The sequence below is a fragment of the Cupressus sempervirens genome, chromosome 5 (assembly GCF_028749045.1).
Source record: "Cupressus sempervirens isolate cs-2001-9-10 chromosome 5, ASM2874904v1, whole genome shotgun sequence".
Lineage (NCBI taxonomy): Eukaryota > Viridiplantae > Streptophyta > Pinopsida > Cupressales > Cupressaceae > Cupressus > Cupressus sempervirens.
The window spans coordinates 395642576-395786754 of NC_143122.1; the positions used below are offsets into that span (position 1 = coordinate 395642576).

The 144179-nt window shown below is 35.1% G+C and overlaps 1 protein-coding gene across 1 annotated transcript; it reads left to right on the top strand.

The window, feature by feature from the left end:
• The first annotated feature begins 25571 nt into the window (after positions 1 to 25571).
• On the top strand, positions 25572 to 102339 carry LOC149556471 (Ribosomal protein L1p/L10e family). The gene is made up of 11 exons (XM_089830789.1): positions 25572 to 26810; positions 68115 to 68192; positions 96575 to 96616; positions 96719 to 96824; positions 97033 to 97097; positions 97189 to 97233; positions 97337 to 97444; positions 101056 to 101143; positions 101441 to 101487; positions 101621 to 101738; positions 101868 to 102339. The coding sequence occupies exons 1-10, from the start codon at positions 26130 to 26132 to the stop codon at positions 101693 to 101695; spliced, it is 1335 nt and encodes a 444-aa protein (XP_089686915.1). The 5' UTR covers positions 25572 to 26129; the 3' UTR covers positions 101696 to 101738; positions 101868 to 102339.
• The last annotated feature ends 41840 nt before the right edge of the window (positions 102340 to 144179 follow it).

Consider the following 144179-nt stretch of genomic DNA (forward strand, 5'->3'; position numbering starts at 1 on the left):
TCCACCTTCAAAGCCAGCTGATAGCATTTAGCTACCGTGTTAGGACTTAGCAACTGCAACTCTTCTTGTATGTTCATCCTCAAACCATTTAGGTATCTTGCTACCTTGATACTCTCAGGTTCTGCAAATTTTGACCTTAGACTTAACTTCTGAAACTCTTCTGTATAAGTACAGACATCCATATCCCTTTGTCTGAGATTCTGCCTCTTCTGATGCAACTGTACCTCATAGTCTTCAAGGAGATACGTCTCTCTTATCATTGACACCATCTTCTTCCACGAACAGATCTTCCTCTTATCTTCCTTTACCCTTTCTTCTTGCACGAAATTCCACCATGTAAGGGCTGCTCCCTTCATTCTGGATTTGGCCAATTTAACTTGCTGCGATTCTGAAACTTTCTCACATTCAAAATGATTCTCTAAGGCTTCAATCCATTCCAACACTAATTCAGCATCCATCTTTCTTGTAAACATAGGTAAATCAACGGGTTTTCCTCTCAAAGCCTTTAAAGCTTTAAAAAATGGCCTCTCGTTCTCAGCTATTCTATCTTCTTCACTATCGGGTACATCTTCCTCTTCTTCCATTTCTTCTTTCATTTCTTTCTTCTCAACTACACTCTACATATATTCCAACTTACTGGCTAGTTCTGCCACTATCCCCTTCAACTCTCTATTCTCGTTCTGGAGAAGTTCTTCTTGCTCCTCGACCTTCTTCGCTAACTCTGCATTGGTCACCATCTTGCTTGACCCTACTGAAGAATCTTGATCAGGGGCATTCAACATATAACTTCACAACCTGCAACTCTCAAGCTCTGATACCAAAAATGATGCAGAGCCACACCTTGGAAAGCTCAGGAGGAATACTCACTCAACTAAGTTACTTCAAGGGGCACGACATCAATCAGACGGGATCGAACTCAAACCAAACTCAAGATTGGATTAATCAGAATATATAAATCTCCATAGTTTATCTTCACCTGCACACCAAGATCTTTAACCTGAAATTTCCTCAAAGAAAATATATTTGCACTTTTACAAGAGAGACCAAGATCGAATTGCTGCCAAACTCCATAGTCGATTATCTATATCCTTTCTAAGGCAAAAATTGAAACTTTCTCTATTACCCAAATTCGAATGCCTCTCTTACATAGCTAATCGGCTTATTTAAAACTGACTCTCCTTTTCTAATAAAAGGATGAGAAATGTTTTTTCATCTTCTATCCAAGAAAAGGATAAGAATTCGAAAACTGCCTACTACCTATTATTGGAATCTGACAATCATGCAGTAGGCCACATGTTTTTTCCGTCTTCTATCCAAGAAAAGGATAAGAATCTGAAACTGCCTACTACCTATTATTGGAATCTGACAATCATTAAAACTATTCTAATTTAAAGAATCTACACCCGGTCCTAGGTGGCTATATCTGGAGAGCTCATCGAACTGCTACTCTAGGTATGCCACCACATGTAGGACATTTATTGAAAACATTAAATTTAAATATTGAAAACATAAAACATTTCTTATTTTATTTCCCGCTCTGCTACTGCAGCATACTCCCCTGTAGAAAGAATCTCAAGTCCACTTGAGATGAGATCGTGTACTGATGAACCATGTTTGCTAATTTGTTGCTCATCCATCCAAATAGCCTCTGTTATTGGTTTGTTCTTCCATTTGACTAGATACTAAGTGTATTGTCGTCTGCGAGTTTTCTTTATTTTTGTATCTAGGATTTTCTCCAACTGAGGTGGTGCTGGTTTAGGTAGTTGTTGCAGATCTTCTGTTACTGAATCTTCATGTACGGCTTGTGTTTTAGAACCTCTGTATTGTGTGAGATCAAAAACATTGAATATGGGTGGAATACCGATGTCTGTAGGTAACTGAATTTTGTAAGCATTATGTCCATATTTTTTCAGAATTTGACAAGGGCCAACTTTCTTAGGTAGTAACTTTGTATTCTTCCTTTGAGGTAACCTCTCTTTCTTCAGATACGCCCATACTAAATCACCAACTTCGAATTGTACTTCTCTTCTTTTTTGATCAGCAACTTCTTTGTACTTTTGATTTGAATTCTGTAGCTGCAACTTGACTTGATGTTGGACCTCTTTAATAGCTTCAGCAAATTCTTCAGCATGTGAACTACTTGGAAAAGTATTTGGAAGTTCCCTCAGCTCGAGAATTCCTCTTGGATGTGTAACATACACAATCTGAAATGGAGATTTTGGATCCTAAAAAGAAACAAGGTTTTGGATCCTAATCTTATGCACCCAAGATGGCCTCGAAAGACGATAAGAGGAGAGAAGACTTGGATGACCTTGGGCTAAAAAAAACACGCTTGTTCTTTTACCAACTGACTCTTATGTGTGCTAATCTAGACTTTGCAAGCACTCATGTTTAAGAGACAATGTTCAATTCCAACTTGAAGCGCCAACAAAAGTAAATTGATCGAAGAATGCAAACAAGAAGAAGAGTTAGGGTCAACAAAAGAAAACTCGCGCGCCCGGAGGCCCTCCACGTCAAGTATCGATTAATTTCCTTTAAAGCATTCAAGAGTTGGTGTGATTTTGTTTTAAGCCCAAAGCAAAGATGTGTGAGACTCGATTTGTCAAGCGCATGCCCGGAGGCCCTCCACGTCAATAGTTGTTCAATTTTAGTGCCCAAACTTGAAGTGTGATCGATTTAATCTAGAGTTTTGGTCATTTAAATTTTTTGATAAAGTTAAAACAAACGTTCAAAGACCAAGCAAGTGAGTTAGATTGTGAAACATTTAACACCTTTTTCAAGTAGACCCATCCCCATAAATGGCGCTAATATTGCAACCAATGGTTGAATTGATGGGTGATTAGAAAAGAGGTGAGTCCAAGGAACTACTCAAATTGATTTTTGCAAATTTTTATTTAACTTAACAAAGTTTCTTAAATGTCCAAAAATCAAACTTTACATAAATTGCATGTCGAAAAGAGATTTGTTTTGTTCAATTTTAGAAGCTCCAAATGAAGTGTTTGATATTGCAATGGTTAATTGATCCTTGGAATTCAAGATTGGATTTGTTTTTTTAATCATGCATTCAAGAAAAATTTGATTTTAATCCATGGCATTCAAGAGTGTGTTTAGCAACATGCATTCAAAGACAAGTGATTAAACATTCAAGTTTTTTCCTTTGAGCATTCAAGATTGAGATTTTGTGTGTTGTTTTAAGAACTTTGAAGTGCTTTGTTTTAACCTTAGATCATTCAAGATTGTTTTGGACTCAAAAGTGAAAATGAATCTTTGGACTTTGGTTTTCATTCAAGATTTTGTGTTCTAGTTTGCATATTTTAAGCCCAAAGATGATATTCCTAGATTGTTTTGATGCATGAAAAACCTAAGAAACATTCAAGATTTTGCAACAAGACATTTATTTGGAACAAATAACAAAGCTTTTAGGACAATTTTTGGCAACCATTTAGGATTCTTAGTTTTCATGAGATTTTTAAAAAAACTTTAAAATATTTGCAAATGAGGTTCATTTTATCCTTGATTGATGCTTTGAGTTTGATTTAGATTTTAGTGTGCACTTAGTGTTGATTTTGAACCTTTTGAAATGGAAACTTGAAGTTCTTTTTAAATTTCCAAAAATGAAGTGTTCCTAACTTTGCATGAATGCATCTAAAACCTTGATGTTGCAAGGATGCAAATGATTGAATTGATTTAGTTTCACTTGTTAAAAGGCTTTTTTTTTTTTTTTGCAAATTTTTAGTTTTTAATGGATTTAAGTATGATTTAGGGGTTCATTTTAAGCACTAAAAAGAAGTGTGTATGATTTTGCTTCCTTCAAAAAAAATGGCCAAGATCTCCCACAAGAAGAAGAAGAAGTAGATGGAATAAGAAGAATATAGACAAGAAGAGGAAGAAGAATTCCAAGTGCTTTGTCCACCTATAAGCTTGAAAAATCTGTAAACACTATGAGATAGACTATGAGTTCCTTTGTCTTCTTCATGCTCATGTGGACCTACAAAACCAATTTATACAATCCTACCAATCACAAAAATAAGCAAAATTAGCTAAAATTAGCAAATGACATACAAAACTTGACTAAAAAAGCTAATGAAGATGACCCATGCGGGGTCCCACCAGATGTGCCAAAATGTATATGAGCAATGTTAGTATGCTAATAGAAACCAAATTTAAATAAAGCTTCTACAAACTAAACAAAATTCATAAACTTCAAGATAGACTAATATGAGCTCTCAATTGGGAATATGAGCCATTAATGGACTCTCTCAATAAGAAGCTCTCTTGTTGAGTGGCTTTGTCTAAATAGATAGGATGTATGCTCAAGCTTATGCTTCAAAAAATGGCTTCAAATGGAGTTGGAATTTGGGTATGAGTGTATGGTTTTGATGTAAAATGGCTTCTTAAAATGGCATTATGACTTTACTTCATGGATTGTGTTATTTTGCAAAGGGGAAGGATCCAATTTATAGGCAAGAGGCTTGAGGGATTGAGGACTAAGATGCAAGGATGGGAAAAAGCTCATGGAGGGCTCAGATTGCATGAGAGGAGAGCACATGGATTGTGCTTCCTTACAGCCAATCAGGGAGTGAGAGGATGGAGGAAAGGGGAAGGATGAGTCAACAAAGGAGGCTCAAGGGATAAAATCTTCATAAAGACCCTCATAATGGCTTGTAAGAGCAATAAAAGGTCTTTGAAAGAGTCATTTATGGCCTAGTGGGCTTCATAAAGTTTTATGGTTGGGATATTTTGAAGGAGGTGAGAGGAATTTCGAATTGGGCTTGATTAGGAAGGTTTTAAGCTTGCTTAGGATTGTGCAAATGATTAGAGGATGGATTAGGATGGTTTAAGATTAGCCTAGGGATAGGCAAGTGGATGGCATTTAATGAGGGTGGGTGAAGGAGGAGATATTTGTTAACTTTGGCTTGGGTTAGTAAGTCTTAACCCATGTTTAGAGAATGTGACAAGGTTAGGAGGGGATTAGGATTAGGTTTAAAGACATCTTCTAGAAGAGTCTAGACTTTGGATGAGGATAAAGACTTTCTAGAATAGTCTAGAACTTCCTAGGATGAGGATGAAGACTTTCTAGAAGAGTCTAGAACCTCTTAGGATGAGGATAAATTAGATTTTTAGGAAATAAATAAAGTTTGATTTATTTCAAGGGTTTGGGTTGAAGAGATATTTATTAAAACTTTTTTAATAAACATGAGGATTAATATTTAATCTTAATTAAATATTTTGAGTTGGGATTAGGGGTAGGAAATGATGGGATTAGCCTTTAAACAAAATTAAAGAAGGATTAGAAGATTTTTGAAGAGGTTAGTGGTCTTAAGGAAATTGGCCAAGTTTTGGGCAAAAAATGAATTTTTTATTTATTTTGGGTTTTTTGGTCAATTTATTAATTAAATAATTAATAAATAAGGAAATAATGTTTAAATAAGGTTTAAACATTTTTGGGAGGGATTCCTTAATTAAATATTTTTAATTAAGATAAAGGGATTTAATGGCATAAAAATTAATTAATTAATTAATGATGATGTCATCAGGAATTTTTCAGAAAATAAAAATACTTTATTTTCTAAAGGTTTTTAGGTGTCTACAATCACAAGACATTGATTTCCATCAACTGTTTATAATTGAAATAAAACTCTATTCATTATTCAATACATATTCTACCAAGTTTTCCAAGAATACAAAATGAGATATTAATGTATTTTAACTTCTTCTAAATATTCACCTAAAAGTAAGTAACATATATTCTTGAAATAAAATATCTAAAAATACAAAATGAGATATTTATGTACTGCAATCAGTTAACTACTTCTAAATTTCTAGCTAGAATTAAATAACAGATGTTCTTGAAATGAAATATATATCTAATTACTATATATGCGAAATTGGGGGCCTTTAATGCTTACATACACATCAACATGGTCATTACCTGTGAGATCGTCCTGAAATAAATATTATGTTGTTTATTTGAGAAGTCTAACAGAGCAACATGTTGCCTTCTAACTAGAAGGATTATGCCTTTGCTCTTAGAATGAGAAACAGGCAACCAAACCTCTAGAATGAAGGATTTATGCAACTAAATGAAAGTGCAATTAATCTAGATGAGAGGTGCAATTATTAATCTAAGAAATGAAGAAGCATAGTATGCTAAATGGATGCATATTTAAAATCTAAATGATATTAGAATGAAAGAAATAAAGTTATGCAAATGTGAGCAAAGTGAGTGAGAATTTCAACATAAGTTCGACGCAAATTCCAAAATTCATCCTCTATAATGAGGAATGGAGAGCTTCTTTTAGGGCCCGTTTGGTTGCTGGACTACAATCAGAATAGGAATAGAAAATTAGAATTCAATTTTAATTCTCTGTTTAGTGCACCAAATTAGAATTAGGAATAGGAATACGTATTCCCCTTTTGCCCCAAAATGAGCATTTGTCCATTCTCCAAAATACTTGTAATTGGAATTGCTATTCCCATTCCCATTTTGAATTTTTCTTATGTGAAAATGTTTTCAAATCCGCTTCATTATAACTTCTTGTTGGAGCTCCCCAAAATGAAAAATCATGGCCATTTTCAAACTAATGATACTGAAAAAATATATATATTCCTCGAATTCTACTCACGGAAGACTAGCACACAGTGGCCAATGAATCACTCAGCATCGTGATTCGATTGCTCGATGTGGGGATTTGGATTCACCCACTTTACTATTTTTTGCTTCAGATTCTTTTCGTGAATGCCATGAATTTGTTAAAAATAAGTGTGTGAGAAGATGAAACCCTCTATAAATTATGTTTTTTCTTTTTCATTCATAAAATTTGATGGGGTTCAAACCTTCAATCTTCAATTCAAGTTTGTGCAACCAAATAAGAGATAAATGAGATTGGATTGTAATTTCCTATTCTCATTCCCATTTCCATTCCCATTCAAAATTTCACTTCTAATTCCCAATTCCTATGCCTACAACCAAACGGGCCCTTATAGAATCCAAGAGGTGATCAACAGTCAAGATTGAAGAGGAGAGAAAGTCATAAAGGAAACTTCCTCATGAAAAGGGAGTTAACTGGTTGCCTTTGAGTGAAAAAAGGAGTTAACTGGTTCCTTTTTGAGTGATAAAATGAGTTAACTAGTTCCTTTTTGAGAGATAAAAGGAGTTAACTAATTCCTTTTTGAGTGATAAAAGGAGTTAACTGATTCCTTTTTGAGTGATAAAAGGAGCTAACTGATTCCTTTTCGAGTGATAAAAGAAGTTAACCAATCACCTTTTTGAGAATATTTAATTTAATAAAATAGAATATGATGTCATAAATGAATAAATTTAACTAAATGAATAATTAAATTAAAAAATTAAAAAGAAGAGATATCTTATTAAATTAGATGAATTTAATTCCTTTGTATATTAGCTAAAGAGATAATTTTAATTTAATTAAAATAGAACACTTATAATTAAATTAAATTAAATCAATAGGTTTATGTAGCTAATTTGAATCGATATTTAGGAATTAAATAAATAATATGATTAATACAGATTAGGATTTTCTACATTTAACACCTAGGTCAAGTAGCGATTATCAGAATTAGAATTGCCTCGTAAAATAGGACTTAGGAATAATTGAATAAACCAAAGTTGGTTAATATGGTAATGTGCCAATTTTGGGGTATTACATTTGCCCCTCTTTGAATGAATGTGCGAACAACATGTTTGATTCAAAGAAATCAGAAGTATAGATCAAGAAATGAGATTAGTTCTGAAATTGATGATATAGAGACCAATTGATTAGCTCTTAAAGGTTATCTCCAGAGTGAAACTTAACCTTAAGGGATCCGGATAGAACACCTAGATACCAAATTTGATTGCATAAAGATTGTCAATTTTTATAGAACGGTTCCCAAAACAAGACTCAATTCTTAGGAGTTGGGATTTAGACTGTCCTGATACTTGTCCATTAAAAGATGACAAGATTAAAGATGATTCATAGAATTATCCCCAAAATGAGGCTTAATCCTCAACAAAAGTTAGGATTATCTCCAAATTAAAGCTTAATCCTTAGCAAGAATTTGGAATTATCTCTAGAACAAAGCTTAATCCCCCAGAGTCCAAATATAACACCTGAATATTGGTCCATAAAAGATAGTAAGATCCAATTATGAGTCATAGAATCATCTTCTGAATGAGGCTTGATCCTCAAGAGTTAGAGTTTAGACTATCCCGATACCTGTCTATTGAACTTTGACCAAAAATGTTATAAGATGTGATTAGCTGATCAAAAGATGAGATAGATAACATAGACGCTAGATAGAAAGGAGCGAGATGCCTCGAGTGACAAGATGCCCCGAGTGATGAGGACATAAGATTCAGATTGAGTTGAAATTCAGATTCAATGATGTAATCATCTTGCCCCCTCAGGGGCGAAATTGAAAGATGACACACTAGAAATATGATATAGAGCGGTATAGAGAGAGATACAGAAGTAATATTCTATTCAAAAGAATATAGAAGAGATCATAACGATTAGAAGAAAATTTGGAGTCAATTCAAAGTGACTTTAGGGTCTAGAAGACCAAGTTTGAACAAAGGTTGACCAAAGTTGACTTTTTCTAGAAATTTTGAAAATTTTGAAGGAAATGTGATTCGAAAATATTCCAAGATTCACAAAGTATCAAAAAAAAGACTACACAAGTGTTTGATCACGTTAGTCTAAAAAATTTAAAATGTATTTTTGAGCTGCTTAAGTGTGTCAAATTTTGAATTTGATCTCGAAAAATGAGTTCAGAGCAGCCAAAGTAGCTAAGAGGGTGATTAATTGATCATTTGTGCAGTTGTGAAGAACATGATGCTTTGAAGAAGCCAAAAATTCCTCATGACAAAGGATGAAAGTACATCTGCAATCAAACCATGTGCTTATGCAATGCAACCCTATGCTAGATGCAACCCTAGGTTTGGTTACTAAGCTTAGACAATTACCATCATTAAGCGTATAGCGAAACCCTATATGTCATATAATCCCCACTGACATTGCAATCATAGGAATATGAATAGGACATATGTTCTAGTTTTTTCAGGATTAAATGTAAGCATTCGAGGCACAAGAAGCTAGAATGACCAAAACATTTATCCCTTTTAATGTAGCAAGTTAATATAAGCAAAAAAGAATAAAAGCTAGGATGACCAGAATGTTACTTGTGTGTAGACACATTAGACACATAAGAGATCTATCTTATGCTAAGTATTCAGTAAGTATTATATCTACAACGACCCTTGCATTCGTAACTTGAGATAGAAGTGTGCTAGATATACTTGCAGTGACCTATACGTTCACTTAGCAGGACAAGTATCAGTATTTACTATAGCATGAAGAGTTTACTCCAACAAGCAAGGAGAAGAAACAACATTATTGATGTATCCATATAAAAAGAGTTGAGGTACACATGACCATCCAATATGAGATGGAGGCTTCTTATAGTGGACACTCCTCTTATATGGATACTTCAAATTATTGGAACTAAACCACAAACAAAAAACCAAGAAAAGATCATGCCCTTAGTCCTTGCTTCTCTAGTCAAAAAGGACATCATCGAGTTGCTCAAAGAGACATGATAAAGCAAAAGAAAAAAAAACAAAGAAAAGCTTAGCATATCCCAAACAAATTCATCATTTTTGGGTTCAATGTTTTTGTGTTATAGGATTGATGCCAAGTGTCAATGTCCAAAACATGTTTGAAAAAACCTCTTCTGTAGAGTGACAGGCATAGTTAGAACAACTGGTGACTAAAGTCAAAGAGGAATCTTCAGTAACAAGAACCTTGGTAGAACTAAGTGATAGTAGACAGACACAGTCGGGGCAACTAGTGACTAATGGAAGAGAGACCTTCCATAAAAGAATCTCAAAAAGTGACACGAGCAACAATAAGCAGACGTAGTTGAAACAACTAGTGACTATTGCAAAAGAGATTCTATGAGGAGAATCTCGAAAAGAAGTGACCCTAGTGACAATAGGCAAACATAGTTAGAACAATTGGTGACTGATGCAAAAGAGATTCTATGAGGAGAATCTCAACAAAGAGTGACACTAGTGACAGTAGGCAGACATAGCTAAAACAACTAGTAATGGTCGCAAAAGAGATTCCATGAGAGGAATCTCAATAGCGACACAAGCGAAAATAGGCAGACATAGTTAGAACAACTAGTGACTGTCACAAGAGATTCCTATGACACTATAGGGTGTTGCCTCCGAGTTATGAAAAGATTCAATCCATGGATACATGAGCAAAAGTAACAAATTAAAGTAGGAAAGCAACTTTACATGAGCCAGAAGATGCGCTGTAAGATATAGCATTGGGAACACGAGGTGCTTGTTTACCAAGTTTTCACCTTCTTGGCAGAAATTCTATTTTTGCTACCATAATGTTTGTTTCCAAATTTCCATCAATGACACTTTTTTTTGTTTTTCCATTTTTTTTGTATTTTTCTCTTCTTCTTTTTTGTATTTTTGAATTTTTCAAATGTTTTTGGTATTACCAAGGTGCCCATTGCTAGGTTTTCACCAAGATAATGATTTTTTTAGGACTTTTTGCAATTTTAAAGATTTTTTTAGGACATTTAAATATATACAGAGAGCTTTTGTGATCAAATCAGTTGTAGAACTGCTTCAAGTGGAGAGTGTTGATGGGCTCTTTGAGCACCTCTCCCTTGGCTATAGAAATTTGGTAAGCACAAGATCCAAACACCGTAGTGACTATGTACAAACCAAGCCAGTTAGGTTCGAACTTCCCCTTTTTTACTCTTTGTTGTTGATTCTTAGGGTTTTCTCTCAAAATGAGATCACCTAGTTGGAAGTCACATGGCTTAACTTTCTTATTGTAGCTTTTAGACATACATTGTTGATAAGCTCGGAGATGATCGTACACTACTTGCCAATGTTCATCTAATAGTTCTAGCCCTTGAAGCCAAGATATTTTATAGTCTTCATCAATGATGAGGCCTTTCATGGAGATTCTCAAAGTAGGGATCTCAACCTCAATGGGAAGCACAACATCCACTCCATATACTAAAGCAAATGGCATTGTACCGGTTGGAGTTCTGATACTTGTTCTATAAGCCCATAAAGTTGGATTAGTCTAAATATGTCAGTCCCTTCCAGATTTACTGACTGTGCGATGCAAAATCTTAAGGATCGCCTTGTTGGATGCTTTTGCTTGACTATTACCCTAGAGGTAATAAATAGAAGACCAATGTTGCGTGATTCTAAACCTTTTACATAATTCCTTAAGATCCTTGTTTTTAAACTGTCCTCCATTGTCAATAATAACGGAGGAAGGTACACCATAATTGCATATGATGTAAATCATAATGAACAAAGCTACACTTTTTACATTTGCTATGGAAAGAGGGACTGCCTCTACCCACTTAGTGAAGTAATCTATAGCGGTAATGATAAACTTATGTCTATTTGAAGAAGATGGGTGAATCTGACCCACAAGATCAAAGGCCCATTGTTGAAATGGCCATAGTGTAACAAATGGAATTAGATCTCTATCTAGAGCATTAAATAGATTCCCATGGATCTGATATTGCTTACAGGACTTAACATATTTGATCACCTCTTGCTCTATATTCAGCCAATAGTAACCAGCTCTAATAAGTTTACGAACTAGTGTCAAGCCATTTGAGTGAGATCTGCAAATTCTCTCGTGTACATCTACTAATGTGCATTTGGACTCTTCAGGTTCTAGACACCTAAGGAGTGTTCTGTTGAGACCTCTCCTAAACAAGTCGTCAATAATAATGATATACTATGAAGTATTACAGATAAGGTGATGTTTTTTATTCTAGGTTAGATTGTCTAGAATGGTTTGGTCATGTAAGTAAGAGTATATGTGTTGGTAGTGAGATGAGTCATGTCCTACAATAGAACAGATCATCTTAGATTTGGGAGAGTCATAGGTAGGGTAGAGTAATTTTTCCACTAGGAACTCATGTTAGAGATCATTTTCTGGCATCTGTAACAAGGAAGCCAGAGTAGCCATGGCATCAGTTGCATTGTTGGCTGCCCAAGGAATCTGTTGAAAATTGATGTGAGCAAAGTATTTCTTCAAGTCATCCACCATGCATTTATAAGGAATCAATTACTCATCCTTTGTTTGATATACATCACTGACCTGGTTGATTATAAGTTATGAATCACCAAAGATGTTTAATTGATCCACTCTCCATTCAACTACAAACTTCATGCCATTAATGAGAGCTTCATATTCTACGATGTTGTTTGTACAAGGAAACAAAATCTTGTATACTTTAGGCAGTGAATATCTTTGTGGTGTTCTGAAGAGCAACCCAACATCAGATCCTTGTTGTGTGAAGGCTATGTCGAAGAACATTATTCACATTTGGTGTGTGAGCATTAGAATTGACTCATCTGAAAAATCAATGTTCAGTAGGAGAAGACTCTGCATCGATGCATCTGCTAGTTGATCAACAATCGCTTGTCCCTTGATAGCCTTTCATTCAATATACTGAATGTCAAACTCGTCGAGTACCATGACCTACTTAGCCAATCTTCCTATTAGAGTTACCTTGCTGAGAAAGTACTTCAGTGGATCAATTTTAGCCACTAGTCATGTAGTGTGAGCAAGCATGTAGTGTCTCAACTTTTGGGAAGCAAAGACAATTGCCAAGAAAGCTTTCTTAATGATACTGTAATTCATCTCATAAGAGAACAATGTGTGACTCAAATAGTAAATAGCTCTTTCCTTGTTATTGTTGTCCCCTTGAGCTAATAAGATACCCAGAGATGTTTCAGTTGTTGAGATATACAAAATCAAAGGCTTCCCATAGATAGGAGGCATCAAGATTAGTGGATTAGCAAGATATTGTTTTATCAGTGTCAAGCTTTGTTCGCAATCCTAACTCTAGTTATATTTCACACCCTTATGTAGAGTCCTTGTAAAAGGTTGTGATCTATCCACCAGCTATGAGATGAACCTATGAATAGATTGGGATCTTCCTTGTAAAGCTCACATTTGACTGATATTATGGGGTGGAAGCATATCCATGATTGCTTGGACTTTCTTTGGATCCACCTCAATTCATTTTGCAGACACAATGTAGCCAAGTAGTTTCCCATATGTCACACTGAATGCACACTTCTTGGGGTTAAGTCTCAGACTGAATTTTTCCATGCGATCTAGGATAGGTCCCAAATCTTGAAGATGAGTATTGTGTTTTGCGCTCTTAACTAAGGTATCATCGACATAATCCTCCATTGTTTTATGCATCATGTCATGAAAAATTGTAGTAACTCCCCTTTGATATGTTGCACCAACATTTTTCAAGCCAAATGGCATTACGTTCCAACAGAAGGTTCCCTATGCACATGTAAAAGCAGTCTTTTCCTGATCCTCTGGTGCAATTTTGATCTGATTATAACCAGAAAAATTTATCTATGAGTGAGTACATCTCATATCCTACTATCATGTCCACTAACATATCAATGTTGGGAAGTGGAAAATCATCCTTAAGACATGCTAAGTTGAGATCACGGAAGTTAGTACAAACTTTGATAGATTTTTCGTGCTTGGAGACTGAAACAATGTTGGATATCCATTCAACGTAATCAATAGCACAGATGAAACCAACTGTCAGAAGCTTCTTCAATTCAACTTTGACAAGCAATGCAACATGACAATGCATTTTTCAAAGTTTTTGTTTAACTGGTTTAATGTCTGATGCGATGGACAAATGATGCATAATGAGATCAGGATCTAGTCTTGGCATGTCCGAATATGTCCACACAAAGTTTATCTTCTTCTCTTGGAAGAAGGCAATGAATTCCTCTTTTTCTTCTGGTGATAGTGACTATGCTAGATGTATCATGTGAGGATGCTCTTATGTGCCCAAGTTGATCGATTGTGTTGGCTCTATCAACACTGATGATCTCTCCTAAAAATGACTAGGAAGTGCATCAAATATCTCATCTAGAGGCACGTTAGAGAGGTTTTCACCTTTGGATACATCTTTTATTTTTACTTTTTTAAGTTTTGCCACTGCCACAATGTGGTTTTTGTTAGAATTGTTTTAGAATAACTGAGAGGGGGGGGGGGGGGGGGGGGGGGTGTGAATTAGTTATTCAAAGTCCAGATGTCCCTTATACACTTTTCACTAAGTGTGATAAACCCATTCAATCATTCATTCATATAAACTTTAACTTTTCTAACTAGCAAGTTATTGTAAATCAACATGCAAGTACACCACATAGGAAATCAACACATGACATAGTGATTTACGTGGAAACCCAATTTGAGAAAAACCACCAGTAACATGCTACTCAATTCTCACCCTTCTAAAGTGATGCCCTGTGAAAGGCTTGCCCTGTTAGAGGCTTACAACACACACTATTAAATGTGATCCATTAGAGGATTTAACCACCCTGTTAGAAGTGGGCTTGGTAAAAGGACTTTAGATCATTCACTTGGAATGCCACCCTGTTAAAGGATTTACAAATGGCTATTAAGGCAACCTAAGTTCATAGGATTTTCAGATCTAATACAATTGCTAGAGAGTATTAGAAAATTTTGACTTGACTACAACATACAACTTATCTTGCAGATTTTAGATCACTTCTCTACTCATATCCATGTCTGGCCTTCTATCTCTGTAACTCTTAACCGCTTGTCTTTTCTTTCAAGCTTTGTCTCCTTGAGTCTCCATACTCAATATAATAGTACAATCATCTCTTCATGACCACTTGTAGAATCAAAGCTTCTGTGCTCTTCCTTCTCCTAGATGTCTCCTCCTTGACACCCTTTCAATCACTTCGTAGATTTTGGCACTTCTGTAGTAATAGGATCAGCAGCTCTTTGCTTCTTGGTCTATGACTTCTTAAATAGAAGTCTTGGAGTTCCTTTTCCTGCTTGATTCTTCCATTTTTCAATTTCAATTCACATGGATTAGGCAGGATACATTGTATCTATCCCATATTCTATTTCCTCTAGAAACTTCTTGAATAATCCTTTAGAATTTGCCCAAAAACGGTTTACATAAGATTTTGTGCCAACAACTCATCAATCTTATCTTCCAACTTGTTCACAAAATTCAATGCAACCACTATGTCAGCTTAGATTTGGTGAATCTTTATCATTTGAAATAATGCAGCAGCTCGACACTATTGAAATACTAGTGCTCGACACATACTATGTTATTTGGTATTAACTATGTTTTTCCTGATGCCCGACACCTAAAGATCACTCATCACTAATTGAAAATTTTTCTTATGCTCAGCACCTAATCTTTTACTCAACACTTGAAGATCCCTCGACACTAACTAAATTTTTTGTTACTTGACTTCTATTAAGAATTTGCTCGGCTTCAACTGACTTGCTCAACACCTTCTGATGATCAAAGTTAAAGCTTTGCAGTCAACCTTGTTACAATTTCTTCTTCCAATGTATCTAAGTGTGACCAACCTCTATATCTTTGAGTTTGTCATCAATACATTACTTGACCATTGTCTTAACCGATTTTTGCACTTCATTACAATATCATAACTCACCCCTTCCTTTAGGTGCTCTCGTTACATCTTGTTGATCAAATCCTCTTCATCAATAAACTAAGTGATAGTGCATGAATCTTATAAGAAAATATCATCTCTACAAATAGCAGGTTTGACATCAATGGAAAAACAATGATTGAAAACAATCTTTTACAACAATCTCCCTCTTTGATCTTCAACAACAATGAGCTTTTCCATCAGTTTTCACCATCAGGCCTTCTATTATTTTTCATTTTGATTATATGACTGAGATATTTGATGTTAGCTTCAGTCATGTTGATGCTTTGTTTACTGGTGGAAGACGTTACTAGTTTGACAACGTTTAAGTAGCAGGCAAGAGAATAGTCATTCTAGAATGTGGGGACTTCACTAGATGTATTAGAATTCTAGTCTATAAGCTCAGGATATGTGAGTGAAAGAGTAGTGGTTGGTTCAACTACGTTCACAATATAATTATTAAATGCTTGGACCAATAATTTGAGACTTAGAGCAGCTTCATCCACAAGTTTATTTGAATGCCTTTGAGCACTAACGTCATCAACCGAAGACTTGAGGACACTAGATGGATCAGACCTGTCTGACCTAACCCTAGACGCTTCACCTACTTCGAGTTAGTTTTCATAGACATGAACTTGGTCAATGTCTTTATCTATAGAGGCTTCTAAAAGGGAGTCAAATTCATATTCCTTAGAATCGGTGCTACATGGTGACATGCTATAGAATTCCCCAATAGTGATAGGGACATACTCTCCTTCATTATCTGGATTTTTACACAAGTACTCAACATGTAACGCTTGACTAGACTTTCTTTGTTCTGAATAGGCATAGTGTGGATCATTATTGTCCTGAGAAGAATCACTAGTACCATCCATAATGCTAACATGTGGCACAAAGTCATCTGGCTCAACAAAGAATTTAGCATGATCACGAGGAATATGATAAGGATAAGGATCATCATCATCAGTATTATCTTCTCGAGTATCAAAATCATCTTGTGACTCATTTCCAGATGAACTCTCAGGCTCTGCTACGGATTTGCTAACCCCTAAATGGAAGGGAACCTTCTTAAAGCCTAGACTAGATGTATCTCTTTTTCTTTGAGCTATTACTTTGACAGGATCAACTAGACCGTTGTTATTGCATCCAATAGGACCAGTCCCCTTATAGCCAAAGCACTTCATGAATCTAAGACCAGGGCCATATTTCTCAGGAGTGATCTCACGAGTTTGTTCTATGAGGTCAATTGGTGTCTCCTCTTTGTAAAGCCATGCAACAATGGCTCTATTTTCGCTTTCACCCTCTAAGGGGACTGTAGCCTTGACAAAAGTACCATTTATACTTGGTTTGAGGTGTCAACATAAATGTCTTCTTTGCCTCATATGGTCTCCCATAATGATGGGGAGACTCAAGAAGAGATGTTAATGACAACACTGGTTCGATAAGGTATTCACTCATGCTAGTTTCTTTAAGCTTGAATGACTACTCAATTTGCTTTAGCTTGTTATCATGATAATTAGTATATCCTCTATTAGTGGTTACAAAATTCTCAGTAGCTTTCAGCATATTGTAGGTATAGCTAGTACTTGCAGGGATAGTGACTTTGGAGCCATGAAACAAGAATTTTACGCATTGATGGTATGTGGATGGCACAGTGTGCATCTCATGTATCCATGGCCTTCCTAGAAGAATATTGTAAGCCAAGGGAATGTCGAGGACCTAACAAGTGACATCCCTTTCTATAGGAGCGACGCGGAGGGGCAACACTACAAGACTTAGAGACTTTCACTCGACTTCGTCATATGCTTTGATAGTGATCTTGCAACAAGGATTAATAGAGTCCTCAGAATAATCTAATTGTCTAAGTAGAGTAGCAGAGACAATGTTTAGCCTAGCTCCATTATTGATGAGTACCCAATGAACACGTGTTTGATGTATCGTGACCTTAATGTGTAGAGGTTGATTGTGTGGGTGCCTCAATGAATTATCATCCTCCTTAGAGAAAGATATATAGTAAGGCGAGGTCAAATGACCTACCATAGATTGAAATCGCTCAAGATCAAGATCTTCAGGAATATTTGCCTTAGTGAGGGCTTTGTTAAGAATCTACCTATGGGTAGGTGAGATTTTAAGCAGCTCAAAGATTGTGATTTGAGCATTAGTTCATTTTAATTGATTGAGAACATTGTAGCTAGTGGCTGTTGAATTTGTTGTGAGTTTTGCACCTCTACCAGATGGACCAATAAGGGTTTTATCTTTGTGTTGTTCAAGATCAGGAGTAGAAGGCATAGGGCCTTTGAGTACCAACTTGGCACAAGAATGAGTAACAGCATTGGCACAGTATTGCGAAGATGTATTGTTGGTTGTGTGGGAAGTAAGGCCCCTCAAGACAAACGATGTCTTGGGTTTATTGTTATCTTGCTTGCCCTTGATGGCAATAACGTCACAATACTCAAAATCCATAGGTTCAACCATGTTGACTAGATTGTTGTCATTAGAGTGTGTATAGTTGACCTTGTTAGATTTTGGTTTTGAGCTCTCTCCTTTTTCATAAGACAAGAAGGGGTCCTTGAAAGCCTTGTGATTCGAGTTCTTGTTATGTGTGTCTACCACAATGTCACCATCATTGATCATGTCCTGGACTTTGTGACACAAGTTTACGCACTTGCTAGTTTTGTGTCCCTTATTTTGGTGGTACCCATAGAATGCGATTTCGTTCCACCATGGTAGGTGTGGTTGCGGGTCATAAGGGTGAGAGTTGTCCAATGGTGAAATGAACTTGTTTTGTAGCAAGGCCTTGTAAACAACATCCAAAGGTTTACCCAGAGGTGTATATTCTCGTTTAGGGTGTGTAGCCCATGAGTTTCTCGATCTATTTCTGGATGTCTTGTTGTCAAGAGGAGGTTTCTCAATATTCTTGGCTGCGTTGAGACTATTTGTGAGATTAAAGGCTGCCTTAGCAGGTTTAGGAGTGACGTTGTCAACAACCCCATCATGTACAATTTCTTGGTTCTTGTTGACATACTTGGGTTTGTCCTTGTTAGAGGTGGATCCTTGTTTTGTGTCTCTTTGAAGGGTAAGTTCGCCTTTCTTGACTATGAATTCCTCTATGCAGATAGCTTGTGTGACCATGTCCTCGAAGGTGTTTGGACCTTGAAGTTGGATTCTATACCCAAAATTGGGCAGGAGATTATCAATGAAGATGTCAAGCTTTTCCATTTCAGGAATCTTGCATGAATATTTAGTATAAAGTTGTCTCCATCTTTGAAGGAATGTGAGGAAAGGCTCCCCAACTCTCTATTTAAGGTTGCACAAGTCTCGAATATCAACTAGGTGTTGTATGTTGTGAGAGTAATGTTAGAAAAAGAAGTTAGTGATTTCATCGAATGTTTCGATAGCAACAGGCAAGTGTGAAAACCACTCCATAGCCTAACCACCTAGACTCCTTGGAAATAGACACATGAGATATGTTTGATTATGCATAAATTCCATAGACAAGGCTCCAAATTCTCGCAAATGAATCTGGGGATCAATGGTTCCAAAGTATTTATCATACTTAGGAAATTCAACCCCCCTTGGAAAAGGAGGCATGTTTATACTCTTGTCAAAGGGGAATGGACAAAGAGCATCTAAAGTGTACATTTTTGTAGGTCTGTCTTTGTCACTCATCATTTGAGCTAACTGGTCTTGCATGATTTTCTATTTTTTTTGCAATTTGGAAGTTTCAGTTTCCTTTTCAGGTGTAATGATAGTTTCAATGTTGAAATGATGAGGCAGCTTGGCTCCCTCTTGGGCAAGTTTGAGAGAGTATTTCTCTTTCTCTTCATTAAGCAAGATTTCCATGACCTTTTGGAAGTTTTTTTCTTTATAACACTTTGCTATGTGTTCATAAAGTATTTCCACCTCTTCCTCATCTTCATCAGTGTAAGGGTCTTTCTCTTTGTCATTCCTAGGTTGGTCTTAGTTTCTGCTATGTTCATCGTGTTCAGGTTTGTAATCAGCCACTATAGGAAGGTGTTTAGTTTTTGTATGTTTTGATTGGAAAGGTCCCTTTAAAAAGAATTCAGATGTATTGTTTGGATATGTGGGACCTTTGTTAGTTTTAGGATACTCTTGATACAAGGGATTCTTGGTTTGTCGCAAGTTTATAGAGAATGTTCTAAGGACTCAAGGCAATTTGACAGGTGAGGGAGATCGTGAAGATTCCTCACTAGATGAACTAGAGATAAACCATGTATGGACTGAAGAGTGACCTCTGCCATGATTAGTACCCCTAGCTCTACCTCATCCAGGTCTTTGGAGATAAAACACGTTGCCACTTCTTGTTGCCACAGTCATAGACAAGGACAAAAAGTGAAAGCTTAAACAAGGACCACACTATAACATAGTCTCAAAAACAAAGCAAGATAAGGGTACCATATACTAAGGTACGAGTCATCTAAGTAATGGCTAGAATAGCTAAAGATTATGACTATCATGACATAGAGTATGACAAGCACCAAAGATCAAAGACAAAGTGAACAAGAGACAAGACTAGTTTATGTGTAGGTCACAAGTCATTAGCTAAGCAAGAAGTTGTTGTTTGACATTGTTTGTAGATAGAAAAGAGGTAAAATGTTGTAGATAATAGACCAGATTTAGAACGCTAGTAGCTCTGATAGACAAGATACTAAATTTTCAAGTGATTTTTGCAAGTTTCAGACTATTTTGGATAGATTGTTGATTGTTTTGATAGATTTTAGATAGATAGTAAGACTGTTCTCAAGTTTAGGACAACATTTTGGTTGTTTTGAACAAGACAATTGGTTTTTAGATAAACACGAGAAGTAAGCAGTAGTTTCAAAGAACCCAACCAAGGACAAAGCAACTCAGAGGGCTGGGGGAGTCTTGAGGTTTAGTTTGTTTGACAGGTTTGGACAATATTTAAAGACTCAATAACAAATACGCTTTTATCCCTAAAACAAAAAATTGGTAGAGAAGGCAAAACCTTTGTCCCACAACTTATGTGCATGTGTGCACCTCACACAACCGTGTCACCCCCTAAAGGGTGCTCATGTTTTTGGTGTATTCAAAGGGCTCAATAACATATATGTTGAATGAACAACCTTGTGGCAGGGGTCAAGTGCATATACCACCTTCCAATGCCCAGTTGCATGCCCATGGTGAGTTCTACAAGAGAGATTCTTTCCCCTCCTTGCACAAAGATTATGCCTCCTTTCAGAGGTGAACCAAGTAGCAACTAACTAAGAGGTTTTTACTTGGCTTCTATTCATACTAATCCCTGGTGGCTTCACAAGTGAAGTTGAGGCTAAAAGCCCACACCAGCATCTGTAAGTGCACACACTTGACTAGCAAGACTGGGGCCAACACTGACTAGTGTAGTTTACAGAGCCTCTTCTTGATATGTGATATCAAAATGAAGAAGAGGAAATTAATATGGCTTTGGAGTCTTTCGCTCAACATAGTTTTTTGGAGAGAGGTGGAATCTCTGGTGAAAGGAGTGTGCTCACTTGGGTTGTCCTTGGAGGTTGGATCACTCTGGTAGGCCCTCTAAAGGATTGACTCGAACTGGTGGTTCAGATTTAAGGGTCAAAGTTTCTGATTTTCCTCAAGGGGAAAGAGCATACTCCTCTACCTCATTTCCTCACCCAAACATGCAAGACATGTTAATCACCGAGGTAGCTTAATCAATCCCACCTTGGCCTATTCCAAGACTTTGATCCCCTAAAAGGAAATCATCATATCTTCATTAAAGGCTTCATTTGGGAGAACTGCTAACTTGCTTGCCTCCCTCAGATGCCATCTTTCAGAGGCTTCTAGGTTTTTGATTTACCCTTGGTCATGACCTCCAAGTGGTAAAGAGCATACTCCCCTATTCCCCTATTTTGTACCCTACGAAGTTCACAAGCCCTATTTATACTATGTGTGAAAAGCAATAAAAGAAGACACAACGTTTATGTGGGTTTGAAACAAGTCTTCGTCATTCGTATCTTTGACAAGTGTCTTGCATTCACACAGTCAGTATATGTTTGAAGTATTTGGATAAAAGGTGTCTTTGTCAAGCATCCTGCAAACCATTGTTAAGCTATTGAAAACCATAAATCCAAGTGAAAATGCTTCAGAAAACACCATTAATCAAACAAAATCTTAACTATGGGAAAATAAAATTTAACTTTTTTTGTTCTTTTTATACCTAGAAAATAGCTTAGAAAAAGTCAAAACCTAAGAAAACCTCAAAAGTCAAAATTCGTTTTATACTTTAAAAAAAATTTAAAAATTATTTTTAAAAAAATGTCCTGCAAACCACTGTTAAGCTGCAAAAAAACAAAAATTTGAAATAAAATGCTTCAAAGAAAACTGTTAGTCAAACAAATATCTTAATAAACTAGAATATGAAAACTGTATCTTGCATTGCTGTTGCAAAATTCCACGTGAAATCATGCACAGATCCACGTGAAGAAATGATGTGCACTGCGTGAGAATCTGCATGATTATGCACTTTTTTGCATGAGAATTATAGGGGAAGACACGAAATCCTCAGGTCTTCGCATGAAAATTATATTTCTTGTGCGAAAATTTGGAAACTTGTACAGACAAAACAATAAAAAATGCAAAAAATATAGAAAATGAGACCAAAAAATTTGATTTTTCAAGCCCCACGGTGGGCGCCAGAAATGTATATGCAAAATTGGGGGAATCTAATCCTCACATACACTTCAACATGATCATTACTTGTGAGATCATCCCGAAATAAACATTGTATTGTTTATTCAAAAAGTCTAACAGAGCGACTTGTTTGCTACTAACTAGAAGGATTATGCCTTTGCTCTCAGGACGAGAAATGGGCAACCAGAACTCTAGAACAAAGTTATGCAACTAAATGAAAGTGCAATTAATCTAGATGAGGGATGCAATTATTAATCTAAGAAATGAAGAAGCATAGTATGCTAAATGGATGCATATTTAAAATCTAAATGATATTACAATGAAAGAAATAAAGTTATGCAAATGTGAGCAAAGTGAGTAAGAATTTCAACATAAGTTTGACATAAATTCCAAAATTCATCCTCTATAATGAGGAATGGAGAGCTTCTTTTATAGAATCCAAGAGGTGATTGACGGTCGAGATTAATTAGAATGGATGGTCAAGATTGAAGAGGAGAGCCAGTCATAAAGGAAACTTTCTCATGAAAAGGGAGTTAACTCGTTGCCTTTGAGTGATAAAAGGAGTTAACTGCTTCCTTTTTGAGTGATAAAAGGAGTTAATTGATTCCTTTTTGAGTGATAAAAGGAGCTAATTGATTCCTTTTCGAGTGATAAAAGGAGCTAACTGATTCCTCTTCAAGTGATAAAAGGAGTTAATCGATCACCTTTTTGAGAATATTTAATTTAATAAAATAGAATATGACCTCATAAATGAATAGCTTTAACTAAATGAATAATTAAATTTAATAATTAAAAAGAGGAGATATCTTATTACATTAAATGTATTTAATTCCTTTGTATATTAGCTAAAGAGGTAATTTTAATTTAATTAAAGTAGAACACTTATAATTAAATCAAATTAAATCAATAGGTTTATGTAGCTAATTTGAGTCGATATTTAGGAATTAAATAAATAATATGATTAACACAGATTAGGATTTTCTGCATTTGACACCTAGGTCAAGTGGCGATTATCAGAATTAGAATTGCCTAGTAAAATAGGACTTAGGAATAATTGAATAAAGCAGAGTTGGTTAATATGGCAATGTGCCAATTTTGGGGTATTACAATTAAAAATTGAGATAATTGCGAACATTTAACTTCTTCTAATTAAGTAACAACTATTTGTGAAGTAAATGACTTTCATCTTGAAATGAAATAATTGAACATTCAGAGGTTTAAAGAACATACAGTATAATTTGAGAAACTTTTTTTACTTGTTGTCCAAGCCTTGACATTGGTGAGAGGAGAAGCATTGACATAGGCTTAACTTGCTAACCGCAGACCATTACTTATCCCCACATATTCTAATTCAATAGAATGACCCTCCCTACCCTGAGGTCGGGCTTGAGATGTTCATAAGTCCAGCCATTAGAATAATCAGGTGGGTTGAAGTCCCAACAATTATTCAACAAAATAAATAAAGCGTCTGGACAATCAACAAAGATCACTTGCTCGGCATTTTTGCCTAATTCCGCCCTAGCCAAGGATTTCAAAATTGGATCTACAAACCCTATCTCCACTACTCAGCTTGACAACATTCTTCATGAGTGGAACATGCATGAGCTAATGCATTATTTATCATGTTATTTATTTATTCTGATGCCATTGTTGTTTTACAGGTTCTCTACACCTCTTCACCTTATTCAGGCCTCCAAGCCAATGATTCCCAAGTGCTATCATATTATAATTGTAGCAAAACATTTCACCTTCTCCACCATATCATGGCATCATCGCCTGGTGAATTCATTGGTGTTTTGTTTTTGAGATATTCTATTCACCATTATGAAATATGAATGGAAGTATTTGGATTTAAATATATTTATCAAACTACACAGCAAAGTATCCATTATATGAAGCTGATTACTAATGTATATATATCAATTTACACCTATCATTTCTTGCATTTGAATGGAACTATCAGATATCATGACATGGAATTGATATTACATTCTCCTTACTACTATTGTTACATTATGAAAAAGAAAACTAAGAGCTGATAGAACTTAGAACATATAAAGAAACTTGGTTTGCTGTGCGTTGAACTTGGCAAATAAAGAAAATAAACAAGTTGCGACAGGTGCCTTACGTGACTCCTCTAATGTCTTTGAAAGGCTTGTGCTTGGATGAATCCTTGATTTCTAAACTGTGATCCACAACAAGTGTAATATGAAAAGTTTAGGCAAATATAATTTCAAATTATGATCTCTGCTACTTTGGGGTTTCAGCGGCAATGGGTTTGAAAGGCTGAATGGAATAATCGAATGCATGATACGATTATGGGATTTAAAGAAATAAGCAAAAGCCTGACTCTACGACTTCCATCTGTTACAAGAAACCATTCGAAACCATTCAAATCGACTTAAAGAATAAAAAGAAAGGAGGAGGAAAAGAAAGGAAGAAAGAAAGAAAGAAGATGAAAAGTTTTAAAAGTTATTGTTATAATATTTTCTCATCTACCCTTATGTGTACATAATAATAAGGTGACATCATTGGATTATTATTTATAATGTATTGGTGTCATCTTATTATTATTTACATATGTTCGTATTTGAGAATGTAAAATAATAGTTAAATAATAATATTTGATAAATCTTTTAAAGATAAGAATTTATGTTTATTTTACTTTATTTATTAAAATGTTCTTCTTATAGCTCATGCGGTTCCATCATGAAATATGTTGCCAAGTCCTAGTAACCTTGCCAAGATAGTTTTAGGTCAAACCTGTCAATTCTGATGACTGAGCTATTTGACCATCCCTTTCCAATGACCCCGTTTAGCAATGCTTCCCCTCTCTCTTCAGTCTTCTTCCTCTAATCATTCAAAACAATGTTCTCACAAAGACATCAATTTAATATTTAAAAATTGCTAATCCCAAAATCATCAAGTGACTGTTAGGGATTTCATCAATGTTAGAGTAATTAACTCTACATGTTCATTGTATATACAACAACTACAATTAACTAACTTACTTTCACATGATCATGAATAAATTGACACAACGACTATATTTAACTAACTTACTTTCCTATGATAAATAAATCGATGCAACGACTATAATTAACTAACTCAATTTCACACAATCATTAAGGAATAATCAACGACTATAATTAACTAACTCATTTTCACATGATATGAAGAAATAAACAATGACTATAATTAACTAACTCAATTTCACATGATATTATTTCGTTAAAACAACGACTATGTTCAACTTAAAATTTAGGGCAAAATTTGGGATGTAACATCCACGAGGCCATAAGCCTAAGGGACCCACGTAAAACATCTAGTTAGCCTGATGTGATTACTCCAACCTATTGATTTTGTTGTGAATTTGCATAAGTAAAATGGCCCCCTTGAAGAGTCTTGGTCCTTCGAAAAGATCTTTTATGTTGTTCAGTTTTAACATTTCTTTGTGTAGGTTGCGAATGTCTTCGTATGTTGTACAATCCTTCAGATAGTGCCACTCTGTTTCCACCACCCCTTTGTTGCAAAATCTACAAATTCTGTCCTCCCACTCTTCCTTAGAAACCTTCCATTTACTAGTTTCACATCTCAAATAGTGGAAATCAGATATCAATTGAGCGATTAGAAGTGTTGCCTTTCCTTGACATCGGCTCCTAAATATTCTTTTCTCACAAAATTATTATTGAACCCATTTCAATGGCCGTTAAAAAATAAAAAATTAAACAAAGCAGTCATATGGAACCTCACCCCAAGCAGCTGCCTGAACCTTTGATGGAACGATTAATTTTGTTTCGATGCCGCGGACAGTTTGAGCTAGATTGTAAAACCCAAGGCTCAAACCTGCGAAGTCGCCTTGTCCATTCTTAAATCCTCAACTTCCGAAAGTCCCAGCAGAGCACATTCATCTCCGATGGCAAGCCTAGAGGTTCTATTTCGCCAAGCAGGCAGGGCCTGCACTAAACTGCATTTGGGGACTCGAACACCGTACGTCTTTCAACACTTTCCATACTGTTCCTCATCATCTTCATCTTCCCGTGAAGAAGATACATCACTACGCAGTGATCCTCCCGCCATTGAAGTGGTATCGTATGCTCCAAAACCGAAGAATCCAAATACAGAAAATACCAATGCAGAAAGCCCAAATGCCAATCAGTCCAGAACAACAACAGCAGCAAACAGAGATTTCACACCTCCTGGGCAGAGTGGAGATTCGATTGCCCTACCCTGGAGTCGTGAAGATGGCAGGTACTTAAAGGATTCTCCTTCTGTTCCTGTCGTTTCTTATGGGCTTAAAGTGGCTCCATTGCCCGAAGACAAGGTCGCCCTGCAGGAACAAGAACACGTTGAAGGAATAAAGGAGGTGGAAAACAGTTTTGAAGGGGTAAAGGAGAAGGGGGAAGTGATCAAGGAAGCCCTTAGGGATTTTGGAGGAGGGGTAAAGTGGCAATTGGAAAGGGAGGGAAACAGATTGCGGCAACACATGTTTGCCAGGAGGCAGGAGGCTAATATTCCCTTTCCTAAGCTTTTGCCTCCGGAGAAGAAGCAGCCTAAAGTTCTGTATGAGTTGAATGAAGCCATAAAACATGTCAAGGTATTCATTTTTGTTAATAGAACACTTTAGGCTTCCACGTCCATTCGGTTTTGAAGATAATGCTGCGTAGAATGAAAATATAATCAATTCTTTGTTTCTCCGTTGAACTTTTTTTTAAGTTGGTTTTGTATTCTGATTTATCGGTTTTATAATGTAATCTTTTTATGTTAAATTAGCAAACAATCTCGCCCTGTGAATAAATGCATTTTTCCACTGGGTAATTGCTTGTATGCCATGCGTTTAGTAAATTGGTACTATTTTGGTACATTCCTAATTTAAATTCCTATTTTCATTGGCATATTGGACTTGCGATGCCTTTTTTTCTATCTCTAAATCAGAGGCGTCACACTAGTGATCCATTGGGCTGCATCCCCTGTCTTAAATGATCTCGTTCCCTGTAGAAGACATTTTGGGGACGAGGGATAGGTAGGAAACGACCCCAGCCCGTCACCTCTTTTTTCAAAATTTAAGAAACATCCCAGGAACGTCAAAATTTTTGTATGGTATTGTTATCACTCAAGCTTGCACGCTATTGAGCTTGCAACTCATCTGCCTTGTGACAAATGGGAAGAACTCCAGATTGTGGGTGACCTGTAATTGAGTTGGACCTCCAAAGAAAGCTGGTTCCTTAGAATGCCTCACCTAAAACCTACTCTAAACTACAAACATTCAGGGGAAAGGGGAAGAAAAGCCTGAAAATGACATAAAATGCTTATGAAAATCAAACTAAAACGATAATGGCGATGTACCAAGTTTATGCTGCAAACATCTACTAAGGTTTGAAAACAAGTCTCTTAACTAACTCAGAAAAGCTTTTGCACAACTTGAGTTTTGTATGTATTACTACATCAACACTTTACACAATGGTATTAATTTGAGCAAATATTTGAACGAAAACTAGTGGTTTCACAACTGAAGTTGTTTTCATTCTCTAGACAACAGGTAACCTTAAAGAATGAATACATTTTCCTATTATAAGGTGCTGCAAACAAGACATTCACTTGAGGATTTGATGAAATCATAGAAGTACATATCTAACATGAAATTGCACATGAAGAAACAGAAACTTCTGAAGGCAATAATCTGAAATTTATTAACAGAAAGATGCTGTTACAGTTATAGAAGTTTGACATTATTGAAACTTTGCTTGAAAAACAATAATAAAATTGTTGTCCTAGTCGTTCAATGACTGATTTTGAGCTACAATTGTGTAATTTCTGTTCAAAGGAGCTCAAAAAGCTACAATATTTAGTGAAACTGAGAGCAAGAACCAACTGAAAAGAAACAAAAGATCTGTGCTTTATAGAATCACAACAGCTGCTTATAACTGGAGAATGGCAAATGCATAGAGGAAAAGGTTAATTTGTTGTTTTAACCATCTTCTTCGTCATCCAAGCTTCTGAGTGCTATTTTTCAGCCTCCAAATCTGTTGTAAAAGGTGATCTTCATAAAGAAAGATCCCCTTCTTTGACTTATCTACACATAAGGTCTTTAAAAATAAATCATATCGTCATAAACTAGATATATCAGACCATTCGACTAATGAATAGCAACACCAAGAAGCATAAGAAACAAGAGCCATAACCATATGAGGCTGAACACAAGAATTTGAGTGGAAAACCCTTAAAAAGTTAAAAGGTGAAAAACCACTATGAAGGAATTTTTATTAGGCCTCACTGATCAAAACTTCACCAATGACATTTATGCCTCACTAAGAAAATCTTCACTGACAAAGATCTCACGGATCACAATCGTCACGGACTACATTTAGGGCACTAACCCTAGGAGCACCAAACCCTACACACTAATTCTACATACTATACTCAAAGCTGAATGAGTAAAATATAGAGGGTTACTCTATTTTACATTAAAACAATAAACTGATTGCCTTAATGTTTTTAACAGTGTACATAATCTTCTTATGTGTATACAGTGATTGCAAATAACCAAATTCTGTAATTCAATGGACTACATTTAGGGCACAAATCCTAGGAGCACCAAACCCTACACACTATACTCAAAGCTGAATGAGTAAAATATAGAGAGTTACTCTAGTAAACTTTAAAACAATAAACTTATTGCCTTAATGTTTGTGACAGTGGACATAATCTTCTTATATGTATTCAATGATTGCAAATAATCAAACTCTGTAATTCAACATTCTTACACAATAAGGCAACAAAGTCTCTCGACACAAAATTTATTGTAACCTTCACAAACTTCTTTTTCCCGTAATAGCAGTTTCTTTGCATCATATCTGTAGAAATAAACATTTTAATACATTAATATACCTGTTAATTCTGTGATGTCCCCGCTCTAGTCAGTTCTCGGGAACAGTGTGTTAGCTCTTTATTGGACCCTTGTGGGCTATCTAGATTGGTTAGAGGGTCAGTGGTAACTTTCTGGAGAGTTGGATTGTTCTCATGTTCAGAATCCAGTGTTGGTTCACAGCAGGCATTAGCAGTACAGGAATCGGCAGCTTCTGACGGCACGGGATTCTATGAAGATTTGTGGAAGTTATGCCAATTTGAGTGATTTAAGTTATTTATTAACTTAATATTTTATTACAACGTCAGATTGACTTTATACTTTTTAAATCACTTAAATATTCTTTAAAAGTAATTTAATATTTAATCACTTAGATTAATAAAGTGCGCCCACTTTATTTAAGTTAGAAACTATTGAAAGTGACTTAAATTATAATTTAAAAGATTTAAAATCAGAAGTGGTGTATCTTTCTTGGAAATCGTGCCCTTTTTGGCATATATAGGCATTTTGGGCAATGGGGAAATCATCTTTGAATATTTCAACTCTGCCTTTGGCTTCTTCTTGTGCTTCTCCTGTGATAGGGTTTGAGCATTTTTTATCCATTGGAGAACGATATCTCTTCAGTGTTGAGCACTCTTGAGATTGTGAAAGATCAATCAAATCCGTGCAGTTGAGAGCTTCATTGAGAGGTTCTACATGATTCACATCGAGTATTATATAAAGATTTACTGTTGATTGTAATAAGAAAGGGGTTTCTTCCTTGTGACGTCTTCTTCTTTAGATCATGGCATCCAACAGGATTATTATCCATTCCTCTTCTTGGCCGTACAACTTGCAGTGGGAATTGTGCTTTCTGGAGAGGTGTATGAAGGGTTTGGCTGAAACGCCTTCCTTTTTGGTTGTTGTTTGACTTCTATCCTTGGCGTCTAGTAATTTCAGAGATTTGTATCCAATTTCAAGGTAGGAGAACCTAGATCTGGAGGCTAGGCATCCTTTATTGTCAGTTTTCAGCACTCTTGTCAGGCGAACTGGCTTACTTTTTAAATAAAAAAACTGGAAACATTCTGGTATGTTTATCATTCATGATCTCATTGTTGCAATAAAATAACGTCTTCTGCATTTCCATTCTGTAGGAAATTGCTCTGTATTTCAGTTTATAAGCGTTTATATGCTGCACCCCTTCTCTTTTGTCTATGAACTATTCTCTAAAAATTAAAATAACACAATAAGACTTAAGAATTTACTGGAGTTTGAGTTGAGAGCCAGCAGGGCTCATCACAGTGGTATCAGAGCATTTTAATCCCGCCAGCTTGTGGGAAAAACATTTCTATGTGTCCACACTAGAATAGGTTTGATAGGCACTACACACGTAGGGGTCCCAGAAATCAGCGAAATACTTTTGCCCCTTTTCAGGCACCTCCATTGTACGAAGAGGAAGAGGATTTTGATTTTGAAAATATGGCTGAAAGGAATGATGAGGCTCATCTTAATGACGAAGACAAGGATGCTAGAGAAGTACTAAGGGGAATGGTGGCCGGTCAAGAACAGGTGGCAAACATCCTTCAACAACTTAGCACCAATGAGCAAAACTTGACAGTTTAGAGGAGGCCAAAAATTGATCAAGATCGGGAAGGTAGCATACATGGGGAGCGTCACAGGTATATTGCTCCAGCACGCACCTTTGAGAGAGCCACATGCCCTACTTTTGTTAGAAATGACGTGGAGGAGGAAGAGGAGATGGAAGAAGGTGGTGAAGGAAACTTTGCTGACAACATCCTAGCTATGCATGATGAATGGGATGCAATGCTTCCACGAGTTAAGGATCATCTTAACTTTGATCGTTTTATGAGTAAAAAAAGAGAACACACCAGGAATAGGAACGACAGGAGGCCTAGATACCAACATAATGATCTACAATAGGCTACCATTAAGCTTACCTTAGCGAACTATGATGGTAGTGGCAATGTTACAACACGTGCTTGGGTGAGTAAATTGGATACATTCCTGACACTATGCCCTATGCCAGAGGAAGATGCTATTAGATTTGTAGCTCTACACCTTGATGGTGTGGCACATGACTAGTGGATTCATGTCATGGCCACTCTTCACCATGATCAGATTACCTCATACTAGGAGTTTACTGATAGATTGGTAGAGAGGTTTGATAAATGTGATCCTCAACTGTTCTTCAGGGATCTAGCACAGTTAAAACAAATGGGTAGCTTGGAATCGTACATTGGAGAGTTCCAAAGACTATCCGTAATGGTGACAGGTATTTTAGAGAGAAGGCTGATCATATTGTTTATTGAGGGTCTTTTTGTGCCTATGAAAGGTTGGATAAAGGCATTTGATCCACCTACCTTACAAGAGACCATGAGAAAAGCTCGTAGTATGGAGCTCACTACACCTCGTAAGCAATTTGGCACCAAACCTTCTTCCTCCTACACTGAGAACAAATCTGATCCAAAGAAGGCTGATAATGCTGATCAAAGGAAAAAAATTGCAGCTCCATTAGATCAGGACACAATGAACGATCTACGTAGAAGGAACCGCTGTTTTTACTGTAAAGGTCCATATGACTTCAATCATGACTGCCCCCTCAAGCCTAAAGGGCAAAATAGACACATGGAATGGTTTTATGAGGGAGAAACATTGACTGATTTTTCTGATTAGCCAGCTGCTATTTATGACACAAATGAAGAAAAGTCAGAAAATGAGGCAGAAATTGAAGTAGAAAGTGAGCTACAGGAGGCTCATATGTGTAGCATGCAGAGAGAGGGTTTTTGCAGGCTCCGTGGGATTCTTGCAGGTCAAAGAGTCATATCTCTTTTGGACACAGGTGCAACCCACAACTTTATTGATTCACAGTTAGTGGAGAAAAGGGGAATTCAAACTCAGCAGTATGAAGGGATTCGAGTGAAGGTTGCCGATGGTCACACTCTGACTTGTGAGAGGATGATTCTTGAGTTACCATTGAAATTCAACAATTTTGAGTTTATGGCAGATTTTTATATTGTGAACATGGGAGGAACGGATATAGTTCTCGGAATGAAGTGGCTTCATGCTATATGAGAGTTCACACTTAATTTGCGTGATATGGAGATGAAATTCAAAATTAATGGCACAAATCATGTTCTTAAAGCCATCAAGGCCAGCAATCTAAAAGAAATTTCACTCCAGAGAATGGAACGTTTGATTTGACATTGTTAGTGAAATAGGATTTCAACTTGTAATAGCACTTGTGGAATTTTATATGTGTTTTCCAGGTTACTATATGAATGAATATATATGTGAAATGAAGAGGCATGTCTCTTTAACATATTAACTTACATTAGTTATAGTTATAACACAAGTAATATACCCTCAATATATTATAATTGTTATATAACAATATATATATATATATATATATATATATATATATATATATATATATATATATATATGATATAAGTTAATTATTCCATATATAATATTTGTCATATATTATATATCTCATATATCTAATATAATTTATGCGACAAAATTATAACATTAACACTCCCTCTTAATGAAGAAGGATAAAACACATAGATATTACACCATAGGTAATATTTCAAAAATAATACATATAGAAATCTTTGATTAGAAGATTTTTAGAATATGATATCATGTAAGTATTGGCCTATCAAAATATCAACATATGATATTCACCAATTACTATTTGATATCATATTTGGTAACATGAGCATTGGCCTATTAGAATATCAATCAAATGATATTCACCAAATACTCTGAGTAATGGCCTATCAGAACATCAATTAAATGATATCCACCAAGTACTTAATGTGGTAATGGCCTATCAGAATATCAAGGCAAGATATACACCAAGTACCGAAAATATATTTATACAAGCAACTTGTAGATAATCAAATTATTGATATCAACCACCTAGTTGTTGATTTATAAGATAAAGCCTTTACATGAAACAATTTCGCAAAAATGAATCATGCTACAAGTTATTGTAAGAATGTCACTTTACAACAACTTCTAATACAAGTGATAATCATTTAGAAGTCATCACTTCTTCATGATGTACATAGGGGACAGGCTCATACATGTATGACATCAAAAGTTCGCATGAAGTCTCCACGAATATTGTCATGTGGTATTGTCACAACATTCACCATAAAACATATTAGAGAATAAGGTTTCTCCCTCTTAGTTTGATATCAACTTTTCTGACCTCTTAGCACAAGGTTCTCTTTGAGTGTTGGACTTCCTCTGAATCTATTATCATCAAAAGTTTGATTGGAGAATTTTTTATTTTCTGCTCTCTCTCTTTCTCCAAGGTCGCCTCTAATGAACTGTCAGACTCCCTTTCATAATTTCAATCATTAAGGATATTTGCTTCATGAAACTCACATTATCCAACCTAATCATCAGATGATTCGTGAATCCTAAATCACAGCTTCTTTGAAGCTACTATCATAAGATTGAGTCTGCACAATATTTGGTAGCATGCCTAATGTACCAATCTTCTTTTCCTGCAAGAACATCCTCAGAGACAAAAGAAAAAATCAAGGCAAATAACTCTTTATAGTAATTATAGAAATACAAAATAAGAGAGAGACTACAATGAGTAGATACATGCAATACCCGAGGATAATAAATACTTATTTGCAAATCTAAGTTGCTCCAATGAAGGTCCATATGCATCAAATCAGGAAATGCCTCCATGTAAGAATTAAACAATTTGACTACGTCTTTTCTGGTCCCATATAAGGACGGTTCAAATGGGAATAGAACATTGGTTATCATTAATAGAACATTGGTAATCATTTCCCCTGACAATGTTGGATTCCCACTCTTATATTATTGAACATATAAGTACGCCAACAATGTTGCATATATATGGACACACAACCTATCTCCTTGTAACTCAAGCCACATTGGAATGGCTTTCGCAATGTGTCCCATGCCCATGTATCAAATAATGCTTGTTTACCATCATTTCTTTCTCAATTTCTGAGAAAGAAAATCATTATCAATATGCACACCATCTAGACATCAATGTCATTCCACCAAATACATCAACTCCTGCTTATTTAGATCATGAACATATATATATATATATATATGATCAAAATCGCCAAAGTTTGACTGAATCATATCTACTCCCTCTCATTCAAGGTTGTCTCTAATGAAATGTCACTTCCTCTTTTTCCTTGATATAATTAAGTCATGTGGTGGGGTACAATATCACTTCACCTCGGATGCAAAGCTTATATTTGAAATTCCTTATTGTTATCTTTAACTCCACGTATGTGAACATTTTCGATGAATTTCTCGAGGAATCCTCAGATGGTAGAAATTTATTGATGATGCCTTCTCTAGAAGGTCTCAACATGTCATTGTTTATTAGTCTTTATTTACCTTCTAAACCTTGTGGTACGCAGTGGACAAGTTCTCCAGGAACTTAATTTTCAAAATACTCTTCGAATGTTTCTTTCCTACACGAGTATTTCTTTAGCACTGGTCTAACCGGGATTATTTCCTCCTCTTGTAATGTCCACTTCATTTGTTTGTCTTTCGCAATGAGCCAATATTTCTGTGTTTGTAAATTCATCACAAATCTTTTCAAATTTGCATGCCTCTTGAATATGTCATAGAATAAATGTCCTTTCCTTAAAACTTTATTATGCACTATCCTGTATAGTTTTGGAAAGGGTTCTTGCACCCGAGCCCCTACTAGAATCAGATTTGTTGGTCTCACATATCACGCAGCATATGAATGTATTGTGCCAACACAATATATTCATAGTAGTGATAATGGAAATACATTTTAAAGACGTATAACTTTATAATGCTTCATGATAATGAAAACATGCTGACAGTTATTCAAATATAACCTTTATTCCAATGTAGCAGAAATTTAAAGGTCCAAGATATGTTGGTGATTCCTTTGTACTTTATTTCAGATTAAATGCTAATAGCCACAGTAATTTATGATGATCCATTAGTACCATAAGAGTGGGGATAACCATAATATGTGTGCAGAATTCTCAAACTCCCATTAACATCTTTTGACTCACGGGTAGGGGGATTTTGGAATCAATCCATTCTTCAGGGATGGTCGCCAACTTTTTTTAGTTTGAAAAGTTAAGAACAAAGCTCACACTTATCAGTGTTGTAACATGTTTGGTACCTAGTTACAACTAGATGAGAAGACGTTCAATTCTTCAATGTCGTCCAGATCAATTGCTATTATATTCTTTGCAGATTTCAAGGTCACAAAACTATTACCAAGTTCTCATGCACATCAACCACATAACTCCAAGGTTGCTGATTTCTATATTTTGTAGATATAGACACGTGGCCAATATTGGATTGAAATCTCGTCCTTGAAGGTTCTGCCATGTTTTACAGAACAAAAAAAATCCCCTCTAATCAAGATAAAATCACCAAGCCAATGCGTCCAAGAAATACACGTGTTTCCCAATCAAATTTTTCTTTTAAGCTTGTCAACTTGTAAGAACTATGCAGGTTTAAATGAAAACTGATGACATTTTCTCACACATCCGGGTGCCAAAGAACTTTGTCCGTACCTTGCAACCATTAGATATCAAGAGACAATGTTTCTTAATGAAGTAATTTGCAGGCCTGGTGTACTTTTTGTGCCCATTTCTACCATATCATTTCAAGTTATAATCATGGCCAAGTGTAGACACCTGAAAGTTGTTTTTTAAATCCTCCTAAACAAATCCATTGCATATAAACCTGATGCCTTCTTACACCATCTTTTATGAATCTGATATGCCATTCATACTGAGTTATACATTTGCATATCTCAGAGATTCTCCGTCCTTCAATATCTCTGCCACTATGTCTCTTTTAAACAGTGCTTACGTTCCTCCTTTCCTTGTTGACTATAGGACAACCCCGCAACTGCTACTAGCTTGGAAAAGATGAAGAAGGCTCATCAGATATATTCTCTTGATCACATCTATTTTCCAGACACTAGAAATGAGTGCTCAGATTATATCTCCTTTGAGTCGCTAGAATATTACGAGGTTTTATATCGATGTCATTTGCCTCGCAGTCGCTAACCAAGAAAATAATACCCAGAAGTCGAACTATTCCTTTTAACTCTGAACTCCAGGATACAGTAGATAGATGAAATCACAATCTCCAAGCAATTTGGTAAAATAAAAATACCAACAGTCACCAAGGACTACATACGTGATTAAAATGGCGTGCAGAATTCTGTAATCTATCCATATATTGCATTTCAATCATCCATCAGCATTTTTTTATCAATTAGATCTTCCTCCAGAATTTCGCTCTGATACCATGTTAGTGAAATAGGATTTGAACTTGTAATAGTACTTGTGGAATTTTATATGTGTTTTCCAAGTTACTATATGAATGAATATATGTGAAATAAACAGGCATGTCTCTTGAACATATTAACTTACATTAGTTATAGTTATAACACAAGTAATATACCCTCAATATATTATAATTGTTATATAACAATATATATATATTAATTATTCCATATATAATATTTGTCATATATTATATATCTCATATATATAATATAATTTATTTGACTGAATTATAACATTAACAAACATGATATGGTAGAATGGGCTGCTGAGTGCAAGTTAATGCCTTCACAGTTAGAGTAGCAAGCTTCTCTTTACCATCCGGATATACAGGAACTTCGAATCAAACATGAAAAGGCTTTTAGTGCTATTCCACCAAGTAGACCTCATGATAGAGGTATTGAGCACATCATTGAGCTAGATGAGGGCACAAAACCTATTATGATCACTCCTTATCGGCACCCCAAACGTTTAAAAGAATAGATTGAGAAAACCATTAAGGAACTTTTAGCTATGGGGCACATTAGGCCGAGTAAGTCACCCTTTGCTTCATCAGTTGTTTTGGTGAAGAAAAAGGATGGTACACTTAGGATGTGTATTGACTACAGGATGCTTAATAGGAAGACTATTAAGAACAGGTATCCTATTCCGCAGATAGATGAGTTGATAGATGAACTTCATAGAGCTTGCTATTTCTCGAAGATTGATTTGAAGACTGGTTACCATCAGATTAGGGTCAGAGAAGAGGATATTGAGAAAACCGCATTCAGGTGTCACTGTGGACACTATGATTTCTTGGTTATGCCATTCGGCTTAACCAATGCTCTAGCTACATTTGAGTCTACTATGAATAGGGTTTTCCATCCTCACTTGAGGAAATTTGTTTTGGTGTTCTTCGATGACATCCTGGTTTACAACAAATCATGGGAGGAACACATTGTTCATTTATATGAGGTATTGAGTATACTTGACAGGGAGTCCTTGTACGCCAAAGAGTTCAAGTGTACTTTGGGCATGGTTGAGCTTTTGTATCCAGGTCACATTATTAGTAGAAATGGAGTCAACATGGACTCAGAAAAATTCGAGCTATCATCGATTGGCCTACACTTGAGATGTTGACATAGCTTAGGGGGTTTGTAGGATTGTGTGCCTTCTACCGTCGGTTCGTTAGTGGATTCTTGCGACATGCTGTGCCACTAGTTGATTTGACTAAGAAGGGAGCCTTTGTGTGGACACCTCTTGCACAGGCATGCTTTGAGAAGTTTAAACTTCTTATGACTACTTGTCCAGTATTGGCTTTGCTAGATTTCGCTAGGCCATTTGAATTACATTGTGATGCCAGAGGTGAGGGTATTGGTGCAGTTATCATGCAAGATCGACACCCTATAGCTTTTGAGAGCAAGAAACTCATAGGTCCTGAACAGAGCTTTAGTATCTATGATAAGGAAATGTTGGCCATCATGCATGCCATGGCCAAATTCAGGCAATACTTGATTGGTTGTAAATTCAGTGTTAAAACCGATCACAATAGTCTGAAACATTTTCTTGGACAATGAGATTTGAACGAAAGACAATAGAAATGGGTCAACAAACTTCAGTCCTATGATTTTGACATTGCCTATGTCAAGGGCACTTAGAATGTGGTTGCCAATGCTTTATCTCGCCGTCCTCACTTGAGCTCCATTTCATTGATTACAGAAGACTGGAGATACATGATGGTAGCAGAATATGCTAAGAATCTTTGGGCTTCTAGCATAATGGATGGGACAGTACAGGATGGTAGATACTCACTTGTGGATGATCTTATCATTTACAAAGGGAGGATATTTCTTGTCCTAGGTTCTGAGATTGAGGGGCACAATATTGAGATCATTCCATGATTCACCGATGGTAGGGCATCTCGATTACTTTAAGACCTACAGGCAGGTATGGGACAAATTCTCTTAGAAGGGTCTCAAATCATTTGTTCTTCAGTATGTCAGGGAATGCCTTATTTGTCAACATAACAAGCAAGAACACACCTACCTTATAGGTTTACTTCAGCCGCTTCCTATTCTTGAGAGGAAGTGGGAATGCTTGTCTATGGACTTCATCACGGGCTTGCTAAAAGCTCAAGGGAAAGACAACATTTATGTAGTAGTAGATCGGTTGATGAAGTATGCACGTTTCTTCTCAATCACTACTACACACACAGCTACTCAGCTAGTGGACTTGTTTTTCCATGAGGTATTTAGATTGCATGGATTGCCTTCGAGTATAGTTAGTGACAGGGATAGAAGGTTTTTGAGTAACTTCTGGCAAGTGTTATTCAAACTTTGTGAGACAGAACTCACTCCGAGCACCAGCTACCACCCATAGACAGATGGGACAGATAGAGATAGTCAATAAATGGGTGGAGGGATACTTGAGGAGTTATAGTTCAGGACAGCAGAAGGAATGGGTGAAGTGATTATACCTTTGTGAGTATTGCTATAATACCACTCATCACATGAGTATTCAGATGACACCATACCGAGCATTATATGGATATGATGCTCCGAGCTTTCCAAATTTATTGTTGAGTGACAGTAGGGTACCCAGTGCTAGTGATTTGTTGCAGGAGAATCAGGATATTATGAGAGCACTTAGGGAGAATATTCAGAAAGCTCAAAATCAGCAAAAACAATATGCTGATCAGAGGTGAGTGGAGAGATCTTTTGAGATCGATGATTTGGTGTATTTGATGCTCCACTCTTCGTAAGAAGGGCATCGAGAAAATTAAGCCATTATACTATGGACCAACAGGGTTGTCAGGCGTGTCAGTGAAGTGGCTTATGAGTTAGATCTTCTAGTGGACAGTAAGGTTCACAATGTGTTCCATGTGTCGCGCCTCAAAAAGTCATTGGGACCACAGGTGACTCCTTTTATTGATTTACCACCCCTGGATGATGAGGGGAAATTGATTTTGATACCTGAGGCCATTCTAGATTCTAGAGAACGTCATCTTCAGAGGTGGGTTATCAAGGAATATTTGGTGAAGTGGAAAGATCTACCGGCAGAGGATTCTACTTGGGAGAGTGACAGTATTCTTTAGCATTTGGCTTTGAGTTTGCTTGTGGACAAGCAAATTCAGGGAGGGCAGACTGTGATGTCCCCGCTCTAGTCAGTTCTCGAGAACAGTGTGTTAGCCCTTTATTGGACCCTTGTGGGCTAGCTTGATTGGTTAGAGGGTCAGTGGTACTTTCTGGAGAGTTGGATTGTTCTCATGTTCAGAATCTAGTGTTGGTTCATAGCAAGCGTTAGTAGTACAGGAATTGACAGCTTTTGACGACACAGGATTCTATGAAGATTTGTCCAAGTTATGCCTATTTGAGTGATTTAAGTTATTTATTAACTAAATATTTTATTACAAAGTCAGATTAACTTTATACTTTTTAAATCACTTAAATATTCTTTAAAAGTGATTTAATATTTAATCACTTAAATTAATAAAGTGCGCCCACTTTATTTAAGTCAAAAACTATTGAAAGTGACTTAAATTATAATTTAAAAGATTTAAAATCAGAAGTGGCGTATCTTTCTTGGAAATCATGCCCTTTTGGCATGTATAGGCATTTTGGGCAATGGGAAAATTATCTTTGAATATTTCGACTTTGCCTTTGGCTTCTTCCTGTGCTTCTCCTGTGATAGGGTTTGAGCATTTTTTATCTATTGGAGAACGATATCTCTTCAGTGTTGAGCACTCTTGAGATTGTGAAAGATAAATCGAATCAATGCAGTTGAGAGCTTCATTTAGAGGTTCTAAATGATTCACACCGAGTATTATATAAAGATTTACTGTTGATTGTAATAAGAAAGGGGTTTCTTCCTTGTGATGTCTTCTTCTTCAGATCAGTGGCATCCAGCAGGATTATTATCCATTCCTCTTCGTGGCCGTACAGCTTGCAGTGGGAATTGTGCATTTTGGAGAGGCATATGAAGGGTTCGGCTGAAACGCCTTCCTTTTTGGTTGTTGTTTGACTTCCATCCTTGGTGTCTAGTAATTTCAGAGATTTATATCTAGTTTTGAGGCAGGAGAACCTAGATCTGGAGGCCAAGCGTCCTTTATTGTCAGTTTTCAGCACTCTTGGCAAGTGAGCTGGCTTACTTTTGAAATAAAAAACTGGAAACATTCTGGTATGTTTATCATTCATGATCTCATTTTTGCAATAAAATAACGTCTTCTGCATTTCCATTCTGTAGGAAATTGCTCTGTATTTCAGTTTATAAGCGTTTATATGCTGCACCCCTTCTCTTCTGTCTATGAACTTTTCTCTAAAAATTAAAATAACACAATAAGACTTGAGAATTTACTGGAGTTTGAATTGAGAGCCAGCAGGGCTCATCACAATTCTGTCCATAGACTTAAGTTTTTTCGATGCACTCTCTCTTGCAGACTACTCTCAGACCTTCATCTTTTAACGTACTCATCAAATTAGTTGGAACAAACTGTTATATCCATAAAACCGAACAAGCAACTGACTTATCAACTTCTGACAAAAATAGTTAACCGTTGGAGTCTGAAAATGATCAACAGTATCCATTCAAATTCTACCAAAAACAATCAATACAGCTACTGTTGAAACTTACGTGACCACACGAGTCTTCAATTGCTAATCTTTGGAATTTGAAAGTTTTAAATATTCAACAGCTGTACATTCATCTTCTATTGATAACTGCTGGTTTCAACTTCAGTGGAAAACATGTTGTGTTTTCAAGACATTGGGATAACCATCTGGAGATCTAATAATCTGATAGACTCAAGAAAATATCTTAGCGACTCATGTCTTGCCGACAAATTTGCAAAACAAGGTAGTCAAGTTATCGGAGAGACTAATCATATAGTCCCACTGGTTATCTACTGTTCTATCAATGGATAAGGGGGCATACGGATACCAAAACAATCAAAGAGACTTATAAAACTGTCTCTGCAATGTTGATATGTGTCTCTGGTGAAATGCATAAGGTATTGCCCCAGTTTGCTGTTTGGTTTGGGAGAGCAGTGTTTTGCATTGAAACATACTTTTTCATTTAGTCACCATATTCCCATGAATAACATTGAAACACACTAATACTGCCCAAGACTTATCATCCTGAAAAGGTATTCTGAGCATCTCACTAACAACAGTCTGAGATAGCACCTTTTGACATAAATTACAAACATGCCAAAGCCTACAAACTCTCCCTTTGGCATTGATGTCGAAAATCTCTCCTTTCTCCCCTTTTCAACAACACATCACAAAGGGACAAGCTTCTCTGTCTGTAGCACTATCACTGTCAGACTACTTGCTGCAATTGAATCACTGTCCAAAGTCTACTTTGATAGCAATGACAGGGGACGGACAGTCTATCTACTTGCCTCCCATAAATATTAGCCTCTGTTAAACTATTAACACATGCAATACTGCTGAGCATCACTCGCGTTGTCAACAACCTTTATACTGTGCTGCACTTTTACAAAGATCTGTCCTGCTACTCACAAAGAATGCACACATTAAAACTTGTTCAATTGGTCTACAACTATTTAATCTCTGTCAAAGCAAAACTAAAAGAATGAAAGACGAACTTCCTGCAGAACCAAACACTCTTAAACACTGTTGTTTTAAGGACTTGAAGACAAATATGCAACATCATTATTGCTACCCTGCTCCTAGCAACCAAAGTGAACCTTCAGAGTTATAAACAAGTCATAATGCTGCACACAATCATTCTGTCACACAACTGTCAGCATATGCAACAATTTCAACAGAAGATGCTAGCAATAAGACACCTGAAATCAAACTACAACTGCAACTTGGCAGCTGTCCATTTCTAGCTTATTGTCCTCAACTGTTTGCAAACAAAAAAGATCCGCATAAACTGCACATTGACACAAAGCAAACAACTGTCTGCACATATACAAAAACTGAACTGTCCTCAACACAGAGTGTACTTAAGTGACACCAACATTAACCAAATCAATGTATTGTCAGATTTCCTTGTATGCACATCACAACTTATCCTCTGTGCTATATATAGTGTCATCATTGGTTCTTATTATTACAAAGTAATTGGTAAAATACTTGCTTGATATTAACAGAGACCAAGAGGTCAATATATACAAAAGAATAAAACAATGTTTCTTTAGGAAATGATTGTAAAGAATAGAAACATTCTATTCTAGCTAAAAGAAAGTTAAAGAAAGCTAACAGATAACTACAGTCTAACCAATATTTGAAACATTCTAATATTTACAATAGATTGCAAATAGATAACCATTAATCAATAATAGAAGCTTATCTATAATCATAATACCTTCCCTTAATGGTTAATCTATCCACAACACCAAGCTGTCCTCTGAATTTAACAAACTTATTAGGACCAAGAGGCTTGGTGAGAATGTCTGTAGTTTGAATCTTTGGCAAATTGAGGACAAGCTCTTCTCGAGCAAGCTGAGAGAGAAAATGTACATTTAAGTGCCCACATCGTTGATGCCAAAATGTGCTAACAAAAGACCGCTGAGCAACCATAGCTAAGTCCCAAGAATCACTAGAATCAATAAGTTAAAAAGACCACGATCCTCAAGACCTACTGCAACAATAGACCGAGTTGTCCTATCAGTGATGGTACACTAATGTGAACTGAAGGTGACATCCAACTGTGGAGAGTGTCGCAGCAACTGACTGTTTGATAGTAGATTTAGTTCCATCCTTGGAACGTAGTACACATCGAGGAAAATGAGATTCCTCCTAGCAGATTGAATCTTAATGTTGCCTTTACTGACAATTGTGTACTCTTCTCTGCCACCAAAAATAACAGAATTTGAATAAGGCTGGTAGTCAGTGAACCGGTCTTTGTGGTGGGTGAAGTGACAAGAGGCACCTGAATCAATGTGCTAGGCAGACGACTTCACATGATCTGTAGGTCTTCTAGCCATGAAGGTGTAAAAGGTAGATTTCGTTGGCTCAGTGTGCTCTGCACTGTTCTCTTTGGGTTGCGAACCTGATTGCTTAGATTGGGTAGCTGAGCATTTTCGACATTCAACCATCATGTGACCAAACTTCTTTCGGGAGCCTTCTGAATCTGGAGCAAAGGATTTTTGCTGTGAAGACTGTTGAGACTTGCCTTTATCCTTCTGAAAGGATTTAGCAGCAAAGGCTTGTTTTGAGGAGGTGGAGTTGGAACTGCTACCAAACTGTTGTTTCCACCGATCTTGCTGAAGCAGGAGTGTGCAGAGATCTATGAATTTTAGATCAGCACTAGAAGAAGTGATGTTGAGAGTCTCGATAAAATGCTCATAAGACTTGGGTAAACTCCTGAGAGTGATGACCACAATGTCCTCTTCCTCCATCTTGCGACCAATGGCAAGCATTTGATCATGGATTTCCTAAATCTTATTTAGGTGAGCCTGGAGCGATGTTCGCTCATCCATGATAATAGAACATAGTGTTATTAAAGAAGAAAGCTCTACTTTTGTCAAAATTCTCATAAAGATTTTTGAGATGTGCCCAAATCTTGGCGATTGTCTTATCGGATGGAATCTGAGAGAGCTGATCATTAGCTACGGATAATTTGAGAAGCATCACCATCTCCCGATTATTTAGATCCCATGTATCTTGATTAGTAACAAGCGTTGTCGGACGTCGTATAACACCCAAAACAATTTGATTAGTATTCCGACATTCAAAAATTGCTATTATCCGATGCTTCCAAGTGCCATAATTCTGACCATTGAATTTTGAATTGCTCTCGATTAGAATATTAGTCAAAGATGCCATAGCATGTTTTCCAATGAAAAAATGTGAAAATTTGTGAAGGCACGTATTTTGAGGCAAAAAAACATAACACCCAAAAAATTTGAAGGGTTACCTAGAAGAGAGCTCGAAAAACCTAGAAAGAATATGTTGTTGATTTTCGAATCCACTGGCTCGAAAATTGAGGCACCCGAAAAATCTAATGACAACCTAGTTGAGCTCTCAAGAAACCAACCAAGAATATGTGATTGAAAAAAATTTTCGAGCCCAAAAAATTAGGGTTTCGAACAAAAACGCCTTGGGTTGAAAAAAGCTTGAAATCAATGGTGAATCTACAACAAACAACACAATCTTTGGGCGCCAATTTGTTACTGAGGGTAATAAGAAACCCTTGGCATTGCTCCCAGCCCTAGATGTGCAGAGAAAATGGACAAAAATGCCCAAAAAAAATCATGTTTGTAAAATAACGACCAGAGGAAAATGTGAATATTGATGGTCAATATTCTTAGACAAACCCTAGTTTGAAGCAAATATTTTAGAAAAATAATTTTGAAAATAGGGTCTGATAATTTCAAAAAATAAATTATGATTTTTGAAGAAATTTAAAGAAGTGGCGCTAATACCATATTACGAAGTAATTGGTAAAATACTTGCTTGATATCAAGAGAGACTGAGAGGTCAACATATATCAAAATAATAGAATGATGTTTCCTTAGGAAACGATCGTAAAGAATAGAAACATTCTATTCTAGCTAAAAGAAAGCTAAAGAAAGCTAACAGATAACTACAGACTAACTAATATTAGAAACATTCTAATATTTATAATAGATTACAAATAGATAACCATTAACTAATAATAGAAGCTTATCTATTATCGTAATACTTATAACAACGAATAAATGCCTAATAATTATACTCACCATTGAATAGTGAATGACCTCGCCTGTTTTAAATGACTGTCTATATCACTGCTCTTTCTTATTGGATATTTGTTTAGCCTTATGACCATTACCATTTCATAAATAACAATAACTCAGAAAAGAGTTATATTACTTTGGTGTTTGGTCTTGCCAAGTAGGTGGAGATCTAGTGGACCTGTTGGCGCTTCTTCTTCCATTGTTGATGTCTTTGGACTGTCTACCATCAACAACAAGTTTCATCTCATCTTCAGTCTTAGAAGCAAGCAACATGGTGACTGAGATCTATTTTTTTCCTTTGAGTTTGTCTGACCTTAAAACTTTTTCCATCAGTTATTGCAAACACTATTTCACATTTAGGCTCATCTTAACTGTGGAGCTTTGCCCTACCTCATATCCTAAATCGACAGGAGCTTTGGAATGTTTTTGCCTTAGCATCTCATTTACCATGTTGTTGCTGCTCTCAAACTTCTGAAAATTCTAACTTTTTCTAAAGAAACCACTTCAGCTTCAAGTTTGGGACACTCAATGGTTTTGACTTCCAAATCATATTTTGTCACTTCTGTTATCCTCTTATTTGCTTCAATCTCGGATTTCAGATTGATAATCATATCATCTATCAAGGTGTGTTCTTTTAACAAAGAATTCTCCTCTAGGTTTCTTTTGAAAGATGCAATCTCAATTCCTAGCTTTTAACACACCTCTTATCTATTTTTGAATTCTTTTCCTATTTCTTCTTCAACCCTTTTTTTCTCAATCTTGAAGATTCAGAAATTCTATTATCTTTTTAGATTCACTAAGGTTTTGTGCTACCACTTTATTAATGTTAATGCTTTTTTGAAGACGGTACTTTTATCTTATGATTTTCTTGTTTGAGATTCTTGATCTCATCTATGACAGCTACAAGTTCTCCATCAAGATTATCAACTTCTTCCTCTTCATCTATTTTGTGATCTAACTGATTTTCATTAGCAACTTCCATGAATTGACATTCACCAAACACATTTGCATGACACTCTCTTGAATCAAGATCATTTGATTTTTTTTCTGTGTGTATTAGACATCTCTTTCTTATTAGGCAAAATTTTCACCTTCTTAGAAGAACTTCTATTTCTCTTTTTCTTGCCCATGGTATTCCTTTTTCAAGTTCAACCGAAGTTGGTTAGACTTTGATAGGTACCTGCTGCTCTGATACCAATTGTTGGATTACCAGACTATTGGGGGTTGGCGGGTGGGTGGGTGAACCGGTGGTCTCTAAAACCAATTCTTAAGATTTGATAAAAAATTCAAGCTCTATGCCGTCAAACAATAATAGTGCCTATCAACAATTTCTATCTTCATAAACAATTAAGATATATCATATCCGACCATTGGACTAATGAATGGCAACACAAAGAAACATAAGAAACAAGAGGCATACACACATGAGGCTGAACACAAGAATTTGAGTGGAAAACCCTAAAGGTGAAAAACCACGACGAAACATAATTTTTATCAGGCCTCACTAACCAAAACCTTACTGGTTACATTTATACCTCACTGGCAAAGATTTCACTGAACACAAGCCTCATCGGCAATACAAGAGTCTCACTGACTACATTCAAGATGCCAACCCTAGGAGCACCAACCCCTACACTACAATCAAAGAAGAATGATTAAAATACAGAGGGTTACTCTATTTCACCCAAAAAAATAAATTTATTGCCTCATGTTTATAACAGTCTGCATAATCTTCTTTTGCGTATTCAATGGTTTCAGAGCATTAAACTCTGCAATTCAACACTCTTACACAACAAGCCAACAAAGTCTCTCGACAAAAAAATTACTGTAACATTCACAAACCTCTTTAATTTGTAACAATAATTTCATTGTACCATATCTGCAGAGATAAACATTTGAACAGATTAATATACCTTCTTTTCTGTCCATAGAGACTCATTTTTATTCGATGCATTCTATCTTGCAGACTACACTCAGATCTTTATCTTTTTCCATACTCATCAAAATAGTTAGGACAAACTATTATATCCATAAATCTGAATGACAATTGAATTTTCAACTTGTGACAAAAACAGTTAACCATTGGAATCTGAAAATAATCAACAAGTATCCATTCAACTTCTGTCAAAAATAATAATAGACCCGTTGTTCAAACTTATGTGACCACAAGTCTTCAACTGCTAATCTTTGGAATTTGAAAATAATCAACAGCTGTCCATTCATCTTCTGTCGATAACCCCTGGTTTTGACTTCAATGGAAAACACTGTTAATGTTATTACCAGTAATCAACATAAGCAGCAAAACATGACAGAATAATGAACACAAAGACACATAATTTTCTAGGAAAACCCTCCAACATGAGGGAAAAACCCAGCCACACTGCAAAAACTTCCTCCTTTATTATGATCCCAAAATTGATTACAAAGCTTTCAAGCTTTATTAGAATAGTTTCAAGCTTTATCAGAATAATAATCTTTCTCAGAGATTGTTGACTCTCCACAATTATCAGAAATATACTGATATCAAGAACAATAATCACACTGCAATCCTATAGCTTAGCAATCCAGCATCAAAATGATCATCTTGACACAAGATCATTCATCCAGCAAAAATAGAACTGTTGTAGACATCGATCTACAAATACTGATATACAAACATTTTTGTTTCTACTAAAGTCATACTTCAGTATTATCATCCAAGAACAATCACACCTTCACCAAGTCGTCGACGAACTAGACATAGAGCCCAAGATAAGGAGCTGGAAACTGAAAAGATTACCATTAGCAAAGAACGAGTCGACGCTGGTGATATTGACGAAATCTCTACCACGTGGTGAATCCTTTTACTTCTTTCTGCAAACATGTGGACATTGGTACATAACCATTGCAGTGTGTACTCATCAGCAAATACACAACACATGCCAGCATACATATCAACCGGGGCCACTAGTGACACTTGTTCATTTACTTCATGAATTCTGGGCAGTGACAGTTACATAGTCTCCACTCGAGCCTTAAACTAGAGTCATTGTCCAAGACACGATGATGGATGAGAGGAAGTATATAATAAAAGGAAGTAACCGCTGTGGGAACTGTTGTAGGATATTCTTCCAGTTCCATTGGGAGTTACTGTTGCCATTCCATTGAATGACACTTAAAAACAATGTGGGTCCACATAATATTTACATGGAAGAATACTCAAAGAAGGGGACACAACAATCTCAGCATAAGCTATGCAATTATAAACTCCACGGAGAATCACAAGAAGGCCACCACATAGGGTAACTACACAGATGAGCTTATGCGCTGAAGCAATGAATTTCTTCAGCAATCATAACCAAGTAAAAGTCAGCAACAGAAGAATAGGTGAACATTTGAGATAGGAATGATATCTCGTGCAGCTACCAAAACATTAACACTCCCTCAGATGACATAGAGTGTCCCAACCTGACAAATATAACGACTACACCCATATGTGTCCACAGTAACCTTTATCACAATTTCTGTCAAGGTGATTTTGTCATCTCAACACGATGAACATAAGAAGCTGCAACAAAAATGTCAGTAACAACGATCTCATCCCAGATTTTGTCAATATAATATTGTCATCTCAGTATGACATTCACCATGGTTACTCCTATAGGATAAAAAAACAAAAAACAGAGTCATGGAGTCTCACACATGACTTCCACCATGGCTGCTCCCAAAGGGTGGAACAAGGCGTTTCACCTCAAACTTCTTTCACAAAGAAGAATGCATTAACAAGGGTTTGTACCTCGAACTTCTTCCATATGGAGAAGAATGCATTAACAAGGGATTACACCTGAAACATCTCCCTCGCAGAGTAGAACCCATTAACAAGCGATTGCACCTTGAACTTCTCCTTCATAGAGAACCAATTAACAAGGGATTGCACCTCAAACTTCCCCCTCACAGAGAAGAATTCATTACATCACATAATAGGAACAACTGAATGTTGAGACCCCCCTCAACAAATACTGCCTCTCAGCAAGGACAACATTCTCATTGCTTTGATTTTCACAATAAACTAGAACTGATTTCAATGTTTGACAAAGCAAGGAGCTTTTGTAGTCACACTTCTACATGAGCTTGTTGATCCTCTGCAAGGAGCATGACACTCTCCATCTACTGCTCAAGCTCCCTTTGAATCTAATTTCCTCGTCTTAGAATAAATTGATCATAAGCAATTTGAATAGGTTCATCTTCAAGAGATGTTTCTAGTAAAGAGCCACCAACTTAGCCCAGGCTGCGATCTCTGATTATCCTTGTGCTCCTCGATCCATCCTGTTCGCATATTAAAGAGATTAGAAATAGATTTGGAATAGATTGGTTGATAACAATTATTCAATTGTATATTGTCATTGATGTTACACAAATGTTATACTCTTACCGAGCACTGCCAGTTGGAACCAAGTTCAAAAGACTCTAGTATTCGTTGAGCAAAAGTTCAGAAGAAGAGAAGTTCAAGAATTCCTGTGTAAATTGTGTTAGGTCGGTTACCAAAGGGGTTAAGTGTAATCCGAGTTAGGTCATTACCAAGGAACTCAGTGGTAACCGAGTTACCCAATTTTAGCTGACTTCAGCAGATTAGTTTTATCTATTTGTTGGTTTATCCAAACCGACTCAGTGGATGTTATTTGTTTGTTTGTAAGAGCCACCAACTCAACTCAGGCTGCGATCTCTGATTATCCTTGTGCTCCTTGATCCATCCTGGACGCATATTAAAGAGATTAGAAATAGACTCAGAATAGATCGATTGATAACAATTATTCAATCGTATATTATCATTGATGTTACACAAATGTTATACTCTTACCAAGCACTGCTAGTTGGAATCAGACCTAGTTTTAGCCGACCTTCAGTAGATTAGTTTTATCTATTTGTTGATTTATGCAAGCCGACTCAGTGGATGTTATTTGTTTGTTTGTAAGAGTATTCAAGCCGACTTGACATTGGATTTCATATATATGAAAGGTGAAGATGTGGATTGAATAGTGTGCAAGAAGTGAAGAAGATGAGATGCAAATAAAGAAGGATATCTGATTAAGAATAGAGTATCCAAGGAGCTGCAAAGAACATTATGATCAAGTTGGATCCATAGGATAAGTCAAAACAGTGATTTGAATATGCAATCCAGCTGCTTCGTCAATCAGGTCAATCATTGTTACTCTCTAACAATTGTAGCAGTGAAGAAATCTCTTAACAAAGTTAACTTAACAATCATTTTGTTAATCTCTAACCAGGTGACATTTCTAGATTGAAGTGTCTTAAAACTTCTAACAAGGCCACTCTTAACAGGGTGATTTAAATCCTTTAACAGGGTCACACCTAACAATGTGTTTTGTAAGCTTTAACAGGGTTGGTGCCTAACATGGCTCACTTTAGAAGAGTGAAAAGTTGTAACTAGTTGCATTGGTGATTTTTCCCAAATTGGGTTTCCACGTTAAATCTTGGTGTCTCATGTGTTCATGTTATTTACGTACTGCTTTATCTTTCTGCAACTAAGTTACTAAAGGTTAATACATATTAATATATCAAATTGCTTTGTTAACAGAGTTCCAGTGAATATCTAGTGCTAACCGAGTTGTGAGTTTAAAGGAAGTTTGTATTGACATCTAAGGGATTTGGAATTGGTTTAGTGGTAACTGATTCACCCCTCCTCTCTCAGTTACTCTTATATTTCCAACAATTGGTATCAGAGTTGTCAGTGCTTGCAGAAAAGGTTTCAAGGACCTAAGCTAAAGATCAAGATGTCTTATAGAAGAGAGATTCCCAAGTTGAATAGAGATAATTTCAAAAGCATGGCAAGAACTCATGAGGTTGCATTTGGGAACCATTGGAGGCACATGCCTAAAATTTCTAGACAACTAGTATGTGTCACTTCCATATCCTTTGATTGTGGATCAGATAGTAGATAAAAAGAACCACAACACAATGATGATTGACATTGCTTCTGCTCTTAATTATGCTGAATTTGATGAAGTCAAAGATTGTCCTACTACTCATGAAATGTGGAACAAGCTGCAAAAGATCTATGGAGGAGATGACAATGTGAGGAGAGACAAAGCAGAAAGTTCAAAAGGCCAATTTGATCAAATGAAGATGAAAACATTGCAAAATATAATGAGAGAATCAAAGCAAGTTTGAGTGCAATTAGAGCTTCAGGAGGAAAAATGGAAGATGCAATAGTAGTCAGCAAGGTATTAAGAACTCTTCTTCCTATTTATGCAATTAGACTTTCAGCTATTTAAGAGATGAGATGTGATCCCAAAAGTGATATAACTTTGGATGCACTAGTGGGAAGGTTAACAACTTTTGAGTTGGATAACTTTGATAAGTATCTTCTTGGATCTCGCAACATAGAATCAACATTCAAAGCAAAACTAACCCTTGGCAGAAAAGGGAGGAAACTCAAAAGGCAAATAGTCTGACAGTGAAGAAGATGAAGAATCTAATGATGATCTTGAAGCCATTGAAGCCCTACTTGCAAGGAGGTTACCAAAAGACAAAGGTAAATATGAAAGCAAAATCCATTGATCTGTTTTTCTTGTGAAGAAGTTGGTCACATTACTACAAGATGTCCAAACAAGGAAAATAAAAATGAGAGAAAATCTAGCTAGTTCGAAGGCAAAAAAGATTTCAAAAGCTACAAAGGCTACCAAGACAAAGGTAAGAAATCTTGTTATATTGCTAAAGATTTTGACAGTGATAATGAAGATGAAATGGTATATATTACTATTAAAGATGAATCAGATGATGAGGATAATAAAAAGATGACACTTATTTCTCATGTAAGCAAGAGTGACACATACATAATAGATAGTGGCTGTTCTCATCATATGACTGGTGATAAAACGATGTTTGAACACTTGGAGTGCTACGATGGTGGAAGTGTTAAATTTGGACACAATGCACCATTTAATGTGAAGTGAAAAGGCTGTATTGCATTGATTGATGGAATTCGATGTGATAATGCCTATTGGGTTGAAGGACTGAGACACAATCTTCTAAGGGTGGCACAATTGAACAACATTGGATTCAAGGCAGAATTCATTAATGGGAAGGTTAGGCTTCTTGATGGTAAAGGAAACCTAGTTGGCATTGACAATCAGACAAAATGTAATGTAATCTATTTTGATCTCTTTGATAGTTCATGCTTTTTGGCACATGTAGAGGAAAGTTGGTTATGGCATAAAAGAATGTGTCATGTAAACTTTGATAATTTGGTTACTATAAGCAAAAACAAAAGAGTAAGAGGTATTCCAAATCTAAAGAAACTTGAAATGGTCCATATGCAAACAATGTAATGTTCCCATTATAAAATAAATCATTTTTATCAAACTATTGTAACGGGCCGATTGATTTAATGTATCTTAGACCCATTTTTATTTTATTTCTGTAGTTTGTGTCGCCGTCGGCTATACTTGTACCCTCGAAAAGTTTTCTCCAACGGGTATTTAAGCACGGCTTATAGGCAGTCATTAGGCATGCATTTTGGATTATTTTTTTGTACTACGAACTCCTGTTTAGGGTTCTCTGTTGTTCGCCATTTCAGAAGTGAAAGATTTTCCCTATTTGGCTTGTGCGGTTTCGGTGGGATTCAACCCTCACCCTATTTCGTTGCCTATAATACTTTGCTCGGATTTGGCAAGTCGGAGCACCATCTGTTGTCAATCAATAATTGAAGATTGTTTGTGTTCGAAGCTCTATTATTATTGACCATTATTGAATCTATACTTGGTAGCAAATTAATTGTTTATAGGTATTCACTACTTGTGTATCTCAGACAGATGATAGCACACCATCTTCCCATATCTCCCCCTTCGGCCTCCAGACTGTCTACCCCTCTGTACAACTATCTAACCTGTGCTCTCTCATCATATGGAAATTTTGTTTCCACCGTACGGACACACCCCATCTACCATATAATAGCCTCCTCTACCACCGTACGGTCGCACCTTCTTGTTGCCCTCTTCCGTACAGGGACTTACAGACACCGTACTACCACTGCCTCTTCCTTTGCGGACATTGTACGGTCATTGCTAACAACTTCACTGTACGACCCTTTTTGGCACACTCTCCCTATCTTTACGGTCATCTGTAGCGATGATCCTCTGCACTCAGAGAAAACAAAGGGCCAGAGGCTATTTGGAAACATTACAGTGGTATCAGAGCGCTTCGATCCTGCCAGCTTGTGAACAGTGAATGAGAGTTTATAGCCGAAAGAGACAAAGAACCCATTTCGTTGATAGAATGGTTGCCAAATTGGAACCAACAGCTGTCGAACTCGTGGCACTACTAAGAGAACTTTCAAAGAATTAGGCACAGGTCACAGATACTCAGCGACTCATGGAAGACTCTCAAGAAGTTGGTAGACAATAAAATATTTGGAGAACAAAATGGTCACAGCATGGACTCGGTGTCGGGTAAAACAAACCCTCATCCAACACGCTCTCGGCCTTCCATGCCATCTTTTTAGGCACCACACGGAAGGAAACAACCAACCTTTGAAGAGATGCAAGAACAACTGAAAGAAGATTGGAAGAATGTGAATTTTGAGGAGGATATATCCTATGAAGATTATGCAAATTTGAGAATGAGATATTCGGGAGGCGGAAACCGAGGATACTTTAACGATGATCTCAGAAGAAAGTTGAGTAAAGTAAATCTTTCTCCATTTGGCGGATTCGAATCCATATCTGCGCAAGCGTGGGTCATGAAGGCCGATACTTACTTCCAGTTGAATCCTATGCCAGAAGAAGAAGCAATCAAATTTGTGACATTGCACTTGGAGGGAGTTGCGCATGAATGGTGGCATCACGACACCATCACACTGGGGCATGATCAAATAACTACTTACGTGGAATTCATTGAGAGATTGATAGAGTGATTTGATGGCAAAGATCCAAAACTAAATTTCAAAGATTTGGCACAGTTGAGACAAATTGGATCGGTTGACCAGTACATTGCGGAATTTTAGAAACTCCTTGTTTTGGTCACAGACATTTATGAAAGAAGATGGATAGTGCTCTTCATGGATGAACTGACAGAACCACCGAAAGGTTGGGTAAAAGGGTTCAATCCTGCCACCTTGTTGGAGGCTATTAAGAATGCGCGGAGCATGGCATCATCATCGATGTCATCCTCTCGAAGTTACACAACAAACTGCTGGCATTTTCGAGGGACAAGATAATAAACCTTTGCCTAGGAAGCCGTCATTGGACGAAGTTATTACACAAGAACTCCGAAGGAAGAAATTATGTTTCAACTGTAAGGGACCATGGGAACCTGGCCACAAATGCCTCGGAAAAGGAAAGATACACTACGTTGAGTTTGTGTTCGATGATGAGGATGAATAGGAGGAAATGCTTGCCGAAGACAACCAACATCACCATGACATCGATATGGTTAGTTTGAATCGTACGGAAATAATTGCAGCTTTGGTACGGTGCAGAGGAACTATTGCCCTAGCTGGTAGCCCAAGGTGCACAGTTTTTCGTGTATGCGGTACCCTTCAAGGACAAAGGGTTACGGTGATGTTGGATAGCAGAGCCACTCTAAATTTCATAAACTCATCTTTGGTGAAGCGAAGAGGGTCTACCTACAGAGACATGCAGGATTTCAGGTAAAGGTTGCCGGAGGAACTCTTCTACCTTGCATACACCTTGTTCCTCAGATAAGTATCACAATGGCGAATCACACAGTGACCGAGGCTTTCTTCATAGTGGAACTTGGAGGTTATTCTAAGCATACAATGGATGGAGACACTTGATAAATACACTTAGAGTTTTAAACGGATGAATTTCACTTTCGTTGTCGATGGAAAAAAGGTTATTCTCCGTGGAATGGAAAATGAGGGTACGAAGGAAGTTTCTGTGCATTGGATGGAGGCAATTTTTGGGCATAATGACGTTGCTTGGGCCGCACATTGTTTGTTTTGACAAAACCTATCAAGGGGCAACTGACACCTCTCTAGGATAACGATCTCCAGAAGATTTTGAGCAACCACGATAAAGTTTTTATAGACATTTCTATCGGCATACCACCGCATCGAGGGTTTGAATATACAATCGAGTTGGAAGTAGGAGCCAATCCAGTCATAACTACACCGTACCGCTATCCCAAGAAGTTCAAAGATGAAATTGAAAAGACAATTCAAGAACTGGTAGAGAAAGGATGAATCTGTCCCAATTCTAGCCCTTTTGCGTCATCTGTGGTATTGGTCAAAAAGGACAGGACGATGTGCATGTGTGGACTACCATGCGTTAAACAAAAAAACAATAAATAATAGATATCCCATTCCAAGGATAGATGAGCTGCTAGATGAATTGCATGGCGCAGTCTATTTTTCGAAAATAGATCTTTGTACTGGATACCATTAGATCTCCATGAGGAAGACATAGAAAAGACGGCCTTTCGTTGCCACTACGGATATTATGAGTTTTTGGTTATGCCGTTCGAATTGACAAATGCATTTGCTACATTCCAATCATGCATGAATCGCATTTTCAACAAACAATTGCTAAGTACTTATTGGTTTTTTTTGATGATCTTATTTATAGCAGGACATGGGAGGAGCACTTGAAGCATTTGGATGAAGTCCTAAGGATCATGGAGGAGCAGTCTTTGTTCGCCAAGCAATCCAAGTGTGAATTCGGTATGACATAAATATTGTACTTGGGTCCTGTTGTCAGTAAATACGGAGTTCAAGTTTATCAGGAGAAGATTCAGGCTATTCTTGATTGGCCTCCCCCAAAATCATTCACAGATTTGCAAGGATTTTTCGGACTGTGCAGTTAATACTGAAGGTTTGTTAAAGGATTCTTTCAGCTCAGCGCACCCTTAACGGATCTAACAAGGAAGGGGTCTTTCCTGTGGAATGAAAAGGCACAACTCACTTTTGATAAGTTGAAAGATACAATGAACACTTATCCCGTACTTGCATTACCTGATTGCACTCGACCATTCATTTTGGAGTGCGATGCGTTCGGAGAAGGCATTGGCACGGTACTGATGCAAGATAGACACCCCATGGCTTATGAGAGCAGGAAGCTTATGCAGACAAAACGCTTATATTCCATTTACGACAGAGATGTTGGCAATCGTACATGCACTAACCAAGTTTCGGCAGTACCTGGTAGGTGCCAAGTTTGTCGTCCGTATGGATCACAACAGTTTGAGATACTTTTTGGAGCAACGGGACTTGAATGAGAGGCAACAAAAATGGGTAAGCAAGGTTTAGGCTTTTGATTTTGACATTGAATATGTGAAGGGGAAGAACAATGTGGTTGTAGATGCCTTGTCTAGGAAACTTGCCATCTGCGTACTAAACCAGATTTTGGCCGACTGGAAGGCACATCTGTTGGTAGAATACTCTAAAAACACATTTGCCTGTGAGCTAATGGATGGCAACACCCAGGATGATAGGTATAGAGTGGTGGATGACATCATCTACTATAAGAATCAGATATTTTGAGTGCCGAAATCCAAATTGAAACATAAAATTTTGAAGGAAGTACATGACTCACCTTTGGCAGGACACTCGAGTTTCCTCAAAACTTACAAAAGTCTCCAGGAGAGTTTTTCATGGAAAGGACTTGCCAGTAGAACAAATCCGAACATACACTACATGCTGGGCTACTGCAACCTTTACCAATTCCAGAATATAAGTGGGAAATTATATTGATGGATTTCATAACGGGGCTTCCCAAGGTGAACGGAAAGGATTGTATTTTTGTGGTGGTTGAGAGATTGACAAAGTACGCACATTTCTTCACCATCCCCTCAGATCTTCAGGCCGCAGAAGTTGCTGATTTGTTTTTTAGAGGTCTCTTGTCTGCACGGGTTACCTTGGAACATTGTCAGTGATTGGGATAGGCGATTCATCGGTATCTTCTGGACATAACTAATTCGGATGGCAAGGACAAAATTGTCACCAAGTACTAGTTACCACCCGCAGACAGACGAACAAATGGAGATTGTGAACAAATGGCTTGAAGGTTACCTTTGAAACTACGTTTCAGCACAACGAGCATGGGTCAAATGGATACATCTAGGGGAATATTGCTACAATACCACGTACCTCGTCCATCGGAATGACACCATTCAAAGCTCTGTATCGGTACGAATCTGTTTCCTTCATCGACACAATTCTAGGTGACAGTCGCGCACCAAGGGCGAAGGATAGGCTGCAGGAGGGACAGGACATACTGAGATGCTTGAAGGAAAACCTACACCAGGCACAAAATTAGCAGAAGATGTACGTCGACAAACACAAAATGGAGAGAAGTTTCGAAGTAGGGGATTTGGTCTATCTTCGGCTCCAACCATATCGACAATCCTCATTGAAGGAAAAGGGAAAAGAAAAATTGAAGCCACGATTTTATGGCCCCTATCGTGTAGTTCGTCGTGTTGGTGAAGTCGCGTACGAGCTAGAACTTCCGGAGGAAGCCATATTCATAACATCTTCCATGTTTCATGCTTGAAGAAGGCCGTAGGGTAGAATGTCACGATAGCCACAGACCTTCCACCACTCAATGAAGAAGGAAAGCTCATACTGGAACCAGCTGAGATCATTGAAGTACGTGAGAATACTTTGCGGAACTGCACGGTGAAGGAATATTTGGTGTGTTGGAAACACTTGCCATTGGACAATGCGACGTGGGAAGGCAAGCACATTCTCCAGCACCCGGCATTGCATTTGCTTGAGGTCAAGCAAAATTTGGGACGGGAGAATTTTAATGTTCCTGTTATAAAATAAATCATTTTTATCAAACTATTGTAACGGACCGATTGATTTAATGTATCTTGGACCCATTTTTATTTTGTTTCCATAGTTTGCATCACCTTGGGCTATCTTTGTACACCCTCGAAAAGTTTGCCTCAATGGGTATTTAAGAACAACTTATAGGTAGTCATTGGGCATGCATTCTGGATTATTTCTTTGTACTATGAACTCCTGTTTAGGGTTCTCTGTTGTTCGCCATTTAGGAAGTGAAAGATCTTCCCTATTTGGCTTGTGCGGTTTCGGTGGAATTCAACCCTCACCCTATTCCGTTGCTTGTAATACTTTGCTCGGATCTGGCAAGTCGGAGCACCATCTGTTGGCAATCAATAATTGAAGATTGTTTGTGTTCAGAGCTTTATTATTATTGACCATTATTGAATCTATACTTGGTAGCAAATTAATTGTTTATATGTATTCACTACTTGTGTATCTCAGACAAATGATAGCACACCATCTTCCCATACCTTCCCCTTCGGCCTCCAGACTGTCTACCCCTCTGTATGGCTATCTAACCTGTGCTCTCTCACTGTACAGACATTTTGTTTCCACCATATGGACAAACCCAATCTACCATACGATAACCTCCTCTACCACCGTACGGTCACATCTTCTTGTTGCCCTCTTCCGGACAGGTACTTACAAACACCGTATGACCACTGCCTCTTCCTCTGCGGGCTGTGCAGACATTGTATGGTCATTGCTAACAACTTCACCGTACGACCCTTTTTGGCACACTCCCTGTTCGTACGGTCATCCTCACCGGTGATCCACTGCACTCAGAGAAAACAAAGGGCTAGAGGCGATTTGGGAACATTACAAATAATGTCAGATTGGAAAGATGGGTAAAACTAGCTTCAAAAGTAAGAATTTCAATATTGAAGAAGTCCTGGAACTAGTTCATACAGATCTTTGTGGACCAATAAGTACAAAGAGCTACATTGGAGACAAATTCTTCATTTTGTTTGTTGATGATTATTTTAGGATGATGACAGTAATGTACTTGAAGGATAAATCTAAAGCTTTTCAAAAATTCAAGTGGTATCTAGCTAGAGTTGAGAAAGAAACAGGTAAGAAGTTAAAATGCTTAAGATCAAACAGAGGAGGAGAATTCATCTCTAATGAATTCAATGAGTCTGCAATGAAAGGTGAATCAAAAGATAGGTATCTGCATCTGGCACACCTCAGCAGAATGGAATAGTAGAAAGAAGAAATAGATCCATCATGGATTGTGCAAGAACACTGATGATAGAGAAAAATGTTGCAACCAAAATACTGGAAGTAAGCAATCAGCACAACAGTTCATGCCTTAAACCGAGTTCAACTGAAGAAAGGTAGAGATCAAACACCTTATGAGTTATGGTATGCCTATAAATCTAATGTTTGTTATTTCAAAGTATGTGGAAGCAAATGGTATGTCCTAAAAGAGTCAAGGAAAGGAAAGTTTGATGTGAAAAGTGATGAAGGCATTTTCCTAGGATACTCCAACAAGAGCAAAGCATATAAATGTTTGAATCTTGCTACACACAAGGTTATAGAAAGTACACATATAAAAATTGATGAGTTTGTAGAAAAGAATGAAGAACAAAGCAGTAAAGAACTTGAGGATTATAGAAACTTTTGTCTACTTTGAACCTGATACATTACCTAGCATTTAGTAGATTACCCCACCCGAGTCATCCAAGTTTGGAGTGTTAACCGAGTTGTAGGTAGTGCAACTCGAGTTGGAGATAGTTCAAACCGAGTCTTCGAGAGAGGAACTCGAGTCACAGTCTGTGGGAACCGAGTCTCAGACAACAGAAACAGAGCAAAATTTGGGAATTCATATAACCTTTGAGCATGGTGAACCAAGTGAATCCAATCCAGAATCTAGAAGATACTTGTGCTTGCTAGATATCTCAGAAGGCATCATGGACCTAAGCAAATAATTGGAGATCAGAGAAGAGACACAATGACAAGGAACAAACTAAAAGGTACATGTTTGCTTACTGAATTATAACCTAGAACTGTTAATGATGCATTGAAAAATGAAAGTTGGATAGAGGCAATGAATGAAGAGATTGAGCAAATTGAAAGGAACAATACTTGGACTCTTGTTCCTAGACCCAAGAATAAAAATGTAATTGATACAAAGTGGGTATTTAGAAACTAATTAAATGAAAATAGTGAAGTATCAAAGAATAAGGCAAGGCTAGTGTGCAAAGGATACACTCAAGAAGAAGGCATAGACTATGGAAAAACATTTGCTCCTGTTGCTAGACTTGAAGGAGTCAGAACATTACTTGCATATGCTGTATTTATAGGATTCAAAGTGTATCAAATGGATGTAAAATCAGCTTTCTTGAATGAAATTCTAGAAGAAGTCGTCTACATTGATCATCTTGAAGGTTTCATTGATCCAAACAAAAGAGACATGGTCTGTAAGTTACACAAAGCTTTATATGGTTTGAAGCAAGCTCCTAAAGCATGGTATGAGAGACTTCATGGATATTTGGTAAAGATTGGTTTTCGAAGAACCAATGATAACAACAGTTTGCATATTAAAGAGGGACCATGAAACAAGATTTTGCTAGCAGAAATATTTGTGGATGATATCTTATTTACAGGTCATGATGACTTATGCAAGTCATTCTCTGAAGAAATGAGGAAAGAGTTTGAAATGTCAATGTTTGGAGAAATAAATTTTTTTGTTGGTTTACAAGTTCATCAAATGAAGGATGGCATTTACATTACTCAGTCAAAATATGTCAAGGGGATATTAAAGACCTTTGGAATGGAAGATTCCAAACCAGTTGGAACACCTATGTCTATTGGACATAAGTTATCCAAGGATCATGATTCAAAAGAGGTAAATCAGACTACCTATAGATCTATGATTGAGAAACTTCAGTATGTTGTTCATACAAGACTTGATATTGCATTAGCAGTTGGTATAGTTGCAAGATTCTCTGCAAATCCTAGAGAAAATCACATGATGGCAATCGAAAGAATTACGAGATATCTAAAAGGCACTCAAGACTATAGTCTATGGTACAAGAAAGAAGGAAACTTTGAGCTGAAATCCTTTACTGATGTTGATTGGGCTGGAAGCATTGATGACAAGAAGAGCACCAATGGAGGAGCATTCTTTCTTGGAAAGAGGTTAGTATCTTGGACAAGTAAGAAGTAGAATTGCATCTCTCAGCGTACAACAGAGGCAGAATATGTTGCTGCAATAGTTAATTGCTCCAACATAATGTGGTTCAAGCAACTGTCATCAGGAATGAAGGAAGAAATTAAGGATCCAGTGGTTATCTATTGTGATAACACAAGTGCAATCAATATTTCTAAAAATCCAGTGATGCACACCAAGACAAAACACATTGCAATCAAGTATCATTTTTTGAGAGAATTAGTTCAAGATAAAGAAGTTAGATTGGAATATGTTAACACAAAGGAGCAGGTTGCTGACATATTTACCAAACTATTACCTAAGGATGCATTTTTGTATCTAAGAGGAAAGCTAGGGGTCATTCCCCTATCTGATGCTCACTAGAGTACAGATTAGTGATGCATCACCAAACTACTTTGAAGATCTATCAAGTTGATGCAAAGAAGTCAGAGCTCATTGCATATGAATTAGTACATTAGGTACATTGTAAAATCACTATGTCGTCTTTGGCATTTGATGTCAAAGAGGGAGAGAATCATATCATTGAGAGAGATTGGTGTAATCGAGAAGAATCAGAGGTAGTAATTTGCAAGAGGGAGAACTTGATCTGATGGAGTCTGAAGATAAGATGGCAGAGGGAGAATCTTAGAGGGAGTTCTCATGGATGGATAGAGAATCAAAATGAAACTAAGGATATTATAAAATCTTATAAATCATTTGATTGCTCTAAGTTTTCTTTGCTTAATGACATGTGTTGCCATCAATGCCAAAGAGGGAGATTGTTGATAACAATTATTCAATTGTATATTGTCATTGATGTTACACAAATGTTATACTCTTACCGAGCACTGCCAGTTGGAACCGAGTTCAAAAGACTCCAATATTTGTCGAGCAAAAGTTCAAAAGAAGAGAAATTTAGGAATTCTAATGTAAACCGAGTCAGGTCGGTTAGCAAAAGAGTTAAGTGTAAACCAAGTTAGGTCAGTTTCCAAGGAACTCAGTGGTAACCGAGTGACCTAGTTTCAACCGACCTTCAGCAGATTAGTTTTATCTATTTGTTGGTTTATGCAAGACGACTCAATGGATGTTATTTGTTTGTTTGTAAGAGTATTCAATGAACCTTCCATCTTTTGGATGCTGCGATAGCCAAGATGGTTCTAACTGAAGTATATCTAGCAATTGGTGCAAATGTTTCTTCATAATCGGTGCCTTCTTTTTGTGAGAAACCCCGTGCTATAATTTTGGCTTTGTACTTTTCAATGCTGCCATCAAATGCATGCTTAATTTTAAACAACCATTTACAAGAAACAACTGGTTTGTTTTTAGGCCTCGATAGAACATCCCATACATCATTTTTTAGTATGGAATTATATTCTTCAATCGTTGCTTCTTTCGAAGACTGACTTGAAAGTGCTTCTTTAACATTTGAAGGTTCTGTTTTTATAAGTTCAGTTAATAATGCAACATAACATGATTGATTTCTTGTTTTTTTACTTTCTCAAATCACTTCATTAGGTTCAACCTGATTTTCTTCTATCATTTTCCTAGCCCAAAGTGGCCTCTTTTTATTGTTGACATTTTTAGAATCTTCATGATTAGATGTAGTGGTAGAGGATGGTTCAATATCATTCTCCTTCTCAATTTCTGCTTGGTGATTTTCATCTACTGCAGATTCATCACTGTTTCTAGAAATATTAAAGGCGATATCTTCTTCAAATTTCACATCTCTACTAATCTCAATTGTTCTTTGACTTGGAATAAAGACTCTGTAGCCTTTGGTTGTTTTACTGTATCCAATGAGTAGCCCCTTCTTTCTGGATGGTTCTAGTTTTGTTCTTTTCTTTTTAGGGATGTGGATATAAACAGGACATCCAAATATTCTTAGATGACTTAGATCTGGTTTAATGCCTGTAAATACTTCTTCAGAAGTGGTGTTCTCTAATACTGAGTGTGGACATCTGTTTTGAATGTAGATTGTAGTGTTAGATGCTTCAACCCAGAAGGAAGTATGAAGGTTTTGATCGTTCATCATTGCTTTGGTTGATTCAACAATTGATCTATTTTTACGTTCAACAACTCCATTCTGTTGAGGATTATATGGTACAGAAAACTCCTTAATCCCAACAACAATGCAAAATTTTTAAAAAATTTCAGAGATGTATTCACCTCCATTATCTGACCTTAGTATTTTAATTTTTTGTCCTGACTGATTTTCAACTAGGGCTTTGAATTCTTTGAATTTTGATAATACTTAAGCTGATTCTTTTTGTTTCAAAAAGTAGATCCAAGTTCTTCTAGAGTAATCATCAATAAAAATTACATAAAAAAGGCACCTGTTAAGAGAAGGTACAAAGATAGGGCTGCAAAGGTCAGTGTGAATTAGTTCAAGAATGGATTTTGATTTGTGAACACTTTTAGGTAATGATTGCTTAGTGTTTTTGCCTAAAGCACATCCTTTGCAAATACTTAAGTGATCAGTTTTGAGACTAGGTAAACTTTTTACAATTTTTCCTATGGATGATAATGCATGATAGTGAAGGTGACCTAGCCTCTTATGCCAAATTTTGGTTGAATTTGATGTTTCATGACTAAGAGCTAGGTTTTGATTATTACAAAGTTTATATAGACTTCCATCTCTAAATCCGATGGAAATGACTTTCTTGATATTAGAGTTCTTTGGCCAAGATAGAACTTTGTCCTCTTGGAAAGTGATTCTGAATCCTTGATCAGCAAGACTAGAAATAGAGACTAGGTTTCTTTTTATTCCAGGTACATATAAAACATTTTTGAGTTGGAGAGAATTCTTGAATTTAGGTAAATTGAACAGGAACTAATGCTTTTGATAGGATGAGTAGAGTTATCTCCAATGGTAACTTCTTCTGAGGAGTGTTTTGAGAAAGTCTCAAATTTGTCTCTAAAACCGGTGATGTGCCAAGATGCTCCACTGCCTATGATCCAAGTGTTGTTGTTTGAGTTTAATTCACTTGAAAGGGCTAAGTAAAAACCATAGTTTTCTTTTTCTTCTTTCACTACTTCCTCTCCTTAAATTTATGCTAAGGCTGCTTGAATTCTCTTCTTTTCAGGGCATAAGTTATGAGAGTGACCAATTTTATCACATTTGAAACATCTAACTTTAGACCAATCACGTTTCTTATATGATTTGTCAATTTACCTTTTATTATGTTTGAATTTTCTTTTCTTGTTTGAATTTGCATGAAGTGCTTGAATGTCTCCCTCTTGATTTATACTTAGTCGTCTTGAGACTAATCTTGATTTTTTTTGTGTGCATTCATTTTTTAGTAAATCAAATTTAGGAAGTTTGGGTCAAGAGCTTAATCCTCTAATAAATGTTTTCCAAGATAGAGGAAGACCTCTTAATGCTATCATGTTGAGTTCTTTGTCATCAACTCGATTTTCCATTGTTGCAAGTTGATCTTTTAATTCAGAAATCCTTAGAAAGTAGGATGTAATAGATTCTCCATTGTCATCTTTATATATAGTAGATCTTGTTTTAGGGTTAATAATCTACTAGTATTGTTGATTTCAAATGTATCTCTGATAGTAGAGAACATCTCAAATGCAATTTTGAGACTGGAGATGGATGGAAGAATATGATCTTTTATAGAATCTATTATAATTTTCATTGCTTTGTTATTGTGTCTTTTCCATGTTATTTTCTCTGGATCATTTTTAGGCATGGATATGTTTGTTTCTATATACTCCTCTAATTGCATTCCTCTTAATATTATCATGACTCGAATTTTCCATGATGAAAAATTTGATGCACCCTCAAGCCTATCTTCTAGCCTTACATGATTTACCATTTTGATTTAAGAATATGATTTAACTTTTATAAATCTAAGACTTTAGATTTTAATTATGAGTAATAGATTTTCTTATCAGAATGGCTCTGATACCATGTTAGTTTTTAGTAATCTTTGATAGACAAAACTATTACAGTAGATATGATAATGATAGATATTCTTACTTGAATAATTGCAGAATAGAATTGTTCTTCAAATGGTGAATGTTCTTGAATTGCTGAGATGCAGAATATCTTCCAATGAATACTGCTGATAACACGTACTGTAGGAGGAATATATTGATTGTCTTTCAATGAAGATTGCAGAGGAGAAGGTTGAGAATTTATCCTGTAATTATAATGCAGATCGCTGGAACTTATAATGCCATGTATAGATTATTTTCCCATCGATCTGCACTAGTATATATATACATAAGAAAGGTCATGCCCCCGTAGAGTCATGCCTCTACGGAGGCATAACTGACCAACTGTTAGTTAATGTAATCCAACATAATCGGTAGTAACACAAGACCCCCAATAGTATATGCTTTATGATGTCCACCGATAATAAGTACATAACACTGTGTACCGATAATATCATCAAACATATGTTAAGGCAATCATCTAAACAACATATATATATATATATATATAAAAGTAACATCAGTGAATATTATCATATAAACTTGGTACAGATTTTGCATATGTCTGATGAACAGAATTTGTATAACATCATTACTTCTACTGATGCTGTACATCAACGCTAAGGACATGGATTTGAATGTACTTTAAGTAGTGGAGTATGAAACATAAGAAAGCTATGCCTCTTTTAAAGTGATAGCTGTGATTATGATGTGAATGATTTTCATGTGAGCTGTAGGCTATTGTTTCGGTCGATTGTGCAGTATCGTAGATTGTACTATGCATAGCATTGATGGTTGCTGATTTTGTACTACGATCGCTTCTTGGAGTTCAGTTGTATGACTCAAAAGTTTCCTTTAGACATGATCTACAGGACAGTCTCTTTCATCCTCCACTAGATACTTGTACAAATTTTACAGAAAGCCTTTTCTGCGGCTCCTATATCACTTCTCAATGATGTTTATGTTGAATTGGGAAATTTATCCTTTTCTTTTTTATGCCTTTTGAGTGTCACTTTGGTCCTTTGTCTCATTACTTTTCTCTCGGTGTTCTCATTTCTATATGTATTTTTTGACCTTTCCAAATCCCATTTAAGTTAAAACTCAAATGTATTTTGACCGAATTTTCCTCATCATTTTTAATTTTGGTTATAAACTTAACATTATATATCCACTTCAGGTTTAAGAAGAGTTAAATTCTATTTTTAAGTGCAAAAAACTAAAGTTTCAACAATTGGTCATTGAATCCAAGAACTTCTGGAAAATGGCAATACTTCGATAGAACAATCAGAGTCATGGAGTGTTAAGAGTCGGGGTTGGATTTTTGGGACTGGGATGCCAAGGACCTATATTTACAAATAGAAAGGGAATGCCAAGGTACATAATATATAATAATAATAATAATAACAAATATTTGAAAATAAATTAGAAGGTATAATATATGATTTTTTTTATTTGTTGAAATATATTAAAATTTAATAAATATTATATAGAATATATTTAAATTAAGTAGTATATATTTTATAATATAATGCTTTTATTAATTAACAAATCCAAGATTAATAAGTTAAAGAATAAATTTATAAAATTGTAAATATAAACGAAAACAGAATTGCCTAAAGTCGTGCAAATTTGTTATCAAAAAATACTGTACATGATGGTGTACATACACTAGTAGCTCAATGTAATGCAACCCAATCTCTCTGGGTTGAATTTGCACCTTATATGTTGAATTTGCAAATTTCACATAACTTTGTTGAGCACATCCTGGTTATAGGTATTCTACTCTTCTGTTTGTTGAGGTCTGGCAAGTAGTGTCCTAGCTGGGTATTTTGTCTCTGCTCTTTATTTCTTCTCATTGCTAGCTCAAGGTGGCAGTATTGCTTGTGACTTTTTGGATGGGTTTGCCAGATTCTCAGGGATTTTTCATGCTCAAAAAATGTTTGTTGAAAATATAAATCTGAATATTGTTATAGTTTCTGTGGCAAACAAATGTTCAGAGTTTGAATGTAAAATGGGTGAATAACTTCATTAAAAATAGAGGATGATTTGAAGAAGGTTGGGGATTCCCTGGCACTTCCCCAATATCACCGTCATTTGGGACCGTTTGGAAATGTTTCCTCAATGAGGGAAACATCTTTGGGTGTTCCCCTGCTGCTGGTGGTCTTGCGGTGGCACCAGGGGCATGTCCCCACAAAATCCCAGGTTGCCATGATTTTGAGGGTGGACATTAACAACAGTAAACTTGTAAAGACATTATCTCGGTCTCCTCAGTAGTAGCATCATGATAAAGATGTAACTAATTGCCCTTCAATCCATTTCTAATGTCACTTGACCTCTAACCACAAAACATTTGCCTTCCTAATTGGTCAGAAAGGTCATAAACTCACTAAAAGTATGCTTAATCATGATCATTTGATAGTAATTGAGATCACATTTTTCTTTTTGGTTTTAAATTTGATGAATTATATGTTGAGATTAAAAGACGTGCCATCTTCAGAAGGTTACTGCATTAAAGTTATCTGGAATGGGACCTGTAAGAGGACCTGACTCCCTGAGAGACTCTTGATCAGGAACACATTAAACTTTTCAATCTTGATTTCTTTGTCTCATGTATTTTGTCAAATATTTTGAAGCTAAGTCTCTCTTTGGAAAGCTTCTTTCTATGCTTCTAATGTGTCAAAGAATGTTTGTGAAATGCTCACTATTCAAAATTATGTATTCATTTCCCTAATATAAATGATTGAATTTTTACACATCACAAATGATTAAACCTTTTTTTGTACATATTGAGTAAAGAATATTCAAATTCATTAAGTATGCGTTGGACCATCTTGAAACTGAAGTTGGTTATGTTGCATTGGATCAAATTCTGGGCATGACTAGTTGAATATCAATACGCCTTTATTTAATCTAGCAAACAAAAATCCTCATAATCATATATGACTCATGATATTGTTTTTCATTTTCTTTTTCAACTTCGCCTTGAGATAAAGTGATCACTAAATTAAAATAAAAATCACGACGGAAGATTTATTTGTTTACTAGGTATTCTTACTCTTAATTAAATGAGTTTGATAATTGTTGACTTCTATTGCAGGCTAATGTCAAATGTAAGTTTGATGAGACAGTTGAAGCACATGTTCTTTTGTCTGTAAATTCAAAAAGAAGCGATCAGGTTCAGCACTCTTTTCTTTATCTGTTGTATTCCTTTCACATTCAATATACATTGATGTTTAAATTTTAAACTTTCAAACTAAGTTGCTGTTTCAAAGTCAGGTTTGAGATTAGGGTTTGGAATTCGTTCAAATTTTTTTATGGGGTGGGTTTGTATTTGTTTTGGGTTCCTCTGTACAAAAAAATGTCTTATATATATATATGCAGCAGTAAATGGCCAAATAGGTTCCTACACCACTATGCTAATATTAATAATTAAAGCTTCATAGCAAAATACACCACCCTATATATTAACGTTTTAGTCCAAATGACATAACAAAATGCCAAAATACACCACCATATCAATGTTTCACTGTAAAAATTATAATATCAATATTAACAATCAACCATCACTGATCAAATATCATAAAAATATCATCAAACATATCATCATCATCTGGCTGTGGCAAATTAGAAGCACAAATAGTGCCACTGGCATCACTACTAGCAATGTCAGCCTTAGGAGTAGCCTCAATATCAGTAGGTAGCTCAACTGCAAGTGCACCAAGGCAGGCAATTGATTCTTCCAACTTTAGACACTCTGGTTCAACATCTTAATGTGTTGCCCCCTCATTTTTTGTAGGTGTACGAGTCTCAAATTTGAGTGCACATAGACCGAGTCTTTTGCCTTCTTGGAATGTAGGCTATCATGTTTTATTGAGTGGATGAAGGATTTGTGCTCCAATTTCTCTCAGATGATGATGAACTAGTAACCTATCAAGATTTTCAATTTTGAAATTATAGAGTGAAGAGTTTTGAACAAAAATTTAAAAATTATAATTTCAATATTCATCAACAAGAATGTATAAATTAGAATCTTAAGAGTTGAGAACTTGTGATAAAATTGTGATGGCAACAATTTGTAGGTGCTATTACACTTTTCCATGGAAGTACCACCATTTATGAGCATCAACATTGTTCTTGTCTTGAAGAGCCTCATGATCACAATCATTAGTGCTTGCGAAACTCATGAATGTATCCCTCATCGTAGGTTGTATGTGATCAGCATATAGTTTACAAAGGGCTGCCTTGTACCTTTGAGCAACTTTAGGATCTTTGTAAGGGGCAAATCTAGTGGTACCGCCCTTGAGGACTGATTGAGTATAGTACCTGCGGCTTAATGCAAAGGCAAGTAGATGCAAAGGGGTAGTCATTTTGTTCTATCTCTCCACCATGATTTTTCTGTAGTTCCTTGAAGAATGTTTCTTCAAGACCTTTTTCTTTTTCATTTATGATATTTTAATATCCTCAATCATGGAGTCTATGCAATCATATTTGTGAGCCAAACAAAGCCCATTCATGTCAATGTATTAGATCATGCTCAACACATGAGCAATGAATCTCAAGAGATTCTCAACACTATCTCACCAAGAGTCATCTGGTACCATTGCCTTAATGGAAGCTGCCCTTGTAGTACTAGGTTGCTTCCATATGTTCCAATTAGCACTGATTACCATTCTAGACTATGCCTCTTTAACCTTCACAAGGCATCTTAGAACAATAGTGTTGGAGTCAAAAAGTGTCTCAACAATCTAGTTCAAAATCAAAACAATATTTTATTAAAGCCAAAATTAAACTTAAAATTTAAAAGCATAGAAATTTTATGAAAAGTCTAAAACATATTTAAATTTTAAATACTTTAACTTACCTTCAAGAGCTCCAATCTCGAGAACCTTCTAAATATGGCTTGCGTCATATGGTGGTTTGTGATGAACATTTGAATCTCCTGGGCATCGTCATACATTTTTCTTTATCCACTCAATTTTATTGCCAAACTTTTGCAGCATCAGGTTGAGTAAGTGAACAACACAAGGTGTCCAAAAAATTGTGTTTGAAGCACTCCTCAACTAATAACCTGACAGCCCTACAATTTTTGGCATTATCTGTTATTACCTGAACATTATTTTGAGTGCCAACATGCTCAATGGTTTGGATGAGAATGTTTGCAATGCATGGACTATCCTTTACTTCTCCTTAACAACTCAAAACTCTAAAAATCATTGCACTTCTTGTGAACATTGCAATAACATTGACATAAGGACGATTTCTTGCATCTTTCCATCCATCAGATATTGCAGACACACTTGTTTTGATCCTGAATCCTTGATGTGCTGCAAGAATCCTCTACATGTTACACCTTCTTGTCCAATAAAGTGGTGCACACCTTTTTATAACCTGAGCCCTTGAATCAATCCCCTTGCAGCCTCGTTAATTGATGTCACTTTTTTTTGCCAATATAGTGAGTAAACAACATTATGCCAATCCGTTTGCATAGATGCATCTTACTATGTCTTGTTTGGCAATGTCTCTAGCTTTATTCTAAAACGACATTACAAAGGGCCCGTCTATTCTTTTATTTGCCACTGATTCTTGAGGAACACACAACAATGGAAGACCTTATGTAGGTTGTTCATCGGAAGTGAACTAAAGCCATTGATGCTTTTTTAATTTACTTCTAAAGTTTTGCAAAGGATGAATAGGTACATTCCCAACCGCTTTATTTGCTTGTTTTTGCTTTGGAATATACTTGTTCACAACATGGTTTGGAAAAAGTGTTTTAGGTAGTACCCCATCAATTGTTGGATGGCCTGTACAAAAGTTTTTGAGGAATAAACCACAAATGTGTTTTCACTCTACTATAAGAGCTACAATGTCCCTCTTTGTAATGGCTGCAAATCCATACGTAACCTTCTCTACCTGATGTTTGCTGAACTATTTCCACATATTTCCACAGTGAAGAGCTTGGGTTTGTTTTGAATTGGGAGTTCCTAGTGTTAGAAGCACTTGCCATTCTATAGATCTATAAACAAAATACAAAGCCACAAACCAAAATGAAAAGAGAAATAAAACTAGAGAGCTCATTTCATATAAAAAAAAAAATGCAAAGAAAACTTAAAAGAGCCAATGAAATTAACAAAACCCCACCTCTTTTGTTGAAATCTTCCTCTTCTATGATTTTGAATCCTACAATGATGTAGGACTAGCTCGCAAACAAGCTTAGAGCATGTAACAATCACCTTTCAACACTCTTGAGCAATGACAACCAAGCAAAAAAGTTTAGCACAAAAGGCCAAAAGGTTTCTTTTTCATTTGCAAATGCACAAATGACATACAAAACGACCTTTTTAGTGGCCTCTTTAAGGGTTATAGGGTTAAATAAATAAAAATAGGCAAAAAAAACTTTAGAAAAGTAAAAAAATCACGATTGCCGCCCAAAGTTGGCCCAGGTTTGGCCGTTGGGAACCAAATTCATTTGAAGTTCCCAAAATTTGGCTTGGGTCCATCTGGCAGACTTTGGGCCGAATTTGGGGGACTTCATACAAATCTGACACAAATTTGCATTTATGTGAATCAAACTAGACTTTGCTAGGGCTAAAGGCGAATCTGGTAATATAACTTTAAAGAGTAGAGTATGATCCTGTTTGGGAAACAATTTACATTGACAACATGTTTCTTGTTAGGATATTGTGTAAGGAATGTTGTTATAATATTAAAAATAAGAAAATCTCAATTTATCCTCATCTAATGCACTTAACATTTAGTATCATGAATGAATTTTTAAATCTAGAAAAGGGTTTAGGTCTCGTATGAGAAATAAAATGGGAGGAGCCTTCCATGAATTTGTGGACGACAATTTTACATCCAATTGTTGAACATACATATGACTACAAGATTATGGTTGGAGAGTAATTGGTTTGTATGCTCCATTATACAAGGGGTCTCAGGTTCATTTCCCAAGTCCGACTAGAGATCAATAGAACACTGCAATCTCTTAGAATTTTTTTTTTTTGAATACAAGAGGTCTCCTTAAATATGAGCCCATCCAAATCCCACAATAGAATTGTAAATCTTGGAGTTTAGGGTTCGAGTTTGCAGCTTCAATCTTTTTGCAACAACATTGACTTTTGTATTTGCATGTTCATCAGGAGACAAACTCATGTTTTTACGTACACTAGTATATTTAGATTCTTTGTTTGATTTTACTAATGATTGATGGTTGTGACCTTATTTTGATTCAATATTTATTTCTGATGTGAAAAAATTTGATTGTTGCACTTTGTGGTTTGATACTTAGTTGCATGGTTTTCACCTCCCCGCACACCCAGACTAGGTTCACACACCTATGTTACCAGGGGACAGGACCTTAGGGTTTTTTTTCAGCCGTCCTCGTCTCAAAAACATCTAGGGAACAAGGGATGCCTAGAGGAAAACTGAATTTAACTCTCAAAATAGCACAATTTTGCAAAAAAAATCTGCTAATTCTTATATTTTAAGGTTCTATAATATATAAGTGTATGCTTTATCCATATTTTCATATGATTTTTTATTTTTTTCTATTTTATATAGCTATCCCCTTTGCTATCCCCTAGCCATCCACGAAGGTGGGCTGGATTTTAGCCAAAATTGACAAAAAAATTATTATCATGGAAACTTGTCTCACCATCCCTTGTCGTACCCCTCTCAAAAACTTGAGGTAACCTTGTTGAACATTATTACACTATGGGTGCACATAGGGTGCCTTATGGGTGTGTGCCTACATACATAAGCATGCACACCTAGGGCGTAAATATTGATACCTGTAGGGCAGAAAATAACTTGAATAATAAGATGAATTTGGATGCTAGGTAGGGAAATAAACAAATTGACAGAAAAACAGACGTGAAATGAGCATGGGGCAATTTTGCAAGTCAAAGTCAAATCAGCAATTACAAAGACAATCTCATGTAGAGGACAAATTTGTTCCTACTAAGGTGAATTTGCACATGCAGAAACAATCCTTGACCATTGATAACTCAAAATAGAAAGAAAATAGCTTCCTTCCAAATTTCAGCTAGTATTTTTTCTCGTCGGGCTAGGGGTGAATCTCCAGTGTAATCATCAATTATTTATAGATGTGGCAAATGTTTTCTTGAATATTCCATTGAGGAGAATTAGAGGAGCTCAAGTATTTGTAAAATTATAGAGATAGACAAAGGTGAAGGAGAACTATTGTTGTCTCCTCTTGTTTATTTTTGATCACTCACACTATTCATGTCTCTATAGATATTGTCATTTGTGAGAGGAGTAAAATAGAGAATTATTTTGTAGTTAATAATTCTATATATTTTTTGAGAGTTTAGGTTACCAAAATTAATATTTATTTTTGGCGTTTGGCTTTGAACTATCAAATGATTTAGTTTTACAAATTTGTTTATTTATTAAATTTTTTGTGTGTATATAAACACATGTTCACAAATCCACGTGGGCAATTTTTTTTAACTTGTAACCACATACTGGGCTCATAGGCCCGTATATATAGACACACACACACATACATATATATGATATATATGTTGTGTGAAATATAAGTTCTATGACACAGTTGACTTGTAATGCCCCAAGCCACACACCTATGACACTAGTGTTAATGTTTTAGTGTCAGTAGAAGAAAAACATTGATTATCTGATATACTAATATGTGTTTATCTTTTCAGATAAATTGTTATTCGTGATTCTTATATATATAATATATATTATATATGTAATATAATATATATTATATATTATGCATTATATATCTCATATATATAATATATATGATATATGTAAGATAATATGTATTATATATATTATGCATTATATATTATTATATAATAATATAATATTATATTACATATATGGTTAATATATTAATATTATATATATGTTAAAGATAAGTTATGCATATAGGTATTGATAAATGGTGATTAACTATAGAGACATGTCTCTTCATGTCTCTTGAAGAGACATGTCTCCTCTCATATTATACATATATGAGGTCCAAATCTGCATTTGGAAATCATCAATTACAATGGAAATGAAAGTACATTTGCAGAAACGATCTAAGTTATTTCAACATGGTATCAGAGCCAAACTGCAGATGTAAATCAAATGAAGAGTATAAGAAAGGGATTGTACTTTGTATAAGAGACACTAAGCAATAAATCTAACATAGAATCTAATCAAGGTTCGATTAGAGAGAATAGAAACATTGTTCATGATTGAATAAGTATTCATTTGTTTCTCTCATGAATGATGACCTGTATAGTTCCATTATTAGATGAGATACAATCATCATAGAGGAATACAATGTAGTATTCTTTCTTTGAATATGGTGATGCTTTCATTCTAAGGATGGCAGAAGGACCGATTCACCACATAGTGGCAAAATAGAAAGGGAGGTCATCAATACGTGACACTCAAAGTCTCGAGTAGAGATGGACGAAGGAAAGGGTGAGGAGAGTGGGCAGTCAACTCCATAAGCACTATTTATTGCTCTCATTGCCCACTAATGTCAGGGTTAATGGTACCCTCTGAATGCAAAACGAGGCAAGGAGAACGAAAGGGTTGTAAGCATCAAACACGAAGGAAATGGAGTTTAAATGTCTCCTGCATACACATAAGCATAATACCCCAATCAACGTGACGTGGATGCCATTGATAAACATTCGTAAGAGCACCAACGATAAAGAGAAGCCACCAACAATATAAGTGCAAACAATGACTTTGAATGGTTTGAAAGGTTGAATATTTGGGCAGAAAGGACAAATATCGTATGCAGCGATTAAAAAACAAACAATATAAGATTGTACACTGTCAGTAGTTCTTGATCATCAAAAGGCTAATGTTAATGATATGGAATAGTAAGACAACAAATTTGTATCGAACCACAATCACTGTGCCACCACCTAACTAAGATACATAGTAATATGATTAGGTGTTGATCACACAACTTGCATTTGGAAGTAGTTAGATGGTAAACATCATCACTTTGGAAGCTTTGTAATCGACAGTTCGAGTCTGGAAGAGAAGTTGCAGGCTCTTGTTGTGGGAATTGCTAGCTTTTATTTCCCTTATAATTTACCCATTGCACGAGCCTCTCTGTTGAAAATACAACAAACAATATTCTTTTGGGAGAAGTGGCACTTCGTGCAGATGTGGATTTGGTAGTAGCCTTAGATGACTAAGAATTTTCTAGGGTTTAGCTTTGTGGCCACCTTTTTATGCTTCTAACCTTAGCAAACACTTTCTCTGCTTGCCCCATGGAGGACGAGATCGATGCATATTTGTCCTGGCTGGGTCATGATAAAGAGGGGCCTTTCCTTTGACTCTATACATTATCACAAGAATATGACAATCAAAATTCATTGGAAATTATCGGCATTAAGAGGGTTGGGCAAGTATACCAACAGAACACCAATAATGATTTGAAAGGGAGTGAATACTAAACATGCAATGTAGGATATTGCCATTGCCACTTTGGCATAGAAAAGGGAGTAATATATATATATATATATATACAATATATATATATGTATATATATGTATATATGTATATATGTATATATATATATATATATAATATATACATATATATATATATATATACATATATACATATATATATATATATATATATATATATATATATAAAAGATGGCATGCGGTCAAGCAGAGTATTGACCAAACCTTATGCATTTTATTGAGTTCATAGTTAAAGCGGCGTTGGAGGTAAGTTCCTTTCATTATTGGACCTTTAGAAAAATATGTTGTTTAAGGGAATGTGTCATCTTAGGGTCCTAAATATATTTTTGGTATTGACAAGGAATAGATTATTTTTATTAAATATGCATGTGTTAATTCTTGAATTGAATAGGAATACCATAATCATGGTCAATTCATCAATAAGAAAATATTATGTTAAAATATAGATTAAAGTATATAAATAGAAGATTGAATATATGCATATATGTTCAAAGTATATTTTTATCTATATTTTATTAGGGTGATCTTAAATTGTTATTGCAAAATCATTTATTATTCTTGAGTATTATAGTTATCTCTCTTATTTTTCAATATGTACTATAAGACATATTTGCCTTGATCTTTTCCTTCGAGAATGTTATTTCAAGAAAAAGAAAATGGGACGTAAGTATAAATGGAGTATTACTATTTTAAGTCTTCTTTATACATCATTTTATATAGATATGTATATAAATAAGAATTTATAAGTAGAACATCTTAATGATATTTAATAATTAATATTATATTTTGTTACATATAAATATGTTAAACAATATAAGTTATTAGTATTAATGTGAAATATTGTTATTGAAATATAAATGAAATGGGAGGAAAATATGTCATATGAGGGAAAGTCATACATATAGAAACTAAGTGTTGTGTTATCGTAATTCTATTATTGAAAATAAAGAGAGATGTTATAATCATTTATGTTGTTGTTAGTAACGGGCATGAGTTAAATTACTAACATGCATGTTGACATTCTGATTTTTACAACCAAGAGCTATATACTTTGATCTTTTCCTTTGAGAATGTTCTTACAGAAATAGAGGGAGATTGAGATTTAGAAGGAGGTTAATATTTCAAGCAACATTGAAAGAGAGAGAGAAGATAGAGAATATTATTCAGTCAATCTTCGGTGATCTCGATCATATTGATTCTGAGGGAGTAAATCGTGTTGTGATAGAATCTTTAATGATCGATAAATTGTAACAGTCAAGAGGATTGTAATTTCTTGCAACTATGTGATTTAATGGGTCTACCCCTTGTGAACAAGTTTGTGTTCGCTTATACTACTAAGCTTAAGGTTTGAAGCCTCTATGGATGAAAAGAGCAAGTTGTAACTTAGAAAGAAGTATTCAAATTTGATGTGATGTAAAAGTGTTCAAAGATATATGAGTGGTAACTTTACATTGTGGGGGGAATAATAGGCAATGTTTCATTCCCACTTGAACCATCCTTAGAAAAGGAGATATTCCATGATCCTCATGAGCAGATAAGTACTTTTATCTTTTACATTTATCTATTCATGTATTTGTAATTCTATACATACTTTAAGGGTTATTTGCTTTGATCTTTTCCTTTATGTTTGAGGATATTCTTACAGGAAAAGAAGGTTGGTACTTCAAATATGCTACCAAATATTGTGCAAACTAAATCTAGTGATAATAGTTCCAAAGACCCTGATGATCAAGTGTGGCTCTTGATGCAAGTATCTTTGATGATTGAGATTATGAGATTCTTCTACATTAAGAGGGAGTGCGATACTTCTTTGTTCTTCAAAAGCAATGCTGGAGCTTAGAAGATTAATACTTAGAGGGAGTTTAGAAATCCATGTGGGTTATTGTATGATGTTGATGGGCCGACTTCTACGTATATCATGAGGGAGTGATGAGTTTGAAAAGCATCCTTGGGAAGAGAGAGTTTCTGAGGAAGTAACAAGAGGACCTGGCATCCTAGGATTAATATTCAGAGGGAGAAATTTTGAGATGCAATCCCTTATGGATGATATCTTCTCTATGAGAAGTTCTAAAGGGAAAAGTTAAATTGAAATATTTCAAAGGTAAAACTTGATATGTTGATTTCAATCTATATTTGGTTATATAATTGTTGTTTCAAAAATGTAATGAAAGGTGACAATCTTTCATTGACATATGTAAATAGAAGGTAATCATTGTAAGGTGACTATCTTACATATGATAGGCCTGTTATCATGGTTATTTGGGCCAGAATCTGTCGGACATCATGATAACAAACAAAAGGTAATCTTTGTAAGGTGACGATCTTACAAATGATAGTCCTATTATTATGGACATCTCTAGACACGCTTAAGTGCAAGTAGAGATTATTTTTGGGCTTCTCTAGACATTGCTTAAGTGCAAGTAGAGACTATGTGTGCTATCTCTAGACATTGCTTAAGTGCAAGTAGAGATTTTATGTGCTATCTCTAGACATTGCTTAAGTGTAAATAGAGATCATTTACTGTTCATATTGTGTTTCTTATATGATGATTTTGACTTAATGTTTTACTTCTCCCTAGCTAAAGAGGGAGTGTTAATGTTTTAGCGTCAGTAGAAGTAAAACATTGATTATTTGATATACTAATCTATGTTTATCTTTTCAGATAAATTGCTATTTGTGATTCTTATATATATAATATATATTATATATGTAATATAATATATTATGCATATTATATCTCATATATATAATATATATATGATATATGTAAGATAATATGTATTATATATATTATGCGTTATATATTATTATATAATAATATAATAATATAATATTATATTACATATATGGTTAATATATTAATATTATATATATGTTAAAGATAAGTTATGCATATAGTTATTGATAAATGGTGATTAACTATAGAGACATGTCTCTTGAAGAGACATGTCTCCTCTCATATTATACATATATGAGATCCAAATCTGCATTTGGAAATCATCAATTACAGTGGAAATGAAAGTACATTTGCAAAAACAATCTAAGTTATTTCAACAACTAGCCAAGTGATTTTTTTTTCCCCCTAAGAACAACACAAGAAAGACATTAATGTTCATGATATGACATCAATTTGTCACGCTACATGTTAGTGCACCCACAAGTTTCCACAAGGACACTAGCATGAATGACCTCAAGACTATTCCAAGAAAGGTGACACAAGTAGAAGCTTACCAATCATGGAACAAAGCTACCATAAGGATTCTGTAGAGCGTGGTGACACCATGACAATGATTGGTCCTAACACAATCATGTTCTCTCACAAGACTACACAAGGGTAGGATGAGGGAAATATCTATACTCCAAATTTAACTCACTTTTGAAGGAAAACTTAAGGAAGAGACAAAGCCACTTGGAGATACCATAGCTAGACTAGTTAGAACAACTATCATATCCCTAAACACAACAAATACCTACCAAAGGAAAAGTGGGAAGAATCCCACTAAGAACACCAAATACGTAGACCAAACCTTCACAAGTAGTTATAACACTAGGAGGTGCATGCCATCAAATAAATGGAATTATAATGAGTCACTTTTGTGCATGTCATACTCCCCAATGCAAAAGATGGTATAACTTCTAGATTATACCACTTATTGTCGAAGTGACACGTGAATACTCATAAGGCAAAGGGGAACAATTTTTGAATACAACTTTTCCTCGATAAATGCTTGTAATTTGATGAAATGGAGGACTATATTGTGCCAAAAGAAAACACTAGGATGCTAGGACGTTAACATCCATAAAGGACAATAGTACGCAATATTCAAGAGTCTTGAAAAAACACTGGAGTCTAGAAATTGCGTTCCACAAAAAAAAAATTCTAAAAGAAAACTATGATGTAGTCCTGGTCCTTTTTTGGGACTCTTCCTTGTGAAAATGCCCAGGACTGACAAAAACAAGATTACAACATCGAATGGACTTAAACTATGATGACTAGGAGACCAAAAGCACACCCTATCTCCAACACAATCAAACTAAGGAGATGCTTTTGAAAGACTGGGAGGTCTACAAGGGACTCAAAAACAAGTCCAGGGGCATAAGTTATGAAGGGGTATGTTTCCAACACATCCTCGTGGTCCAACCACAAGGATAACCAAAATGACACCTCAGTGAGGGGGTTCTTAGAGTTAAACACAAGAGTAGAAAATATGGACACAACGTGTAGTTTAATGCTATCATAATTGAATGTTTTTCTAGTGCATTACATTCATTTTAAGTTGAAATCCAAATATGCTCTAATATTATTTTAGCCAACATGAAAACATGGTAAAGACTATTAGTTTTCCCGGATCTGCTGCAAATGTAAGAGCACTGCCATAATATATGGCATGTGTCTTCCAAATGGCAGCGACTTTTATTTATAATGAGCAAGGGCTAAGAAGAGACACGTCCCTTCATGGGACATGTCTATTCGTTAATTTGACAATTAATATAATAATAAATATAATATATCATTATTATTATATTATTTTTTCTTATTTTATAAACTTATATGTAATTATATTTCATATATAATTATATATAGTCGTAGGTTTATCCAATTGAAGCTACCAAACATCAACACTCCCTCTTAGCTAGGGAGGATAAACACATGTATTACCTCAAAGTAATATCAAGTTAGCAAGATTAAGGATATCTTTAATCAGAAGATATCCATCATTTTGGTATCACATTTGATATCATGAGTATTGGTCTTCAGAATATATGATATTCACCAAATACTTCGAGTAATGGTCTTCAAAGTATCAACACTTGATATTCACTATGTACAATAAGGTAATGGTCTACATAATATCAACATGTGATATTCACCATTTTGATATCACATTTGAGTATTGGTCTACAAAATATCAACATATGATATTCACCAAATAATCTGAGTAATGGCCTTCACAATGAGATGCAAGATATTCACCAAGTACTGTGAGTAATGGCCTCTAGAACATCAAGTCATATGATATTCACCACGGACTTTGTGTAATAGCCTCTAGAACATTAATTTGCATAACATTTACCATGTACCAAAAATGTTTATAAGGTATGTGCACATGCATTCTCATAATGCTACCATATAAACATCAACCATGCAAAGTCTAATCTATCATGATTTGCACAGATATCGTAAGTTATCCATCATAATAGAAAATTAAGTTATTGTAAGATCGTCACCTTACACAAGGGTTAAGCCCATTAAAATCACGTAGTCGTGAGATATATTCATGAATCATAGTCCTCTTGATTGCTACAATTTATTGATCATTGGATAATCCATCTCAACATGGTTTACTCCCCTTGAATCAATATGATCGAGATCACCGAAGTTTGACTAACTCATATCCTCTACCTGCTCCCTCTCTTTCAAGGTTGTCTCTAATAAAATGTTAGCTCCCTTTGAATCTCAATCTCCTTCTCCCTACAGTAACATTCTCGAAGGAAAAGATCAAGGCACATGGCACTTATAGTATATACAAATAAGATAGAGACTTCATTGAATAAATAAAATAATCAAGAATCGTAAATAATTTTGTATAGTAATATAAGATCATTCCAATGCAATATAGATAAATATCTAAAAAAATTAATAATTTAATCTATATTTACTTATATTCATAAGAGATCATATTACTATCTTGTTGCACATCAATTAATCCTCTTACATTTAATAATGTCAAATTATTAAATTAAAGGATACTTCTATATATGCATTTTATATTTATTAGATATTTAATCAAAATTAAAACATTAACCCTTTGAATTGACAAATATCTCAAAACTATATACACATTCATAATATGTTTAGGCCATATTATATTAGTGGTGAGAAAATTTAAATATATAATATACCTCAAATGTACCTTTATTTAAATGTTTGTAATACCTTCTTTTTGTACTCCTTCGATATTCGATGGTCTTGCATAGTTATAGATGGGCCCACCTTACCCATGTGGCCTATGAACTTAGTGGTTATTATGGGGTTCGACGACTTTTCAGCTCTAGCCTCTTTTTATGTAAGTTTGTAAGCCACCGATAGCTAAGTCCTAATGCCAATTCATTATAGATAGACCCAAGGTAGTGAGCATTTGACCAAAATGGATAGTCCTTGCCTCTCAGCATGGCTTCAAAGCTTCCCCCATACACCACATCTCCACGACCCATCCTAGCACCACTATTTACAACAAACTTCGTCCTCTTTCTAATTTTGTTGTCTCCATTTTATATTCTTCCAAATTTTCTTTCTGATTGATTGGGTTGCAATTAGACCTCAATTATTGAAAGGAGCTAATTTTTTATTTGTCAAACCGTCTTGGCATTCCTACGTGTGTGTTTGGGTCCTTTTGATATGGTCACGTGAATTTTCTTCTTTCTGTGTGTCTGAATTTAGTTGATGCTTCAGTTACTTTTGAACTTTTAATAACACGTATATATGTCATATATAGTCACTTCCTCTATGTTGGAAAGCAATCAATAAATGCATTTTTTTTTCCATAATCGATAGTCCCTCTATTTTATACAATCTCATATTGCCAAAGTCGTAGAATTGTTAACAATGTCATCGTTTTGACATAAATAGGTGGGTTTGAAAAAGTTATTATTGCTCGTATATCACTATCCTGTCTGTGTATAGCACTCTCGATGATTAACAACTATCTTTTGGAATGTTGTAGAATCACTGCATAGGACTCACCATCGTCTTCTTCAAAATGGTGTGAACATTAAGCCCATCGCTGTTTTCTATTCTGTAGTAGTCACTATGTATATGCCAATATGGCATCGGTACGTCCTTTATAGCTTTGCTCTGTTTAGTGCTCGACACGTCTCTGTCTTTTAGTATTCTATTGGTTCCTGCTTGTTATTGATTCAGGCTACTATGTGAATTGTTATCAAATCTATCTTAAAGACATTTTCCAGAATTTTCACTCTTACTTCCTTCGCTGTTCTCTTCATTTAATCCATTGAGGTTACATGCTGTATCACACTATGGATGATGTGGCAAATTGACTTGTTACTGCTGTGCATCCATAATCTAGTCATTCACTGCTAATACTGATGGTCTCTGACTTATATCACTGAATGTCGAGACCCATTAAATCCATGTCTATTGTAAAAAATTTCAGAAAATGAATTTGAAACTTCTTCATTAAACAAGTGATATTTATATGAACAAAACTTGATTGTCATAGAAACTTGCTACAATGAGAAATTCACTGTTTCAAATAATTTGAAGTTGTTGTAAGTTCTTTGTTTTATATCTGCAGTATGTATACCCTTTAGTCTTCGTAAGTGCGAATGTCTTTATGCGATATGTGCCGTGATAATAATATTCTCTTTCTACATTTGTAGTTAGCGCTGATACCACGTTTGTTTTCCCAGATCTGCTGCAAATGTAAGAGCACTGTCATAATATGTTGTATGTTTCTTCCAAATGGCAGCAACCTTTTATTTATAATGAGCAAGGGCTAAGAAGAGACATGTCTCTTCACGGGACATGTCTATTCGTTAATTTGACAATTAATATAATCATATATATATAGATATATATCATTATTATAATATTAATTTTTCTCATTTTATAAACTTATATGTAATTATATCTCATATATAATTATATATTGTCATAGGTTGATCTGAAGCTACCGAACATCAACAAAAACTATAGACAATTTCACCACTTATGTGGGTGATTTATAACCCATCCACTAAAGAGTTTTCAATATAGTATCATAATTACATGGCAGGGCTCAAATGTGTAGATTTTTACATTTTACAACATATTGCAATAATGGAAAAATAAAGGCAAGGAGTAGAAGAATCCCACTTGCACATCTTCTGAGCTCCTCCAAGATCCTTTAAACACCCAACAACGATTACATGCTTCTATGGCACTTGTCAGTCAACCTCACCATCCTAGGAGATAGATGGTTACAAGTACACACTCATGTAAAATAAGGAAGTAGGGCTCACATAGTAAGAAACATCATAACAACCATATGACGACATGTAAGATAAGCTATCATATTGTAGATGTGTATGAAAATGATGATCCATTAATAACATAAACAGGGATAATGGGAAGACCATCACAATAAGCATATGATTACAATAGCATACACATGCCAACAATATGTATGAAACATAAGTTTGAATATGTTTAGAATCAAGGTCTTAATCAATCACACACACATGGCTAGAGATGGTCTCATGTTAGATACAACCTCCCATGGTAACAAGGCGATATTCGAGGGAGGGAATGAGTTTCATTGCAATTGCACAAAGGTCTAGCTTTGTAGACCTGAGTACAAATCTTTATTGCAGTGCAAGGGGTAGTGTTGAAGTGACATCCACCAACTCAATTCAAGCTTGGCATGCCCTTGGCAGATCATACCAAGCCTATGCATGCACTCATGTTTGTTGTCGACTTGCATCGTGGTTCCATAACCACCCAAGAAATTTTCTTAATTATCTCATAGACAGATAACGCTCACTCGTAGCTTCAAAAGTATATTTGGATTTTAGACAATGTTGGAAGCCACCCCTTCCTAACCATCATCCTAAGTTCCCCATGCTCCAAATTGCCATTTTGTGTATGGCAGAAAAATTAATGTGCAAAATTGTAATGATTTTTTTTTGATATAGTCCCAAGAAAATCTAGATGGAAATGTTGTAAAGTTTCTGCAAATTCTTTAACTGAATCAAACTTAGATTATACCTTCTTAAACTTACTGTAGATAAACTTCAAAGTTCTGCCTTGAATGAATTTAGAAATTATAAATCTGGAAATGTCTTTTCGTTCTGCAAGTTGTATTTGGGCAGTATTGACCAAGGAGCAGACTTTATTGTTTCTTGTGTGTTCGGACATGTCATTACTTCCAAAGTCTTCTTTGACTCATCCCTTGAGGTTGGCAACTTTCCATGCAATAACAAGTTTAATCCTAAACTTAAACAAAGGAGTTTAGTTAGATCTAAATTAGTACTCAAGGATAGACGCCAATATCCTTAAGAGGATAATGCAATGACTTTAGATCAATATATATCATGCAAGATCAGACCAGACCGATCTGTTATCAGATAAACATGATTGCAAGTTACAAAATTAACACTCCCTCTTAACTTGATAATCATACTGAGAGATATCATATCTAGCAACATAATAAAGAAGAACAAGCAAAAATTGATACTCTTTATCTATTTGAATCTTCTTAGCACGTGGTATCATTGAACACATGATACAATGTCATATTACTAAACCTGTGATATGACAAATCACTGCTACTAGTGATAACAGTATTGCAAGAATACAATATACTGGCTAAATCCGGAGAATAATTAAATTCTTCATTTATCCAAGTTGTACTCATAGATACTGGTATTCCTATATCACAACATGATCCTGAGTTAAGATCTACCAAAACACAGGATAAACTCCAGAGAATAATAAAATTCTTCCTTTATCCAAATTCTGACCTATAGACATAGCAATGTCTACATCACAATGTGATCTTGAACTTATCTAGATCTTACAATAGAACTCTACTATTTAGCACATTATCTAAGAAATCATCATCTCTCATAATGTCTTTTATACAAGTGTTCATTGTCTCTGAGATCGTCACCTCTTAAATAATGAATACAAATGGTGGAGCCCATAACAGTCAATAGCCTAACAATTAAATTATTTTATTAATAATTTAAAGAAGACAAGTGAATTACAATTCGACCATACCAAGTCTTTTCCAGAAGTGATCTATCTTCACTCTAGAGAGAGTTTTAGTGAGAATATCTGCTGTTTGATCTGCAGTGCAAATGTATTCTAATTTTACAATATTCCTGTCTACCATATCTCTTACATAATGGTAAGGAATTTCGATGTGCTTGGACCCGTTGTGAAAAACTGGATTCACAAAAAGCTTGATGGAACTCTAATTATCACAATGAATAATCGTAGGATTCATGGCTTGCCCAAATAATCCCACAAGTAACTTTCTAAGCCAAACTGCTTTCCGAGAGGCCATCGCTACTGCAATGTATTCGGCTTCTGTGAAACTTTGTGCTACTAAAGACTGCTTTCTGCATATCCAAGATATTATTGTTGATCCTAAACTAAAACACCATCCTGAAGTACTTTTTCTGTCTTTAACACTTCCACCCCAATCTGAATTGGTGAATCCATGTAAATCTAAGTCAACTTTCTCATATTTGAGCCCAAGATTAAGAGTGCCTTGTATGTATCTCATAATGTCTTTTACTGCAACTAGGTGAATCTCCTTTCACTCACACATAAACTTACTTAAGGCATTAACAACATAGCAAATGTCAAGTCTTGTATTTACCAAGTACATAAGGGACCCATTCATCTGTCTGTAGAGAGTAGAATCTATGGAAGGTGATTCTGCTTCTTCTTCTTTAAGTTTATGTAGATTAGTCTCCATTGAAGAAGACATAGACTTGCAATTCCACATTTGAAATCATTTCAAAATATTTGATGTATACTTCCCTTGATGAAGTATAATGCTGTCAGAATTTTGCCGTACTCCTAGTCCTAGGAAGTAATGAAGGAGTCTCAAGTTTTTCATCTCGAATTCTCTAATTAGATCTTTTTTGCATTGATCTATGAGATAATCATCACCTATTATTAGTAAATCATCAACATACAGTATCAGAATTACCATATCATCTTTATCCCTTTTATAATATAAATTTGGATCGGCTTCATTTTTGGAGAATCCTAAGCTGGTGAGATATTTATCAATTCTTTCATACCAAGCCCTTGGAGCCTGCTTAAGCCCATAGAGAGATTTCTTGAGCCTGCAAACAAAAATGTTAGGATCATGAGTTTCAAATCCTTCAGGTTGCTTCAAATATACTTCTTCTCTAATCTTTCCATTTAGGAATGTTGTTTTTACATCCATCTGATGTACTTTCCATCCCTTTGATGCTACAATGGCTAGGATTGCTTTTACAGAGGTTTATCTGGCAATAGGAGCAAAAGTTTCTTCATAATAAACCCCTTTTTTCTGAGAAAATCCTCTGGCTACAAATTTGGCTTTATATTTTTCAATGCTATCGTCAGCAGCATGCTTTATTTTAAATATCCACTTGGAAGAAACAACAAATTTTCCTCTAGGTCTTGGAACAATTTCCCAAACATCATTCTTCATAATAGATTGGTATTCTTTTGTCATAGCTTCTTTCCAAGTTGTATGTTTAATAGCATTTGAAGTATTAGTTAGTTCTGATTTAGACTCATTCATGTTTGCTGTATAACTAGAAAATCTTTTGGGTGTTTTGCTTTCTTTGATTGTTCCAGAAGGTGCAACAAAGTCTTGTGGTTCCTCGATTGTTTTAATGGCCCAAAGTGGTCTTTTCTTTGACTTTTGAGTTTCTCCAAGAGTAAGGTTTTGAATTTCATCTTTAATTTCTTCCATGTTCTCCCCCTGAGACTCAAAATTTCTTTTAGAACTAGGTAAAGGAGAGGGTTCTTTAGAACTTAGGGCCCTTTTGAATGGTAGATCTTTTTCAAAAATTACACCCTTACTAAGTTCAATATTTTTCTGTCCAGGTATGAAAATCTTATATGCTTTAGATGTTTCACTATACCCTGCAAAAATGCCTTTCCTCCCGGAGGGTTCTAACTTAGTTCTTTTTTCTTTTGGAAAATGGATGTATATAGGGCACCCAAAAATCCTAAGATGACTTATATTGGGTTTAACCTTAGTAAAGACTTCTTTAGGAGTTTTATCTCTAAGTAGGAGTGAGGGCTTCTGTTTTGAATATAGACAACAATACAAGAGGCTTCTGTCCAAAGATAATATTTTAGATTTTGATCAAATATCATAGCTCTTGTAGCTTCTATAATTGTTCTATTCTTTCTTTTTGCTACTCTGTTTTGTTCTGGGTTATAAGGAACAGTATACTCCCTCTTAATTCCAATTTTTTTACAAAACCTTTTAAATAAATTTGAGGTGTATTCCCCTCCATTATCAATTCTAATAGTTTTAATTTTATGTCCTGATAAGTTTTCAGTTAATGTTTTAAATTCTTTAAATCTCTTTAGGATTTCTGTTGATTCTTTGCATTTTAAGAAGTAAATCCAAGTTTTCCTAGAGAAGTCATCTATGAACAAAATATAGTACCAAAATCCTCCAAGAGAAGGAACAAACATAGGTCCACATAAATATGTATGGATTAATTTCAAAATATTGTTGGTTTTTCTAGTGCTATCATGAAATGGACCTTTGGGGTTCTTACCTAGAGCGCACCCTTTGCATATGCTTGAGTATGCTTGAGTGGTCCTTATTTAGTTTAGGTAAATCAGTAACCATCTTCTCCATAGTTGATAAGATTTCGAAATTTAGATGTCCTAACCTTCTGTGCCATATTTCATTTATGTCTGCAACTTCATGAATTAATGCTTGAATAGGTCTACTAGGTTCTGAATTTAATTCATACAAATACCCTTTTCTATGACCAATCAATTTTGCTTTCTTAATTGAGGAGTTCTTAGCCGAGGTTATTACTTTACCGTCCATGAATGCAACATTATGTCCATCATCTTGCAGTGCTGTAATCGAGATTAGATTTCTTTTTATTCCTGGTACGTAGAGTACTCCTTTGAGAAGAAGAGAATTTCTTGATTTTAGTTTCAAGGTGCAATTCCCAATTCCTTTGATGAAATGTGCTGAATTATCATTGATGGTGACTTCGCCATTAACTTTTTCTGATATAGAGTTTAGTGCTTCTTTGTATCCTGTAATATGTCTAGATGATCACGTATCAATCACCCATGCTTTACTTGAGACTTCATTTGATAGTGATGAATACAATACGCGATTCTGAAGATCGTAATTATCTTCTTCCCTAGTAACATTTGTACAGTTCACTTGTTGTTTAGGATTTTCAGGGCAATTAGATTTGTAGTGTCCAAACTTTTCACATTTGAAGCACTTTATTTTGGATAGATCTTTTTAAAATTTGTCATTCTTTTAATTACCTGTTTTCTTTTTGAAATGTTTCTTCTTACCTTTATAGGAGTTTGTATTAAGAGCATGAAGTTCTTCATCTTCCGTTTTCAATTTCCCTCCTTTCTTTAGTTTTCTGGATTATTCCTAAAGACAATCTCCCTTAAGTCTATTGAAATCAAGAAGTTTATCTCTGACACTTACTCCTTGTGCGAAAGTTTCCCATGAATTTGGTAATCCATCTATAGTCATCAGTGTTAGGATGGTTCTTGTACTTGCAAGTTCATCTCTTAGATTGGCAACCCCTAGGAAGAAAGAATTCATTGATTCTTCTTTCTTTATTTGTATGTTTTTAGTTGCCTTTTTAGTGCGAGAACTCTAGTCACATAGTTGACCTCATATGCATTTAGTACTGCATTCATCATAGCAAATGCTGTTTGATGTTTTGTTAGCATAGGTACGATATCATTTTTCACTCCATCTAATATGATCTGAATGGCTTTCCGATTTCTTTTAATCCAGAAGGATTTATGAGGTTCAGCTGTAGATTGTCTGGATGCTGATTCAACAAATTGTTTTACATCATTTTTTTCGAGAATCATGACGATTTTGAATTTCCAGGCATCAAAGTTTTCTTTCCCATCAAACCTGTCCTCGAGTCTGATTGTGTATGCCATTGAAGATAGGAGAATGATGCTAAATATGTATAAGGTCTTATTACTTAATTTGTAGAGCCTAGGTTTGACTACCAGAGCTCTGATACCATGTAAAGTTTCTGCAAATTCTTTAATTGAATTAAACTTAGATTATACCTTCTTAAACTTGCTGTAGATAAACTTCAAAGTTCTGTTTTGAATGAATTTAGAAATATAAATCTGGAAATGTCTTTTCCTTCTGCAAGTTGTATTTGGGCAGTATTGAGTAAGGAGCAGACTTTATTGTTTCTTGTGTGTTCTTAGACTTCAATCATACCCTTAATAAATATAGAGATTAAGGGACATGTCCTTTGTACCTTCCAAAGTCTACGTAAGGACATGTCCCTTCCAAAGTCTACTTTGACTCATCCCTTGAAGTTGGCGACTTTCCATGCAAGAACAAGTTTAGTCCTAAACTAAAACAAAGGAGTTTAGTTAGATCTAAACTAGTACTCAAGGATAGGTGCCGATATCCTTAAGAGGATAATGCATTGACTTTAGATCAGTATATATCATGCAAGATCAGATCAGACCGATCTGTTATCAGATCAGCATGATTGCAAGTTACAGAATTAGCAAATTTAAGAGGGAGTCATACTTTGCCTCATTCTAATTCCTCAAAATCATTTCCGATAAGCAAAATTCAACTTTTATTTTGAAATGTAAAACCATAAATAGTTCCAAACTAATATTGACGAATGCTCAAAATTCAAACATTTTAACCATTGATATTTCCAAAATTGAAATATAGCCTTTTGGTTTAATACTGAATAACAATAATAATTTGGAATAAGATTTCCATTTCCTAATTTCTTAGAATTTTTGCCATTGCTTAGGGGTGAAATGGAAATGCTTTAATGCGATGTAGGCTTCCACTTTATGCCACTAAAGCATTCAACTATATGTGTGGAGGTAAAGAGAGAACCTCCAAATATGATTCCCTTTTGAATCCAAATTCGATTAGCAAGGGCCCAAAAGGAAGGGATGCCAATACTGAATTTGAATTGTGATAAGGAATGTAATATAAGGAAATACACTCTTTGGCCCATGGGTGATAATGTGTATGCAAAGACGAACTAATTGGCTATGTAATGTAGATCTAGATTTAAAGTCTATACAATCAGCCCCATTAAGATACATATTTATGTTAAATTTATGAATGAAATTAACAATTAAGATACTAATTTATGTTAAATTTATGAATGAAAATTAAAGATAGAAGACTCACCTTGAAATGTGAAGAGGAAGTTGTGTTTTAGCTCTGAAAATTGCAGACTCGAATTTGTAACTGAAGACCTGACTGTAGATCCTTGAAAAAAATGAAAAACCCAGAAATTGATTTTCCGGTTTTGGGGAAAGGAACAGGTTGACTTGGCGCTAATTGTTCTAGAACAATTCTTGCGATGTCATTGTGTTCTGTGGACACTGTAACAAGGTCAACCTAGATTCATTGGAAAGCTTTTGGAGAGTTATTTCCAGATCTGCAATCACAATTTCACTAGTCTGCTCCACACATAAAACACAGGTTTTTGTTGTTGGGTGGATGAGGGCTTGCCTTGGTCAAGCCCTAGATTGAGGAATCAAGCGTAAATTTATGTAACTGAAACAAGATAAATGTAAGTATTCACCTTGCTTGTAAAAACCCTTTTCAATAAGGATTTTGCCTTGTTGTATGTTGTAGATGTTGAATTCGATATGTAAATGTAAGATATCTCTACAAGTTGCAATGGATCTATCATAACCACATCATGGAGCCATGGATGTAAACGTGCATCAATGAAGTAGATGATGAATGCCTCAATGTAGATCTCCTCCCTTGATGGCCAACAATATGCAATATTTGAAGAGGGAATGCAAACAAAGAATCCTTTAATGCTTGATGAAAGCTGCTTTGCTTGAATGCTTGAAAAATGCTTGAATGCCTTGATTGCAAAGTTGGGGTGTAGCTTGAATGTAAGTGAGGTATCATGAGACTTTAGGATGCAAAATGAAGCCTCCAAGTCTCCTTATATACTAGTTTTTGGGCAGGAAAACAATACAAGCTGATTGGAGAGCGAGAGTTAGCAATTTTGAATCTCCAGAGCTTTTGGATCCCGAGCCCCGCAATCACTAGGGAAGAGGTCGACCTGGGTCGACCACTTTTGGACCTAGGTTGACCTTTGGTCAACTTATTCTAGAACAGGTTAAGCTGATTTGACCTGTTCCCAAAGAGGGGAGTAGACATGCTACATAAAGCTCAGGAGGAATGCAGAAAGATTCAGGAAAAGGTGGAAGAAAACAGGAGAAAGGGCGCATCGAACGCATACCCATTCATGGTCCAAGAAGTCACTATGGAATGGGTGCTAAAAGGTCTTAAAAGATGAGTGCGCCCATTTTAAGACGGTACAGCCATAACCATGGCTTAAAATTAAACATTTAAAAAACTGACGAAATCAAATAATCTTGAAGAACATACATGGAAATCAATCTAGAATGGAGGCCCTGTGCTACCACAAAGGTGAGCGTGGCAAGCATGGATGGAGAAAACTCCAAAGCAAGATAAGGGATTAAAAATTTCCTTCAAATCAGACATCAAAATGCTCCAGATGCAACAAACAGAGGAAGGTTGGAGACATAAACACACCTTCAACTCGATTCATACACAATGACAGTTATTTTCATAGCAGGTCCAAGCCAATCCATCCTTCAAATAAGCATACCTAGAATTTCTTTAGTTTCTTCAAGAGAGAGGGTTCAGAGAACCTTCCTCTCCAAAAGCACAAGAATAAAAAGAATACAAGCTTTCTTTCCTGTTATGTCCCTTTTCTTTTTCTGATTTATTTACCTATCTTTTTTTATTTCCTTATTTTTTTTTGCAAAAAGGCATTTGCAAATAACATAAGATAATTAAGATATTTTAGTTCCCAAAGGACCCATGAAATAAATCGATTTACTGTCTAAGGAATTTTATAACTCAAATAAATTGTCTATATGATGAATATCTTCCAATCACAATTAATTTATTTGTTATAAATTAAATATACTTCCTAATTCATTTTAAGTTCTTTTTTCATATGTATCGGCAAGCAAAAATATGCATTTATAAGAACTCCCCCTGTTCTAGACCAAATTTTGCTTTCCCTTTCACTGTAATCTTGTAGAACAGTTTTCTGGCCGGCTGTTTACTGAGTTTTCTGAGTTTGCTTGGTTCTGAGTTTATAGTTTAAAAATGGATGGATATGGCATTTACAAAAAATACTTGAAATCCAAACTTACAATATCAATACTGTAACTACTCTAATATAGATATTGTGTATTCTAAAATTATTATTTTGGAAATGCATTAACAGCAAAGAGATGTAATGTTGATCTCGACCAATAGTTTTGAATTACACTAACAGCAGCTGATTACAACAATTTCATCAATTAAGTACAATCAGTCCACTGTGCTTGCATACCAAATTGCCATTACAGACTTGATGTCGTCCAGTAGTTACATGAACAACATATATTAAGCCCTTGTTGATGCCTCCTAGATGGCTTCAACCCTGGATGGCACTATCCTGGACAATTTTGGCTACCTTATGATGCATACAACCTGGTACGGCCCCTTTGTTAAACAGCTGCAGACATAGACAACACTCTTGCAGTTTATACTATTTACTCTGGATGGCTTCAGACATTGACGTCTCTGTTCTGAGTGTTTCCCAGCAAGGATGGCTACTGCAGACTTCCTCCAAAGTTGTACAGTCCTGTCTTGGATACCTTCAGATCTATATGGCCCCAATAACTCTTTCAATCTGATGTAAACGAGTTTCCCAATGCAATTTGTTCACAGCCCAGTGATCTCAAATATAACCTTCAACTTCACAAATCAAATCACTTTCCTGGACAAATCTGAAACTTAAGCAAATAGAAGTAATGGCTTCTATAGAACAATCAGATTTTTACATCTAAGCTCAACCAAGTCCTCTTAACTGTGTCTTTCAACAGCGAAGTGGGTGATAGCGAAGAGGGATTTCGTCCTCCAAGCCCAAGAGTATAAATTCTCCAGACAATTTCTTAGATTTCTTATATTTCATATTCTAGAACTGCAAACTCGGGGAAATAACCTGTCACCTGTCAAATGCTCTGATATAACCTGCAAACTTAAATGGGTGAATAACCTTATACTTGCACATTCAGGTCACCTGTCAAATGTACTTGCATGGTTCACAATAGTCAATATGATACAAAATCACCAAATGTGTACAAGGCCATATAGAAACTAGGTGTCTATGAGGATAGAAAAAGAATAAAACACCATGATAATCCATTCATGAAGCATGATACGAGCATCTTAAAGCATACAACATGATCTGAATGTCATTCAGGATGTTCATGCATAATTCCTCACACCTTCAATCCATACAATTGCTCACAAGAGCACCATGCTTACATGCCAAGTTGATGCTACATATTCTTTGTTAGCTTTAGCAGTATGGTCTCTTCCAGAATCATGTGGTGCTTGTGGACACTGAAAGGCCCTTTGGCTAACTTCACTGCATCACCAGAAAGTGAAACTTCTACCTCTTTCTCTTCCATAGAATCCTCTTTATCTGGAGGAATTTCTTCTTACCATAGCATCTTGATACTATTTGTCATCACGTGAAGTGCTAGACTCCGCCTTTCTGTTTTCTAGCTAACTTTTTCATTGTTCTCAAAGCAGATGAGTAGGGTTCTTCTATTGATTTCACTTACACCATTAAAATTCGGCTTGGACATCCAAGTGAAGTCCATTAATGCACCTTGCAACTGTTCTCTCATCATATTCAATATGTCCAGATTGAATTTTGAGCTGGAAAACCTGGAGTCATCACTTCAGCAAGTTCAGCAGGTAATATGCAAGCAAAAATTGTTAGCTTTGCCATCATTTGATCTTATTATCGGATCTTCTCTTTTCCCCTCTTTGATCAATCCAATTGTACATGATCCCACCAAAGGGATGCATAACCCTTCAACTTGTTACTAGAAAGCTTCAGCCTCCCTGGTTCTTCTACATATTCAAATACAAAGTACTCTTACATCTTTGAAATGCAATCCTTAAGCTCCTCAACTTTTGAATTTCCCAGATCATCTAAAGAATGGTCAATTTCAAGTACAAGACATTGTCCACTATATGAAAGGTATATTCATATATTCTCCTTTTTCCTTGGTCAGTATTGTTGCTTCCTCCTCATCTTCACTTACATTCTTAATAGGCACACCTCTCCGTTTTGTTTCCAATGCTTATAATGCTGCTGCCGTTGTCCTCAACATCTGCACCATCTCAGCATTACAATGAGCCATCTTTCCCTCAAGCCTTTATAGTTATAGGATCCACACACCACTACATACTTTTGAGCACCGTCAAGATCGAGAACACAACAATCCCACGAGCTTATCGTTATTCTGATACCACTCAATGTGGACATCGGTTTCAAATCTGCTGGCAGCTTCCCAAACAGGTTTGACACGTGTATGTAAGGAAGATAGCTGAGTGGGTCCCGCTTAATTTAGCCAGCAGACAGAAACAAAGACTAAGCCACTAGAGGCTGTGGTGCATCCCAACTTTTCAAAGGATTTTTTTTATTAAATTTACTTTTCTTGATTACCACATAGTCATGCAATTCAATGGGCTCACACAAGGTTAACACACATTCAACTTGCATCACGGAAAAACATAAAATGAAGAATACAAAAATGTTAGAAATATGTTTTTGAGGATGCAGGATTGCATGAGCCCCGGAATGCTCCTGTCAACATTAAATCTGGTAGTTTTAAACATGGGAGAATGTGAAGTAAAATCTGTAGGTACAGCTTAAACTTGGGGGAAGATTAAACATGTGCATAATGTTTAATTGATTAGGTCTGGAGGGCCTTTTGAGATGTTGCATGTGACTTGGATGTATTCTCACTAGATTTTATCTATATATATATTTTGATATGTAATATGTATTTATAAATTCAAAAAACTGATTACATAGCCACTTCAAATTGGTAGATTTAACTTTCCACCCCCCAGAACCCACTGGAATCAAACCAGATTTCCAGAATACATCCCAAAAAACAACCCAGCAGAGCACAAATGCCATGATAACCAACACAGAAAGCATACATCAACACAACCCCAAAATAGTAACCCATCCTAACAAAATTGGGCATGCAGAAGAGCAGAAATCAAATGCCAAGCATCAGAGGAACCACCCTGCCGCCTCCTCCCTAGGAAAGTTTGGAAAGGAAGGGCCACCATGGTCTCCCTGAACATCGCCCTCACTGCCACCCACATTGCCACTATCCCAGACACCACAACGAGCCAACCTTTTGGGAGGAATTTGTCGCCGAGGAATCTCCTCTCTGCCTCCAACTCCCGCCTCTCCAATTCTGTTTTTCGCAGGAAAACAAGAATATCCTGCAACCCCTTCCGAACATCCACCATTTGCACCGCCATTGGCCAGGAGGAAGTCCAAATGACCAAGGGCTGTAAATATCCATCTCCACCACCAATGAGCCGCCAAGGGCCACGGTTCATGTGCAAGCCCACACCCACCTCTGCCCTAGCTACAATCTCTGCAAGCCCACCATACCATTTGGGCTGCAAGCATGCATGGGAAACACTCGGTACCTCATCTTTCGACGAACCAGTCATCAAAGCCAAAGCCAGGAACAATGAGGAGATATCCAAGATGGTTCTGGGCTGCAGATCAGAGTTGAGAAACTCATCCTCAAACATCAACCACAGCTTCCCAGAACTCCACATGATCGAATTTGAACATGTTCCTCATCTGATGGATTTTATTTATATTAGCTTCATGGATCTTCTTCTTTTCTGCAAGATATGTAACACATAAATGTAGAATGTGTACACTTCTTCATATAGCAATTTCAATTTCTCGAGTAGTTTTTAATTGTGAGTGTAATGGAGATTTGGCAAGTTTCTCTTTTCTCTTATCTGTCTGATGCAAAGACATCCGGTGATTTGAAGTGGTTGTGTGCTAAACTTTAACTGTCATTTGAACCTTTTCCATCCTATATCAAATAAGTCTTGTGGAATGATGGTTTAGATATTTTTTCCCCATTCTGAGTTGGTAGATGTTTGCCTTTACACTTATTTTCTTCTTCTAAATATTGCAATGGTAGACCTGTCTGCACTAAGTCTCTATACACTTCATATCTGTGTTGCTGAAGCTTAATTGGATTCTTAGAAGCACACTTTTCCAACTTTTGTTATCATCTTACTTTTACAGTTGGCCCTTTGCTCTAAAGGTTCATGGATGTATTTATCTATTGTGAGACTCTCGATTCTTGTTATCTGTTGCGAGTTCTGATGTCAGATTCTGTTCATATTCTAGATGGTTCGGGGTGGAATTGCTCTTCCACATGGTATAGGCAAGGTATCCTTCACATTTGGTATATTATTCAACATTCACGTTAAATAAAATTGAAATAATATATGTACATGTTAGAGCAAATCTAACAAGCTTTGCATTCCACAGACTGTTAGAGTAGCAGTATTTGCAGATGGTGCAACTGCAAATGAAGCAAGAGCTGCTGGAGCTGATGTAGTTGGAGGTGATGAACTCATCAATGAGATAAAGGAAGGTAAATAGTTGATCCTTGAATTTAAAAGGGCAAAAGTAAGTTTGAACCTTCACTGGCTTTGTGTGTAAAGGTAAATTTGTATTGTTTTGTAGACTAGGTTTTATCTGTCACATACACTAGTTTCACAAAGAATGCATTTTAAATATTTGCAATGATATTTTTCTAGATTGCACTATTTTAGCTGTTGACTGTGGGTCTAATTCTGTAGGTGGCCTCAAGGGGAATTTTGATAAATGTATTGCAACTCCTGCATTTATGCCACGATTGGGAAAGGTTTTGCTTGTAATATTTTGAATATGCTCAACTTCATTAAATGAATTCTTATGAAGAATTCTCACTGTTTTTATATCCCAAATTTTACCAGATAGGAAAGGTTCTAGGCCCTCGAGGGTTGATGCCAAATCCCAAAGTAAGTGCCTTTAACTGTATACCTATAGAGATCTTGAGCTTCAAAGTTGTTTTATGTAATAATTAAAATGATTGAGATTGTCATTTACTTGGGAGAAATGTAGGCTGGTACTGTGACAAATGATGTTGCAGAGGCAGTAAAGGAAGCAAAGAAAGGTCGAGTTGACTTCAAGATGGACAAGACTGCTATTGTGCATGTTGGACTTGGAAAGGTGTGTTAAGTGTCCTCTAAGCCCTAGAATAGTGAATGTGGATTGCATAACCTCTTTTTCTCGTCAATGCATTCTTTGGAAGGTAGGGATTTTATGTATTTATAATTTATCATTTTTGTTGCTGTGTTTCTATTGGGCATCCTCCTCATCTTCTACTACAGATTTCTCTGATTAGATGGTATCTGGATCATATTGTCTGGCAAACATTCTGCAAGGCACATTTGAACTTATTGCTTGAGGATTATACATCAATAAATGTTACACTGGATGTTCACGGCCAGAAATATTGCCATTTGAAACATAGTTTTGATGAATGCAGGATGTTTGTGTTAGGAAGGACTGCTTATAAATATAATTAGTCACCAAGTATGATAAATGGTAAACACTGCTTTTGATGGAGATCTCTTTACAGCGTTGATAAATCTCTTTGGTAATGAAAGCAGAGACAATAAATTACAATTCAAATACAAAACTTCTCTTTCTAGATAACATAATCTGAATAAAGCTGGTAGTTCGTAAACCAATCTCTGTGATGGGTGAAATGACGAGAGGCACTTGAATCAATGTACCAAGCAGACGAATGCACGAGTTGTAGGTCTTTTAGCCATGAAGGTGTAAAAGGCAGATTTTGTTTGCCTAGTTGCTCTGCACTATTCACTTTGCATTGCGAAACTGATTGCTTAGATTGGGCAACTAAACATTTTGGACATTCAACCTTCATGTGGCCAAACTTGTGGCAATAGTTGCATTGAATGTTCTTTCGGAAGCCTTTTGAATCTGGAGCAGAGGATTTCTACTGAGACTTGTTGTTATCCTTCTAAAAGGATTTAGCAGCAAAGGCTAGCTCTGAGGAGGTGGAGCTGTAACTGCTACCAAACTGTTGTTTCCACCACTCTTGCTAAAGCAGGAGTGTGTAGAGACCTGTGAATTTCAGATCAATACCAAAAGAAGTGATGTTGAGAGTCTCGATAAAATGCTCATAGGACTTGGGTAAACTCCTAAGAGTGATGGCCACAATGTCCTTTTCCTCCATCTTGCAACCAATGGCAAACAACTGATTACGGATTCTAAAACCTATTCAGGTGAGCCTGAAGCGATGTTTGCTCATCCATGATAATAGAAAACAGAGTGTTCTTCAAGAAGAAAGCTTTGCTTTTGTCAGAAGTCTTATGAAGATTTTTGAGATATGCCCATATCTCAACAGTTGTCTTGTCGGATGGAATTTGAGAGAGCTGATTATTAACTACGGATAATTTGAGAAGCATCATCACCTCCTGACTATGCAGATCCCTTGTCTCCTGATTAGTACCAGGGGTAGTCAAACTCTGTGTAACACCTAGAACAATCTGATCAGTATTTTGATATTCAAAAATTGCTATTATCCGCTGCTTCCAAGTGCCATAATTCCAACCAGGCTCAAAAATCGAGCCACCCAAAAAAAAAAGACAATAACCCAATTGAGATCTCAAAAAACCCACTAAGAATTTGTAATTTTTTTCCAATCCGGTACACAAAATTAGGGTTTTGAACAAAAAACGATTGCTGCAAAATAAACCACAAAAGATGGCAGAAATGTGCAGAAAAAACAGACAGCAGTTGTAGAAAAATGGCTGTAAGAAGATATCACAGAAAATAATTTTGAAAAATATTGCTTTAATAATTTTGAACAAGAAATTATAATAATTTTTGACAAAATTCAAAGAATTGGTTTTGATACCATATTATGAAGTAATTGGTAAATATTTGTTTAATATTAATAGAGATCGAGAGGTCAATAAATACAAAAGAATAAAACGATGTTTTCTTAGGAAACAACTGTAAAGAATAGGAACATTCTATTCTGGCTAACAAAAAGCTAAAGAAAGCTAACAGATAACTATAGACTAACTAGTATTAGAAACTTTCTAATATTTACAATAGAGTACAAATAGATAACCATTAACTAATAATAGAAGCTTATCTATTATTGTTGTAATCCCTCTCACTGCATTGCCCATGCAACATCATCCTCAGTGCATCAGTACATTTTGCATGCGTCCACAATGCACATACAACAACGCTGGTCAATGCTTCCTTTGCCAATGCCTCTTTCCATCCATGTCTCTCTTGTCAGCACCCGGCCAGCTTTTTCTGTGTTGATACAAAATGCACGCAGTTCAATAAAACATTAGTTGCAGATTTGACAGGATTTCTGGCACCTCTATTTAATTTTTCAACAACTTTTTTTTTGCACCGGTTTATATTTGCTGAGTGAGACATTACACTATAATAGCATATCAGCTAATAAACATTATATATATATATATATGGGAGTTTGTCTAATTGATGATTAACCAATAACCATAGAAGTATTATATCTAAGGTCATTCAATCAGACTTAAGCTACAGGAGTTTGTCTAATTGATGATTAACCAATAACCATAGAAGTATTATATCTAGGGTCATTCAATCCGACTTAAGCTACAATATCAACAGGTACGACTGAAAGTTCTAACTAAATACTATTGTGTGTGTTATTCCTATTGCCAAGACTATCAAAGTAAAAATGACTGGAGCTACGAATATAAGAATGCATGGATTTTTGCATTCCTACTCCAAAAATTGATTGAAGTTAACCTCAATCCATTTCTGGATGCTTCTATCCACATTAAACCCCATAATGCTTAACATCCTAATACCTTCATAATTCATTCCTGAAGACAGAATTACCTATCATCATGCTGGCATGAAATTGCATCTACTAGGATTCATTTATCAGTTATAAGTATCCATTGGCTAATCAGATGAATGCCCAAGTGCTGGGGCAGGCCATCTTGACCCTGGGTTCTTCTGTGTTGTGACTGTTACTTCTTTCATCAAGCATTTGTTTAATTATGTTTTTAAGTATTTCAAATGGAGTGCCAGGCGATTGTGTTTAGAGCACAAAAGTTAAAAACTCAATTCTTAGAGATAACTGAAAGTTAGCATCCGCCTCATCCCTCTCATGTTTTAATTCACATCAGGTGGGTTTTTGTAACCTGAAATGTCTCTTCATTTTTGCTATTGTCATCATGGAATTCCTTGTCTCAATCAGCATCTTTTCACATGCCATTTTCACTTTCAACAAATCCAGAATTTCATCAACAGTCCATCCAACCAAGAACTCTCACTGGTCAGTCCATGCGCTTGTTTGTATAAAATGGTGAAAACTGTAGAAGAATAAAGACATTTTTGTTTGTCTTAGCTAGAGTTCTCAGCAGCAGAAATGTTAAATTTATGTAACCTTCATTTTTTTTCCTACTTGTATAAATTGTTTGAATGTATGTATGTGTTTTGATCTTGAAACTCCTAGAAAAACAAGACATTCGAAATTTATTAAGCGAGAATTAAAATTGTCATGTCTGATTGGAACTGAAGTATGATGAGTTTTATGTGGTAGTTGTTGACATAATTATGTAGAGGAAGAGAAAACTGCATATACAGTAACTCATTACTATAGCATAAATTTCTGTTCTGATGTTAGATGATATTATGCATGGAAAGGAAACAACATTGTCAACATCATCTTATGTCAACTAACTTAGCGGGCTTTTAAAGTTCTATTGATTGAGGTTGATATGGATGTTAAACAGGCCAGCTTTAAAGAGGAAGCATTGCGCGAAAATATAGTGGCATTTTTAAATGCTCTCCTTGCTGCTAAGCCAGTCGGCCTGAAAAAAAGTAAGCTTCTCATCTTGCCAATTATTGTTATAATCAACTTGCTATAGGCCTGAAATAAAGTAAGCTTCTCTTCGTGCCAATTATTATTATAATCAACTAGCTATTTTAAATTTTTCCTTCCAATATTTGGTTTTTAATTTGCATTTCCATTGTTTTCTTTTTCATGATCCTCCTTTTGTATATGCTAGATTCTTTGGATATTTGCATTGCAGTTTTCTTGTTCTATGATTTCAGTTTGTTCCGATTTTGTTTTTTTCTTGAAACAACTTTTGAAGTTTATGCAAACTTTGGATGCAGCCTCCAGATATACAGGTTATGTCAAGAGTTTTACGTTAACCAGCACTGTAAGCAGTCTAAATTTTTGATTTGTGTTTTTTATCATTCAATTCATATCTAATATGTGTAGCTATAATTTTGCAATTACAGTAAAATCTGGTGGAATGATGAATTTGTTATTGGGCTTGGCATTGGGTGCAGATGGGGCCAGGTTTTCGTGTTTCAGTTCAATCCTTATCGAATGTTACTGATCAATATATGAAGTTGAGAGTATAGAAAGGAGCCAAAGGACGATTCTTGATGAAAGCTTTTCTAATAGGTAATCACGTTACTTTCTCTTTGGTGCATTCTATATTACATCCTCAATGATTCTCTGTGGTTATATTTTCACAATTATAGTAAATTCTGGCGGAGTGAAGTTTGATATTGGGCTTGGGATTGAATGCAGATCGGGTCAGGTTTTTTGTGTTTCAGTTCAGTCCTCATCAAATGTTACCGATCAATACATGAAGTCAAAAGAGTTTTGAAGGACAATTTTTGATGGAAGGTTTTCTATGGTTATCACATTATTTTCTCTTGGAATATTCTATATTAATTCTTCAATGAATCTGCTATTATAATTATGAAAGTAAAATTTCAAGTTTCCACATAGTAGAGTTGTGTTGTCAGTTTGTAATTTAAGTGCGAGCAGATTTGTGGAGTGGTATGTTTGTTGGTTGGAACCCAATTTTTTTAATTAGTACTGTTTGGCATTCCAACCAACCAAACAGACATGTGCCCTCCCATTAAAATCTGATTCTACCCATTTAATTCCTCGGACTTCCAAATTGTGCCCATATAGTGTCTTGGTGTTCAACAACAATAAACATAGCACACATCGATTTGTGAAATCAATAATTGTGTGTAATTTCCTCTTCTAATGCGACATTGGAATATAAATATTTGATAAGATCATAAAAGTAAATAATTAATTTATTTAATTAAGCCGAGAGGCTTCTTAAAATGGAAGCAAATTTAAATGTAAACATCTAAGTTTTTTGAAAAAAAATGAAGTGCAACTGTCTGTTTGAACTTTGAATTAGCTTTGCTGTTGAAAAATGAAAACAGTTACACTCGGATACAAAGAGGCATACAGAAAATGGAAGATAGAAGTAATGCTGTGACAGTTCATCTGTATAAATTGGAAGATGAAACATGTGACATCTTTGAAGTAAATTCCTTTGCAATCCCACCATTTCTTTTGCTAGAATTTGGACGACGGCAGTATCATGCTTAAGGGATCGGAAATAAACAAGAGAGAAGAGGAATACACAGAGGTAGGGGAGCAAGAACTAGGCCATACTCGGTGAATCGATTTGTCAATGTAATGGTTGAAGGTACAATCCAAGTAAAGTGAATCGATTTGTAAGCCTTCAACGCAGAGGTAAAGTTGTTGCATTTGTATTTCAATATCTCTTAATTCACAGCTCACATTGTTCTGAGTCACTTACTGATCCATTAGTACCATTTCTACTATTGCATTACCTAATAGAAGTCTACCCAACCGATTATAGAATTACCTAATAGAAGTCTACCCAACCGATTATAGCATTACCTCCACACATAGCACGGATGCAGATCCTATTCAAAATAGAGACTCTTTCTACACATTGATTTTATCATATAATATTTGAAACATGAGATAAAATTCTAGCAGAAGAAAGATCAGGATTACAAACACTCAGTAGATCCTTGCTGTGAACTCGTCCATGCATGACTTTTCAGAAGAATACAATTAGAGTAGCATCACAATGAAAACAATTTAAAATAAATGTGAAGATTTATATATGAGATTAAAAACTGGACAGAAATGAACATTTGAGATTAAATGAATACGATTTCATGTCTCTCGGTTGTTTGAGGTGAAGTTGATATACTAGGAATGATGTTTATGTGATAATGAAATCATAAAATCTGTCCACAGTTTTATATTTGTTTTCCAAAAATTACAATTTGCAGTGCCTAAGCTTTGGCCAGTCGTGCCTCGTTTTTAGTAAGCATAAGAAAAACTACAAGGATTTTATCATGGGGCAATTGAGCTCCTCAGTTACCCACTTTGACTGGTCAACACATACATGCATTAGAAATAGGCCTTAGTTGAATGAGTTTTAGTAATATTCTTTTTCGCTGATTTACTACTTGAAAAAGTGAAAATTTTATGAAATGGATAAAAAATTGATCGTCTACAAAATGTGACTACCAAAATTGAACAAAAACTATTCAGAAATATGTTGCTAGTATTTACTCAATCTTTAAATTTGTAAACAAACTGTCTTCCTGAAATAAATATTTGCTAAGTTGCCGGTTTGGATTCCGGCACGGATGTGGGTTTGAGATTCAGGTTCGAAATTCGTCCAAATATTTTTTTGTGTCGGGTTTGAATTCGTTGACCGTACAAAAACATATGTTTTGTAAAATATGTGTATGTGCATATGCAACAACAAATAAGACCATACACCACTCTGCTAATAGTAAGACAACATAGCAAAATCTACCACCATATCTATGTTTCATTTCAATAGGATATTAATTGCATCATTTAGCCATACATATAACATGATACACTTGCTTCGTCACATGCATGGGACATTTTTCCATATTAAGGGGGAATTTGAGAATGAAAGGAATCATCAAAAGATAAGGTTATCTAATTTAAAAAATTTTTGGTTAGAGGTTTTCTTATCAAGCTTGATCAAAAGTTGAGATTCATATTTTAAGCCATGGATTCAAAGAATATATCATTATTTTTTTAAAGAAATTTCTCTATAATTGTCAATTTGAACTTCATCGATTGTCAATTTGGATTTCCTCTATAATGAAGTTTTCATTGTCATTCATAAATGCATAAATGGCGTATAAACCATCTATTGTGGCCTTTTTAGTGGTCACTTTTAGGGTTTAGAGGATCAAATAGAATATGCTCCAAATTCTTTAAAATATGCTCCAAATTTTGCCCAGGTTCTTTTGACAAAATTTGCAGTGAATTTGTAGCTCTGTAGGCGAATTCGAGGAAAATTTGATAAGGACCAAACTTTGTACAGAATTAAACCAAACTTTGAGGGTTGTTGGAAAGAATTTGGTAACTTAGAATACTTGTAAAGTTTTTAATAGTTTAGGTTCTTTGTCTCATTAACACATTGGTAGAGCATTAGTTGGACAAGGTGATGATTTTGTAATGTCATTTATGGGAATCATCTCAATCTTGGAGTTAATGTTCCAACAATAGTAAATAAATAATTTTTTTACATATGGCAAACCTTGTGCGAGTAGTTGGCAACATAAGTTCAGTTCAGGTGTGAGTCATAGAGTTTTAGTTTGAATTAATAACTAGTTGGAGATGTGTTTAAGTGTCCATAAGTTCCAATTAGCTATCAAGTTTATGTATGTGTTGTCAATCATAAAGCAATTTGTTGTCAATCTAATTAGCAGTCATTTAGAAATGTTGGTGGGTCAAACTATTGTATAAAATTGCATCTATTATTCAACAAAATTAAGCAGCATGCTTCATATTTAGTCTCTTTGTTTTTTTAATTGCCGTTCTATTTTTCTAATATGGTATCATAGCCAAGTTTGAAATTCATTAAGTGGTGTTTTTCAAAATTCTTTGGAGTGCTCAAGATGCAATATGTTTGCAAAAGGAGTTGTTGCAAGTAATATAAGCTAGTGGGCTGATCTAATTGGTGTTATTGGGAAGAGTACTCATTGTGAAATTTACTCTCAAGTAGCCATCTTCTTGTTAAATTGTGTTTGTTAGAGAAGAAGTTAAGAAGATGAGGCCAGGAGAAGAACCACCAGATCTTGATGGTAACAATGTTTTCATTGAAGATGAAACCATTATTGTTGAAGAAGTTTGTACTCTGAAAACCTGAAAGGAAGTAGTAGAGGTTAGATATATGCTCAATAGTCCGAGGTGCTAACGGATCAGAGAAACCATACCTCATTGGGGTTATGAAATACACTCGTGGATTGGTGTCCAATAGCTCAGGGAGCTCTAAAAATTTGGGAGCTTAACATCATACCTTTACGAGGGTAATGAGGCATTTCACATGGAAATGGTGTTCCAAAGCTGGATGATCCCTGCATGACTATACCAACAGTTGGGAGCAACTTGAGGAAGTCTTACTGGTTTATGAACTATTTTCCAAGTATAATTTTTACATAATGTTTCCTTTAGTTGTCACATTAAGTGGGGGTGTTGGAGTTAATGTTCCAACAATAGTAAATAAATGATTGTTGCACATGTGGCAAGCGTTGTTTGAGTTGTTGGCAGCATAAGTTCAGTTCAGGTGCGAGTCATAGAGTTTTAGTTTGAGTCAATAACTACTTGTAGATGTGTTTGAGTTAGGTGTTTGAAAGGATAAATGTTAGAAAGGATTAAACTTTGGAAATAGCTCATTCTATGTTATGAAGATGACTTTGTTTTTGATTAAGGAAAACATGATTTGAAAGGGCCTTGAAACCCCATTACATAGTAACAACAGACTAAAGGAGAGACAGGTCACCAACCAAAAAGGTGACCGAGGTGGCTACAAAGATAACACAGTACCGCTCAGCCACTACACTAGGTTTTGACCGGGCACCAAGAACCCCATAGTTAAAAAAGATTAGCATTAAGTCCCTAACCATGAACCACAACAACAGAAAGCTAGGTAGGGACTCAAGATTTCCCTTTCGGTCCCACATTTTGAGAACGTAAAGCCATGTCAAAAGCTGAGTTGGAGAACTTGACCTTTTTCTTCTTGACAGTAGTCCATTCGTCCTCCACCAAACTGGCAGCCTTCTGCCAAGCAAAGTCATCATCTACGTAGCCATCCCCCACAACCCTTGCAACTCGAGGACACTGGAATGAGGCAGGAACATCCACAGTAGAAGGAACCACAAGAGAGGAGCCCACAACTGAGGCAAGAACCGAAGGAGGGGACTCCACCGCCAGAGGATGGGGAATAAAAGATGGCACCACTGAAGGGGCATCGACAATACCAGACGAGAACGCAACTGGGGCAACAACGTCACCAGTCGAGTTAGCCACCAAAGAAATTGGAGGCGAGCTAACATCCCCAACAAGTGAGGCCTTTTGAAGATGCCTTTGTTGCTTTGGAATGAGGAGTAATATGTACATTTTCGTTAAGTTTTTACAAGTTTTCCAAATAATTCTCTTGTTTTAATTTTTAGTGTAGTTTATAAGTAGGATTTACTCTTACTTTATGTTTTGTATGCATCTTGCGTTTCATATGAACACGTAAGTATCTATTAAAAGTGAAATATTTAAGTGAATATTGATTTTAGATTAAATTCCACAATTCAAAAAGCTTGTACATCAATTTAACTTATAAGCAACCTTTATTTACGATATAGATTGTGGAAATCTTATTAGATTAATTAGTGTAGGATATAGTTTGTTGTGAAGATTTTGTATGGTGGATAATATGAAGATTTTTTTATTAGTGAAGGCTATAAAATATCTTTAATTTTTTACAACCCAAGAGCTATCAAAGAATGTTGTGTATTATTGTTAAAAGGTGTGGAGGGTTTGTGACACATAGGATCAAGTTGTCTAATTTGAAAAATATGCTATCCATCATATCATATGTAGAGATATAACAAACGCTTAAAGGTGATAATGTGTAGAGTTTAAAATGGTACCTATTATTAAATTTGAATTTCAAATATTCTTTGTATCATATATTTTTTTTCAAATTTTATATAAATATTTTTATTTGATCATATAAGAAATCATATAAGAATATTAATATTTTGTAACTATAACAAATAATTCATGATCATATATATATATATATATAGTGAATTATTCATGGTCAAGTGCTCAATAATATTGACATATATCATTAATTTAATTTGAATTCATAAGTCAAACAAGATAGAGAAATCATTCTATCAATATCTTTACAATTTTTTTAGAAAAGTTTGTCCAAGTTTATATGGATCTATTGATGGACTTTATATAATAAAAACCATAAGTAGTATTTCAATATCAATATTTGTTTCAATTAAATGTATTATATTTTTACTTCAGAAAATCTTTAGTTGAAAAGTGATATTTCTTGACTTATATTTTTAAAAATATACCCTTGCTTATGTCTATGCTATAGGTAGTTTTGGGTGAATCCCTATGCTACAATTTATGCTACTACTTAGTGTTGTTTCCACTCTTGGCATTGGTGGCCTATTAGTATTATCCATCAAAAAGAAATCATAGAGATAGTATTTAATTAATTGAATAAAATTATTACGACTTAAGTATAAAGTTAATAACTTATTGTTATTTCCATATAAATCACCTTATTATTATTTCTCTAAGGAACTGTGTCAAATAAAGTCAATATTGTTGATCGGAAGCTAGTTGAGAATCCTTGAGCATGAACTACTTGTAATTCAACTTTGGGAAGAAGAGCAAGTATGAGAGTGTTAAACACTTATAGAATCTATGCACAAGACTTATATTGTTGTCAAAAAGTGGAAAAAAAATCTTTTGAGTGTCCACCTATAAACATTAGATACTAAAGAAAAAATTAAGCTTGGAAGAAAAATAAGTCAACTTTGACTATTTAACACTTTTAACTTAGGAGTTCATCTTTTGGGGAGCTAATGGGCTCCTAGTTTGAACCACAAGTTTGAGATAAGATAAGATGAGATAATTCTATTAATGTTTAACAAAACACCACCCAGGGTCTAAGGGATTGAGAGAATACAACCAAAGAAGCAACGGACTACAAGATGCCAAACGGTGTTTGGGAAAGAGCAAGCAAGAAAAAAAAAAAAACAAAGCAACAAAGGAGCCATCAAGGAGGTAAGAACTAGGGATCCTTCTTCCATTGAAAGAACTCCAACATCGAGCGAGACATAGCTGGGTAGGAAGGACCTCTAGTATGAAGCTGTGAATTGTGGGAATGGTGTTGCTGAAGAGTACGAGTAGTAGTGTAAGACCTAGTGCGAGCCCTCACTAATCTAGAATGGTCATCTATGGTACTACTGGTACTGGAGGTTCGCTTTACGCCCCTCATCAAAGATAAGTGGGAGAAGAAGGTGGTGATGAGGGGCTGATATCTCACTTTCTGGGGGGTCAAGCGCTGTAAAGTGTAGTCCCGGAGCTGTATCGCCTTCGTGAGATAGAGTGCTAGGCATCTTTGATTCGTATACATGAAAAAAGTTGTGATGGAACTACACTCTCTAAATAGACAATATAATCTCCCTCTAATCTCATAGTAGGTCGAGCAGCGGAAGATGAAATGGGTCTTTGTCTCAACCTCAGTCTAGGAGCATAATTGACAGATTCGATCCTCTCTGCACAAATGATGATTAGTCTGGATCCGTAACCGGTGGGAGCCAATTTTGAAAGATCCAAGGGAGATGCATAAGGTATGACATCAACGTCGTGAAAGGTAGCTCGGTTGTATAATAATCCCATTAGTAATAACTAAGATGTGCTCAGCATAAAAGGCCATCTTAGAACACAACCCCCTGACCAAGTTGCTCTAGGTTGTGGTGATATACTATCTGTAAATATATGTCCTGACATGCCCATTCAGCTCCTGAGGTGATGGGAGGAGATGAGTAGGAACATCCAATGAAAACTTTGAGTATTTAACACTTGTAATGCCCCCATCTTTTTAGCATCTCAATGGAGAAATAAGGAGAAATTGATTAAATTAATTTCTTGTAAAGTCATGAAATAAATTTAATTAAAAAGTGACTTAATATTTAATTAATTTAATTTTCTAGGAGCACAATTAATTATTGTATTGCAAGGGAGAAGCTTCTAGAGAGTGCATTTTCTAGAAATACAATTAATCATTGTATTGGAAAAGGGGGAAGCTTCTAGAAAATGCAATCAAATAATAGTTTATTTCCTTCTAGAAGGGTGAAGGAAAAGAATAAATAGAGATGAGAGCTTCGTTGTTAATCATCCAATTATTGTGAATTGCATTTGATATAAACTTGGGAGAAGAAACTAAGGTTTTTGATTTCAGTCAGCCATTTGAGAACGTCAACTCTTCAGTGTTGCAACCATTTGAGGTGGTAAAATATCCACTGAATTTGGTATTCAAGAGAGCTTCAATTTAGGAGTTCTGTTTGTGCTTAAATTGGAGAATACAATTATTGTTGGCTACTATAGTACGCAAGAATGATGCCGCGCTATAGTACTTATGCTTGATTCATCTCCATCCTTGGGCATCACTATTATCAGGTTCCTCTTGCAACTATTAGTAGTTAGCATTGTAATTTTTAGGCATATGATTTTGCTGTGATAATTCATAATCAGATTTTGGCATTACTGTAGTCATTATTGTAAGCCCATTTATCTTGGCAAACTCATAGCAACATTGTACATGAGAATGAATTCAATAAAGGAGATACATGTTGCATACCATTTGTTTGATGAAATGTCCATCTAATAGCATATATGATCAACATAATAGTTGTATGTTAGTTGTTTGTCAAAATGTTAGTTGGCTGTAGGTATGCATTCCGTATCTAGTTTCCATGTATATGCATTGAAAGTACGAATTTTTTTCTCCCTTGCATATTAGTTCATTGAAAGAGGCATTTTAATATCTTTTGTAAATTTCTTAGCATTAAAAGGCAACATAGAAGTGTTTGACAATATTCCTTGAGCTAAAATTAATTAGTTTGGGCAAGGGATATTACATTGGTATCAGAGCTAAATTCTACCATCTTGAGGGTTTAGCAATCAAAAGCCACCTGATGTTGGCTCTCACAGATTTTTCACTATCAGACGAGCTTTGTTTGATAGGGAACAATATTTTGACGGATAGCCAGACACCATAGGTGATAGGCAAGAGCGTAGCCCACCAAGAGACAATAGGAATGATGATTAGGAAACAAGGGAATTTTTTAGAGCAATGATTACAGGACAAGACCGAATGGATCAGGCTTTGTAGGCACTCACCACCATGGTTGAGCGCACAAATCCATAGGACAGACAAAATTTGGAACAAGGGGATAATATGAGTGTAGTGGGATACCTAGAACTCATAGAACTCTTTCCAGAACAACAGACATACCCACACGTCATATTTTTGTTAGAAAGGAACTAGTACAGGAACCAACAAAAGAAGTTGAGGATGAGACATTTGCAGATATCCTTATGGCTGCAAAAGATGAATGGGAATTATTGGGACCGTAGGTTCGAGAGAGGATGACCTTTGAATGCTTTGTAAATCAGAGGCGAGAATGTTACAAGTCACTCAAACAGGATAGGAGGCCTAGGGGTCAAAATAGTGAGCTAAAAAGGGCTACATGCAATCTTACTATGCCTACATTTGATGGGAGTGGTAAGATGATAGCTCAAACTTGGATTCATAAGCTTGACACATTCTTGGCACTTAGGCCAATGATAGAGATTGAAGCTATTAAATAAGCCACTTTGCATTTAGAGGGAGTAGCACGTGATTGGTGGTATCATGGTATGGTAACACTTCAGCATAATCAGGTGACATAGTACTAGGACTTTGTGGATAGGTTGGTTGAAAGACTAGACAAGAAAAATCTAGAGGTTTACTTTCGAGAATTAGCAGAGCTGAAACAAAGATGCAACTTGGAGTATTTCATTGGTGAATTTCAACGGTTTGCAGTCATGGTGCCAAACATTTTAGAGCGAAGATTGATAGTTCTTTCCATTGAGGGCCTATCCGAACCACTGAGAGACTGGATAAAGGCATTTGATCCGATTTCTTTACATGAAGCTATGAAAAAGGCAAGAAGTATGGAACATGCAGTTCCAACAAACAAATTTTAGTCCAAAGGAGCATCTTCTAGTAAGGATAACAAGCCATTTTATAAAAAACTAGAGAGGACTGATTTTAAAGATGATTCTAAAGATAAAACTCCACCTTTTGACAGGGAAACATTAAATGATTTGAGGAAGAAAAAATTATGTTTATATTGTAAGAGACCCTATTATGCAAACCATGACTTTCCTCTTATACCAAAGGGCAAAGCTAACATAATTATGTGGGCATACTATGAGGAATTAGAATAAGATAATTCAGACCAACAGTCTGATATAGAGGAAATAGATAGTGAAAAAAAGGAAGACAAGGCTGAATACTTGTCTAAAATGTAGTCCAGAGATGGGGAAGGAGATGAGCAACTTAGAGAAGCTCGTCTCACTAGTATTAAGTAGGAAGGATCATTTCGAATGAGAGTAGTACTTGCTGGACAATGAGTTATAACTTTGGTTGATACCGGTGCCACTCATAATTTCATTGATGCTAGGTTGGTGGAGAAGTGTGGCATACAAACAGAGGAGTTTGGGGGAATTAGAGTGAGGGTAGTTGATGGCTATGTCCTCAATTATGATCGTAAGATCACTGGACTCCCATTGGAAGTTAATAATTATGCCTTTAAGGTAGGTTTCTATATTGTGTCTATGAGAGATATAGATATAGTCCTTGGGATGAGTTGGTTACACGATATTGGTGAGTTCACTCTTAATCTCAAGGAGATAGAGATGAGGTTTAAAGTGATTGGGAAGACACAGATTCTTAAGGCAATCAGGGACAATGATTTCAGAATGGTCTCTTTTCGGAGGATGGCTAGATTGATTCGACATGATCAGGTAGAGTGGGCAATAGAGTGCATGTTAATGCCATCATAGGAGGGACAACAGATGATTGAATATCCTCTTGATATTCAGGAGCTTAGAGTTAAACACTCTAAGGTGTTTAGTGACATTCCACCAGGTAGACCACCAAACAGGGGTATTAAGCATATCACTGAGTTAGAGGAGGGGGATAAGCCCATCATGATTACACCTTACAGGAATCCAAAGAGGTTGATGGATAAAATTGAAAAAACCATAAAGGAGTTACTTTCTATGGGCCACATTAGACCAAGTAAGTCTCCTTTTGCTTCTTCAGTGGTGTTGGTGAAAAATAAGGTTGGGACATTGAGGATGTGCATTGATTACAGGGTGCTTAATAGGAAGACAATTAAAAGCAGGTAGCCCATTCCCAAGATCAATGAGTTGATAGATGAGCTTCATGGAGCTTGCTTCTTCTCAAAGATAGATTTGAGATCAGGTTATCACTAGATCAGAGTTAGAGAGCAGGACATCGAGAAGACAACTTTAGATGTCATTGTGGCCATTTTGAGTTTGCAGTTATGCCATTTGGGCTAACTAATGCACCTACTACTTTTTAGGCAACAATGAATAGGGTTTTCCATCCTTAGTTGAGGAAATTTGTACCTATCTTCTTCGATGATATCTTCGTGTACAATATATCTTGGGAGCAGCACTTGGTTCACCTTGACATGGTGTTGGATATATTGGGCAGAGAGTCCTTGTATGCAAAAGAGTCAAAATGTGATTTGGGTATGATAGAGTTGTATTTGGGTCACATCATCAGTGCATAAGGCATACAAATGGATCCTGAAAAGATTCATGCCATTGTGGAGTGGCCTTCACCAATAAACCTTACATAGTTGAGGGGCTTTATGGGATTATGTGGTTTCTACAAGATGTTTGTGGATTGATATTTCAGGCATGCAACACCTTTGACAGATTTGATGAGAAAGGAAGCTTTCTTGTGGACTCCTAAGGCACATGAGTGTTTTGAAAAATTTAAGGAGTTGATGTCTTCTTGTCCAGTGTTAGCATTACTAGATTTCAGCAAACTTTTTGAGCTACATTGTGATGCTTTCGGAGAGGGCATTGGATCTGTGCTTATGCAGGAGAAGCACCCTATTGCTTATGAGAGCAGGAAATTAAGAGGGCCAGAGTGGAGCTTTAGCATATATGATAAGGAGATGCTAGGCATTATGCAAGCTTTGGCTAAATTCACAATATTTGGTAGGTAGCAAAATTTGTATCAAAACTGACCATAACAGGCTAAAACACTCTTTGGGGCAGCGATATCTCAATGATAGGTAGTAGAAGTGGGTGAGAAAGTTACAGTCCTATGAATTTGATATTACATATTTTAAGGGGACATAGAATGTAGTTGCTGATGCTTTATCAGGTAGGCCCCATTATGCTTATGGATGGACATATTAGAGGATTGGAGACACTTGATTCTTGTATAGTATGCAAAGGATACGTGGACAACTAGATTTATAGAGGGAACTGTTCATGACAACATATACACCCTTGTGAATGAACTCATCATTTATAAAGGGAAAATATTTTTGGTTCGAGGCTCAACAATGAGGAGGATGATTCTGAAATCTTTTCATGGTTCACCTATGGTAGGACATCCTGGTTTCTACAAGACATACTAGCAGATTAGAGAGCGCTTCACATGGAAAGGGCTCAAAGAAAAAGTACTTCAGTATGTTAGGGAGTGTCGTACCTGCCAACAGAATAAATAAGAACACTCTTATCCAGCCGGTTTACTTTAGCCGCTTTTGATTCCTGATAGGAATCAGGAGTGTTTATCTATGAACTTTATCACAGGACTGCCTAGAGCCTAAGGTAGGGACTGCATATATGTGGTTGTGGATCGCTTTACGAAGTTTGCACACTTCTTTCCAATTATTGCTACATACACTGCTACATAGGTGTCAGAGTTGTTCTTTAAGGAGATATTTAGATTACATGGCTTACCTCAGAGCATTGTGTGATAGAGACAACACATTTATGAGTTACTTTTGGCAGGAGCTATACAAGTTGTTTGCGACAGAGCTCACTCCAAGTACTAGCTACCACCCTTAGACAGATGGTCAAACATAGATAGTGAATAAATGGTTGGAGGGATATCTCAAAAATTATATAGCAGGGAAACAAAAGGTATGGGTAAAGTGGATTTATCTTTGTGAGTATTGCTACAATACCACTTATCACATGTCTATTCAGATGTCATCCTTTATGGCCCTGTATGGGTACGAGGCACCTAATTTTATGGATCTACTTTTGAGTGATAGTAGAGTGCCCAGTGTAGGTAATTTGTTACAGGAGAGTCAAGACATTGTTAAGACTCTCAAGGATAATATAACCAAGGCACAAAATTAGTAGAAGCAATATGCAGACTAGAAGAGGACTGAGCAGACTTTTGAGGTTGGAGATATGGTGTATCTTATGTTGCAACCTTACCGTCAATCCACTCTCAAGAAGAGTGGTGCTGAGAAACTTAAGCCACGATACTATGGTCCCTTCAAGATTATCAAGAAAGTGAGAGAGGTGGCTTATGAGTTATATTTGCCAGCGGAGAGCAAGGTGCACAATTGTTTTCATGTGTCATGCCTCAAGAAGGAGCTAGGACATCATATTGTTCCTTCTACAGTGCTTCCACCCTTGGATGATCAGGGAAAATTGGTATTGGTGCTAGAGGCTATCATTGATTACAAGGAAAGAAACTTGAGGTGGCGTACTATAAGGGAGTATTTGGTGAAATGGAAGGACCTGCCACTAGAGGATGCAACATGGGAGAATGAAGAGATTTTGCAGCATTCGGACTTGAAGTTGATTGAGGACAAGAAACTTTAGGTAGGGTGGGCTGTAATGCCCCCAACTTTTTAGCATCTCAGTGAAGCTCTTAGCCTTACATTCTCAAAAGGCTAAGTGGAGAAATAAGGAGAAATTGATTAAATTAATTCCTTATAAAGTCATTAAATAAATTAAAATTAAAAGGTGACTTTATATTTAATTAATTTAATTTTTTAGAAGTACAATTAATTATTGTATTACAGGAGAGAAGCTTCTAGGGAGTGCATTTTCTAGAAATACAATTAATCATTGTATTGGGAAAGGGGAAGCTTCTAAAGAATGCAATCAAATAATATTTTATTTCCTTCTAGAAGGGTGAAGGAAAAGAATAAATAGATATGAGAGCTTCATTGTTAATCATTTGATTATTGTGAATTGCATTTGATATAAACTTGGGAGAAGAAACTAAGGTTTCTGATTTCAGTCAACCATTGGAGAACATCATCTCTTCAGTGTTGCAACCATTTGAGGTGGTGAAATATCCACTGAATTTGGTATTCAGAGAGCTTCAATTTAGGAGTTCTATTTGTGCTTAAATTGGAGAATACAATTATTGTTGGCTACTATAGTACGAAAGAATGATGTCGCACTATAATACTTATGCTTGATTCATCTCCATCTTTGGGCATCACTATTATTAGGTTCCCCTTGTGACTATTAGTAGTTAGAATTGTAATTTTTAGGCATATGATTTTGCTATGGTAATTCAAAATCAGATTTTGGCATTACTGTAGTCATTATTGTAAGCCCATTTATCTTGGCAAACTCATAGCAACATTGTACATGAGAATGAATTCAGTAAAGGAGATACATGTTGCATACCATTTGTTTGATGAAAAATCTATCTAATAGCATATATGATCAACATAAGAGTTGTATGTCAATTGTTTGTCAAAATGTCAGTTGGCTGTAGGTATGGATTCCATATCTAGTTTCCATGTATATGTATTGAAAGTACGAAAAGAATTTCTCTTGCATATTAGTTCATTGAAAGAGGCATTTTAATATCATTTGCAAATTTATTAGCATTAAAAAGAAGCATAGAAGTGTTTGACAATATTCCTTGAGCTAAAATTAATTAGTTTGGGCAAAGGATATTACATTGGTATTAGAGCTAAATCCTGCCATCCTGAGGGTTTAGTAATATCACAAGCCACCTGAGGTTGGCTCTCACAGATTTTTTAGTATTAGGCGAGCTTTGTTTGACAGAGAACAAGATTTTGACAGGCAACCAGACACCATCGGTGATAGGCAAGAGCGTAGCCCACCAAGAGACAATAGGAATGAGGATTACGAAACAAGAGAATTTTTCAAAGTAATGGTTACAGGACAAGAGTGAAAGGTTTAGGCTTTGTAGGCACTCACCACCATGGTTGAGCACATGAATCCACATGATAGACAAAATTTAGAACAAGGGGATAACAAGAGTGCAGTGAGATCACCTAGAACTCATAGAACTCTTTCTAAAACAACAGATAGGCCCACACATCATATTTTTGTTAGAGAGGAACCAATACAGGAACCAAAAGGGGAAGTTGAGGATGAGACATGTGCAGCTATCCTAATCGCTGCAAATAATGAATGAGAATTATTGGCATTGTAGGTTCGGGAGAGGATGACCTTTGAATGCTTTGTAAATCAGAGGAGAGAATATTACAGGTCACTCAGATAGGATAGGAGGTCTAGGGGTCAAAATAGTGAGATGAAGAGGGCTACAGGCAAGCTTATCATGCCTACATTTGATGGGAGTGGTAAGATGACAGCTCAAGCTTGGATTTAGGTTTCTCCCCAAATTGGGGCGTGTTATTGTCTGTGTATTTGTGTTCGGTTATTTTGCTTCCACTATTTAGTTTCCTAACCCAAAGTATTAATTTTCATAAATCAATTACAGTTTCTTTCTGTGAATTTATTGTGCAATTATAGTTCCGTATTGCCCAGAAATTCTAGTATGGGTAGCAGTAATGTGCAAGATTTCTCTATTGTTTTTTGTATTAAGATTTGTATAGCATAAGATTATGTGTTGAAAATATTATACAAAGCATATTTTCTATGGGTACTAAGTTAATTAATATATTTTATATTTTGGTCTATATGATTGTCAAAGCACTTAATAAAGAAAAATACTAGTAGTCCATCATTTCTTTTAGGAAGAAACTTGTAATTGTGATATGGGAAATGTGAAATACTGTTTGGATAACTTATATATAAATTGTAAAAACAGACTTTAACCTACTTTCACTTACTTAGTGGGCAAATGATTGACTAGATACCTCAACGAGGTCAATGAACAACCCAAGGGAGTATTCTAGAGGAATACAATTAGTTATATAATCATGTCTAAAAAATTCAAATAGAAAAGGAAAGAAAGAGAAAACTGGAACTAGATAAGGATGACATCTCATCTCATATTGTATGATAATGCTAGTAGCTTAGTTGCAAAATTAAAGGTGGTTGCACTAGATATTGACTAATAAAGACAAGTCACCCTTAACTATAATATCTTAAGGAAAAATTGAGCTTGAAAAAAGTGAGTCATTTTTGAGTATTTGATAATTTTAGCTTAAGACTCAGTCACTAGCATCTGATGTTTACAACTGAAAACAAAAATGTGACACTGGAAGTGAGGACTTTCTATCTAAATTATGCTTAGAAAATTTCAGTCTCGTATTTGCACTTGTATTTCCCATTTTCTTGACATATGACTTCCTAGGATGTTGAGAAATTCCTTTATAATTAAGATGCTTTTCATTATTGCGAAGACATTTTGGACTAGAGAAATTGAAATTTCCCTATCGTTAAAATATATAGTAGTGTGAACTCTTTATCTACTTATAAAAAGTATATATCCCAAAATTTCAAACAAGATATAGTTGTCTAGAAATACTAAAACAATTCTTCTGACATAATATTAGATGAAAAACCAAAAAGGAATTTGTATTGCAAGTTTTGCAATTCTTATAACATATACAAGCAATTGATGTTGTTTATACAATGTGTTATGGTCTTACCCTAAAAGTTCCCACATTTGAGGAGTATGTCTCTTGTTGAAAGTAATTTTTTATTTATAAAAATTGGCTGATTGAAAGTTTATGTTCAAAACAATAAATTAAACGATTGGTTAGTTTTAAGGAAGTGATACTGTCTGAATTAAGTTACACTAGAACTTGCACTTTTGAGGGGCACTAAGCTAATGTCGATAGTGGTCAATTTCCTTCTTGTTTCCTATCCTATTTTGTTTTGTTAATTAGATGTTGCATTATAATGTGCATGGCCTATAGAGAGGAATATGCTTCACAGTCATAGAAGCTATATCTATAATTCTACCAAAGTAATTGATATAATAAAATAAGTCATGAGAATAAATCAATAATCAATGAGAAAGGAAAAATATAAAACAATCTTTGGTACTCGGATCACCATTTTTCATAATCTAGAATCAATAATATACAAAATGAAAAAGGTTTTCTTCATCACTTTTTTCTAGTAACATCATTCTAGTCATCTCATCCATCAGAAATATGAGACAACTATATTCTGTGTATATTTTATGCTTAATTCTGCAAAAATAATAATGAATAATTATACCAAATTATCTAGGACGAGAACATGCAAAAAAGAGAGAGCATAAGTCTCTAATTAATTGGTAATTGATAGATGAAAACCTTAAATAATATTGTTTGCATAAATAAATCAGTAGTTTTTATGCATCTAAGAAAAAAATCTCTAATGTCTCCAAATCCTAGAAATGGCCATTTCAGGCATTTCAAACTAATTCAAATTCACAAGGCCAACTTGAGCCTTAAATTGGTCCATAGTTCAAAAATTTAGAACACTTATTCTCAAAATTTAGCTCTAAAATTACATTAATTTTATTTTATTAACTCAAAAATAATAGGACACAATCAAATGTGTCCCCATAAGCATCTAAAGAAAGCAAAAGTCTATTCAAAATAATATGACATTGATAATTTTTTTATACCCATTTTACCTTGGTTATGGATGTCAAGGAGAAAAAAAGAAAGGGGTTAATTTCACTATTTTGTACCAAGGACTCATGTTTCATTTATTCTAGTTCCATGTAATCCTTTGCCCTCCTAGAGTGATAGCAGTTGATAATTTCCTCCCCACTGGTGCCCCCCTTTATCTTGAGTTTGTGGGTTGGCAGCTATGCCCCTACTTCACAACCCTACCCTGGTCAAGAGAAGGACAAACAAAACCTTGGTTTTGGAGCCGATTGCCAATAAAAAAGTTAAAACTGAAAATAGGGTGGAAGTGGAGATTGGGGACTCAGATGATGAGTGCCATGGGAACAGAAGAAGATCGAACAGGCTTGCTAAGACCAAGGGTAGATTTAAACAAATGGCTAGATGCTCTTAGGAGGAGGAGGAAGAGACTAATTCAGAGGAGATTGCTAAGACTTCAGGGGATGCTAAGGAGAAGTTGAAGGAGGATACTTTTAACAAAGAGGAAGAGAGGTGGGATGACACTATTGATTGCACCTGGGATTTTGAGGCAGAGAACCCTACCAAGGACCCTTCCCAAGACCCCACTCATATTACTTTCACTTTCACCCTATTGTTTGATGCTAACCTAAAGACCCCAAGTTTGACAAAGCCTCCCTTGACACTATTTCTTTCCCTATAAGGACTGATGGTCTAGAAATCTTAAGGGCTCCCACTAACACTCTGGATGTGCAGGATAAGATGAAGTCTCTTGTGAATTGCAACAAAGAACTAAATATAGGTACTACAGAGGAGGTGGCTGTTACTCCCAAAGACCTCCAAAAATTGAAGTATCAGTTTCATGCACTAGAGGAAGGGTTCACCCTCTTCTCCAAATTCACACTAAAGGTGACCCATGTAGCTGCAGACACCCTCTAGTTGCTGTTTTACAAGGAGCAGGAAGGCCTTGGAAGAGATGATTCGAAGATGCTCTACAATTTCCTTGCAAAGGACTAGGCTAAAGTTCTATTGGCTGGGAAAGGCAAGAAGAAAGATTCTAGTTAGTGGCCTTTCCTATGCTTGGTGTTTTTTGGTGATTTGCCGATTGTTTCTTTCCATCCAGTTTAGATGGTTTTGGTTTTTCTGTGAAACTTGGGTTTGGGTTGTGGGTGGTACGATGCACTGACCACCTACATGCCTTTTGTTAATTTGTTAAACTTTGTTAGTTTTAAGAGCATGAACTCTAGTACCTTTATTTTACTTCTATTTTTGATGTAATTCGTTAAGGGGTCTATTTGGTTTTCTACTGGTAGTTTCACCACTGTTGTATAGAGCCAACCCCCTTGTTTTGGCTGTTCTTATATAAAAAAACATCTAGTTTTGAAAATGCCTACAAATAAGTAGTCATCACAACACTATGATATATCATCCTATGATTATTTTATATGCAACCGAATATTAAGTCAATTGAAGAGATAGTCATCGTGGCACTAACTCTACACTTGTTATAAATTGTATCATTAGTCACTTTATAGTTCAATAGTTTTATTTCTACTTCTGTAGATAATATCAACTAGTATTGGAAATAACCATTAATAAGTTGTACAGTACCTACCCCTAGTTAACTTTTTTGATTTTATTGCCAAATTCTTTTAGGCCAGTTTATGTTTATGCTTGATGATCAGTGACATTGTTTTCGAGATTATTGGATATTGTTTTCATACACAGTTGATTATATGACGAGACTACTTTGGTACTAGTTATTTCATGTATGCATGATTATACCTTGATGATGATTATTTACAATGCTTTCATTTATTTAATGATGTTAGATGAATTATTTTTATGTGTTTTCTATAAATACTTACCCCATATTGCATGTGTATGGTGTGCGTGTATGTTTTCTTTATGTATGACATTTCTGATGTGGTTAAGGAAGGGAGTCATAGTCATCTGCTAGTCGGGATCTACATAATGCACCGCTTCCTGCCATTGCTTATTTAGTTTAGAATATATGTGTTTGTACATGTGTGGATTTTATGCAGATTGCAGGCATCAAGTATCAACTTCCCTGAATTTCCAGGATGAGCGTACCCTATCACAATATCTCAATGGTAAGAGAGGGGAAATAAATTCTTGAGTCCAAATCCTAACCTTAAAACCAATTGTGCTAGAAGATAGGACAAGTATCTGAGATGAATACCCTTCCGAATTTGTCATATGATGTAAATTTGTGATTATAACTCTTGAGTTTGATATTGTATGTGGTATTTTATGATGGGTTTTCATGTTTTGTCTTGTAGGTCTTTGGTGTTTTTTCTGTTAATTAAGTCAAATTAAAAGAATATTTAATGAAAAATTATTAAGATAATTTCAATATTTAATTATATTTAATTAATCAAGAAATTAATTAAATAAGAATTAAATTTAAAGAGAAATTTATAATTCTAATTTTAGAGCGTAATAATATTTATTTAATTTAATAATAATATATTTAGGAGATCATTTTTAAATAAATGTTAAATATTATTATTACTTAAGTTAATAAATATTGTATCAAAAAATGCTTCGAAAATTAATTAAAGAAAGAAAGAGAAATTAATTTATTAAAGATATTTTAAATTGCAAAAAGTGTGCATGAATATCCAAAAAGTAATTAAAGAGTTAAAAGATTGTGATCAACGAGTTCCCTTGTGTGATCGCACAATTAGTGACCTGAATTTAGGGGAGAACTTCTTATCAAAGATTGAGAGTTCATTTCGGAGGGACCGAGATCTTCGGAGAAAGGGTTTTCAGAGAGAAGGTTTTGAGAGAAAAGATAATTCTATCGCAATCTTCGGGTGGTTGCGTATTACCATCAAATTCAGGTAGAGTCGTGTTTTATTCGCACAATGAATTATGTTATTCAAAATTCTTGTCTACATCATGTTTCTTGAATCTGTTTTTTCAAAATTCATTTATGATGAATTTTCCTTTGTGATTTACTAATATTCATATCAAATTCTGTTTGTATTGTGAGAATTGAGATAGTAGAAAAACCTTGTGTTGTAGATTGAAAGTTGATAATTTAATCAAGACTAGTTTTGAAAAGAAATTGAGATTTTAGAATAAAATTTTGACTAGTTTATTAGATTTTCTCTATCAGATTATTTTCATAAATTTCTTATATATATATATAAAGGAATTTATAGAGTTGTTGTTTTGGTTTAATTAAAAATAGAAAAAAAAATGTAATACATTTTAATTGTGGGGGGGGGAGTTTTTAATTTATAAAAAAAAGTAATATAAAAGGGTTGGGGCAGGGCCACCAAACCCCACACCCCAACTCTCTGCTACATCCTTGAAAGGACTACGTGCGACAGACATACTGCTACTCGCAACAATAGTATTAACACTGCTGCCTACGACAACAGTCACGTCTACAACCGCACGACAACAACCATTAAAGGCCGATTGGTGGGCCTTAAAACACAAGGTTTTTTATTAATTTTTTTAAAAAATCATTTTTTATTAAATTAAAATTTTATTAATCATTTTAATAATAGTTTAATTAATTACTAATTATTAATAATTAATAATTACTATTACAATTTAGTATTTATTAATTAATTAAATTAATTTAGTTTGATTAAGTTTTAATTAATAATAAATATTATCTAATAAAGTTCAAATTTATTTATTTTATTATTATTAATGATTTTGATTATTAATAAAATTGTAATTATTTTATTAGATAATCAATAATTATTATTTTAATAATTTAATAAATAATTATCTTTAAATTATTTTATGATATTTAATTGTGATCCTTGTAATCACATAAGTTAAGGGTAAATTGTGCAATTTGTTTTAACTCGAGGAATGGGTTAAGTTGTAAGGGTATAATGTAAATCTTATCTGCTCAAAAACTTACATTGAAATGAAAACTTGAACCTTATTGTTAGCTCATATTGTGTGTCTTCAAAATCAAACAAAACTAGGAAATGACATTGTTAACTGTATGTTGTCTTATGTTTTGGGGTTAGGGTTGACTAGAGTGATGACCAATCCTAAGATGTTTACCAGAGGTTCGAGAGTTCTATTTTTTGTGATATTATGATGTCGTTTTGATCTTGATCTTTTATACTCAACCATGGCAATGTGTCTTGAATGCTCTATGATGAGTTTGGATCTATTGTTCGTTATTGCTTTCCAGTGTTCTTGTGTGAAACTGAGATGAATGGTTTGACTTATTTGACTTAACCTTTGAGTCTTCGATCAATTATTTTTGGATGCTTTCCAGTTACTTGTAAAGGACTTGGGTGTTATTGTGTATTGTCTTTTGATGCTTTCCAGTCACTTGTATAGGGCTGAGGTGAAAACTATGATTCTTTGATTTGTACTTTTACGAGCTTAGGGTAGGTTATCTATATGTAATGTCAGGAAGTGGCTTGCAATGGAGGTTGGAGCCCAAAGTGGCTGCTTGGGTAACCCATTGTGGGTTTTCTTAATAAGTGAAAACACTACACTAAATGAGAGTAAAATGAACCTAATAAGAGTCTTTGTCTTTCCTCGCCCATGCCTCGAGTGCTAGTATAGACTAGGATGGGAGTAGAGAGGACACTTGGTTGCGACCATGCATCGTTAGTATTCCTTGTCAATATGAAAGGATACTAGTGCCGCATAGAGTCAGTAGGGGGCTAGGATCAACTCAGACTGCTAGGGTAACTCTAGAGTTGACTCATGTGATGAGACTTGCCCGCTTGCATAGTAGATTCCCTACGTGTCTTTGTTTGCCTCTGAGTTTAGATGTCATTTTATCTTGGAACCTTTGAGTTAGATTACTTTTAGGGTTTTCCTTGACCTAGATATTACTTTTGATTTTTTGGGATTGATATCATGTTTGGGACTTGAGACTATCTCCTCAGCGCAGTGGGAGTGGACCTTTTTGGATTACCACAAGGTCAGCTGGTATTACTTTTTACTTTTACCATTGAGATCCATCTGTTGATGTCATGGCTGGAGTTGCTTGTTCTGCATTTCCTTTCATTCTATCTTTGTGTATTATGATGGATGGTTATATCTATATGATGGATAATTTTACTTATTGTAATGTATTTTGTTTCATGGATTTGAAAGGGATGATGTAATCTATTTTATAAATGTATATTCTTTCAACCTTTCATACCCTGTGACATGTACAGTGGATGATTGTGCATTCTGATTATTGCTAAGTGGCATTCGAAACAAATGTATATTATTTAAATGAATTTGATCTTGTAGTTATTCTTTAATGTGGATGAGTTACTTATTGGACTTAGTATCATTTAAATATAAATGTGATTCAACGTCTTGGGCTCCTTAAGGAATGTAATTTGTTATGTGTTGCTTATGTATGATTGTATGTTATTGCTTCCGCTATTTTATAATTGTTGTTTATGTTATCGTTAAAAAAAAAATGTTTGACAAACATAGTAAAATTTGAGGTTAGTTCTTTTGGATCCCTTGGTGAGGCGTTACATAAGCCATCTCAATACTCAATGTAAAATCTACTACACCCGATGTGCCCCTGGCGGTTCAAGCATTGTTGTTCTAGGTTCTAAGTTGGATTCATATGCTATGCTCAGATGAGAGGAAATGTAAGTCTTTAAAGGAAGCATACCAAGTAGAAAATCCTTTGGTGACTCCAGAGCATAAGAACACCATTGAAGAGGGTTTTCAAAAGGTTCCACTCTGATGGCCATTATTCTCTTTGTTTTGATGATCTATGGAAAAGGCTCTGTGCAATCTTCTTCACATTTGATTTAGTGTGTGTGGTTCCAAAGCTCACAAATGATGAAAACAATGGTGATATTGGTACTTATTATAAGAGAAATACACTAATGATGTATCTTCAATCCATGGAGTGTAGGAAGAAGGTTATTATGGATGGATTGCTTGATAGAATTCATGACAAGGAAGTGGATTCTTCTACAACTATAGGAAATATTCATTCATTTTCTTAAAAAATTCTATAAGAGAAGAGATAGACACAATCATGGTCCTTAAGTTGTTGTCAAACTTAACACTTGTGGCTGAGTCATGGTGAAGAGTAATATTGATGTGAATGTAAGCATAATGTTTATTAAAAAAAATGTCCTTCAATACTTCAAAGGTCAAGAGGCATCTTGAAGTAACAAATTAGAAAACAATCATCTACATATGACTTGATAAATTCCAACATTTTTTTTTTCAATTCCGTTTCTTAATAAATGAATGATATATGCATTGTGAAAGCTTTTGGATAATAATTATCAATAATGTTTTGTGGTGAATTGAAATTGATGGTTATCCAATCAATGGTTGACCAATTTTTCTTTCAGAAATTCCATTTGTAGGTTTGACGGGTATTTAAAGCACTATATAGAATTACTTGTAAGGCATATGCATGTCCACACTATTCCTATTTTTCAATGATTCTGTAAATTTTGAATTATGAAATTAACAAATGATAGAGCCTATTATTCTTACACTGAGAGACATTCCTATATCACATTCCTCGCAATTGCACTTTGTTAGCCTCAACTGATGATGTAACTTGGAATGCTATGAATGTATGTAAAAGAGTCATATCAGTTGTTATGTTATCATTGATGTCAAGTCTTAGTTAGCTAGACATTATGTTAACTCAATAGAGTGATATATCAATTTGATTGCTGAAGAGGATTTCAAGAAAGTATGTTGATGACAGAGTTGATAAGTATGGTATTCAATGGCCACTTAAATGAATTGGATAGTGATAATGTATTGTTGCATTGATTGTTTTCAAAACATGTAATATTGTATTGTAATGAGATACACAAGCTATAGCGAGTGACAAGGTGGAAAAATGCAATAAAGATTTGAAGATGGAGATTGAAGAAGGATTAGGATGAGCACAAAGTTCTATGCAAGTTCTATTTTCTAAGTGACTAAATACAATCAACGTGAAATCGACAATTGTGATTAAGTGACAATAATTGGAAGAATCTAGAAACACAAAGATTACTATATAAGGAGTAGTTGAGCAAGCTTTTTGGATGTTGATGTTGCTAGTTGAATAGTGATCAAATGTTGAGGGAAATATATCAAAGTGTGAATTTGTTGAAAAAGAAAGAAGAGCTAGGTGAACCAAGTAGAGACAAGAGAAGATCAAGCAGGGTTAAAGCTAAGTGAAAGAGTGAAGGAGTGAATCAACCGAGTAAAAAGATCAAAGTAAAGAGATTAGAATGAGACTGAGCATAAAGGAGGTCTGAACAAATAAGGTAGTACTAAACCCAACATATCAATTTGTACTATTACTTTCTTTTCATTGTAGTAGAAAAATATTTTAACCTAGTGGACCTAACAAGTCTGTGAAATCCTATATGGTTACATTGATTAGTGGTATTTATAAGTCCTTGAGAGCATACCACTCTTTAGACAAGATCAAGGAGTGATAAGGTCTAGATGATCTATTGGTATAGATCCTTTAACAAGGTCACATTAACAATGTGTATGTAAATCTTTTACAAGGTTGGCTCCTAGTAGAGCTCACTTCAAAAGAGTGCAAATTTTGGCTTGCCGGTCCCATGTGTTTTTTTCCCCTTTACAGGGTTTTCATGTTAAAAATCTGTGTCAAATGTGTGATTGTTGTTATGTTGCAAGTTATTCTACATGTTATTTACTTTTACTACAACTTGGTAATAACTAGGTATATGATCAGTAATAACTAAGTTTTATGATTGACATTTGGTAATAATAGAAACTATGAATGAACATTTTGGAGTAAACTGACTATGTGAGTTATTTAAGAAGTTGAATGAGAACAATGAGTAAATTCTTATGATGTTTATGAAGTTTTTTTGGTAATAAAGTATTTGAAGAGAACATAGGATAACTGAACATAACTGATTCACTCCCCCCCTCTCAATTATCTAACAATTGGTATCAGAGCACAATGCTTGGAGAAAGAACTTTAAATAAACTTGCGCTAAAGATCACAAGATGTATAAGAGAGAGGTACCAAAGTTGAATAAGGAGAATTTCTCATCATGGCAAGACCATATGAGGCTACATCTATGTGGAATTGGAGATAATATTTCTCACTTGTTAGACAATGAATACATTGCACCTACTACTCCTATGATTGTGGAACAAATGACCAAAAAGAGGAATCACAATAGCTTGATGATTGAGATTGCATTTGCACTTAATGATGTCGAGTTTGATGATATCAAGAATTGCACAAATGCTAAATAGATGTGGGACAAATTGAGACTTGTACACAATGGAGATTCAAATGTATTGAGATCTAAAGTGGAAATTCTAAGAGCTAAGTATGATGACATGAGAGTGAAGGTGAAAATGTTGCACAATATGTGAACTAAATCAAAGAAGTTGTGAGTGAAATTAAAGATGTTGGAGGTATCATAAGTGATAGTGAAATTGTAAGTAAATTTCTTAGAACTCTTATGCCTATTTATGCTATCAAAGTTTCTGCAATTCAAAAAGTAAGAGCTATGCTTGGTAATGTTTTGACACTTGACAATTTAGTTAGTCAGTTGACTACATTTGAATTGAGCAAATATGATAATAGTATGGTTACACTTGGAAGTTCTTTTTAATTTTCATTGACCATTGGAAGTTCAAAGAAAGAGAAGAAAATTAAGTAATAAAGTCAGTTTGAATTTGAGGATGATCTAGATGAACTCGAAGCATTGCTTACAAGAAGGTTATCAAGAGGTAAAGATAAATTCAAAGGTAAACTACCCCTGATTTGTTTCAAGTGCAATTAAGTTGGTCATTTTATTGTTAAGTGTCCTAATAGAAGTAAGAATGATAGAAATGACAAGAAAAATCACAATTAAAGGAAGAACAAGGATTACAAAGACAAAGGAAAGAAATCATGCCACATTGTTGAAGAAGAGCACAACAAGTCCAATACTAATGAAGAAAAGGAAGGAGTTGAGATAATATATGCTGCTATCAAGGAAGATCCCAATGGAGAAAGTAATGAGAATAAAAATACCCTTATTTAACATGTTAAAAAAAATTATTAATGGATTATAGATAGTGGATGCTCACATCACATGACTGGTGATCGAAGTAATTTTGACAAATTTGAAGAAAATAATGAGTTAGGTAATGATGTTCCATGTCCACTAGAAGGTAAATGATCACTAATTTTGAATGATAAGATTGTATATTTTGTTGAGTGTTGATCAGTTGAATAATTCAGGTCACAAACTGTAATTTCAAAATGGAAAAGTCAAGATCTATGATGATGATAAAAATATGATTGGAACTAGGATGCAAACAAAAGGTAACTTATTCTAGCTTGATCCTACAACTGAGACATGTTTATTTGCTAAATTTGAGGATGTATGGTTGTGGCATAAAAAGTCATGTCATGTAAATTTTGAGAACACGATGAAGTCCAGTAGAAAGAAATGAGTTAGAGGCTTTTCGAATATGCAAAAATCTAAGAATGCCATGTGTAAATAATGTGATCTTGGCAAGATGACAAAATCAAGTTTTTCAATCAAGACATATACTTCTAATGATATCTTGGAACTTGTACATACTAATTTATGTGGACCTATTGGTATAGAAATTTATTATGGCGACAAATATTTCATCTTGTTTGTTGATGAATATTCTAAGATGATGACTGTTATGTTCTTGAAGGTGAAATCAAATGCTTTTGATATGTTCAAATGGTATAAATATATAGTTGAGAAATAAATTGGTAAATCATTGAAATTTTCAAAAATCTGATAGAGGTGGTGAGTTTATGTCTATTGAATTCACTAACTTTTGTGTTGAGAATGGTATTAAGAGACAATTATCTACATTGAGTACACCATGAAAAAATGGTATTGCTAATAGAAGAAATAGATAAATTGTGGATTATGGAAGGAAATTGATGATTGAAAAGGATGTTGCACAAATATTATGGAGAGAAGCTGTTAGTACTATTGTTTATACTCTCAACCGAGTTTAGTTGAAGAAAGGAACAAACAAAACACCCTATGAACTTTGTTATAGTCATACACCTAATGTAAGTTATTTCAAAATATTTGGAAGTAGGTGTTACATTTACATGGATGCAAGTAATGGTAAATTTGATTTAAAAGGAGATGAAGGTATATTGCTTGGCTATTTATCTAAGAGTCTAAGAGAAAAGATTATAAATGTTTGAACAAAGTGTATGTGAAATTATGTGACAATGTAAAAAAGACTATAAAACAACTAATATAATCTAATTATGCACACCCAATCAAGGATTATTAAAAAAAGTAAGCTTTACAATGTAACTTTTACCTTTTACTTAATAGCTGCAACGTGCTTCTATTGTCCTCCTAAATTTTGAATTCTTGGATTTGTGAGCTCTTAGACTTGAATCAAATCCTTCCTTCAAGATGTTTCAAGGTGTTGGAGGATTATGACTTAGAATGTTTTATGAAGTAGATGACATGATGAATTATGATGGATGAACTAAGAACCTAATGAAGCTATGATATGATTATGAAAATGTTATGAATTGCTTAATGATTGCTTGATTTCTAAAGGATATTTGAATGCCAATTGCTCGAATACTAAGATTTCTTATTATCTTGTGTGAGGGAATGAGGGTACCTTTTATAGAATTTGGGAAGATCCTAGCCTAGGTGGCAACATCTGAAGGTGAAGATAAATCATAGGAAAAGTGGACAGATGAGACTGAATCAATTAAGGAGGTTGAGAGAAAGGACTTAGTTAGAATGTCAGCGAAATACTAGGGAAGATATCCCTCTCACATGGACATGAAGGTGTTTGATAGGAGAAGAAGAGACACATGGCACACATCTCACCAAGACCCTTGAAAATACCCTTCCCTCATGGGGGACTCTTGGACAAATGTCTCATCAGTCATCTTTGATCTAATGAGGTGGATCAACTAACTCCTATAGGATAGGGAAGATGGGGAGGACTTTGTCACCTGGAAACATTTGTCCCAAAGACCAAGTCACATGAGGACAAGTGTTCCTGTGACTCATTCTTTGAGGAAACATACACATTTGTGACCCCATAAGGGTGATGATAAATCAATCAAAATTAATTATCTATGCAAAGATGATGTGTCACCTAACATGGACTAGATAGGTGGACTAAGAGACTTAGTCACTTAGGTGAGTGTGTAATTAAATAATTTTAGTAAATCACTTAATAGAGATAATTAGTTGACTCAGGATGATGTAGATAAACCTAGGTGAATTAACTTAATAAATTAAATATTATTTTAAAGCTATTAGAAGAATAATATTAATCAAATATAAAAATATTTAATTAATTGAAAAAATTAAATTAAATTAATAAATTAAATAATTTATTAAAATTGATAAAAGAAAAATATTAATTAAATATTAAAATATTTAATTAATTGACTTGATAAATTTTAAGTGTATACACAAAGCTACTAACAAAATGGTTGAAAGTGCAAGTGTGAGGATTGATGAGTTTGCAGATAAGAATGAACTAGAAAGACAGAAGGAACCTAAAGATTACAATAAATTTGTGTATGTGTATGAAGAGACACTAGACACACTACTTGAGTTACAACCAAGAGCTACCAAGCATCAAACAATATTACCCAAGTTATAGGCTTCCTTACCCAAGCACCAGAAAAGACACCTCGAGCAAGAAGTTGAACCCCTACCGAGTGGAGTCAATGCTGAAAATAAGAGTACTAAACTTGTATTGGCAAAATATGTGAGAAAGAATCATTCCCCTAAACAAATTATTAGTGAAAGAAGCATTGGAGTACAGACAAGAAGTAAGTTAAGAGACAATGCCTATTTAATAACTGATTTTGAGCCAAGAATAGTGAAGGATGCATTGGAGAATGAGAATTGGATAAATGCTATTAGTGAAGAGATTGATTAGATAGAGAAGAACAATATAGTGACATTAGTACTGAGACCTATAGACTAGAATGTGATAGGAACAAAATGGATATTTAGAAATAAGCTAAATGGAAATGGAGAAGTGGTAAGAAATAAGACAAGACTAGTTCACAAAGGTTATGCCCAAGAAGAAGGAATATAGTATGGTGAGACTTTTGCACCTGTGGTGAGATTGTAAGGAGTAAGAACATTGTTCTCCTATGTTACCTACAAGAAGTTCAAAGTTTATCAAATGGATGTCAAATCTGCATTTCTGAATGAAATACTTGAGGAAGAAGTCTACATAGAACAACTAGAAGCATTCATTGAACCCAATTAGAAAAATATGGTTTGCAAATTGAACAAGGCATTGTATGGACTAAAATGAGCACCAAGAGCATGGTATGAAATATTACATTATTATTTGGTTAAGATTGGATTTGCTAGAACAAGTGAGAACAACAATCTATATTTGAAATGTGAATCTAATGATATGGTGTTCATTTTTGAAATATTTGTGGATGACATTATATTTGGAGGAAAATGAGATGTTATGTAAGAAATTAGTTGATCAAATGAGTACAAAATTTGAGATGTCAATGTTTGGTGAGGTCAAAATTTCATTGAATTACAAGTTCATCAAATAAAGAAAGGTATACACTGTTGAAAATATTCAAGATATGATAAGTTACTGAGAGGGGATGGGTGAATCAGTAACTTCAAAACTTTTCTTTTAATTCACCATAAATCCATCTATACTACTACATACATTAGTACTGAAAGATAAAACATTTATCACACAAAAGAACACAATGTTTTGGTGACCCAGAAACCTTCCAAATAGAAAGTAAAACTGGGGTGGGGATGGTACCCACAAAACTCCACTACTGTAGCACAAAGTTGGCTTGTTAAGGCTTACATTGACCCCTTCCAGTGATCTGCCCTGTTAGGAGCACAAAGGACTGCTATGTCCACCTTGTTAGAGGATTTACAAACATACAATGAAGTATGCACTCGATTAAGAGATTTTTACAAAGACTATTACTTCTACATTGTTAAAGGATTTGGAAACTAATTCACCTATTAGGATGAAGCAGTGGATCTACTTACAACTGATTGCTGATAAGATTCTTTATGCACTGATCACCTTATGTGATAGATATGACTTTTATGCTTCTGTATTGACCTTGCTGCATTCCTTAAACTGCTGCTGATAATCCTTCACATGCACTTCTCAAAAATTTCTTCAATTATATTTCAATACAATGATATCTTACAATACATCTTACATATATACCTTTCCAATTAACAAAACTACAAGGTCGGCCAAAATACAAGTGAACAACACATTACACAGTTGGCCCAATAGTAAATAACTTGGGTTCACTGAACTGACTCGGTGACCTTCTGATACTCGGTGTCCACTGCATTGCATGACATCGTCATGCACTCGATAGAAGTGAAGGTTTGGTCCATACTAATCACTCGATGTAGTTATAAGCTTGGTGATGACTAGTGACTCGGTAGATGTAGTGTCACTCAGTAGATACTACACGCTGAGTTTACCTTGCTTCACTCAGTAAACACTACTTCTTCCAACGCTCGATTTACACTAAATTTACATGACACAAACTTACTGCTCGATAGACACTGTGAAGCTCGATAGACATTGCTATTCTTCACATTGCTTGTATTCACTTGGTAGCCACTGTTCTGCTCAATGTAAATTGCTGAACACTTCAAAGCTTGGTTAATACTAGAATGCTTAGTCAGTGTAGGAAACTAAGTGCTGAGCTCGGTAGCTATACTGATATAGATAAGTGTTATCACTAATGGAAATAATAACTTAATGCCAACAATCTCCCCCTTTGGCATTAGTGACAAAACACTTATAAGACAAAACATATGCACACAATCTTACTTACTGAATTTTGATTTTTCAAAATTGATCTTTGTAAAGATGCTGCATATACATTCCTACATATATCTCCTTGATGACACATAATGTATATACAAATATACTTATGTACATAGCTATACACATATACATGCTGACTTTATTGAGTGCTAACTCTCCCTTTCACTTATATTGATATTTCTCCTTATATATAGAATTTTCCCCTTTTTTTTCTTATATTGATATCACTCCCCCTTTTTGACAATAATGCCAAAGGGCTACATATACTATCTATATAGTTACACCAAAATGAGATAGAAATTCTAGTTGATGTACCTTAAGGATGAGGGTGAATGAATTATCCCAATTCTCTTGCAAAATTTGACAGGTGGAGAGAGCAATCTAAACTTCTGCTGATAATTGGATCATATGATCAACCATTGAGAAGTTATGATCCTGGACCAATGTTTTGTAATGAGCAATATGTTTCTACATTGTATCCATTATTGGCAAGACCATGTTCTAAATATCAATCAGGTTTTCTCTTATTCTAGCTTCTTCTCTTAGAAGTTCTGCCTACATGTCTACCAAATATTTCACCTTGGTGTGATGAGAGGAGCTGGAGGAGGGGTCAGTCTGCAACTTTGATGCACTTGATTTCATATCAACATCAATCTTATTTAGCTTCTCATTTATTTCTTTAGTAAAATTGGAGACATCACAAAGTTTGGCAAAAAGTGATGCTGCACTATTAAAAGAATTTTCAAAATTACCCAAAAATGCGGACAACTCTACTTGTTTGATTGCAATTTGCTGAGCAATATGCTCTAGCACCTTGTCATCAAACTTCCTTTCAACCTTTTCAACTAGTTTCTCTTTTCCGGAGGAGTCCTCATTATATTTTTGTACAACCTCTTTTAAATGAATCAAAATGTGTTGAGTGGAATCTACTTTAACACCTATAGCTTTTGCAATTATATTCTTGGCATTCTCAATTATTCTATACTCCTTGTCCCTTTCAGACCTTAATTTCTTCTACGTAGCTTTCTTTTCTATAAGTTGACTTGCTAACCTCATCTCTTCAATAGTACCAGTGTCAAAGTCAATCTTAGGTATTACTATCTCTATGTCTAAGTCAATATCTTCTTCAGTTCCCTTTCCAGTGATCAAAAGTTTCAATGGTTGCCTTTATTCTACTTCTGTGATTACTGGTTTGACCTTTGGAACAGACACAATAGTGGATATAGAAGGGCTAGCAGTGAAAAATGGCAAGGATTGAATACCAATAGGAGTACTAACTGAATAAAAAACTGAAACACTTCCCAAAAATGGTGCCACACTCGGTAGAATACCCATAGAAATATTTGAACTAATTGGAATCAAAGTGGATGCAAATAATGCTGATGAAAACAAAATTGTAGAGCTAACTAGAATTGATGAAGACAAAATTGTAGAACTAATTGTTGCACTTACTGATGATGCAGGAGTAGAGGGAGCTAACTTGATAGCTGAAGAAGTAATAGTCAACTCGATAAATGAAGTGCTTGACACTTCCATTGTAGATACCTAGAGTTGGGAGGTGGTTGTTGAAGATTGAGAAATTGATGTGGATGCCAAACCTAAGCTCTATGTTAGTGACATTGTTTATTTTCAAACCTCTACCATCCTACTTGGCTAGAGTTTTCTTTTGCAGTTCCTCTCGACCTAGGGTTTTGGTTGTCTTAGCTTTGCTTAGCATTGGTAGACCCATAACCTTATGTATCATCTTCTTTGTAATCATAATGGATTGCTCCAACCATAATTGTCCATTATGGAACAGACTCAATATGTACCTTATCCATTTTACTTGGAAATTCTGTGGCATGTGAGGGATATGAGTTAACCCTTTCGTTTCCAAATGCTTATGCTTGGGTTTCAAAACTTTGTCAACACACATTTCAGCTAGGGCATTATCCATTTCTAATTTCCCTAATTCTTGAATAGTACATTTAAAATGAGTTCTTATATCATTAATTAGGAGTACCTTTGACAGTATTTGCGATTGAGCACCGTAAGAATCAAGTGATTCAACAATGGTTAGAACAAGCTTGAAGTTTGGTGCTTTCCATTCGATGCCTCTAACCAACATTTCCGAACCCTTCTTTGGTTTAGTGCTGCTTCCGCTGGTAGATGCCATCACTGCTTAGTAGATGATAGAATTCGTGAAGATCTCATTGCTAAATCATTCAAAAATACTATAATGCTCTTTCAAATTGCTCTTCTCTTCGAATGCTATGAATGCGGTGAAAAAATGAAGTCAAAATTACCCCTTTTGTTGAGAAATTTTCATAAATGCTTAGTGCCATAATGACACAGTGCATGATAGACAGTCATCCACTGACCTAACTTGGCAAGAGTATCAATTCAACAAACAAACCAAATTTCCTTCACTCCCGACCTCGCTCAATAAGGTCTTCAACCAACTTTCCTTAGTGAAGTTTGATGCAACTCGGTGAAAGATAACCTTTCTATGATCCTTGTGTATCTGGAATATTGATTGGATCATTTGCTTTGTTCATATTTGTTGGAACTACTTATGATTTTCTTGCTGAGTACAACTCCAATACATTCTTAGGAATTTAGTTTGAGAGGATGGAGTCACCCACTTCTTGAATGACTACACTTCCATGATTTGAGCTTTTACCCTCAGTAGATTTAGGAATCCATTGCTACTTCATTTGTTTCCTTATGTTGTCAGCCCTTGCTTTCTTAAAACATCTTCAATTTTGCTTATATTCATGTAGTTTTTAGCTATATGACCGAGTTCAGTGCATGTGTAACACCTTATAGTAGTATAGCATGCATTTTACATTTATATGACCATGCATTTTACATTTATGACATTTACCTTCAAACTTTGGTTTCTCCTTGCATTCATTAGCTTTGTGACCATGCTTATTGTAGTTATAGCACTTTCCATTGAATTCTGCTTTTCCATTGCTCCAACATTTGTTTGATGTATGACCAATTTTCCCACAATGATTGCACAAGGGTTTTTGATTCCTTTTTGCACCTTGCATGGAAGATTCACCTTCATCTTCATTGTATCGAAGTCCTACTTTACCTTTTTTCCTATAAAGATTTTGCTCATTTTGCTGATTCAATTGATTCATGTCTTCTCGAGATTTCATCATTCTCTCATTGATTTGTTTTTTAGTATTTAGGTCATTCTTCAATTTTTCAATGATTTTATTTTCAAATCTCATTTCTCTCATTGTTCTTTCATTAATTTCTCTTTCAAAATTTAGATCATTTCTTATTCTTTCATTCTGTACTTTGAGAATCCTGATTTCTTCATTTGCTTCAGTGATTTGATCAATAAGGTCTTCATGTTGATTGGATTGATTTTGTTCTTCATTGTTTCTTGCCTCCAAGTCTTCATTTGTCTTATTCCCTTTTTCCAAGATTTCACACATTCTTATTGACTGAACTTCCTGTTCTCTTTTCAATTTTCTTACCTCTTCTTGTAGAGAGCCATTCTTTGCTAGGAGTTCTTTGACTGCCTCATTAGCTTCATTTGAACTGCTTGATGGGAAAAAGTCTTCAATCTTTTCTTCAACATATTGATGGTCATTCATTTGTCTTGCAAGTTCCTTCCTTCTTTTCAGGGATTGGGAAAGATGCTCTTTTGCTTCCTTGAGTTCAGCTATGGCCATCTCCAAATCTAGCTTTTCGTTTTCAATTGCCTTGTCAAGTCTGAATATCTCCATTTGTCTTTAGATCTTTGCTCAAACTATTAAACTTTATCCTGAGAATCACAATGCTCTGATACCAATTGTTAGAAATATTCAAGATATGATAAGTTACTGAGAGGGGAGGGGTGAATCAATAACTTCAAAACTTTTCTTTTAATTTGAACCATAAATCCATCTATACTACTTCATACATTAGTACTGAAAGATAAAACATTCATCACACAAAAGAACACAATGTCTTGGTGACCTAGAAGCCTTCCAAATAGAAAGTAAAACTGGGGTGGGGATGGTACCCACAAAACTTCACTATTGTAGCACAAAGTTGGTTTGTTAAGGCTTACATTGACCACTTCTGGTGATCTTCCCTATTAGGAGCACAAAGGACTACTAGGTCCACCTTGTTAGAGGATTTACAAACATACAATGAAGCATGCACTTGGTTAAGAGATTTTTGCAAAGACTGTTAAATCTACCTTGTTAAATGATTTGAAAATTGATTCACCTGTTAGGATGAAGCAGTGGATCTACTTACAACTGATTGCTAATAAGATTCTTTATGAACTGATCATCTTATGTGATAGATATGGCTTTTTTGCTTCTGTATTGACCTTGCTACATTCCTTAAACTACTGCTGATAATGCTTCACATGCACTTCTCAAAAATTGCTTCAATTATATTTCAATACAATGATATATTACAATACATCTTACATATATACCTTTCCAATTAACAAAATTGCAAGGTCAACCAAAATACAAGTGAAGAACACATTAAAAAGTCGGCCCAATAGTAAATAACTCGGGTTCACTGAATTGACTCGGTGACCTTTTGACACTCAGCATCCAATGCATTACATGGCATCATCATGCACCTGATAGAAGTGAAGGCTCGGTCCATACTAATCACTCAATGTAGTTCTGAACTCAGTGATCACTGGTGACTCGGTAGATGTAGTGTCACTCGATAGATACTACACACTGAGTTTACCTTGCTTCACTCAGTAAACACTACTTTTTCCAATGCTTAGTTTACACTAAATTTCCATGACAAAAACTTACTGCTCAGTAGACACTACTGTTCTTCACATTGTCTGTATTCACTCAGTAGCCACTGTTCTGCTCGGTGTAAACTGCTAAACACTTCGAAGCTTGGCTAATACTAGAATGCTTGGTGAGTGTAGGAAACTAAGTGCTGAGCTTGGTAGCTATACTGATATAGATAAGTGTTGTCACTAATGGAAATAATAACTTAATGCCAACAATATACATGAATCAATCTAAGTATATAAAGGGAATCTTGAAGACATTTGGTATTGATGAGTCTAAGCCAGTCGATACACCTATGGTGATTGGAGTAAAATTATCAAATGAAGATACATTTGTAGAAGTAAATGAAACACAATACAAATCAATTATTAGTAAACTTCAATATGTTGTACATAGTAGACCAGATATTGCACATGCTATTGGTATTGTTGCAAGATTTTCATCTAATCTAAAGGAGACACACATGATTGTTGTGAAGAGGATATTCAAATATCTTAAAGGAACTAAAGATTTTGGTCTATGGTATTAGAAAGATGATAACTTTGATCTTAAAGTCTACATGAATTCTGATTGGGCTGGTAATGTGGATGATAGAAAAATCACAAGCGATGAAACTTTCTTTTTAGGAGAAAGACTGATTATATGGATAAACAAGAAATAAACTTGTATATCATAATCTACTACTAATGCTGAGTATTCTATTTTTACAATCAATTATTCAAATATCATATGGATTAAGGAATTGATGGAAGGTATAAAAGAGATAACCAAGCATGTTACTATTTATTGTGATAACACTAGTACAATAAATATATCAAAAAGTATGGTAATGTATGCAAAAATAATAATATATCAATCAAGTATCATTACTTAAGGAAAAAGTTCAAGAGAAACAAGTAATGCTTGAATATGTGAAGTCTAAAGAACAAATTCCAGACATATTTACTAAGCCATTGCCTAAGGATTCTTTTGAGTATATAAGAGGTAAATTTGGGGTCCTGCCCCTATCCAAAATTCACTAGGTGAAGATGCATGCTACATCAATTCATGGATGAACAAAATATCTTTATGGAGTTGATGCAAGAGTTCACTCTTTAGGAGTTTCTTGAAGTTGTGAAGATGATTGTAATGAAATTGATATAAAATACACATGCAAGGTACACGGATAACTACAAGGTTTTATAAGTTTCACATCGAAACTTATAGTTACCTTTGGCATTTCTATCAAACGGGGAGAATATAAATAGTACACTAGGGGAGAGAATCTATAAAGGAGATTAGTATACCAATAGAAAAAAAAAAAAAAAACAAATAATGTTGAAAGGGGGAGACAAGAAAAATGGGAAGATGTGAATCGATACAAGAGGAGATAATGAATATAGAAAGAACCATAAAGCATAGATTAAGGAAAAGAGTTCTTGTTGTCAAAGTGAGGAAGATGAAGAGAATCATATGAATGATATGCAAAGGGAGAGTAAATATGAAATAATCACAAACATGAAGATGAAGCTGAACTAAAAAAAAAAGATCATATCCTAAAGGGGAGAAATGTTGAAGAAGATTGATGTTGTTGAAGATACAAACCGAGATACAAAGAATTAGAATGAAGACAAAGAGATGAAAATTTGTATTATTGTCAATGCATACATTTTGTTATCTTCTATAATGTTTTGTAATGTAAAATCATAAGTTATGTGTTGTCATCAATGCCAAAGGAGGAGATTTTTAGCCCCAACTTGATATAATTGAGAATGCTATGAATGTATGTAAAAGAGTCATATCAATTGTTATGTTGTCATTGATGTCAAGTCTTATTTGGATAGACATTTTTTTAACTCAATAGAGTGCTATATCAATTTGATTGATGAATAGGATTTCATTGATGAAGAAGATTTGAAGAAAGTATGTTGATGACAAAGTTGATAAGTATGGTATTCAATGAGAACTTAAATGAGTTGGACAATGATAATATAATGTTGGTTTGATTGTTTTACAATTATGCAATATCATAAAGTAATGAGCTACACAAGCTACACCGTCTAACAAGGTAAAATAAGAAAGATAGTGTTCATTGAGTGACTACAGTGTTCACTGAGCAATTGGCTAAGAAAAGAAAAAGTTCATTGTTACCTGAGTGAGTTTAGTATTGACTGAGTAATATATTACCTGAGTGCAATGTTATGTTCACCGATTGACAGAAGAAGAATAAGTTTATAAAGTTGGAATCTGAGGCCAACTTTTGGTGGAAATAAAGAATGTTTGAGAAATTCAAAGGCACGAGTCAAAATTTGTTACAAGATCTATGATTGGAAAAATGAAATAAAGATTTGAAGATGGAGATTGAAGAAGGATAATGATGAGCACAAAGGTTCTATGTAAGTTTTTTTTCTAAGTGACTAAATGCAATGAACTTGAGATCCACGATTATGCTTAAGAGACAATAATTGGAAGAATCTGGAATCATAGAGACTGATATATAAGGAGTGGTTGAGAAAGGTTTTTTGGCTATTGATTCTTTTGGTTGAATGGTGATCAAATGTTGAGGAATATAGATTAAAGTGTGAAGTTTTTGAAAAAGAAAGAAGAGCTAGGTGAACCAAGTAGAGAAAAGATTAGATCAAGCAGGGTTAGAGCTAAGTGAAAGAATAAAGAGATCAGAAAGAGATTCAATACAAAGGAGGTCTACAAGAAAGGTAGTGCTAAATCTAACAGATCAATTTGTACTATTACTTTCTTACCATTGTACTAGAAAAATCTCTTAACTGAGTGGACCTAACAAGTCTATGAAATCCTATATGGTAACATCGATTGGTGGTGTTTATAAGTCCTTTAGAGAAGGCCACTCTTTAGGTAGGATCAAGGAGTGATAAGGTCTAGATGATCTTTTGGTTTAAATCTTCTAATAAGGTCACATTAACAATGTGTACATAAACCTTTAACAAGTCTGGCTCCTAGCAAAGCTCAATTTAGAAGAGTGAAAATTTTGGGTTACTGGTCCCAGGTGGTTTTTCTCTTTATAGGGTCTCCACGTTAAAAATTTGTGTCAAATGTGTGATTTTTGTTATGTTGCAAGTTGTGTTACATGTTATTTACTTTTACTTCAACTCGGTAAAAACTAGGTATATGGTTAACAACAACTAAGCTTTATTACTGACATTTGGTAATAACAAAAACACTGAATGAATAGTTTGGAGTAAATTGACTTTGAGTTAATTAAGAAGTTGAATGAAAACACCGAGTAAATGCTTATGATGTTTATGAAGATTTTTTGGTACTAAAGTATTTGAAGGGATAGTAGGATAACTGAACATAACTGATTCAACTCCTCTCCTCAGTTATCTAATGCACTTCAAGATATATTCTATATGCTCTCTCTATAGTTGAAAGGTGAGATCTACACAAATATATTTCTAACAAAAGGAGAAGCATGTCCACTGATTTCCGCATTATGTTGTCACTCTTTCCACCAATGAGTTTAAACTCAAGGATGTTAGAGTGGGAAAAATGAAATTTACAAGGAATAAGAAATCAAAGAAGAAACCAATAAAAAAAGTTTGCATGAAAAGCTATATAGATTTCTCTTTACAATACCTATAAATTCTAGGAAGGACTTACATGTAAATAAGAAAAACCATGAATAATTAAGTAGGACAACCATTTCATTACTTGTTCACAATGGCATTGACACAAAAGACAGAAAGGGCCTCTCAAATTTCAACCAATTTCACTTGCTTGGAGATTGATAAAGCATTTTCAACAAACCAATTTCATACACATTCTGCAATCGTATTTTGTTAAATAGTTGGTGTGCATTGTTGATGCCTCTATACTTTAAGGCATTCCATCAAATGATTCACATGCATTTTCTTTCATTAACTCAAAGCATCTTGAGAGCTTTCATGCAAGTATACACAACACTTTATTCCTTTCATTTGTATATTATTTTGGAATCCCTTCATGTATACATTGTTGACTTGGTGGTCAACACCTCCTTGAAGATTCATGACATGACTTAACAACCTCTCATGTATTAGGTTAAATCTAGCATTGATATTTTGAGCTTTTGGTGCAAAGACAAATGTCTCCAACAATTGGTATTAGAGCCTTGGGTCATGGGTTTGAGTGTCCCTTCAGTGGGTTTTGAAGTCTCATGTAGTGCCTATCCCTAGTTTACTTTTCATGTTATATTGTTGAATTATTTTAGGCCAACTTTTCTAGTTATGCGTTATGAGATAGTGGTACTTGATCACCTTATTTGATTGATGCTATTTCATACTTAGATTATATATTTGATGAGGTACTTGATACTCAGTTATATCATGTGTTCATGGTTATTCTTTCGATGATGTTGCTTTGTATATTTCATATAGTGATTTTAGTTACTTTTGTAATTATAGTTATATGAATGATTTATATGTGGTTTCATGGTTACTTACCCCATACTTGCATGTGTATAGTGTACATGTATGTTTTACTTTATGTTTGACATTTCTAATATGGTTGAGGGAAGGAGTCATAGTCACATGCTAGTCGAGATCTACACGATGTACCACTCCCCACTATTGCCTGTTTAGTTTATATATATATACATGTTCAACTTTTATGTAGATTGCAGGTACTACGCATCAACTTCCCTGAATTGCTAGGATGAGTGTGTCCTATCACAGTATCTCAATGGTAAAGAGGAGAGATAGTTCTCAAGTCCAAATCCTAAACCTAAGCCAATTGTCCTAAAATTATAGGACAAGTATCTGAGTTATTTACCTTTCCAAATTCGTCAAGTGATGTGAATTCAAGATTTTTGACCTTCAAGTTTGAATTTGTACTTTGTCTTTCAGATGAGTTTTCTTATTAAGTTTGTGGGTCCACTATGATTTTTGGTTTTAACTAATCAATCAAAGATATATTAAATGATGTAATTAAACAATTTTTTTATAAAGAAAAATCAATTTTAAATATATTTAATTAATTAAATAGAAGAAATAAATTTAAAGATTTAATTAAAAGACCTAATTTGGCATAATTATATTTATTTAATTTAATAATAATAAATTTAGAAGTTTCATTTAAATAATGAAATTTAAATATTATTATTAGTTAAATTAATAAATATATTTTCTAATTACATCTTCTTGTTTAAAAATTAAAAAGTGAGAATAATTTAAATAAACTTTATTCATATAACCGAAACCCTAGGATGAGAAAATTCTTTATTAGGCGATTAGAGTTCATTTCTCCACACAGGTTTGGAGAAGCAATTTTTAGAAGGATTTTGGGAGACGAGAATTTTTGCATTCTTTGAATGTTTGTCAAATTTTTTATTTTATTTTATTGATTGGTAAAATGAACGAAGCCTAGATTAATTATTGTTATTTGTTTTAATTAATTTTAATTTTTTTGTTAAGAGAATTCGAACCCAAGACCTCCCACATGAGAGGCTCACAAGTTACCGTTGTGTTGTAGGCTCTTTCCTGTGTATGTCAGATCTTAACATTAGATCGATGTAGAAATTTGCTAGAATTCATCGTAGTAAATTTCTTGTTGTATCTATGTCTTCTTTGTGCCTATTATATGGATGTTGTTTATGAAAATCATATTTTAAAATGAAACCTTTGTTTGAAAATTATTATTCTTTGTTGCTGAAACATCTATGAAAGAAAATGATTTGAAACCCTCATTGTAAATTTTTGAATTGATGGAAATTAGTTCGTGGTTAGGGTTTTGACCCAATAAAAAAGGTTATTGCAAATTAATTCAATTGGATGAAAGTACTCTCCCTATCAGAATTATATATATATATATATATATATATATATATATATATATATATATATATATATATATATATATATATATATATATATATATATATATATATATATATATATATATATATATATATATATATATATATATATATATATATATATATATATATATATATATATATATATATATATATATTACCACAGTAATAAAATAATTACTGTGGTAATTTTATATAGTATTTGGGAAAATGATTTCTATTTTTTTTTTTTTTAAAAGTATATTTTGAAGTGGGGGGGGTACCACCTCCCCAACCCCCAACACCCCATGTGACTATGTTTGACAGGCCATGCGATAGATGGTTGCTGTAGCTGTAGGTATTTCCTTATGACAACAATATGCTATTGCTGTGGGCAACAAGGCTGCCATAGTCGTAAGCCTACATGCTCTAAAAAAATTAAAAGATAAAAGCTATTTTTTATAATTTTTTTAATTAATGATTTTTTAAAATAAAAAGTAGTTATTATTAAATTTTTTTATTAATAGTTTAGAATTATAAATTTTATTTAAAATAAATTTAGTTTTATTTAAATCTAATTTAGTGAAAATAGTATTGAGTTAAGTTTAAATTAGTTAAATTTTCTTATTTAATATTTATTAAATATAATTTTTATTTAATTAATTAGACTTAAAAATGAAATATTATTAAATGAGAAACTTCCATAAACTTTAATCTGTTATTAAATTTTTCTTATGGATTATCATTGGATAATAATAAACACATAGTTTATTTGGGAAGGTGTTGTTGTCTTAAGATATAAACATTAAATCTATAATTTGATTAATCTAAAACTTGAAACCTTTATCCAACTATGAATGATTATGAAATGAAAACTTGAAAGAGCCACAAACCAATTGTTATGGATTTATATCATAAACCAAAATAACTAAATGACTACAATTATTTT

What these genes read in the sequence shown, in the direction of transcription:
- LOC149556471 (XM_089830789.1), top strand. Translation starts at nt 26,130, where the DNA reads ATGGCAAGCCTAGAGGTTCTATTTCGCCAAGCAGGCAGGGCCTGCACT. An exon ending in AAGCCATAAAACATGTCAAG is followed by an intron (nt 26,811 to 68,114) that starts GTATTCATTTTT and finishes CTTCTATTGCAG; the next exon opens with GCTAATGTCAAATGTAAGTT. An exon ending in GTTTTACGTTAACCAGCACT is followed by an intron (nt 101,488 to 101,620) that starts GTAAGCAGTCTA and finishes CATTGGGTGCAG; the next exon opens with ATGGGGCCAGGTTTTCGTGT.